The 111,786-nt window shown below is 45.3% G+C and overlaps 1 protein-coding gene and 2 pseudogenes across 1 annotated transcript; all 3 read right to left on the bottom strand.

Moving 5' to 3' along the window:
• Window positions 1-48,301: 48,301 nt before the first annotated feature.
• LOC115331056 lies at window positions 48,302-49,165 on the bottom strand (annotated as a pseudogene).
• A 1,900-nt stretch (window positions 49,166-51,065) lies between these two features.
• LOC115331048 lies at window positions 51,066-52,282 on the bottom strand (annotated as a pseudogene).
• Window positions 52,283-65,705: 13,423 nt separating this feature from the next.
• Window positions 65,706-103,416, bottom strand: LOC115331055. The gene is made up of 5 exons (XM_029993116.2): window positions 103,303-103,416; window positions 96,989-97,143; window positions 70,941-71,017; window positions 69,187-69,264; window positions 65,706-65,830 (listed from the first exon to the last, which is right to left on the bottom strand). Exons 1-5 carry the CDS (start codon window positions 103,414-103,416, stop codon window positions 65,706-65,708), a joined length of 549 nt encoding a protein of 182 aa, XP_029848976.2.
• Between the last annotated feature and the right edge of the window lie 8,370 nt (window positions 103,417-111,786).

Here is a 111,786-nt window from a genome sequence, read left to right as displayed (position 1 = left end):
GTCAAAAGGCTAATTTTCGGTACACAAATTCGAAAACACAGCGGACTATTTCGTACCTTCTCCCCTTCGAAAGCTCTCTGTGATACATCTTCGGTACCCAAAGCGCGTCACCCGGCCCAAACGCACGTCACACAACACCGGGACCTCGTTTATTCCCTTCACCCCTTAAAGGGGCACTGACACCCCAAAGGTCGTATTTATTTTTATTGTCTAAAACGATGCAAGTTGCAGTCATAGACACGCAAAAAAAACCGCATCGCGAAAAAAAATTTTCCCGCGCGCGCGCGCGCCTTTTTATTTTTGGCGTTTGATTTTCCCGCCTCTCGCCTCCTCGCTTCTTTTGATCGGTGACGTCTAAAATCAGGAAATTTAGAAGCTTTGTAGGCGACATCTCTATAACATTTAATAACGGCAATCGTAAAACATGTTTTTTAACGCAATTGCGAACGCACTACAGCCCTTCTTTTTGAAATACAAAAAATCGGGAGTTCGTTGTGGTGCCGTCTCCTGGATTTGTATCCTCCAACGGAAAACAGGCGACACCGCTCAAAACCGGTCCGCCGGAACGCCGCCGCCCGCTCCTTTCCTCCTCGCTTTGGGTCGCCATGGCAACAGCAGGGAGTGGTGAAAGAAAGTCGACTCTCAGGTCTCCGCGATTTTTGACGTCAAGGCACCGGCGCCGATCGCGCGGGAACTTCGAATTCGGCATTTGGAAATTGTTTTTTTACTTCACAAATACTGAATTCCCAAATTTCAAATTTTGAGGGTAATGTCCCGGCATCGTTTTCAATCGTTTCGGATAATAAAAAAAAAATGATTTTGATGTGTCAGTGCCCCTTTAAGCTGACAGTGCGGTGAAAGCTATGCGCTTGCCGGACCAATCAGCCACCTCCCTTTCATCACCTGAGGTCAATCTCTATGCTCGAGGGAGCGTGATCACGTGGCAAAGTGTGGCTTGCCCAAGGAGCACGTAGCTTCCACAGCACTGTCAGCTTAGGGGTGAATGGGGTGGGGCGAGCAACTTTGAGTTTTGAGCGACGGGCTAATCTTCTAGGGGGAGAATGTCAGTGTCCGGGTACACAAACGAGAATCCGAGCACGAGGGAAGTCCCTCCTTTCCGTCTTCTTGAATTGTTTGGTACAATGCGCGATTTGTGAGTTGAGGAGAAAAGCTAAAAAGGAAAAAGTTAAAAAATCGTTTCGTGACCCCTTTAAAGAAAAAACTGAAAAAAAAAAATTGTTTAAGTTTCTCCCAAATCAACACGTGCCTCTGAGGATAAAGCCGGAAAAGATTTGCAGAGCACATTTAAGATAATTTGGGGGCGCACTTACTTATGATGTATATTTTTAGGTTGATCGGCCCGTTATTTATGTTGCCAAGTCTGCAGGCAGTAATAAAATGTTTATTATTGTCATCAATGAATACGACTGTATGAGGTTTCCACAACCGCTTGAGATCGACACGGGAGGACGATACTCGGAAATACGCCATCTGTTGAGTCTGCAGAACGTGCTTTCTTGTTTGCTGTTAAGCAGTGTGAAACACCGGACCGCGGGGTATGCCAGAAAAAGTTGTGTGCTCACCTTATAGATCTGTAGGCAAATAACGAAATGTGCAGAAACAAAGATAATAAATGATAGTCTTCTAAATAATACCATACACGACGATTTACTGCAAAAAGAAATATATAGAGATGCATGTTTTTAACGTAAACACGTTTGACGAAACTCTGTCTTGTTGGGTCAAAAATTTGAGAAATACAGACCTTCACAAACCAAGCCTCAAACATTTAGTGTTCGGACGTTTAAGCGGTTGTAGCACACTGTTGTAGTTTTGATTTTATAACTGTTCAACTTCATACCAAGGACGTCATTAACAAATGAAAATGTGCTCAAAATTCTGATCCTCTTTTACCTGTTATGTTCAAAATACATCAGATTTATTGTTTATTTTATGCTTAATGTGTTGCTAGAGTCCCAGTCACTAGTTCGAACAAAAGAGATGCAAATTGATAGTTTTGCAAATTGCAAATTTGCAATTTGCAAAAACAGCAAATTGAACAAAAGAGATGCAAATCGATTGCCCCTTCAAGTCCAGATGCAGCCAATGCTACACGCGAGAGCATGTGGTCCTGACCACTTGCGCTGCAGGAGCGCGCGTACTTGGACGCTGAAAGCCCGGAGCTCGCTATTTTAGCTTCTGCTACGCTCACACTTAAGGCCCGTTCACACTCTTGCAACCGAGTACGACTGAGAGAGACGAGACCGGTTTTTAAGCCTCTTGCGATCTCTTAGGACCAGCTCCGCTGCAGTGGAGCTGGTCCTAGGAAGTCGCAAGAGGCTTAAAAACCGGTCTGGTCTCTCTCGGTCTTACTCGGTCGCAAGAGTGTGAACGGCGCATTAAAGTGAAACAAAATATTGTGTTGAGAACTTCATATTTCACCAGAAAACTGAACTGTTTAAGATGGTTTGCACGTGACATCATCGCACTATATGCTATACTTCGTTTCAGCCAAACTACAGACGAAGCCGATGCTCCAACCGCGAGCTCCCGGCTTTCAGCGTCCCTGTCAAACACGCGCGATCGTGCATTGCAAGCACTGCTCAGGGCCGCATGCTCGCGCTTGTATCATCGGCTGCGTCTGGACTTTAGCTGAAACGATTTATAGTGGTCAGAGATTTCGTCTTGCTGAGAAAATCATATCCCGTGGTGCAAAATGCACGCTGCAGAAGGTTCGCGCTTAGTGCAACCCCTGTATTCAGAAACAAAAATTATTCTTGCTTGGTGCAGCGTCTTGAGGAACGGCGCGAGCGACTGGCACCACGAGAACGCGCTTTCCGGCAGGATTGATTTTCCAAACGAAGTAGTTTTGCAGGATTACGCTGGTCCGCTCTGTGCCGAAGATGCGGAAGAGAGGAACCTTTACAACACAGCATGTTTTTAACCCCCCCCCCCCCCCCCCCCCCCCCCCTTTCATTTGACGATGCTCCTCCAGAGAATACTTTTAATTTTTAAGGAACGCCCTCCTACGTTTGGGGGTGCCGATTCGACAATTATATTTGTGCCATTAGTTAACAGTAATCCTACATTTCTTTTATTTTGCACCACTTCTAGAATTTGAGCGGCTGCCGACCTTCGGCTGTGTGTCAAAGGCCACTAGAATCTTTCTTTTCAGGTATCCCTGCCGTGCACACTTGTAGTTTTATTTAACATCAGATTAAAAATTCATATTTTGTCCTTTCAATGCTTCTGTTCTCGGGACAACTTTCTCAGACAGTTCAGCAAAAACGAAAACATGTTTGGGTGCCTCAATAATGTGTACATGTAAAATTGTTCATGCAACAATTTTCGTACTTTCAGTAAACACCGCAAAAAGTAATCCCTGGCGTTGATAGCTTGCAAAAACACTCATTAGTTTTCCTCTCTGCTCAATGGCAGACGCAGAAAAAATAAAGAAAAGAAACAACTTTCCCCTCCTCAACTTGCTATTTAGACGACGATGTAATCTGACGCTAGTTGCATACCGCCAGTGTTTATCTTAGTCATGCGCTGGGGTTGGCAAACAATAAAGAATGGGTTGAACTTTAGACATCGTTAGAGTTCGGCTATTCTCATCTTTTATTGAACAAGAGCAAACACGAATGTTTGGCGATGCACATTGTCAAGAACCCGAGCACTCAACTCGGGCCTATGACAATAGAGTACGTCACGGTGTCACATGACTCGCGGCGAGAAGTCGTGATGGCACGTAACGCCACGGTGTCAACAACGCTAATACACCTATAGTCCATTGCAGCTCATGAAGGAAGGGCGAGGGAACAGAAGGCCGGAAGGGGGGGGGGAGGAAGGAAGCAGACGGAACGCTGGAGAAGAGAGGGGGAAACCTCCTCCTCTCTCCAGCGTTCTGCTTGCTTCCTCCTCCCCGGCCTTCCTTTCCCTCGCCCTACCTTCCTGAGTTGCAACGGACTATATTGACGTTCTGAATTGAAGTCGACTTGACGCGGTGAGTTATGCGACTACGTCGCGGGGCCACGTGACGTGACATTATTTGACAGCATGTCTTGACACGATGTCAGGTGACCACATGACACACGATTAATCGCAGTGCCAATACAAAAGCGCTATGAAAACCCACAATTTATCATACATTGAAATTCGGTATATGACAATTTGATCACTACATATAAATACAGCGGCTAACGTTTACTCTCAAACACTCATTTTTCTGATAAAAAAATACCGTGAACCGTTTTGAACCGGTTACTGTTATATTTCTTTCCGGTTCAGTTCCAAGATGGCGGCGGAGATTTCGGTTCAGTTCCGGTTCGGCTAAAAATAACGGTTCTGTTCCGGTTTTCGGTTCGGTTCCGGTTCGACACCCTGCACTAAACATCATCAGACCCTTAATTTAAGGGGGTAATCGGCTTGTCTTATAACTAACACCCTTTTTGTTGTGGCAAAACGTCATAAGAAAAGGGCGTTATTCCTAACACCTCTAAAGGAAGGCTTTATTAGGGTGTTATGACTACATTACGCCATCTAAATTGGGTGACCACCGAAAGGGTAGTAAAAAAAGGCGCAATGGCCAGCACCCATAAAATAGGGTGTAATAACCCAAAAGACTGCACGAAAAAATGACTTCAAATGAGTCGAAACATGCCTGGTTCACTTTATTTTTCGATTAAGGTTTTACCAGGTTTTACTAAATTCTCTATTGGCGACGTGCGCGATCGAAAGCGTCGCGGTGGTCGGCCCTCCGCGATTGGCCGAATACTGACCTTGATGTCAGCAAAGGACTCCTCATCGACGGAAAGAAGAGTAATGTACGAACTTCGACTTTGACGGTGTTGGCAGTATTGGTTTAAAAGCGCAATGATTTCCAGCTTCCACCATGCTAATTACAAACACCGTCGAACTTGTTCACAGGTTAGTGACGTCACGAGAGGTAACCATAGAAGGGCGCCAAGCGAGCGTTAGCGCTCGCTTGGCGCCCTCCTATGGTTACCATATATACCCACGTACACACTGAAGACAAAAATCTAGGAACAAAACCTGTTTACATCTCTATGCACTATGCAGATTGTGTCACCAGTGTTCCATTTCAAACTCTGAATAGCATGCAGGGTGTGTGATGCTTTCTGAATTTTCACGAAACTACTCTAGTATGTTATCAATCTATATAATTATGGCACATGCATATATTCAAGCCGCACAGGATGAAATGTAGCTGCAAGATGCATTTGCAAGTATCCGTCCGGACTTAACACTAGGCACCGCAAACTTTTATGTTATGTCGGACGTAACTTAAATTTTATGTTTGTTACGTCGGACTTACGTCCGACGTAACAAAAATGCACTGCTATGCACTGCCAAAACTAAGAATTTTCCTATGTACAGATGTCGAGTTGAAGCCATTTTCAACACATGTTAAGAGGGTTGTGCTTGCAGAATGTTTTATTAAATAGAAACAGGAAAGGGAATGAAAAAGGTAATTTGCCTTTGTCATCTGATTCTAAAGAAAAAAAAAATCCTAGATTAAACGAAAAAGTGCAAAACAACTTACTATCATTTTTAGAACTCTTACAATATGTCAACACGGAAAAACCTATAGAAAATGTCTTTTCCCTTTCAATATTTAAAAAAAATGGGACCTGTTATTCTTAAAATATTTCTTCCAAACAAAAAAAGATGTCCTCAATATTTTTAATAAAATAGTAAAAAAATTAATATTTGTTCTCTTATAAAAAATAATGTAGATATATTTTTTTTTATTTTTTTAGAAAATAACCTACAAAAAAGTCATTACAACTTCTTTTTATTTTTTTTTTATAAATTAGTCTACAAAGAAATACATTATTTTTGCCTTTTGAATTTTTTTTTTGAAAATAAGCTACCGAAAAACGTTATTACAACTTCTTTTAATTTTTTTATAAATAAGTCTACAAAAAAATTCATTATATTTTCCTTTTGAATTTGTATAGAAAATAACCCGTAGAAAAATGTCATTACAATTTCTTTTTAATTTTTGTATAAATAAGTACAAAAAGTTGTTATTTTTTCTTTTGAAAGTCTTTTGACAATAATCAAAAGAAAGTGCGTTAATAAAGAAATTCAGTAGGATCCCAGAAATTCAATAAGAAGTCTAAAGAAATTAAAAAGAATGTTGAGACCTGCTTTTGTAAGGGTTGTCACAGTTGAAGTTTCTTTCGGTTTCCTTCTAGTAACCTGAACCCGACGAAGCGGCAGCTGTGGATTCGGTTAATTTCATAGAGTTATTATAATGTACGCTAGAGGTTCAACTGGCGCTAGTGTCTATGCGACTTCCGTGACGCAAATTGAAGCAGACAGCAACCAGTCTACTTTTGCGGTGCTCCTGTGCATTCCTATGGGAAAATGCGTGCGGATTTTGTCTCTTCGCCGGAAAATTACATGAATAACTTTGGTCATTTGGGTCGTACCGAATAGTATGTACCTTGATTAACACTGTAAAAGTGTAATTGCTTTAGTTAGCGCATTTTTCTTCAGCAGTGAACGATGTTTAACTTCGCTACATTTCAGTCCCAAACGTGTGTTCTGCAGCAGGTGTGTAAAAACAAGCGACGATTCAAAGCAAAATTACAATCGAAACGAATATAGAGTGTGTTCAAGGCTCGCCAGCATTCCGGTGACGCTTGTATATTGCTAATATGCCAGTCCTGTCACTACATGAAAATGATCCCGTCGTGCGCGTCGGATCCCGTTGGATGAGCGGATAAAAACCTTCTAAACGTAGAGAATAAAGTCCGTGGGCTATGAAAGGTGTCTTTTCGTATTGTTTTCTCTGCCGGGCAGCTTTTATCGCGCACTTGTTCTCAAAGATATCGAGCGCGCGGGTGATATTTTGAACGTACGTAGAACAAGCAGCTTAGCTCAGGGCAGAAAAGATAAAGCGGTATACTTATTTAAAATCGGAATAGATTACGTGGCCTTCAATTTATTTTGTTCGTACATGCACTGTGAGTTACTGATCCACTGTTACTGCGTAGTTCTTGCCGCCTCTCTTGATTTTCCAGATCGTTTGGCATGTATATCCCCCATGCTGGAAATCGCCGACGCTGCGTTCGCGCTAACAGTGTCCGACAGTGCACATAAATACACGTTCGAAGCCGTTTTAGCACCATTTTTAATGCGATGAATTCGAAAGAAAAACGCCGTAACTGACCAATTCTTTCGTCGGTTTGACTGAGAAATGTTGCAAGCTACCTAGTACGTACGAATTACTTGGCTATTTGCTCTTATGATCGAGCGCAGGGGGAAGATGCACTCACTTTTTCCTATAGAAATGCATTACCGGAAGTCAATTTTCGACTGGTTGCTGTCTGCTTCAATTTGCGTCAGCACACTAGTGCCACTTGAACCTCTAGCGTGCATTATAATAACTCTGGTTAATTTGGCGAAACAATGCGGACGGCACGCAAAGGCAGCCTTCATGACACTCCCGCGTTTTCAAGTGTCACTGCTTAAAAGGTTCATGTTTTTTTCCTTCTTTTTTTTTTTTTTATTGGTGTGCAAAGGCAAGTTAGCAGATTCTTCAACTATGCTGTCATGTCGCTTACGTGCCATACCGAGGGAGCGCCTCGGAGTTCGCGTTTCTGTGATCGTGCGTTTGACTGGCGCACGTTCCTGCTTGTTAAAGGGGCGGTCTCGCTTTCCTACGCAAACTGCCTGCCTGCTTTTTGGTGGTTGTAAACATTGAAATCGCCCATGGTCACCAAATAATCATAAAGCATTGAGGCAAAGCGGCTATATGCTGTACAGTGTGACCACAAGAGAGCGTCTGCTGGTCTTGGGGTTAAGTAAGAAAGAGGAAAGAATCGACTTGATGTGTTGTGTTCATGTATGTATCGAGTAAAGAAATTAGTTTGCAACATTGTCTTCAGGCACGAGGCTCGACCAATTTCGTATTTTCTCTTCAGGACCTACAATCGCACAGCTGTAGCCTGAAGTGGGGTGATCTAAATGCCGAGACTCGCTCTTACATCGGCAGCTGCGCGTGGAGGTCCCAAATATTTATGAAAGATGTATTTTAGTGGTGAATTTGACCTTGTGAAATTTCGAAGTGTTGCTCCCTAACAGTAAAAAGGAGACCGACAAACTTGCCAGGGTCAACGCGGTGGCGATCAGATGATCGAACGACGTTTCATCGACACGCGATGTTTCATCGACAAATCGTTTCAGCGACAGCGCGAATTAGATAAAGCGTTCGTCTCGACGAAACGTGTGTCCATGAGAAGTTGTCCACGAAACGTAATTTCACGAAACGAGTTTCGACGAAACAAGAAGGACCCGGGTCCAACGGTGCACGCAAACGACTCTGTAGTCCCTGAGCGCGTCCGCCGTTCACTTGTGCAAGTTTATTTGTCTCGTGTTTCACAGGAATAGAGCTACGCTTTGAAATTTTACAAAGTGAAATACGTCAATAAAATACACCTTTGATGAAAATTTGTTATTGGTGCGGGCAGGCGCTGAGTTTTTCGGGCAATTTTAGAGTGAACTTTCACATTGATGAGAATAGTTCTTGTCAATGAAAATTTGCGAGCAGGTTAAACAAATAGCTCGCGATTAAAAAAAGCTTGCCTTAATTGTAACTTGGTCTCGAATATTTCCTAAATATACTGTCGATACTGTATTTAAAATGAATCATAGTTCATTCTAGCCATTTGTTTTTTCTCATTGGTCGAAGAGCTTCAATCCTGCTGTCAGTCACAACAGGCGCCACGGCGAAGTCCGTCGTCCATCCATTTGGCAAAATTTACAAACGGACGATGTCGTCCGTAGTTAACGCATTCACTGAAAACAACTGTACTTGTCGATCGCGTTGGATAGAAGAAAAACAAACGCCGAGCGCCTTTACCAACCGCGTTCAGACAGCCAACATCCCAGGTTACAGGTAGCACTCAATGTCGTGCGAACCTCCTCTGGGTGGTCTGCATGTTGAAGAACGTTAAAACTCCATTCGAAATGTTCTAGGAACGTTCGTATGCGAACATTCCCTACAAGCTGCTCAAGATTCTATGGAACGTTTGTTGGCGAGCATTCGTATGCACAATGGTCTCGAAACGTTCCCCTTCGAACATTCATATGCGCAACATTCTTGGAACGTTTGCTTGCGAACATTCCTAGAATTTTCGCAGGTGAAGCCAACCTTACGGAGCTCTCATGCAACCTGTGGCTCGAAACACCGTTCACTATATGCCACTTTGTGCCCAAAATATGCAAATTATGTGGAGTTTCTGGAAACGTAGCATAAGGGGTCAATTTTATCTTATAGGAGTCTAGCGAGGAATGTGATATAAGGTGTACGAGAAAAGCAATGGTTTTCAAAACTTGTTAATTAACTTGGCACTCATTGCGTATGTAGAGGGGCAGTTTTGAATGGACCAGATTTGTAGCATCTTGGGTAGCTCGGAGTGAGCACTCGGTTATTTATACAGCACATTTTGAATGAAAGAAGTTAACAAATGATAGGTAGGCGTAAACTGTCATTAATACGTGTTCAGGCTGGAGCGCCGGGAAAGCGGCTGGCTTGTGCTTGCGCCTTCTAAAAATCTGTTTCGGTTAAAAAATATTGCCTTGTGGGGAGCCTTATCACATCCATATATGTAGTGCGGCTCATTTGGGCTGTAGTCTAAGTAATTCCGTAATTGTGGAATCTTTGTAAATAGTCCTCAGAGAATGTTTCCTGAACGTAGCGATGCACCCACGCCACGTTCCAAGGAGATTCGGGAATAGCTGTCCCAGCATAAATTTGGAACATTTTCAAGAAAGTTGCAAAAGTTCTTTAGAAGTTCTGAGGACGTTCTTAGAACCTTGTAAGGATATTTGAATGTTGATTGTGCCTGCACCACATTCTGACAACGTTGATAGAATGTTCTTACGTAAATTTGCAACATTCCAAGAATGTTGCCTATGTTCTCTTGAACATTCCCGGAATGTACTCAGAACGTTCTCGTGCTACGTGGGGTTAGGGTGGCTAGAGAGTTGGGTGTGTCGAGCGCGCCGGCTCTCCCATACATCGCCGCGGCCGGTTTGGAAAATCACCGTCAGGGGCGCTCAACTCAGCGTGTATGCTAGGCGCGCGCAGCTGGCGCAGGGATTTGCGTGCGGCAAGGCGGGTAGCGACGCCCGCTTTCATCTGTTCTTCAGCGCTCGTGTGAATTTATTTCAACCGTTCCTGCATGCCCGTCCGTCAGGTGACACGTGGAGACTATGGACGTTGCCCTATCAACCTCCGGCGTAAAGAAAAAGCAGCGAGCGAAGCACTGCTTCGTTCCAGGATGCACGACAGGCTACAGGTCTGCGAAAGAAAAACACACCTTGTTCGCCCGTCCCGAAGGACCCAGTTCTCTTCTCTCACTGGGACAGGAATATCCCGAGGAGAGACACGCATCTTTAGGAGAACTCCGGGGTGTGCGCTCTTGACTTCGACGGGCGGTACATCGCTCGATCCGTTCGAGATATCGCTGTATGAGTGGTTTTTTGGGGTTACTAAAAATAATAATAATAAGTTTATTCACAAAGAAAGCATACATACAATTTACTCAGTCTCACAAAAGCACTTGCGTGCTTGTGCGTGAGTACTTACTCACGCGCAAGCACGTAGCGTCCTGCTGAACACGACTGCGGCCAGTGTTGGGAAGTACTTTAAGTGCATTGTACTTAAAGTACTACTTACATTAGGTTTGCGAAACTTGTACTTTACTTGAGGTACATTCTCTGAGTACGTACTTGTACTTAAAGTATTCTTTTCTGCTACTTTCCGAGGAAAGTACAATTCCCGACTTCAAAGTACAATCCACAAATTTGGTTTTGTTAAATTTGTATCACGAAGTGATGCCTTGTCAACTCCGAAGAAAAACTGGGAGGGATATTCTACTCTCACCAGAAACGTGAGCAGACGACGCATCGCCCCGTTTGTACTGGGAGCGGCTTTCCCGTAGGTTTTTGAACTGTTGCTACTTCTCGGTCGGTCAGCGCAAGCGAGGAGGTTTAAAATATTAGGAGAGAAAAATTAATCATAACGCAGCACCTAAGTCTGTGGTGCGAAAAAATTAAATTTTCAAGTCAAACTATAAGAGTCAACAGAGGAAAACGTTGGTTTGAGACATTCTCTTTTGTCAATTAAAACTTGTTGTTGGCCTAGTTGGTTCATGATGCAGTCTAGAAGCTTTTTGCGCGACACAAGGGACAATCACAAGCGAGTAGACACGGACAAGCGCAAATTCTCTTTTGTCTTTTCCTTCTATTTGAAAGTTCCTTAATTTTTTTCGCATCCCAATCTCAGGTGTCACATCATGATTAATTATCACCAGCACGCTTGCGAAAGCTACGGTGCTGACGTCATGCTCTCTCCTAATACATTTAACCCCCTTGGGTGCAACAATCCAGTGGAAGGGGCGCCAAATTCAGAAGAGGGTCTTCTGAATTTGGCTCCATTCCTGAAAAAAAAAAAAAAAAAAAAAAAAAACTACTCTGTGGCCGCTTGACTTTATCAAATATTCGCCGCTGTTTTTGTGGTCATGCTCCCTTGATTACCCTTGGGTAATGCATACCAATTAAAAAAGATCACTGTATAGGGGAATGAAACTGCATCATGAGATTGTGTTAAAAAACTTGTACTTTACTTTGAAAGTACATTGTATTTATAGTACGTTGCTCCCAGTGTACTTAATAATTTACTTGTAAGTAAATTATTAACTACACTGATACGTAAATGAGACGTTATAACGTCTCATTTACTTTGTACTTTACTAGAAGTACCTTTTAGTTGTACTTTACCCAACGCTGTCTGCGGCCTTATTTTCTGAAATCCGAATTTCGGTTCAGCATCCCTTTAAGCTGCTTGCATGCACGTAGCAACACGACTGTATGAAGCTGGCCTTTCGCACAGAGTTTAATGTGCTTAATTTTATGCCATGGACTCTCCAAAAAAAAATTCCGTCGCAATGTCATAATGGTGTCCACTTTTGTTGATGGAAGTTTCTATGCAATGACATAAAAATCTAGCGGAGGTGTCATCATTGGACTGTTCGGTGTGCCTCGATGTTCAAGAGGTTATATTCGGCTAGGCCAAAATATACTTCCCCAGACTCAGGCTGTTTCTGTCCTTTGTGTTCTGTTATAACCCGTTTGAAGTTAAGTCACTAAAATGCGACGTGGTACCTAATAACTATGTGCGGTACTGTCATTCTTGTCCTGATAGACTTCAGAGCAGAACGCTGACTGCAAGATATGCCTTTTCATGGTACCATGATAGGGTATGTTCATTCTCACACTGCTTGCGGGTCCTGCAAATGGCTGTAAAGATCCTCGCTGTACTTCGATCCTGTGTTCCTATACCTATGTCCTGCCTAAAACAGCGTGATCCCGACAATCAAACTGCAGTCATCTGGTGAAGAGGCACAATATTTTTGATCAATCGAAAATATGCCTTACGATGTTCAGTAGTGTTGCGATTATAGTGTGGAAAAGAAGGTACACACGAGAAAGATATATTTGTTACCATGTGGAAGATCATATGCCATAAGCCATTTTGTATGGGGGTTAGCACAAAAGTAATGCTTTTTGCTTTTTTTCAAGATTTTTTATTTGCCAAAATTACGACAATTACATTGCCTATTCCTGAATATTTCGTTCAGGAATGGTTCATGTAACATGTACAATATGTTACTTCGCTCACTCTCTTTTAAAATCAAATTTATATTTCATTGCTAGTTTTCCATGTTTAAAGTGCCAGAAATGCATTGTTTGCTTTGTGTTAAGACAACTTTTCGCGTTGTTTCTCGCCAGCCATGTCTGCTCTTGAATCACAAGGGAATTGCACCAGAAGGCTTCAGTGTCCTCAGACATATTTTAATGTTAAAGTGCCTGCGCGGATCAGCGTCGATTCATTTGACAGACGTGACACAGCGGCTTGAAACGCGAAATTTCGTCACGGCTGCTGATACCTCGGTGGACGTTTCACGTATTTCGAAAACGTAATACACGAAAAAAAATACTAAAAAAAAAAAAAAAAATTCCCCATTTTTTTATATTGCCGCGGAATCGACCCCTCCGTTACGCGAACGAGAACGTTGCGGTGAGAATTGAAGGACTTTAAGTGCACATTTACCTTCGTCGACCCTCCAAAATCGGGTCGACTATCGAATCTAGGTTTATCAGACTTTCATTACGCCACGCAAATTAATTCTGTAAGAAAACACAGCCGACTAGTGGCCGCGTAAAGGTCCGCACGCCGCGCATTTCGGAGCTAGCGCAGCCGAAACGCTGTGGTCGGCTAGCATACAGGCCTACCGAGGCGCCTCCTGGCGACTGATTTCCGTTCGGTGCCGCGCGCCGGCCGCCGCTCGACACACCCAACAGTGGGATGGCCAACATAGCTTGGAGCGGGCAAAACCGGAAGCGAGGCAGTTCAGCGAGAACGTTTCTCTTGCTTGTCGATAGATGGCACCCAACATTTGCGGAAGCGGCCCATTACATGCTTGCCAAAGGGCAAAGCTACATTCACGCGCACGTCATCAAGCTTTGCGAGGTTAAAACTGAAAGGAATAGTTCCCTTTGATCCTCAAAACTTCACGACGAAGACGCATCTGAATCGGTGGCGGTCCGTGCCAGTATAGACCTTTTCATTTCAGTAGTTGGCTAACCCTCGGGTAGAGGGCGCTGGCGCATTCGCCGCCATGAGGTTGCTTCAAACTAGAGCACTATATAGCTCCTTCGGAGCAGAGTAGCGTAGAGTTCCTGTATAGTATGGTGGCTAGAGAGTTGGGTGTGTCGAGCGGCGGCCGGTGCGCGGCACCAAAAGGAAATCTGTCGCCAGGAGGCGCCTCGGAAGCCCTGTATGCTATCCGACCACGGCGTCAGCGACATTTTGGCTGCGCTGGGGCCGTAATGCGCTGCGTGCGGACCTTTTCCCGGCCACTTGTCGGCTGTGTTTTTTTACAAAATTAATTGATGTGGCATAATGAAAGTCTGATAAACCTGGATTCGATAGTCGACCCGATTTTGGAGCGTCGACGAAGGTAAATCCGCACTTGAAGTCGTTCTCTTCTCACCGCAACGCTCTCGGGGTAATATAAAAAATGGGGCAATTTATTTATTTTTTATTATTTTCTCCCGTGTGCTATATGTTTTCAAAATACGTGAAACGTCCGCCGAGGTATCAGCAGCCGTGACGAAATTTCGCGTTTCAAGCCGCTGTGTTACGTCTATCAAATGAATCGACGCTGAACGGCTCAGGCATTTTAACATTAAAATATGTGTGAGGTCGCTGGATACTTTTGGAGCAATTCCCCTGTGATTCAAGCGCAGACATAGCTGGCGAGAAACAACGCGAAAAGTTATGACACAAAGCAAACAATGCATTTTTGGCACTTTACATGTTTATGCAACGTAGAAAACTAGCAATGAAATACAAAATCGATTTTAAAAGAGAGTGAGCGAAGTAACATATTATACATCATAGGGTGTTTATTTATAACAAAAATCGGCGGATGTTTATCGGCGTTTATTTATTTCACCAATACCGGTGCTTTTTGGTGAATTCTCTCATGCAGACGCTAAAAACGGGGATCATCGGGGGCGGGGAGATTGCGAACGCAAACCACCGCTGAAGACGAAAAACATTCCAAATTTTATTTACGTCTTTTACAAAACCTCTTTCACACAGGATTATTGTTGTATATGCATGCATACATTCCTTTGCTCGTGTCTGTCACTGAAGCCCGCTCCTTCCTGTTGACGACGCGAAAGGTCAGCGTTGGGTAAAATACATCTAAAAGATACTTCAGGTAATTAAAGTACAAAGAAAATGAGACGTGATGTACTTTAAGTAAATTTGTATGAAATACGCTGGGAACAACGTACTTGAAGTAAAGAACTATAAGTACAATGTACTTTCAATGTAAAGTACAAGTATTTTAACGCAATCTTTCATGATGCCCTTTCATTCCCCTATACAGTGATTTTTTTAAATTGGTATGCATTGCCCAAGGGTAATCAAGGGTGTGCAACGCCTCAAAAACAGCGCCGAATATTTGATAAAGTCAAGTAACCACACAGTAGTTTTTTTTTTTTTTTTTTTTTTTTTTTTAGGATTGGAGCCGAATTTAGAAGACCCTCTTCTGAATTTGGCACCCCTTGCACTGGATTGTAGCACCCAAGGGGGCTAAATGTACTAGGAGGGAGCATGACGTCAGCCCTATAGCTCTCATAGAAAAATGTCCTCTCCTTAATAAAAAGAAAAAAAAAATGCGTGTGCAAGAGAGCTGGTGATAATTAATCATAACGTGACACCTGAGATTTGGGTGCGAAAAAAATTAAGGGAACTTTCAAATAGAAGGAAAAGACAAAAGAGAATGCCTAAAAACACTGTGACGTTCTCCTCTGCTGTATTTTACTTCGACTTGAAACTTTAATTGTTTCGCACCACAGTCTCAGGTGCTACATTATGATTAATTTTGCTCTCCTGATATCTTAAACCTCGTTGCTTGCGCTGACCGACAGAGTAGTAGCTAGAGTTTAAAAAGCTACGGGAACGCCGCCCCAAAAACAAACGGAGCGATGCGTCGTCTGCTCGCGTTTCTGGTGAGAGTAGAATATCCCTCCCAGTATTTCTTCGGAGTTGACAAAGCGTCATTTCCTGATACAAATTTAACAAAACCGAATTCGGGGAATGTGCTTGGAAGTCGGGAATTGTACTTTCCTCGGAAAGTAGCAGAAAAAAAAGTACAGTACATACTCAGAGAATGTACTGCAAGTAAAGTACAAGTTTCCTAAATCAAATTTAAGTAGTAATTTAAGTGCAATGTACTTAAGTACATTGTACTTTAAGTACAATGTACTTGAAGTACTTCCCAACGCTTGCCGCAGACGTGTTCAGCAGGAAGCTATGAGCCCCAAAACATCACTCATACAGCGATATCTCGAACGGATCGAGCGATACATTAGAGAAGTATCGCTTGATGTACCGCTGTCGAAGTGAAGTGCGCACACCACGGAGTTTTCCTGAAGATGCGTGTCTCCCCTCGAAATATTCCTGTCCCACTAAGAGGAGAGGACTGGGCCCTTCGGGACGGTGAACAACGTGTGTTTTTCTTTTGCAGACCTGTAGCCTGTCGTGCATCCTGGAACGAAACAGTGCTTCGCTCTCTGCTTTTTCTTTACGCCGGAGGTTGACGGGGCAATGCCCGTGGTCTCCGCGTGTCACCTGACTGACGTGCATGCAGGAACGGTTGAAATAAATTCACACGAGCGCTAACGAACAGATGAAAGCGGGCGTGAACTCGTCGCTACCCGCCTTGCCGCACGGAAATCAGTGCGCCAGCTGCGCGCGCCTAGCATACAGGCTGATTAGAGCGCCCCTGACGGTGATTTTCCAAACCGGCCGCGGCGATGCATGGGAGAGCCGGCGCGCTCGACACACCCAACTCTCTAGCCACCCTATGTATAGCTACCTACGGTAGCAGAGTTGCGCATTCAGCCTCGGCGCGTGGCCGTAGCGCCCGCTTTTCCGCACGAGCTGGATGCTTTGCTCCTCACGTGACTAAATTTGGCGAATAGCGGCGCCGCGCGCGCCGCCGCGCATGGAAAACAGGAGAGGAGGAAAAGGAGGCGCAAAGCAGGGAAACATACGCCGGGGCAAGAGAAACGTCGGCGGAGCGACCGTAAAGGTGGCTTTCTTGCACGCCAACGGATGCTTTGCTCCTCACGTGATGGATCTCGGCGAATAGCGGCGTGGCGGCGCGGGGAAAACAAATGCGCAACTCTGGCTCCCGTAGGGAGCCTATACAGGAACTCTAGAGTAGCGCAATCTAGAACGCCGCCTCTCGGCGACTAGCGGCGAACGCCCGGAGGTTCCAACTGCGGTCAGAAATGCATGGGGAACGTGAGAAAATCGTTGTTTTTCCAGTATTGTGGGAATGTACAGAATCGCAATCATTTTTGACATAATAATGGAACACTTTAGAATACTTTGCGCTAAGTTTTGTGCCCCGCAAGGACCTGACTTTTTTTAAAAAATTGCCTAAGCGGCATCATGCAGCAGACGACACAGCGACGTCACACCATTCACGTGACCCGCTCCGGCCAACCCGAAAAGCCCATCTCCGCTGCGAGCAAAAATCGTCTGCTTCAAACGCCATTGCCTTGGAAATTACCTTCTCAAAATTTGCACACGCATCCGATATTATTAAAATTTTGATAAAATGTTTAGTACTTTACTAACTTCACGACACACTAGTTTTGAAAAGTGTGAACTCGCCGTTCATTTTTTAATCAGCCGTGTTGTGTCGATCTCCATGTATTCTCCCATAGGGCGGGCCGCCTCCTGGAACCCTGAGTACCACGGGACTCGCGCCGAGCCGCTCTGTCGGCCATGTTGTCGGCAAAACACGGGGTTCAAAGGATTGCGCTACTCTGCTCCGTAGGAGCTATATAGTGCTCTACTTCAAACTGGGTTGTTTCGGTTTCAACGCGCATGCGATTGTGTTGCTGTTTCATGCCGTTTTCGCTTAATTTTGTGATACAAATTTCTGGCTTGAGGCACACAGCGAATGGCACAATGGTACTGAGTCACTTCAATAACCACGATGTGGTTTCGAGCCTAAATTGCGAACGCTTTCACAAACCCCAGATGCGTCTGATTACGTCCAATCGTCAATTTCGGCAAGGTTCGGCGGTGAAAGAACTGTTCTGGTGCAGAGAGGATTACCGTCGCCCACGGCCATAACCGCGAGCACTAGTTGCTAGATGTTATGTTAGGACGTCAATGATTGAGACCAGAACCATAGCCATTCCATAAGCGTTGCGCCCCGAGATCCTGCCTCGATCTCTCGAGCTCCCCCAACACTTCTTTATTTACGAGTGCGTATGTCGGGAACATCACATTTTTCCCCCTTTAATTAAGCAACCACCAAAGGTAGTTACTGGTTTGCAAAACGCTTTGGTGGGTGTCTGGTTCGAGTAGGATACCGCCCCACTTTGAGATGTTCGTCAGTCATGTCTCCCGTTACGTCGCTCGACCCCGACCTTGTTGAGAGAGTCTGCGTCTCGATGTCCTCGGCCTCGACAATGACCGCTGACGCTCCAGGATTAGGACGCGTTTACTGGTTGTTGGCCACTGAAGTCTCTTCCGATGATGTCGGGACACACACCGGTTTGTACATGTGAGTACTGTCTGGTGACTGTTCTCGTTGCGGCTGAGCCGGGATCAGCTGATCCTGATGGCGTCTTCATATCCTGCCGGGGGACACTTGTCTGCGTCTCGAAAGGACCTGAAAGGATACCGGTCCTGTTTGAGAAACGACAGTACCACGCGTCCACTTTGACGATCCTCGATAGTTCCTCGCGTAGACATCATCACCCTCTGTCAGCGTGCATTCGTGTTCCGGCCTCGCCCTTTGTCGTTTGAACTGAGACCTCGCCACTGTGTCCGAAATGGTGGGTTTCAGAAGATCTAGTCTGGTTCGCAGCTTTCTCCGCATCATTAGATTGGCCGGAGACTCTTTGGTTGTTGGATGAGTCGTGTTTCTGTAGGATAGAAGAAACCTTGAAACCTTGGTGTCAATAGACGCCTCAGACGTTGTCTTCTTTAAGTATAGTAAGGTACGTTGTTGGGCTAGTTGGTTCATCTTAGTAAAACATATAAAATAGCGCAACAGGAACAAGGACAAGAAGTAAAGCGTAAAGAGGTAGCGCCTGTCCTGTTTACTTCTTGTCCTTGTTCCTGTTGCGCTATTCTATATGCTTCTTTAAGTAGTTCTTCAAGGTCTGGATGAATCGCTCTGCCAATCCGTTAGTCGACGGGTGATACGGTGCAGACGTAATGTGCACAATACCGTTTGTCTTGACAAAGGTCTTGAACTCTTGAGACACGAACTGTGGTCCATTGTCTGATACCACGCTGACAGGCAGTCCAAAGCGTGCGAAGCACTGGTGCAGGCATTTTATCACGGCTTCGGACGTCGTTGAGTTCAACACGAATACCTCTGGCCATTTAGAATGTGCATCGACTAGCGCGAAGAACATCTTGTTCATGAATGGCCCAGCCAGGTCTATATGGACTCTTTCCCACGGGTGTGTTGGCCAACTCCACGGGTGTAACGGTGTCTGTGTTGGGTTATTTCGTTGCACTTGACACTGCTTACAGGTTCCAACTTCGTCCTCAATGTCTTTGTCGATGGTGGTCCACCACACATAGCTTCTAGCTATTTCCTTTGTTCGAACGATACCGAAGTGATCGCTGTGCAGCTCTTTAAGGACTCTCTCTTGCAAAGTTAGGGGAACAATTACCCGTAGGCCCCACATTAAGCAGCCTTGATGAACCGATAGTTCCAACCGACGTGTGAAGAATGGTATCATTTCTTCTGCGCATTTTTCACTTCCCCAGCCCTTGAGCACCTTCTCCAAGACTTGGCTTAGGACAGGATCATGGGACGTAGCCTTTGCAATATCTGTGCTCTTCACTGGGAAGTTGCTGAAATAGTCGCAGTAGAACACGTAGGTTTCATCTACGACGAATTCGTCTGAAGTCTTCGCAGCTTGCGGGAGTCTTGAAAGGCAATCGGCGTTGGCGTTCTCTTTAGACGAACGATAAACGATGTTGTATCGATGTCCTGCCAGTCTGCAAGCCCATCTCTGAAGGCGTGCTGCCGTCATCGTCGGAACTCCAGTCGTAGGTCCCAAAATCTTTTGAAGTGGAGCATGGTCGGTTATTAGTGTAAAGGGGTACCCATACAGATAGTAATGGAACCTTTTTACACCAAAAACAATGGCAAGGGCCTCTTTTTCAAACTGCGAGTAGTTCTTCTCATGCGTAGACAGTGTTCGTGAGACGAACGATACGGGTCTTTCTGTCCCGTCTTTCATGATGTGGGACAACACCGCTCCTACGCCGTACGCTGAGGCGTCGCATGCCAACACAATCGGAAGAGTTGGGTCAAAGTAAATCAGCACTGGTGCTGACGTCACCTTCTCTTTCAGAGTCTTGAAGGCCTTTCTACATTCTTCGTTCAAACTCCAATGGACATCCTTGTGCAGCAGGAGGTTCAGAGGACTCAAGATGGTTGCCAAGTTTGGGATGAACTTGCCATAGTAGTTAGCTAACCCCAAAAAGGAGCGCTACCCTGCTTCGTTCTTTGGCTCGGGTGCATCTCGTAGAGCAGCCACCTTGTCATCCAGTGTCCGTAGTCCCTCGCTGCTGATGACATGACCTAGGTAGGACACCTCTTTTTTGAAAAACTCGCACTTCTCCTTTTGAAGTCGGATGCCGTTCTTTTTAAGGCGTTTGAGAACCTCTTTCAGGTTCTTCAGGTGCTCCGCTTTTGTTCTTTCTGTTACCAGGATATCGTCAATGTAACAGGTGGTGTGCGTCAGGCCTTGTAGTACCTGATCCATCGTTCGTTGAAATATTGCTGGTGCTGAGGCTACTCCAAAAGGAAGCCTGTTGACTTGAAAAAGCCCCAAATGTGTGTTCAAGGTTAAGTACTTCTTTGAATCTTCGTGCATTTGAACTTGTAAGTACGCTTTGGCTAGGTCAAGTTTAGTGAATAGCTGCCCTCCCGCCAGCGTTGCAAACAGCTCTTCAATTCTGGGCAAAAGATAACTGTCCACATCGATCACGGGATTCACAGTGGACTTGTAATCCCCGCAGATCCGAATCTCGCCGTTCTTCTTGACGACTGGGACAATTGGAGAAGCAAACTCACTTGTTTCTACCGAAGTCAAGATGCCTCTTTTTGTAGAGCCAGCAGTTCCTTGGCCACAGCATCCCTTAATGCGTGTGGTACTGGCCTCGACTTTTGAAATGGTGGAGACATTCCGTGTTTTAGATTGAGTCTTGCTTTAACTCCTTTTAAGCATCCCAGCTCATCTGAGAATATTTCCTTATATTCATTCATCAGACCTTCAATCTCTTGTCTTCCTATCTCTTCGGAACAGTGTATCGCTTTAATGTTTGCCCAGTCCAACTTCATGACTCTTAGCCAGTCACGTCCGAGAAGAGGTGGTCCCTTGAAATCGACCACTTGCATCTTCAGGTTGGACTCCTTGTCTTCATGCATCACCGACACTTGTACTTCCCACAGCGGCTTAATCTTTGCTCCGTTCAATGCCTTCAAAACGACATTACTTCGTTGCCTTTTGAGGTGCGAAAACTTAGCCTGGTACTCTTGTAATGGCAAAACAGAGACTGCTGCTCCTGTGTCTATTTCCATTCTCAAAGGAATTCCACTGACCGATAGCGTTATCTCTAACGGATCATTTCGCGTGCTTCTTAGCTCGTGCATTTCTATCTCTTCGTCGGAATCTTCCACAGTTACAGCCTTCATCTTTTTCTTTTCGTTGCGCTTACTGAAGGGTTTAGACGCTTGTCCTTGCCACTTTGGAGCTGAGCCTTTACAAACTCTTTGCAGGTGCCCTACGTTTCCGCATCTTCTGCATTCCAGGCCCTTCCAGCGGCAATTGACCGACTCGTGATTCTTGTAACCACAGTGTGAACAACCTTCTTTTTCTAAAGGCTTGTTTGCCACCTTAAGAACTTCCGCGCTGGACGACCCTGAGCCGTGTAGAACTTTCGCACTGGAGGGTGCGGCTTGCATTGCTACCGCCATTTCAAGCGCTCTCTTGAAAGTCAAATCCTCTTCTGAAAGCAGCCTTTTTTGTATGCTGTCATTGCATAAGCCACATACAAAGCGGTCTCGCAAAGTTTCACTCAGCGCTGTTCCAAATTCGCAGGTTTGAGCCAACTTTTTCAGTGCTGCGACATACTCAAGGATGGTCTCGCTGTCCTTCTGGTCCCTCTTGTGAAAGCGGAAGCGTTCAGCAATCACAATTGGCTTCGGTGACAGATGCGGCCGAAGTATCTCGACAAGTTCCAAATAGGTCTTACTTGATGGGGCTTCCGGCGCTACGAGGCTCTTGAGTAGCACGTAGGTCCTTCCGCCGATGATGCTCAGGAATGCCGCCACTCGTCTCGGTTCCTTCACGTCGTTGGCGATGAAGAATTGGCCGATTCGTTCGGCATACGTTGGCCAGTCCCCTTCCGCTTTATCGAAGGGTTCGATGCTTCCAAGCGTTGACATGGCCCTTGTCGTAGCGCTGAGCGGCTTCCTTGAAGTCAATCCTAGACGGAGTACCTCGTCGCCAGTTTGTTATGTTAGGACGTCAATGATTGAGACCAGAACCATAGCCATTCCATAAGCGTTGCGCCCCGAGATCCTGCCTCGATCTCTCGAGCTTCCCCAACACTTCTTCTTTATTTACGAGTGCGTATGTCAGGAACATCACACTAGAAAAATAAATAAATAAAGAGGAGGAAAGGCTCCGCCTCCAGCACGCACTTCTTGCCTGCCGCCGGGCTTTGGCTGCGCTTGCACCTAGTGGTACGGAAGGGCTCGAGCTCAAGCCAGAGATTCAACTGCTCATCTAATATTGTAACAGACAAAAATGCATGAGTGCTTAGTTAAGAAGGAGGTCTACAACATGATTAACAATGTGCTGAATCACGAAAAACAGGTGAAGTGACGAGTTTACGTTTTGAGTATCATAGACCAACTTTATGTGAACTTCGCAGACTGAAGAACTACGATGGCGTAGATAATATAAAAATGTTTTTTTTTTCTCTCGGCCTGTTTTATTTAGGTAAATTAAGTTCTCGAGAAATATTGTAATAGACCAACCTAGGCCGACTAGAAAACTTATTTAACTAAGGCACTCATTAGCAAGCTTTCGCAATAATGACTTTTGAGATAGACTACTGTAAAGGCTTATTTTTCGCGGGCTCAATATTTCGCGATTTAGGTCAAAGCTGAAATTTTGGAATAATTCGCGGGTTCTAATTTTTGCCACGCGGTGGGATCTCCATATAGGTTCCAATGTGTTTACATTTTAACGGGACCTATTTTTCGCGAAAATGATTCGTGATTCGCCAAATTCGCGAAAATTAGGTCCTCGCGAAAATTAAGTCGTTTACAGTATTTGCTATACGGAGATTTGATTACGACGTTCTCGAGGTATTAGATAAGTGACAGGGCCCTCAAATGAAGTCTGACAATTATCGCCCATAAAATTTGCCAGTTGAAATTAAAGGCCACAAAAGAAGTGACCTCCGTTAAGGTGAGCTGAAGTCGAGCGCCAGGCACCACACCATGGACCTGAGTCGAAAGCTCGTTACTGGTTTGGACCGACGCGCTTTGTAGATTACGGCGTCGCCAGCTACTAAAAGTAAATCCATATTCCCCGTTGGCAACGCTACACTCGTGCGATTTTCATGCAGACGGATTCTTTTCGGCGTCACATATTGTGGACCCCAGCTGCCTGTGACAGTTTCTTACGTGGGAAGTCAAAACCTTTGTGTTGAAATTAATTAATCGAATTGAACTGGTTATCTTCAAAAAATCTTTTAACAATTAAAATACTGCACACATGGGACTAATTAAGCAAAGTATATATTTTCTTGGAATTCATAAACAAACCGATCGAGTAAATGTTTATATAGCAAAAACGATTAAGAACATCAAACATATGGAGGTGTGTTATTGTAAACAAACAAATGGCCTGATGTTGACGTACCATTGTTGCTAGCATCAGAAAAAACATTTAATGAAGCTTTTGTTGCCTATTTTATCCATGAGTTCACCTATATGATCAAAAGCCACTGTTTTCGATCTGTTATAAATATGCGTGGTTATTTACAGTGAGTATATTCTCACCTTCCTTGAGATCCTAAATGCGCGATCATGTATATGTTTACAATGTGCTTCCTATTGGGACTGTTCCGCCACTATTAGTAAGCAAACCTGAGTTATTATAAGTTATTGTCCTTTGGACCCTTGTGCTGTCTTAGAATCATATACGCGCTGAATGTGCGTGAGCGTTAACGTCGGCAGGCCGGCAGACCGACGGCAAAAATAGTCAAAACATGTCGCAAATTAACTGCATAAATTTTGAACATGATAATGTAATGCAATTACTTGGTAAATATGTAAGTATCAGACGACACTTTAGGGAGTGAGGTGAGAACAGCGGTGAGACGCGACAAAAGGAACGAATTCAACGCATCCGCCAAGACGCCGAGTAGCGCGGAGGCGAGAGCGGAGCGACGAATTGAAGCAACCTAATGGCGGCCGCATCACGTGACTCCAAGATGGCAGCGCCCATGTGGCGGAGGGTGAAAAGGTCTATATTTGGGCCAGAGACCAGTACGCCTCTGTGAGGTCGTGAACATTCCAACCGGATATTGTTCCAGGACCCCTTTAAATTGTAAAACCGAAGGCCATAGTTAAATCCCCAGCTTTGCTTTCCGTGCATCATTTATGCTTTCTTGCACTGGTGACATAAGCAAAATCGGCTTGGAAAGACGGAACGACCAGAAGTCGCTAAAGGGACACAAACGGCAGTTCATGTTTATAACCAGTAAAATGGTCTATTGAGACAGAAAGAGGGCTGCTATCAGAAGCATGTTTTCAGAGTACTTTCGTATAATACAGCGATATCATGCAATCCGTGATATTCGGGAATAGCTGTTCGGGGTATCGGAACAAGGGAACCAATGGGACGCTTATTTGCAATTTGGATCTGCTGTTCTTGCCGTGTGTCGTGTGTTAGCTGTTCTCATTAAAGTCAGTTTTCACCGGCTAGTTTGGTGTTCACAGTACTTGCGTGCTCCGATATTTAAGTGCTACTGACCTTGCCCCTAGAAGCATAGTAGGCCCAGCGAGCTTGAAGCTGGATGACGTGCCAAAGGTAGAGTTAATTCGTATTCAGGACGACCTCATGTATAAGCTATGCATGATTGTCTGTTAGTCGTGCGCACCGGCAGGCGTTCCCGCTCAAAACATCAAATGCCAGGTGTCGATTAGTCCAAACAAAAGCCGGCCGGTGGTATCGTGTCGAGCAACTTCATCGAGCGCGGTATTGTGATCTTTTTCCACCGACATTTGTGTGTCATTCGGGTAAAAATAAATGCTTATTTGAACTCGTTATTCCCGTGATTTTTTTATTCTTTTATCCAATCACGGTGCAGTTAAGCCCTGAGCCGAATCGCTGCTTCGATTACATCGATCGCATTGGTACTGATTAGTGGAAGCAAAAAAAATGGGGAGCAGGGCACGCTATAGACCGCGGTGGACTCAGTTTAGTCGGGCCCTTCTCAGCGCGGTGGGGCGTATACCTTTTCTATGCGATACAAGGGACGACGGGGCGTATACCCGCCCCGGCACGGCAGCCATGAACCTAACCTGCAGCCAGTTGGCTAGTGACTTCGCTCCAACCCTCAAATGAATGAATTGTTCATAATACGTCAGTCTCTAACGTGTTTGCTTATTTTTGTAATCCTAATTTGCTTAAAACTTCCAAGATAAATCGCATTTTCAGAAGAAAAAAAAATATTTTCTCACTGGTTCTTACGTTCGATGACAACAGAATTGGATTGTGTGACCTAATCGGTTGACGGCAAAATAAGCGAACCGACCCACTGACACAGGGTGATCCTTTCTTTTCTCTGAACAGCACAACAACGGTGCGGACATTAAAGATTATAAGAATAATGTGCTCTTGGAAGGCTTTCCGCTGTCTCTCTTCCGGTCATCTGGAAGTTATCACCAGCCTTGTAGGTCTGCTGGGGCGGTCATCAACGACGCAGCGGTGTCGGTGGCAACGGAGTGTCGCAATGGGCACCGAGGGCAGTTGGACAACGCAGGCCGGACAAATCGTTGATGCAAAGTGAATCCGCACAGCCAACGTTGATGCGAAGTGAATCCGCACAGCCAACGCACTATCTTGAAGTAAAGTAGCCCAGGGTGTCATCGTCGTTTCACGTTCAAAAGGCTGATTTGATTAGCATCGGCCCGTCACATCCCTCATTGGCCACGAACGCCGATTCAAACATTCGTCGACAGACGTCCGAGTGACTCAGTGCTCGTGTCCAATGCGTGAGCTGGGGTAAGCGGCATGCTTGTGCACTGTGAAATATACCACAAAAGATAGAAAGCCTGTGAAGGAAAGCGTGTTAAAATTTTCCTACTGAAAAGCAGGCTTTAGGCTTTCTTCCTTCGTGTACTAGTTTTCTTTTGGCACTCGAAACGATATGCAATTAGTAAAAATCCAATTTATCCCAACCCAAAATTCATTTCATTGTTTCTTTAAAGGGGCACTGACACCCCAAAGGTCGTATTTTTTTTTTTATTGTCTAAAACGAGTTGCAGTCATAGACACGCAAAAAAAAAACCGCATCGCGAAAGAAATGTTCCCGCGCGCGCGCGCGCCTTTTTATTTTTGGCGTTTGATTCTCCCGCCTCTCGCCTCCTCGCTTCTTTTGATTTGTGACTTCAAGAATCATGAAATTTAGAAGCTTTGTAGGCGACATTTCTATAACATTTAATAACGGCGATCTTAAAACATGTTTTTTAACGCAATTGCGAACGCACTACGGCCCTTCTTTTTGAAATACCAAAAATCGTAGTCCGTTGTGGTGCCGTCTCTTGGATTTGTATCCTCCCACGGAAAGCAGGCGACACCGCTCAAAGCCGGTCCGCCGGCGTTCGCTCCTTTCCTCCTCGCTTTGGTCGCTATGTCAACATCAGGGAGTCGTGAAAGAAAGTGGACTCTAAGGACTCCGCAATATTTGACGTCAACGTACCGGCGCGGATCGCGCGGGAACTTCGAATTGGCAATAGTTCTTTTTCTTAATTCACAAATACTGAATTCCCAAATTTCGAATTTTGAGGGTAATGTCCCGGTATCGTTTTCAATCCTTTCGGATAATAAAAAGATATAATTTTGATGTGCAGGTGCCCCTTTAAGAAAAGCCGGAGAAGCTGCTCCCACAAAGCTCCACTCTTTACACTTTAGCAGGTCGGACGCCGTAGAAAACGCAAGTAGGCTCGCCTCCCCTCCCTCTTTCGTTTTTCTGAAGAGGAAAGTAAAGTGCGTGTTGGGGCTAGTTGGTGATGAACGTGATAAAGGAAAGAGTGTGGCACTGTGGTAGGAGCTTTTCCTGCTTTCATTGGCAGCGAATGGTGTAGAAGTTTGCTCTTTGTAGTGGAGTGGGAATATTTTTACTTCCCAGTGCGAAAGCAGCGTCGCTTTTTGATGCAGTTCATCTTGCGGTCTCTGGCAAATCCGGGTTTACAGACGCATGCGGTCGTCCGGCAGCGTCCTGGACACCAGGGCTTGTGGCACTCCGCGCCGAATGGGCAGAGGTGACTGGTACAGCCGTAGATCTCGTTCATGGAAACGCACTTTTGACGTTGACCAAAAAGCTTGACCGGCACTAAAAGAGAGAAAGATGTTTCAATGCAAAGTGGCAGTCTTCCTCAAACTAACTTTGTTGTCTCAAACTAACTATTTAGAGTGCGCGAGGACATCGAAAAAAGATCCGTCATCCCGCGGGTTTCGGTACCGAAGGATGACGGACCTTTTTTCGATGTCCTCGCGCGCTCTGAATAGTTTTAACAAACTTCTATTTAGCATTGAGAAGAAAAGCACTCCGCAGCAAGCCGCGGTCGAAGTAAGAGAGTTTGACGGCTGCCAAACCCTGCGCGGCGAGCTCCGATGGCTGACAGCGCAACTAAAATTAAAAACGACAACAAAAAAAAAAAAAAAAAAAAGGCAGAAGGGATTGTTTTGAAACGCTTCGAGAAAACTTCACCAGCTGCGAAAGCTTCGAGAAAAAACAACAACAACAAGAAAACAAATAAACGATACAAAAAGGAGGACGTGGCGACTGTGACGCAGCGTCGCGGGCCTAGAAGGCTGAGGCTAGAGTCAGCATCCGTTTCTGCATATGACAACTGATAGTCCAAAATGCAAACGCAATTGTTTTTTTGTTTACACAAGCCTTTTTCCGGCAAAATGCGCGCGCAACAGACACAATTATGACAACTCCGGACCAAAAAAAAATTTTTTAAATTAATTTTATGGTTAGGGTCTTTGGGAATTGGGGGGGGGGGGGGGGGGAATGCAAGACCGCGGAACGAGGCGGAACGAAGGAACCGGGACATCGCCACCATCTGCGGTTCGTCAGCGCCTGGACGCTAACCAATCGCAACAAACAACAAACTAAAAAAAGAAAAAGCTTTGTGAGTTTTTTTTAGTTTTTTTGCAGCACGCCAGAAAACGGATCAGGTTGAAGAGACATTCGCTGGGAGGCTCCGACATTCGCCTCCCAGCGAATGTCAGAGCTCAGAGCATGACGTTCCAAAGCATGACGTTTCACTCGCTCACTGCGCACATAAAATTTTCCAGATCCAATCAGCTTTGTCATTATCTGGAATTTTTCTCTTGTTCACCGTGACTAACAGTCCCCTGTTGTGAGAAGAAGTCAACTTAATTTTTTTTAAGTGTGTAAAAAAATTATGAGCCATTGCACACTGTGAAGGTGGATCGTGAATGACCAGCGAAGCTGTTTAGCACATGACACAGACACGCCGCGAGGAGCCGGGGGAAACTAGACACGCGCGGCGGGACCGCCACCCCGGGAGAGCGGAAAGAAAGGAAACAAGGCACGCAAGCGGGCTTGGAACGGCGACAAAGAGAGGGCGCTGCGGGCGTAGACATGGCCGACGCGGGTCGCACAGCGGCTTATCTTTGACAAACCTTTATTATCTACCTGAAAGTCTACTGACCTTAAAAATGGTGCCTATTGATAACTAATCTACTGAATAGACCTATTGCTATATTACCCAAGCATCAAGGAGAATGCAGGGAATCGTGTTCCACGCGCCGCACGTGCCGGCGTGCGGCGCTTGCGCATCCTGCACGAACGCGCGCGCATCCTGCACGCGCGTTCGTCAACGCTTTATTTGGGTTACTCACTTCGAATCTTTTATACGAGGAAGGCGTTTGCTTGCGGCAGTGCGAGCGTAGAGGTTTTAGTCACTGCGATGCACAAGAAAAATCCAAGGAACCCCAGAAACAGCTTCGCTGTGAACGTCCGGTTCCTAGCGGAGCACTACTAATTTCCTCTATATGTAAAGAGTTAATATATATATGTGGTTGAATTTTAGATGAGAAATATGTCATATTATCAAGACGGTGTACGTTTCAAACGCCAAAAGCATCGCTTCTTCCTCCGACAACCAAATACTGTAAGAGCGACTTCGCGCGGCATATGAACTATGCGCAAAATGTTTTTCTTCTTGAGGCTACAACGAGTATACAGGGTGTGCACGCCACTCGCGGCCGCCATGACAGGGGGGAGAAATACTTCCGGCTCTCCTATGTTTACCTCGTGTTTGGGTGGGTGCGCGACGACTCTTGGTTTACTAGCGAGCAATTCTGTGAGAGCTACACTCTAGAAATGCCCCAGTGTCGTGCTTTTAAGATGTCGATGCGTACCGGCACGAACAAAATGTCACGAGTAAAGTTATTTCGATTGTCTCGAGACGAGGGACGCCACCGACGCCGCTGGGCCTGGGCGATCGCAGGACGACGGTATTGGCAGACGGCGCTAGCCGCTTCAATGACCGACAGATGGCACAACGCGATAAACGCGAGAATGCAGCACTGGCGCTTGGACCACCAATATCTCTACAATGATGGGGCACTACGGCACGTACAAATGCAATGTGAACGGTGCTCAGGGAAAGAAACCTTGAATACGAAAGCAAGCAAGCAAAAATACTAGAAAATTGTGCATTCCTGAGATTCGCGTCGCGCTACAGGACGTGTAATGAAAACTTACTGAAGATTGCCTGCTCAAACCAAGACCCGACTCGAAAACCCCTGTGGGGAGCTCGGCGTCTATCTTTGTCGCCTGGGGGGAGGTACGTGCCTATCGCCGATGCCTGGTCATTCGGAAGTAGATGAACACGTTTAGAAATTTGTGGGTTTTAAGTCGTTCTCAGGTAAATGGACCAGGCGAGTCGAATAAGTAAGTAGTCCTGATGATGCGACGACGATATCTTCGGCGGGTTTGTCGTTTCTTTAAGGAACAATTGATCTTTCTTTTCACCCAGGGGACGATCAGAAAGGCCTGTTGATCCCGTATAAGCAAATTTCAGGAGGTTCAGCAGTTAGTCCTCGGGGGTGAGACTTCTAAAGTATGCGCTACTCGCCGAGGGTCCTCAAAAACAAGCTAAAACAATAGCCTACCGGAAGTAACATACTTCACCCGGAAGTTCGGTCGTATTTGTTTTTGTTTACCTCCGTACACCCTGTATTGAAATCCGCGCAGTAGGAGCTAGGGATTTCTCAAATGAAATGTTTCAAGCCGCATACTTCCCAAAGTGGCAATGGCAGCTATTGTAAGTATACCACATCTGTCGTCCATGTCTATGCTACCATGGGTCGTCCAATTTGACGTGCAAAAAAAAAAAAAAAACACTTAGTCGCCAGCTTTAGGAGACGCTCAAGACTGTGTTCCACATTTTCCCATCATAAAAAAGCTCATCCCAGCACTTTTGTTTTTTTCTGAGAAAGCGGAAATGCCGCTCTACCGTCCCAGGAGACACGCTCCCGTACATCCGCTGCAACTCAAGGTGTCTGGTCTGGTGATTAAAAAGTGAGCACTGAGGAGTGGTCGGAACTGAATGTAGCGAAACTGTTGCATCAACATTTACCGTCAGTCACAAGGCCTTTCGCGCCCGTGTACTGGTGTTGATACTTTGGTCCACCATGCTCTGAAATCGCTTTCACCCATCCACGTAAATGATTGGCAGGCAGGACATTCTATCCCGCACGAAACGTTCTAGACCCTCGCCTTACTTTCCGCTCATAACAAAGGGTGCGAAGACAACTTTTTCTCGACAACTGGTATTGAGTGGCCGCTAAAGTAAAGTCACTGCCAACATCTAAGTCTGTTTTTATGTATGGAAAAAGAAAGAAGAAACGATTGTGTTATGGGTGGCATGTATCACTCAATTTCTTCATCTTATCGACAACAGAAACTTGGGGATCCTATTGGCTATGGCGCCAAGAGGGTTTATATACGATACACACAGCGTGAGTGTCGTACGCCACCAACACGCCAAACTATAGTCTCTACGAGACAAATAGATCCGCGGTGATTTAATATTTTTTAACTTTATTCGAGCATGGCTGAACAATCAGCAGAAGCATCGAAGCTTTCAGTGGTTTTGGAAGGGGAGACCGGCGAGGGGTGGGTGAAGAAGGGGAGAGATTTTTACCCCAAATTGTGAAGCAGTGCGATCGCTTTTTTTTTTTTAGAATTTAATTGAAAGTTTGATTAGGCTAGTTTTGGTTTGCCATAGCTCGTAACGTAAATTATTTACGCATAAAAGAAAGTAGTAAAATAATTTTCTAATGCATGTTCACTACAAGACAAGGGAAAACATGGTCACCATGAGTGTATTAAGTCACCTCTGATTTCAGTAAGTGTCGACTCTGACGCGGCCCTGAGCAACAGGACCACCGCCACGACGAAGGATGCGAAGACCCTCATTATGCACTCCGGGGATCCAGGAACATCAACGGGGATTCAGGAACATCAACATCAACATCAACATCAACCTTAAAGTGCACTTTCACCTTGGGCCACAATGTAGGAATATTCGCTTAATTTGCGGAAATCTCTCAGCGACGAGGATTCTTGCCTTAAAACCTTACCGGCACGTCGGCACGAAGCTTGTCAAAGATGACATTGCGTTTATGTTTTCATAGTGCTTCGGAACAAAGCAGCAATCGTGCGCCTTCCTGCGGTCTTAACTTTGCTAATGCATTCAAAGTTTTTTTTTTCTTTTTTTATCTAACCTATTCAAACGCCGAAGAGAGGATAACAGGTGGCTGTCTGCTCCATTTCACGTGCTCTTCTTTTGTGTAAACCGCTGCTCCGTTTGGAAGGTAGCAGGTAAGAAATCTCGAGATTAATGTTCCCGAGTAATACGTTTAGGACACGGCTTGACAGGTGTTTCATAGTTCAACTTGAGAACCAAACAGCCCCGTTTAATTCCCTTAAAAAGCGAGTCTCCTTTTCAGATTTCGAGACCATTTCGAATTCATCTGCCCATTCAATGATCACCTGGCAGTTAAATCGCTCGAGTCATGTTGCATTTTTTGCCAATCAGGTTATCTGCTCTTTTTTTTTTTTTTTGCAAGCCTCTCATTTATGAGCAGATCTTTGAAACATGCACAGAACCCATGTGGATATCTGTCGAACAATTTTGTATTTCTCAATACGTTGCGGTTTTAACACGTGGAATGCAAACATGGGATAATATATGAGATTGGTAGGACACTGTTTCTTGGGAAATGCGCTTTGATCGGGTTACTCCTGCCTCCCCGGAACAAAGGTATTGATTTTTTTCTCTGACCAATCTCTTCTCTACCGAAGCCTTTGAAGTGCGTTTTTAAGCGCGCTCCCGGGGGATACCATAACCCCGGGTTTCGCGCATAAAGCCATGAATCAAAAGCTCCGGTATAGTTCGGTATGCGGAACACGGTAACGGTTCGTTAAAAGTCCCCATTGTCATACCACCGCGAAGAAACGTATACATCATGACGATTTTGCGACATTCCTTGCACCAGGGGCGAACAATGAACGAACGAAGTGAAGGCATCGGCGTAGAGGAGCTTGCGCTGGTCTCGACGGGCGAAGCTTACGCGATTGTACAAGCGGAGGTACAAAGCACAGAGAAAACGACTGAACAATTTTCTCATCTTCACGCAAAAACTACCACGAAACAATGCTCACATCGCCACGATTTCGCAACGCGACTTGCCTCAGTGTCGAACATTAAACGAGAGAAGCGAAGCTATCGGCAACGCTCTCGTAGGTTTCGTTGGGCGAGGATTAAGGCTAGAGATGCCGCAAACTTTTTTCGAACCGAAGCTTCGATGATCATCAAGCGGTTCAAAAGGTTCGGAAGATTTCGAATTCTCAGACTTTCTATATTGAAAAATTTGACGGAGGTTGAATTTTGGACCTTGTTGAACTAAGAAGTTCGACGCTTTTCGAAATTTCGAGCTTTGCACGTTCAGAAGTGCAATGTCTTTCGAACCTTCGAACTTATTACGCTAAGAAATTCGATCCTTTTCGACCTTTCGACTTATTACGCGGGAAAATCTATACCTGTCGAACTTTCGACCTTGACAGACTAAAATATTTGAAGCTTTTCGAACTTTCGACCTTCCTACGCTAAGAAATTCGATAATTTTCGAACTTTCGAACCTATTTATCTAGGGACTTCGAGAAATTTCGAACTTTCGAATCCTGAAAAGTCAAAAGTTCGACGAACTTCGAACTTTTAAAGTAATAGTTCGAAGTTCGTTGAACTTCGAAAGACCGGCGGGCGGTTTCATTTGGATTCAAGCAGAGAGGTACATTCGTAATTCTTTTTTTTTTCCACATTTTTACATGTGGTGTCGTTTTCTTTGCGAAAGACAATGCCGTTTATTTCAATTTTCTGGCGTGCTTAGTTTTAAAGAAATAAATTCCCGAAGGAGCGAGGAAGGACGACGGTTTTTTGACGAATGTCGTTTGTGCCATATTTGAAGCGCGCTATAGCCGAAGCCATTTATGGTAGAGATGTTGAACCTTCTAAGAACGATCTATGTCTAGCCTAGTTAAGTGTCGTCTTAAGATATGATCATTGTTATTCAAGATGGGTTTCAAAGAAACGTCCAAACATGTATCTACGGGCAATTATGCCCTAAACTTGGTAATTTTTTCCTCTAAATTGTTTGAGGTATCGCATTTAAATTAACACCAGTGACAGTGCATATCATTGCCATCTGCAGAATACAAAATAATGTATTTTTTTTTCACGTTCACGAATAAATTAACTCACGAAGTTCACGAAGAATTAACTCAAATTTAACACGTCACCTTAAAAAAAAAATTTTTTTTTGTTTTGTTTTAGGTTTTTGGACATGTTTTTTTGTAGCCTGCACACATTTTGGCAGGAGAAACTTCTTTCGAAGTTCTGAGCCTCTGAATACGCAAGAATGCAACACTTCCCGCTGGTTCTTGATAGTTTTTTTTTTCTCCAGTTTTTTATTGTCACATTTATTGTTATGTTTAATTTTTTTTTTTTACCAATGGCACAGTTATTTAGGTCCAAAAGACAGCTTTGAACTTCCGAACCACTAAGCATGTGACGAGCAGTGCCTTCTGACAACGAGTTTCAGAATATGACCATCTACGCGATCTTCTATGCAGGGAAGAGCAACAGTAGCTATACATATGCATAAATAATTTCAGATTAAAATAAGCTCGACCACGCCCTTTTTCCCCGTATTGTTTTCTTTAACATTCCGAAATATCGAACTATCTGGGGAGGGGGGAAACTGCAGCCCCCCCCCTCCCCCCCTCTTTTCTTTTCCCCGTTTTTCCTCTTCCGACGCCACTGGTGTGGCAGAACGTTCCTCGACTTCGAGTTGTGTCGGCTTCTGTGCTTTCGCTCAGCGTTTCCTTCGTCCCGGAAAATATACCTCCAGAACAATGACAAACTAAACTTACCATATGACAGCGTCATTCGGGTGGTGTTCGATCGGATTAGTACCAGGCTACCAGCGTGCAAGGGGTGGGGAGGTTGTTGGCCAGATCCCCTCAAGGTTTTTCTGAACGTCAACCTCCTGCCCTCCCCTGACCGTTTCGAACTGGATGAGTATCGTAAAACAGTGCGTTTGTGTGATTACTACTGCGTAATGTACGTTAAAGACGCTCCCCCCCCCCCCCCCCCCCCACCCCCCTCGGGCTGGTGGTCACAATTACTGATCTATGGTCACACTATGCACTGGCAAATATTCCAGCACATCCGGGACACTCGTCTCATTTAATTGCCTGACCAACTTCGCGCAGTCTAAATATCATACCCGAACTTTTGTAAACCTGATTTCGTGAAAACCAGTGGGGGGTGAAATCGTCATTTGAAACTGAAACTGTGGAGGAACATGAAAACCGGACTTCGAACTTTGGGAACTTGAACTTAAAAAAAATTCAGTCTTCAAATTTTTTTTTTTTGGTTTAGCTTTAAAAGAGAATCGAAACCTTCGCACTTTATGTAGCAAGAAATCGAAATCTTCGAATTTTTCGTACTTTATGTCTATAAAAATTCGAAACGTTCGATTTTTCAAATTTCAGATCCAAATAAATTCGAAATCTTCGATTTTCTCAAACTTCAGATTTAAAGAAATTCGAAAGCTTCGATTTCTCGAACTTCAGATCCCCAGAAATTCAAAATTTTCGAATCTCTCGAATTTCAAGTTAGGAAAGTTCGAAATCTTTGAATTTCTCGAACCTCAAGTAAAAGAAATATTCGATATTCGAACCCGAACTTCAAGTAACCGTGAAAGCTTCGAACTTTTCGAATTCGAAACTCCACGATGTTCGAAAGTTGCAAACTCTTCGAAGTCGAACCTTGGTACGGTTCGAAAATATCGAAACCTTCCGAATTCGGACCTAGGGTGGTTCGCGACATCCCTACTTAAGGCCCGTTCACACATTTGTGACCTCTTAGAACAGAGTGCCTTGGAACTTCCTAATATTTCTTATGGCGAGAGGACACACTGGTACCATCAATTGAGTAGCAGTTTAAACTTGGCTGTCCGGCATATTTTCTATTTCTATCGCGCAATATCCTTTCTTTCTCGGCTCGAAAAACTTTTGTGAACGTAATAAACGAGCCTTTCTCATAGGTATTACGCACATTTGATTTCGGAAATCCCGCAAAACTTTCGCTCCTGTGAAATGCAGTTCCAGGGTCACCGCATAGATAGCGCCAGCGTGCCAGCGTATTCTCTCTTCCCAAGAAATTTTAAGAGGTTTCAACAGGTCTCGTCTCTCGGTCGTACTCGGTTGCAAGTGTGTGAATGGGCCTTTACGCGATCGTCCAAGTGGGTCAACGGCGAGACGATCGCTAAATTCTCACATCGCAGCATAGGAACTACCGCGCACGAAAAGGGATACCGGCACAGCTCTGCGACGTAAACCCGGGTTACTTCGAGAGGTCGGCATCCCTCGGCAAAAATGACGTTAAAAGCAACTCGCGCCATGTTAAAAAGAAAGCTCGTCAGGCCGTGCCGTCAATGACGTGAGGATGAGTGGAAGCGATTGGCTGGCGGAGTGAATCCAAGGTTGCCAACTGTGCTTTGGCTTTCTTCACCATACTTTTGGTATTACGTTCTGGGCTAGGTAATCTGTACTAGTGAGTGAAAAACTTCCAATATTGTGGCGCTGACGTCGGGAGGACGATGCCGTCACAACATTCCATTGAGGCTTCATAACCAAAAAGCAGGTGTTCTTCGTTATCGTTCATTGAGTGTAAAATATGTTTTTCTGCTTTTTGCAACAAAATATTCATGTTTTTGATGTTCTACCGCTACCTGCTTGATGTTGAAGCAAATAAATGAACTCCAGAATTTGGCTTCCGTACTTCTTGAAAGGTGTTTTTTGTACGCCAACATTCAATCCGAAATTTCTGAGCCATGTTGTAGAAAGTTTTATATATTATTTTTAGTATATGTTCCAAAACCTTTAAGCCCATATAAATTAATGTATATCTAACTATAGACGAATGAAGACGTGTTGAAGGCGGGTCGAATTTGACATTGATCGGAAAACGTTTCGTCACGTTTACCAAACCGCTTAGCACCGACGTTTTCACTCTGTCTTAGATATAACGTCTGCAAGGTGTCTGCATTTCAGCTCAAGACGTTTATTGACCGTATGTGGCCTGATGTAGGCGTCTTATAAACGACATGTGTTATTTGGGTAGTTTAATATTACTGTTTGTTACGGTAGAAGAGGAAGGCAGTTGGACGAAAGATGAGTTTTTTTTCGTCGTCAGAGAGCCAACCGCCACCAGTGGCTCCCAGCCTCCCACCATGTCTTCGATCGATAGAGTGTTCAAGCTGCTCGGTTACAAGCTCGAACACAAGCTGGGAGACATCAAAGCCTGCTTTCGCGAAGTCCGCCGCCCGGTCAAAACAGGCGCCAACCCCTGGAGCTCCATCACGGGGTTGCAGGACTCCCTGCGTCACCGGAAATTTGGCCGGATCGTTAGCATGCCGGGCAAGAAGGAAGCCCTCGCCAGGCGCTCGAGGCTGGCCTGTTCGAAGTCCGCAGCTCGTGGCGGACTCGCGAAGACCATCATCGTGAAGACCTCTGCCAGGCCTGAGGCTCTTCACCCTCTTCATCATGCCATCATCATCGTCATGCATCTAGTATATTATATCAGCCCATAATCACCCTTATGGTTGGTTCACAGAGGGGCGTTTGCTTATGACTTCTTACGTTACGTGATGAGTCATCGGGATATTCGTGTATCGTACGTCGCGTGCAGAGCTACCCCTCGAACCGGTCGCTACACTCCATTCGAAGCACGGATGTCCCTGTGACTTGCCAGTGCTACGTAACCGGTTGGAACGTAACGTAACGTAGAAAAACACCCCTGTGTGAACCGACCTTTACTGTTTTTTAAAAATTTAACAATACTATCATCCCTTGCGAGGAATACAATAGGAGTGGCACAAGTCAACACAGAATGAACAATGATAAGACAAAGCGGTCACGTTCTAATACAACGCTATGACACTGAGAAATGAAGTATAGAATAGAATCGACATCAGAGCAAGGCAAGCCTCAAAGCACGTTGAAAAGAAAACTGTCTGCAATTCACTCAAACACAAAAGTTAAGGTCCCGCAGCACCAATAAAAACTAAAGGCCAGTCTCGATAATGTAGTAATAGTTACAGTGCTGTTCTCGCTACAAAACAAGCTATTTATACATAAGGTGCGAGTTGGTTTAAAAACAAAGAAACATTATCACAGTCAACGACATGCCTAGGTAGCTTTTTCCACTCCGATGTTATCCGTGGAAAAAAATCAGTATTTAAAGGAATCAATTCGAGACCGGTGTTCAATAATCGTTTCCGAGTGTGCAAATCTGGGATTTGTTCTAGTCGCTTAAATTTCGTATTTGTCCTGTGTGACTTTAATGGAGTGGTTGATGATTTGAAACAGGGTTGTAAAGCGAGCTAGTTTTCTTCTAGTTTGCAACTGTATTAAATCAGTTTGGCACATTAGCTTTGAAGGGGAATGGTTTCGTCCGAATTTGTTGAAGACATACCTAAGTGCTCTTCCCTGAACCATATCTAATTTGTCTGTTTTTTAAAACGGATTTTATACAACGCTCGCATAATCAAGAATGGGGCGAATTAATACTTCATAAGCGAGCAGGTTAGTGGTAGACGTAGCATCCTTCAAGATTCGTTTTAAATACCATAGCTTGCTGTTGGCTCTGTTTACTATGTAATCGATGAGGTTGTCCCATTTAAGTTCGGAAGAGAAAAGTCCTAGGTATTTATGCTGAGTTACGCTGCTAAGCTTCTGTCCGGACAACTCATAGTCAAACACAAGTGGGGATTTTTTACGCGAGATGATCATGCTTGCATATTTCTTTTCATTTAATGTCATTTGCCAATCACTGCACCAGTTACATATTTTTTCCAAGTTATGTTTACGTTTATTTGATCATTATGTGTTTTTAATTCAGAGTATAGTACCAATCATCTGCGAACATCGATAGTTTTCACGTTATCATTACTAGAAATTAAAAACGATAGTGCCATAACTGTGCCATGAAACACTCCTGAGGTACTGGTGATACGCTAGAGACGTTATTGTTGGATGTAACATACTGTCTCCTACCCTTAAGGCAATTCTCGAACCATTTGAATAACGAGTCTGATTTAAGGATTGTGTCTAATTTAGCTAAACGTTTGTCGTGGGATACCTTTTCGAAAGCTTTTGCTAGGTCTAGAAAGATGACATCTGTCTGAGAACGGTTATTTAAGCATTCGCCAAGTTCGTGGGTTGTTTCAAGAAGTTGTGTTACAGATGAAAATCCTCTTTATAAACCATGCTATTCTTTAGTTATTATAGAGTGAACTTCTAGATGGTTGGTGATGTGCGAGCATATGATATGGTCTAGTATCTTAGAGCATTGGGAAGTCATTGATAATGGTCGATAGTTTGTGACGTTTGTTTCCTTTCGGGATTTTAGGGTGGGAACTGTTTTCGAAACTTTCCAGTCATCAGAAAGGGAACCGAGAGACATGGAGTTTTGGAAGATTACATCGAGTATTTAGAAATCCATTCAGCATATCGCTTCAAAAAGGCGGTGAGAATTAAATCTGGGTTAGGACCTTTTTTTTTATCAAGGTTAAACAATAAGGGCGAGATACTTTCTTCCAATATGTGCAGTTCATCAGTCGCTGGTATATCATCTGAATTTTCAACAGGTGGTAAATAAGGGTTATCATTGGCGAACACAGAAACAAAATTACTACATAGGCCTTCAGAAATTACGGATGCTTCTTGTGTTAAAGTACCATTTATTAGGAAACTGTTTGCCGTCTGTTGCTTCGATTTTTTTTTTTTTGATGAGAATACCAAAAAGTTTGGAAGTGTATCGTTGAAGTATTGTGCCTTAGCTGAGGATATCATTTGTTTATGGGTTTGGTTCAGTTCAATAAGGCGATATTTGTCTGTTAGTAAGGTTGTTTTCTTAATTGTTTCCGCAATCTTGAAATGCTATGGCCAGTTTGGATTATCTTTAATGTAATCCAAGAATTTTTCCTGTTTAGTTTTAAATTTTTTGTTGGAACATATTTAGGAATGCATTCGACAACGGTTGTCTTAAATGAGTTCCGCAGGTCATTCATGCACACAGTTTCTGTTCCTGAAAGCAAGCAAAATAAATCGAGGGGAAGTTCGAGACGATCTCAAGTGGAAACATCATCTGCATTCATGAAGCCGTTACAGGAATAGTAGTTGTTAAATCACGATTGCGCATTGTTAGGGGCAAAGAGGCGACAACCATCTTATGATCGCTGATACCATCGCAAACGTCTACATCACTGTCGTCGGAAAGCTCGCTGCTAACCAGGACGAGATCAAGTAGAGATTGCGAAGAACCCTGAACTCTTGTTGGTTTGCATACAAGTTGGTTGAGATTAAACGTAAAAGTGATATCAAGCAATGCTTCTGCACTTTTCATTTCATCCGATCCTGGATGCAAAATTTTCCAGTTGATGTAGGGTAAGTTAAAATCGCCAGCAAGAACGACCTTATTGTGGTTTTTAACATGCAGTAAAAAATACTCTTTTATATCTTACAAAACTGACGTGTCAGCGTTTGGGGGTCGATAAATTCCGTTGACTATTACGCGTGTGTTATTAATCTGAATGTATCGCGATAGTATTTCAGAAATACAATTCGTATCTGTATTTCTGTATCGCGATACATTTTTCTCACCACTATCCGTGTTCCTGTATCGCAATACAGTTCGAATGTTTCTTCGTATCGCGATACAATCAGGATGAAGTGTATTTCGTTACATTTCTTAAAAAAATACCCCCCCCTCCAAAAAAAAAAAGCAAGTCCAAACGCATATTCTTTTCTTTTTTTTTTACTTCTGAGGGATTAGGGTCAAGGAGATGCTGGGGCATTGTTACCATGCTGTCCAAGGTTCCTTCCGATTCTCCAAACTATTTTTTATGCATTCCCTTCTCTCTTCTGAGAAGTATCGCGTAGTCAAAAATTCCAACCAGTCGATGCCACGAGTCAGAGCATCTTCTGCCGCAGGTCCTTAGGTAGGCATTTCTTCAGTCATTGTTTGCTGGCATCCAATGCCCACTGCTAACCGTCTCTATTGCCTTAGCGTACACACTACACTCAGCCGGAAAAGCTGAGTCACAGTCCGTTGCAGCACGAGCCTGGTGGAGGCTGACTTGGAATAGTAGGATGACTCACGCGGTGAAGTTTAATACATATTCGAATGCGTCTGCGGCTGCGCCCGTAATATTGCACGGCTCAAGGGTACGTCATCAGCCGACGTGAACGCGACCCGCTGCTCTGGTGATGCGAAACCCAGGAAGGAGGCCAGACCTGGCCTCGCTGTGCCGAATCGCTGTTTCTCAGAGAGCTCGCACATGTGCCGGCAATATCAGGTCGCAACCCACGAGGTCTTTGTTTCGATGGTACTAGGCGAAACTTAAGGACTGCAATCTATGCGTCGGTGGCGGAGGGTCAGCAGGAAGGACCTTCACAACTGGGATGCCACCGTGTCGTTTTTTCAACCATTACAGAAGATAAGACATGTGTTCCAGAATGCTCCAGGTGGTCGACTATTCATAAAAATTCCAAATGACACTGCTTGCACGACCTTCAACAAGGTAACCTACAACGAAAGTACGTATTGTCCTTTCATACAGCAGCGTGGTAAAGTTTCATGTTGGAGGCCCCACCTGGCAGATAGAGAATACCAGTTCATACCACCGTGACGTCATGTGATCAATATTGACAGGGGCGTCCTTATTGGACAGGGGCGTGGTGACGTTTTGATGGGATTTAGGGTGACAGAATTTATTTAGAGGTCGAAGTCTTTTCGTATCCCTCGTCAGACGCACAGGGTGTCAGGGAAAGGACCACGGTCAGTCCTTGATGGAAAGTTTTTTTTGTGCTCACTGAAGATCCCTCGTCGTCCGAAACCACTACTTTCAAGGCAAAGTGCCAAGCCTACGGTAAAGTAATTTTTGGTATCAAAAACTTCCACTTCTAACTTCAAGCTTCATCTCAATTGCCGTCTCAAACAAATTTGAAAAATGTGTTGCAGTATCAGTATTTCTGTATTTGTATTTCCGCCCTCCCTAAAATGTATTCCTGTATTTGTATTTCCAAAGACTTTTTGCGTCTATTTAAAATGTATTTGCGATACGTACCGCGATATATTTTTACAAATATATTTTAGAATCAGTATTTTAGCTACTATTTTAATGTATGCCAGTATTTGTATTTCCAAATACATTTTGAGCATTTCTGCCCAACCCTGGTTGAGAACTGAAAACAGCAAAGTCGAGATGGCCCTATTGCCGGAGCAAGTCGATCAATGATTCAACGATTTGATATAAATGCATGAGCATGTTTCAACTCTCAGCAACAGAGATTGAAGGTTTGTTTCCAGATACATTATTACTAATTTTGAAAGTTAGAAGAATCTAGTCGCGTCGTGACGGTCAACATAGGTTTACGGCTCTCTTGTATCGCGCAGGAGATCGCGATTCAAGAAAATCGATAGAATGGACTCTTGAAACATTTCCAGCCACACCGGATGGCGGAAATGAGCCTTAAACTAAGTGTTGTAGATGATAAAATCGAGTCAGCGTCACCACTTCCAAATATTATAATATTAAGATAAATTCAGTTACAAAAAAGTTTTAAGCTGAGCCAGAAATTACAACGAGAAAACTTGCACGCACCTTTCGAGCGTACCCCATGTTCATCGGCGGTACGGCTTTCAATGCGCGCTCCATTGTCAAAATGTTCCGAGCACAGTCGAGGGGATGGCGTTGGGGAAAAATCTTTTCGGTTTAGGGACGTATCCACTGCCGCCGCAGATCGGGGTCATGTGGGAAACGATGGAGCTTAAAGGCATTGCAGCCGCACTTGCCGGATTCCGTGCAAGCTACATAGGTCGCCGAACAGTATTCGACGCTTTCTTTCGTTATGCGTGCACGCTATAACTGAACAATTGTGTCCCGATGACCAGGGGACTGTCGCCATCAAAGGTCGTGGCTTTAATTAAATTTAAAAGTTTAAAACAGAGAAGAAAGCGCGAACGAAGTTCGGGCAATGCATAGATCCAACACCGGCGAAACATCTCATCCGGGACTTTAAACTTTTCTAACGCAGCAGCAAGGGAGAAAGCGCCCAGTAGCCCTTTTCCCTCTTCTCCTTCGCTCTCAAAATAGCGCTACCCACGATACAACTGTCTATCGGCATTCAGGGGTCCCAAGAGGCCAAGAAGGAAGAGTAAAGGCTAGCGCAAATCGCTTTTATAAGACGCGACCAGTTTTCATGAGAGACTTGGCGCTTTCGTTCGAAAGTACACGGAGATGCCTTATTGACTTCATGCCAAGGAAGTCACACCGAATGCAATAATTATCAGGTGTTATGTCCGTCACATTGAAATGAGCAGTGACAAAGTGTTATCCCCCAGCATCATAAAAATATTATGCATGGTAGTAAATACCTAGTAACGGAGTCCAAAATACTAACCCAGCAGAGAAACTCTGAAACACGCAACACGTTTCATCGTCTCCCGGCGGCATCGAATGGTTGGGTCGACAATCCTGACCACGCCAACGGTCTCTCCTGTGCAAAGTGCACCGTTTCGGCATCCTTTCTACATCCCTTGTGTTAACTCCTTCATCGGCTGTGGCAGTAACGTTCCGGAAAACAGATTCTCCACATTGAACTGAAACCACTAACACCAATCCAATCTCGCTCGGAGTCATACCGCGACTTCTCGGCACAGTTATTGTTGCTCGTGAAGACTCGCCTGTTGCTAGTTGTGATGGTGATTTCACAACCCCTCCGTGTCACCTTGGTAGTTTGAATAATTCCGCAGACTAGAACGTTCTCACGAGAACATTTGAGGCGCGCAGTGCACCGAACCCATACCGAAGCGATCAAACAAACGGTCGCCATATTTGCTTCTCCGCCGCTCGCCGCTAGGCGCACCGCGCGCAAATATCTGGCCGACCAGGGGCCCTTAGCTGGACACTCGGGGAAAACGTCGGCGAAAAATATGGTCGCCGCGATTGGCCAACGCCACACTTGACCCTGGCTCCGGCTAATCATAGCCGCCGAATTTCTCGCCGACTTTTTCGCCAAGTGTGCAGATTAGAGCTCCAGATCGGAGCGGCGCCGCGCCGCGAGGCGTGTACGTCATAGTGACGTAGGGACGCCTGCACCGGTTGCTAGCGATACTGCCGCGCGCTGCCATGCGGCGCCCGTTTTTATTGCTAAAGCCGACGTTACTAGAACTACTCAGTTGGGAAACTGCCACAGAGACTGCTCTGAAGTGGCCCCGATCTGTCCTCCACATTGTTGTTGTTGGAAACTTTATTGAACCAAACAATAGACCGAAGTCTAGTTGACGGGTTCGAAGGGTTGGCGGTATGGGACTGTCTCATGAATAGGCGTTTCTTCCACTTGTCTTCGATCTTCTGCGCCCTGGAGATGACTTCCAGTTGCGTGCCGATGTCTTCGGCGGCCAGTAAGGTTTCCCATACCGGTAGGCCATCTTCTATCCGGAGGGTGGCAGGTAGCGGGTTTGCAGGGCATTCCCAGTACACGTGCCGCCAGGTTCCTTCTTCCTGGTTGCCGCAGTCTTCACACTTGCCACTAAAGACCTCTTTAGTATGTGGGCAGTGGTGTTGTTTCGAAGTTGGAGGTCTTCTCCAGTCACTTTCTTGGAGTCGGCTGAGCTTCTTGTGTGGAGCTGCCAACGTCTGTCTTCGTAGCCGGAGTCTCTCGAGGATTTCACCATAATCTGCAGGCCCCATTGTGTTTGTCGAGGTGCTGTAGTTATGGTCCCCATGTGTCGTGGGGAGGCCCATTCTGCCAGTAGTACGGAGATGAAGACCGCGTACCACCAGCATGTGGACCGTTACGTTTCCTGTGCGCCCGGAGTGTCCGGGCACCCAAAATAACATATGGTTTGCTTCGTTGCTGATCCGGGCTCTGGCGTAGAGCTTGTATGCTGCTAGTTCAACTCTTCTCAAACTTGTATTGGTGATGGCTTTCTTGAAGTCGCCTGTGACGATGGCGTACATTTCTCCTCTTCTTGCTGCTTGTACTCTCGCAAGGGCGATGGCTGCTTCCTCGGCTTCCTCTATCGACTTGGCGCTGATTGTGGCCATTGAAGCTTTTCTCGCATTGTGTACTGCTATTACAAATTTTCCTGGCCTGCCTGGATAGAATCCAGCATCGGCGTGGAAGATGTGCACCTTTCCTTCGTGCAGCTTGTTCAGAGCTTTGGCTCTAGGTAGCCTTCTTCCTGAGTTGTGCGCCGAACTCATATTCTTTGGAAGGGGAATACTCCGTACTGTGTCAGTCCGTTCTTGTCGTATAGAGTGTTTCTCCTGCATTTCCTGATCCATTAGTGAAACACCTATGTCCTGTAGGACCCGCCTTCCAGTTCGGGTTTGTGATAGTCACTGGATTTGCACCTGTCTTTGTGCCTTTCTAATTTCATCGAAAGTGTTGTGTATCCCCATTTGATCGAGGCCGTCGTTAGATGTTTTCTGACTAATCCCCTACGCAGCCTTGAAAGATCTTCTTATAATGACATCTAGGGAGTCTTCCTCTGCCTTCTTTAAGTTCATGTAGGGTGCAGCGTACATTATTCTACTTAATGTGAAGGCGTGCACTAGCCTACACGTTCCACTTTTTCTGAGTCCGTAACTTCTTTTGGATGTGCGCCTTATGAGTCGCGCGACATTATCCGCCTGCTTCTTTAATTTAGTAAGCGCTTCTCTGTTTCGATCCTCGATAGATACTATCATCCCCAAAATCTTTACTTGATCCGCTCGTGGAATGTCCATCCTCTATAGTTTGATGTAGAATTCTTCGTTCCCCCTTAACTTGCGATTCTTTGATGTCCGGACTAGTAGCACTGATTTATCGGCGGCACATTCGAGTCCAGCCTCTTTCGCTTCTTGTCGTACAATCTTTATGCCAGCGTTTATAACGTTGTTTCTAGACGGTGACGGCAGAGCAGTCCAGAGTGTTATATCATCGGCGTACACTGCATGTTTGAGTCCTTCAACTCCTTGAAGCTTCCTTGACAAGGGGATCATTATCAAATTAAAGAGTAGCGGCGATATTACCGATCCCTGGAGTGTTCCTCTTCCTTTGTTGACTTCTCATTCGTCGGTTAGCTCTCCTTCTAGTTGTATTTTGGCCGTCCTGTTCTGTAAGAAATCCTTGATGTAGTTGAATGTTCTCTCGCCCAGGTTGAGTGCAGACACTTGTCGTAGGATGGCGACGTGAGAGACTCGATCAAAGGCCTTTCTAAGGTCGAGTGCAGCTAGTGCTGTCCATTTCTGCTTGCGTACACCTTCCTTGAGTTGGAGAAGCACATCTTGCGTGGATAGGTGTTTTCTAAATCCAAACATGTGCTCCGTGAATAAGTTGTGTTCTTCCATGTACTCTTGAATCCTTGTTTGTATGATGCGTTCTAGTACCTTACCCACGCACGAGGTGAGTGAGATTGGTCTTAGATTGTCGATGGTCAGAGGCTTGCCGGGCTTGGGGATGAAACACACCGTCGCGTGTTTGAAGGCCTTTGGAATGACACCTGATGCCCAGATTTCGTTAAAGTAATTAGTGAGGCACCGCACTGAATTGTTGTTTAGGTTCTTTAGCATTCTGTTGTTGACTTTGTCTTCTCCAGGAGCAGTGGAAACATTGAGTTTAGCTAGTGCCCGTCTTATTTTGTGTTCCTTGATTGGAGCGTCTAATAACGGGTTGCTGTTTCCTGAGTAGCTTACGTCATTTGCCCCTGCTTCCGGTGGAGCATCTACGTATCTGGCGTAAAGGTCGGCAATGAGGTCTTCCGTGTTTCCCACATAGTCTCTCATTAACTTGATGAGAAGTTTTTGCGTTTCCGGCTTGGTGTTTTCCGGGGCCAGTATCTTGCGAAACAGATGCCACGGGCTCTTCGTGTGGAGCATGTTCTGCGCTTCGTCGCAAACTTGCTGCCATTTCTGGTGGTTTAGCTGTTTGGCATAGTCTTCAATGTCTTTGTATAACCTTGACGCTCTTTTCCTCAGCTTGCTGTAGCGTTTACCAGTGCTCTTCCACCTGTTGTATAAAGAATAATACGCTTCTAACATATTTCCGAGCCTGGAGTCGACAGTTTCTGCTTGCGTGGGGTTTTCGACCTGCCTCGTTGCTTTCGCCGCGTCTTCTACAACCGTGGCGCTCCATTCCTCGATGCTTGTGAAGACTCTGTTTTCGCGCTCTCGTCGGAACTTGTCCCAGTCTACGCAGGCTTGTATTCTTGCCTTGTGTGGAGCGTAGCCCGGAAGCGTAGCCTGAACTTCAATGATATAGTGGTCGCTCCCTGAATTCTCTAGCGTGTTCTTCCGGACGACATCTTCCAGGTCGACCGAGAAGGCAAGATCCGGCGTAACATTTCTTTGCTCGCTGTTGCCTATTCTTGTGGGGTACGTTACGTCGTTGAGTAGGACTGCGTTGTACCTGTCTGCTGCATCTATGACTGATTTGCCTTTGACTGAGTCCGTTCTATACCCCCATATTGTGTGGTGCGCATTAAAGTCCCCTAACACTATGGCGGCGTTATCTACTAGCAGTGGATTGAGTGCTTTGAAAACTTGCGCGCAATCCGCAGATGTATCTTTCGGGCTGGAGTACATGTTGCATATGAACAGACTTCGTTGCTTTTTGCGTTTGGGGAGAATTTCGGTGACTATGAGTTTAGTGGGTCCGTCCATCGAGACTGTGTGCTTTTTGACGGCCAAGTCTCGCCTGACGAACCTGCAAATGTTTTTCCCCGTTGTGCCTTGTTCCGTGTCAAACCTGTCGTATCCGGGTATACTGCCGTTCGTATCCGTTTCTTGAAGTGCCAGTATATCGGGTGGTGGTTTGCTGTCCATCAGTATCATCTTGAGCGAGTTGATCTTGGTACCAAGACCTCCCGCATTCCACTGCCAGATATTGAGTCCGCCTCTACCTTCCATTTTGGGCGTGTGACGCTGACGGTATCAGTCCTATGTGCGTCTCAATCTTGCGGAATCTCTCCTCGCACGAGTTCTGTAGTGCAATCACAGTGTTCTTTAGAGCGCTAACGTTGTTCTGCAGAGTGCTCACACTGTCGTTCAGAGCGGACATTCCCTTGATCACGTCTCGCATCATTGCGTACAATTCGTCCGTCCTTTTGCGTGTGTTCGAGCCATCCTCTGCATCCGTGCATACCGACACGTCCGTGCTTTCGTAGTCGGCTCTGCTTCTTCGTTTCTTGGCAACACGTACTTCGGATTGTGCGTCTTCGGTTTCCATTTGCATCACTAGTGCCGCCTTCTTTCTCGGGTCCCGTGTCACTGGCTGCGTCTGCATTTCAGATGGTCCGGCTTCTTGTCACTGCGGGGTCGTGGCTTCTTGGAGCTTTTGTCGAAGTTCCTGGATTTCCCTTTCCGCAGCAAGCTTTTCCCTCTTTAGAGTTTGATACTCTATGCGCATGGGGTCGAATTTCCTTTCCATCTCCTTGCGGAGCTTATCCAATTCCGTTTCCTTCTTGTCAGTTTCTTGCTTTCGGAGTGCTTGCGCATATCCCTCCTTGGGTTTGGGCGCAGTTTCTCCCTTGGGTTCTTGGCCTGGCAGAGTTGCTGTGAAGTCTGTCTTCTTTGGCAAGGTTCTCTCTCTCTCGCTTCTCGTGGCGTCTGAAATTCTACGTATCTTTGCTTGCATTCCCTGCAGGCGGTGTAATGCTGACCATCACACATGAGGCAGCGAGGAGTGCACGTGTATTCCGTTCTTACACCTCTGACTCTTGGCGGGTGTTCGTGAAATTCCCCACAGTTGGGGCACCTTCCGTTGTCCTTCTCGGGGCATACGTCCATTCTGTGTCCTAATCTCCAGCATTTCATGCATGCTCTCTTGGATTCTCGATAGATGTGGAAGGGGAACACTCCTCCGAAGAACTTAATGTACGCGGGGAGCTTGCTTGTTCCCAAGGTAATCAGGATCGATCTTCCCATCCGTTTCACGTCTACGATCACCGTGTGCTTGTTGCAGTTGACCACGTGCTTCAACGGTTCGGCTTCGTCGACTACGTCCGTCGGGTAGTACATGTTAGTCAGTACTATTCGCTGAAATTCGCCCGGGGTGGCTCCATGTCCGTGGACTTCTATCTTCTTGTTGTTGCTTATGATCTCCTTGATCTCGACGTACCTGCCTGCTCGCTCAGAGTTGTCCGTGCGAATGGAGATTGTGTTGCTTGCGCTGTTTATATATAGGCTGTCCTCCGCGAAAGCTTCCGCAACCTGCACTCCTGCAGCTTTAGCGATTTCGCCTAAAAGATGTCCTCTCGAGAGGCCGTTGACGTTTAGTTCACGTACCCTCAGTATGACCGTGTGAGTTCGGCTATCCTTTTTAACCGCCGCGGTGAACTCCTTCTTCAGCTTGCGGTTGTACTTTCGACTCCTGGCAGTTTGCCACCCGCCGCTTTAGCTGCGTTGTCCGCGTCCACTTCTTCCTTTTTTGCTTCGCTAGGTCCTCGAGATACCGGCGAATATTCTCGTCGTGCATTCTAGAACGATCTTCGTCTCTAGCCATATCCTCGTCCTGTTGCGGCTGCATGGCCGCGTTCGGCCTGAGCGTTAGGCCTAGCTCCCACCGGTTTCTTCACTCGTTTGTGCGATATAAATCAATCGATAAAACTTTCCTGTCGTCTCTGAATATTACAAAGAGACATGCGTTTCTCACCCAGAAGCTCAGAGGGTATTCTGGCCCAGCAGTCCGTCCGTGCCAAGGCGTCTTCCACGTCGAAAACACGGAGCGCCCAAAAACACGACCGCACTCGTCCAATCCAGCAGCTATCCTCCTCTGTCCTCCACAACCGAGCTAATGGCGAACACAACGCCGCCATTTCTCCCGCTGCGGCCCCTCGAGGAAATGCACGTTACTTCTCTTTTGGCTTTATCGGGCCATTTTGGCGCCGAAACAGATACAGCGGAAGAGGTTACAAGGGTGCCACTCCTGTCTCCCCAGCGGACGGGTCGCGGATTACTGTCGAAGTGAAAATGCACCTGGGTCGGGACGCGCTACCTGAAAGCACCGCTGAGGCATGGTTGTATAAAAACAATATTAATTGCTCCGCAAAACCTTGCAAACTAAAGTGCAGAAACATCACGCGCCCCTCATTTTGTACTAAACTCCAAAAATTTCACACAAAAAGAGTCTGTTCCCTCTGTTTTTACACAAAAACATGCTTTCTAAAAGCTCAATGTGACCACAGTACACACAAATGATAGAGTGGCGCTGTTGTCGTATTTAGCTCGGTCTCGGTGGACGCCAGCGGCCCAGGTTTCGACGGCGAGTTTCCCAACTGAGTGTTTGGCGCGTTTTTCTGCACGCGAAAACGCGACGCGCTATGAACGCTCGCGCGGAAGCTGACGCGGGGGCACCCGCATGCAGCCAAAGCCAAGCACCGCCGGCCGCGCGTTATCAGCGTTGCCAGATAACAGAATTCTCAACACGCGATGTAAGTGTTGACGCAAATACTACAAAATGAGAATTAAATGAACAAATAAGTACATAAAACGGGTTTGTGTGTCAAAATAAACATCTTTTCAATTTTTATATGGAAAATATAAATGCTTTTGAACACTTTGTAATCATATAGTTATTATAATGTACGCTAGAGGTTCAAGTGGCACTAGTGCGCTGACGCAAATTGAAGCAGACAGCAACCAGTCCGAAATTGACTTCCGGTAGTGCATTTCTATGGGAAAAAGCGAGTGCATTTTCTCTCTGCGCTCGATTATAAGAGTAAATATCACGAATAATTTACTAGGTGCATTGGAACATTTCTCAGTCACGCAGATGAAATGATTGGTCAGTTCCTGCGTTTTTCTTTCAAATTCGTTGCATTAAAAACGGTGCTAAAACAGCTTCGTACGAGTATCTATGTGCACTGTCGGACACTGTTACCGCGAACACGACGTCGGCGCTTTTCAGCATGAGGGATATACGTGCCAAACGAAGGACATCTGGAAAACCAAGAGAGACGACAAAAACTAGTCAGTAACACTGGATCAGTAACTACCAGTGCACGCACGATAAAAATAATTTGAAGGCCACGTAATATATTCCGATTTGAAGTAAGTAAGTACCGCTTTATTTTTTCTGCTCTGCGCGAAGATGCTTGTTCTACGTTTAAAATATCACCCGCATGCTCGAAGTCTTTGATATCACCCGCATGCTCGAAATCTTTGAGAACAAGTGTCTGCATGCATGCATAAAGGTGCCTGGCAGATAAAACAATACGAAGAGACACTTTTCACGGCCCGCGTACTTTATTGTTTACGTTTTGAATGTCTTTATCCGCTCATCCCGCATGGTTGCAAGGGTTCCATCCTTGGAACCCTTGGTGGACAGGAGACGTGCTCCCTCTGCACTGCCAAAAACCCGACTGAGCACGTGAGGAGGAGCCTCGCCTTTTATAGCGAGATGCCCCCTCTCCCCCGCCGGCATGCCCTCAGCCAATTGCAGAAGCGAGTGCGGAAAATGTGTGGAAGACGTGAGGGCATATCGGCGGGGTTGAGATCTGTCGGGATCCAACGGGCACGCAGGTTGTCCTTTATTGTAAGAAAAGAAAAAGAAACGCACAACTCCCACGGCAAGGAGCGGATGTGTCCCGCCGTGATGCCTCTTCGGAGGGCCAAATTGTCCGTGCGGATCAACGTGGAGGGTGCTGCGAGGAGTGCTGCCACAAGCCATGCCAAGGCCTCTCGGAGGAAGATCTGGCGGCTGGGGGTCGTGATGATGGCAAGGGCTGAGTCTGAAGTGACTACACCAAGTCTTGTAGACGATGCATCGGCGAACATGGTGTGCACTGGGGGGGGGGGAGGGGGCACCAGCGGGACCACATACGAAGGTTGTCCCATATTGTCTTGAACACCACACGCCACCGGCGCAGTGGAGGACGTCCAGTATGGGCGGCGTCAAAAAGGGGGCGAAACGCGTGGTACCCGGCACGGTATAACAAAAATAAAAACACCAAAGTCCGGCCAACTTCTGGTAGCGGGCCAGGGGCTGGTGGGTGTCAAGGAGCCGGAGGGTGTCCCTGAGGGGCCGGACGCGCTGCGGAGTATGAGAGAGCGTGTCGGTGAATGTGCTAAGATTAGACCCCAGAAAGCGAATTTCCCGGGTGGGAGTGGTCAGTGTGTCACGGGGGTTAATGCGGAAGCCGCATTCATGGAGTTGTTTGAGGAAGTTGGCCGTAGCCTGAGACAAATAAACAGGATCGCTATGTGCGATAAGAAAGTTGTCAATGTAGGCCCAGGCCCAGAGGCCTTGGGAACGAAGAGTTCTTGCGATGGCCGTGGCCAGGGACTGCATTAGGAAGAGTGCAGATCGGACTCCGAAAGGGAGCCGGGTAAAAGAGTAGTATACTCCGTCGAGTCTAAAAGTTGTTAATCTATGAGCTTGCGGATGCAAGGTAATGTGATAAAAGGCCTCCGCCAGGTCCACCTTCACAAAGTATGCATTAGGTGGAAGGGGGGCCTGGAGGAGGACTTTTGGAAGAGGGTCAAGGCGAAAAGAGGGTGCCTGTAGGTGCGGTGTGAGATGACTTGCGTCCAGTACAAATCTGGACTCAGTGCTAGACTTAAGGGCAAGCTGAATAGGACTGAGGAAGGGTCCTCTTTTTGTGATTTGGATGAGGCCAGAGGCCTTCATTGACGCCACGTCATCCCGAAGAACGGGTAATTGCTCAGGGAGAGGGGCGGTTGTTCACCACTGATGGGGCAGAACAGTACATACGAAGGTTCCCGTAATCAGCGGGGGAAAAAAAAAGAGAAGGTATGTGCCGTTTTTTCCCAGTCCACACAGGGGGGGGGGGGGGGGGGGCACTCGGTCGGACAGGTTGCCACTGAAGGGGGGCTAGGAAAATTGGTGCGCGGGAGTCGTCGTCGTCCGCGGCATCTTCGTCCTGAAAATCAGGTTCATCAGTTGCCGGGTGGGTTTCGATCCACCTTAGAATACGGTCGGCGGCGAGCGCCCAAGAGTCGTCTTTTTCCTCGGTAGAGGATTCTACGGAACTATGAAGAGACTCAGAGTCCGACGGAGGTGTGAGCGAAATGTTAGCCGAGCGTAAAGTTTGCAACAGTATATCTGGGGGTTGGACTATGTCCTGGACGATTGCAAGTATCTGCTGGTCGTCGACCGCAACAAGAACAGGCTGGGGTTCCTTCAGGACAATGTCTAAGTGGGATACGACACTGTCCGCGAGGACAAGGTTAGATGGCGATGCCGCCTGAAATAGTAGACTCACCGGCCTAGTTGACGGCGGAATCTTAGATGGGGGGAGCGGAGCGTAGTCACGAGTGCCCCAAAGGGGAAGTCTGTCAAAAAGTTCTTGGGAAGGAGGGGGGACCGTACGCACAGGTGAGGCAAAGAGCCTACTCCTGGGGCTCGGTGTCCTTGGAGGCCTTGGGGGGAGGGCGGCCTCTTCCGCCTCTGGCAGCGAGGGTAGTTCCTCTTACTCGGCCTGAAGATCGGCTGGGACGGTCAGCTGCGGCGGGCTGGGGTGGCGGTGGGAGCGGGGCTCCGAGGAGGAAAGATGCACTGGGGTCTGCGTAGCCTTGAAGGGCGGTTTGCCAGCCGGACAAGGCGACGTGATAAAGTAAGCGGATGCGGTCAAAGATGCGCAGCTTGGCTGATGGACGGAGTGGTGGGTCGCTATCCCACACTTGCAAGAAGTTCTCCAGCAGTTGCAACTTGCACCTCAACCACATCCCTGGTGCCGAAGAAGCGAGAGGATCGGCTTGCCCGGTCCACGGAGAGCAGGGCGTTACGGAAATCACGGCGGGTGGGCGGGTCAGCGGTCGTAAAGAGACGCTGTCCTCTGGAGCCTGTGGGCACGAAGGGGTCATTTTCATATAGTGAGAGGACTGGCATATTAGCAATATATAAGCGTCATCGGGATGCTGGCGAGCCTTGAACACACTCTATATTCCTTTCGGTTGTTATTTTGCTTTGAATTGTCGCTTGTTTTTACACACCTGCTGCGGAATACATGTTTCGGACTGAAATGTAGCGAAGTTAAACGTCGCTCACCGATGAAGAAAAGTGCGCTAACTAAAGCAATTACACTTTTAGAATGTTAATCAAGGTACATACGATTCGGAACTACCCAAACAACCAAAGCGTTCAGTGTCGTTTTCCGGCAAAGAGACAAAATGCACGCGCGTTTTCCCATAGGAATGCACAGGAGCACCGGAAATGTAGGCTGGTTGCTGTCTGCTTCAATTTGCGTCACGGGAGTCGCATAGACACTAGCGCCAGTTGAACTTCTAGCGTACATGATAATAACTCTAGGTTTTTAATGCGCTGAATACGAAACAGCGTACTGTGCAGGATCACGTGATAGTTCGACCGACCCTCATTGGGCGACAGCCGCTTTGACGCCTCGGCGCGCGCGTCTTGTTCTGGGTCGGCTAGAAAAGAACACTCCCGCGAAAACGCGCGCCCGCGCGCAGGAAATGACGTCAGTTTGATGCCGACGCGCCTGAATCGCGAGCAAAAACGCGCCATGCGGTCTCCGCTTAACGTGTCTTTTGATGAAGGGGGCGGCGTGCGGCAACCCGCGGGCGAGCGGCACCGTTTGGTCGGAATCCTAGCACGTAGAGGGCCTGAGAGTGACGTCATCGTCAATGGGTCCCGACCTGGTCCCGACTCGCCCCAAGTGCTAAACAACCTGCCGTAGAAATTTTGTACCGATCAAAATAACTGATATTCATCCCGTACGACACGCCCGACCAGCAAGCCGATTGCACGATGACGTCGCCTAGGCGTCGTCCCTTCTCGTGGCTGAAGACATCGCTCGCTCAAACGTCAAGCACGAAGTGCGTACTTCGAGTTGAATACGCACGCGTACGGTTTCTTTACGAGGTGCGAATGTGGTTCATGCGTGGTGCTGCCCGATTTGAGGCCGGGAGTGCATGTTTTGAAAGGAAATCGGCAGCAAACGTCTGACATACAGTCTACCGGCTCCATTGCTACGTATGCAAGAGTTCCTTCAGTAGCTCAGTGGAAAGACGTCCGATTCACGGGTTCCATCGCTGGTGTGGGTGTACCTTTTTTTTCCTTTGTCAAGTATTTTGCGTTGTTTACATTTCTTTCTTAACAATTATCACTGAAAAAAAAATGTGGACGATACGTCGCTGAACTAAATGGTATGGGATTCCATTTTTGACACCTGCGAACTCAATGTAGTCACTTTCCACAAAATGCAAGATGTATATAAATCGGGTAGCGTCCGCTTTCCGAGCTTCGCTTAACTGTTCTACAGGAATTTCAGCCAGCCATTAATCCCGACCCGTTGATCTTACGGAAACTTGTGCACTCTGCCGCAGAATGCCACTTTCAGATGCAGGACATGTGAGGCAACTCTTCACGCAACATCTTGGGAGTATTCTTTTCGGAGCCGATCACGAGAATTCACCACGGCATTCGGGCACTCACTACTAACTGCCAACACTTAAATGAACAAAACAACTCATCCTGAAGTACAGAACAGCGAGCGGAACAAACATAACTACGAAGGAATCGCACGGCGAACGAACGCATTTCGTCTGCTACGTGCGGATAAAAAAAAAAAAAAAAAAGGTTCGAGCAGTTGCGTTTTTTGGCTTTATTTAAAAAATGCGTGACTCTGTAGCAAAATATTAATTGGGTAGTATTCCGACACCATAATAAATCGCCTGGCAAAAAAGGAAAAACAAAAATTGGGGGCTGTCAGTGTCCCTTTAAGTTCCACTGCGTTCCACTGTCAGTGTCCCTTTAAGCTCCAAAGAAGAGCAGATCGCTTGCCTGGAAAGCCACCGTCGATAACAGAAGCTACAGCTCCGCTGCTCTTCCTTCTTCAGCAAAGTGGAAAGGCTGAAAGTATTTTTTAGATTGAATATTTTCTAGAGAATAATATTAATGCGGCACACCCATCATTGATTTCGATTGGCATTCTCAACATTTTTCTCAGCTCTAGCTAAGGTTTGCAGAGTCGAGTATTCATTGAAATTGGGGGAAAGTTCAATAATCACTGCAATCCATGCTTCTTTAAAGAACTAAAAAAAAAAAAAACAATAAAAAACACTGAATTGAATTTGAAGATTGAAGTTCTAAAATAATTTAGCAATGAAATATAGTAAGCCAGCTCTCATTAATTAAACATTATCTTAATAAACAAATGAGAAAATAGTTGGAAGATTGAAAATAACGCAAAGAAAAAAAAAAGGAATCGGCTCTCCCATTTCACGACTCCTGATGCAAATTTAAAACTTTACTCTTATCTGGTTTCTTTATCTTGTTTTGTATTTTTTTTAAATAAAAGCGCATTACGTCGCTATTAATGTGCTAAGGCATTTTTCTACTTAATTTGAGGAATTTCAGTTTCTGTTTTAGTTAGTTGCCTTTTGACCTCGCCCCATCTGGGTGATATCAATAGGTGTTTGAGTTTTCATACGTGTGCTCGGCAAGTACCGCGGGTAAGAAATGCCTTATAACGTAAAATTGTGTCAATTCCTTCAAGTTTACCAACGTTCGAAGGTTCTTTTCATTATCAAAGTGTTAAAAAAAAACCTGGAAAACCACGACACGCTGGGGCTTACAAGCCACTCCGTCCGGTGCAACTAAGGTGAGCATAATATTTTCCTTTGTTCCTCAAATTCGCGGAGCAAGTTCTGAATTTACGCTAAACTAGTTTGGTCTTAAAACTGATATTTCTTTTATTTACTAATGAAAAATCAAATGTGCACTCATCATACAGTAGCACTATGTATAGGGTAACAAAGTTGACATCTATATATTTTTTTATTTTACAGTTTAGCTGTCTCTAATGCAAGTTTTTGGTTATATGCAGATACATTTTCTCCCTAGTGAGGTTTGGGTCATAGAAGCATAAATCTTGTAAAGAACGTGATATAGCTTGAACCTGCATTTTGAGCTCTCTTGAAAGGGGTGTCAAAAACTTGTTTATAAAGAAAAACCTAATAATGAAAAAAATGTTTTTGGGGAGGGAAGGCATAACAGGCGTATTCTATGTTGTGGTCTTAGACACTTGATGCCGTGGAAAAATAATAGGCATATTTAAATGAGGACAAATTGTCTATTCTTATTGCAGAGAACTCCTTAAGGCTCCTCTGCATGTCTGAGATGCCTACAGTGCCATCGTTTTCAAGTCGGTTGTAATTTGTGTTATCTTCTTTTTTATTTAGGCCTTTTGTCACTTCATACCGTGATTTCAATCAATGCAAGTTGTTTTAGCTGCTTACGTCTTGTCAATTCTCCCGCCCCCCCCCCCCCCCCCATAAAGCTATTATGATTTTTTAAAATAATTCTGGCGTCTAAAGTATCATTTTCTAGCTAATTAAACTTCTGGTTTCACTTTGCCCCCCTTGCTATTTCAGACCTTGATTTAAACCACATTGAGCCATTCAAATTCTATTTGTTGCAACGTTTTTATTTTATTGCAGAAACCGTTTTATGGCTGTTGCATAGGTTTGGGATGTTGGAAGTGCCGTCTTTTCCTAGTCAGGTCCTTTGTTTGAAGTCGTCCTGGTCATTTGTATTGTTTAAGTCTTCCTAGTCGGTTGTATTGGTCAACTCTTCCTAGTCTATTGTATTGATTCAACTTTTCCTAGTCTTTTGCACTGTTTTAACTTTTCCTAGTCACTTTCATCGTTTCTACTGTATCTAGTCAATATGCTAATATCTTGTAATAAGAATTACCTTCCTAGGCCTCAGGATTTATGTATTTAGCTACATATTTTTTTAATTAATCAATCAATCAGAGTTTCAGTCAGAGTTTTATTCTGTTTCCCAAACAGTTTTAGGGGCCTTTTTATGGTAACACTTCACATTATAAAACAGCACTGAACTAAACAAACTACACGGCAATCCTAACCACAATACTATTCTTGACCTTTTTAAAAGGTATAGAAAAGTCCACGTGAGGGTTAAAATACTTGTTGTACGTGAGCATCATCCGTGTCAGCGGGGGACTGGACTCTAGATAAGAGGGGTAAAAAAAGGAGTAGACCTATTTTGTCGCTGGGGGACATGAATTGAGATTCTACTCAATAACATCGGGGAATCAAAAACAGAGTTGAACAACTTATATAAAAACACCATGTCGCGAACTAGTCGCCTAGTTGAAAGAGGCAAAAGACCAAGAGTGCCCCAAAGAAGCACATAATTATAAAAAAAAAACACTCCGTCCAATGTTGCGATCGTAGACAATACTCACAAGTTGTCTCTGTATGCACTCCAACCTGAGCGCCTGACTAACACCTAAAGAATTCTATACCTTAGAACAAAAGTCCAACCGTGATAGAACCAAAGCCCGGAAAAGGTTCAGTATACAGTTGTAATTCCGGAAGTCACGGGTAACGCGTGCAATCATCTCCAGGATTCACAAAGAATCAGTAATAACCTTTGAAACATGATAGTTAAAGTTCAGGCGTGAATCGAACAAAATGCCAAGGTCACGCACAACAGAAGATCTTGAAATTTCAGAGCCGTCTAATGTGTAAGGATGTAAAACAACCTTTGCCTTACGAGAAAAAGAAACAACCTTAGTTTTAAAACCAGCAGGTTCGCACAGCACCACAAATGAATTGCATCAATATCTTTTTGTAACAATTCACAGTCCACAGGCGTGTGGATACTACGAGAAATTTTCACGTCATCAGCATACTGAAGTATCATTGAGTCACGCACACTAGTTACAAGATCATTTACAAAAAAAAATAAAAAGCAAAGGTCCAAGGTTTGACCCTTGTGGTATCCTTGAGTTCAGCAGATAAAGGAATGATTTGCATCATAACTAGGAAATCATGTTTGAGCGTTCACCAAGATAACTACCAAACCAGTCGCAGAAACCCGAAGAAAGACATATATGCAACAGCTTCGACAGCAATAATTTGTGATCTACGAGGTCAAACGCCTTCAAACAGTCAAAATAAATAACATAAACTTGACCACGGGACCCAACTATAGGTTTCGCGAACTCCCAATAGGTTAAAAGATTTGTTTCAACAGATCTTCCACGACAAAAACCGTGCTGATTTGGACTGAGCGTCTGCTTGAAATGAAAACTCACGTGCATAAAAATGACTTTTTCAAAAACCTTAAAAAGAAAAAGAAACAGAAAGCAATGCAATTGGTCTGTAGTTATTGATACACGTGGAGCTTCCAAATTTGTGTACTGGCACAACCAAAGCAGTTTTCCAGGCTGACGGAAATTTACTAGTTATTAAGGATATGTTAAAAATGTGATGCAGTACAGGAGCCAAGATATCAAGCACCCTTTAACAATAAAAGCCGGGATCCCATCTTCCCCACATGAGTTTTTTGGGGCAAGTTCTTTTATGGCCGAGACCACGTCATCAATAGTCAATACGGGCATTGGCATCAGAAGGGGATTTTCAGAACACAGGGTTGCGTTGTCGGACTGGAGGACATTGGGGTTTCCTATTGATGAGAAGTGTTTTGCAAAGAGATTTCATGCACTGAATGAGTCAGAGGCATGACTTGTTTGAGTCTTCAGAGTTATATCATCAGCTCTACTGAATGGCCTACGATACCTAACATATTCCCAGAGGCGGTCGGGACAGCGCTTAAGGCCAGACTCAATGAAGTCATGCATTTGGCATTTGTCTCTTTTAATTAAACGCTTCACGGCAGAGCGATACTCCTTAAATAAGGAGTGCCATTCGTCCAAGCCAGACGACTTATATCTCTTGTGATAACGCGATTTCAAAGTCAGCGCCTGCCGGAGATCACTTGAGAACCACTAAGGAAATTTTCCTCGGCTACCACGTTTCATCGGTATAAAGCGGTCCGTAGCAGACTTTAAAAGATCTGTCAGCCGAGAGAAGGCACTGTCAACATCAGCACACTTGTAAAGAGTGTCCCAGTTAACATCGCTCAAATGCGCGTACAATCCGATGTAGTCACCACGAGCGTAGTCAAACATCGGAGCCCGCGCATCCGATCTGACAGTGAAGGGAAATGGAAGCACCACTGAAAAAGGCGGATGCCACTTGTCAACAGTAACGACTGGAAAGGCAACAACGCTCTGCGAGACCGCTCTGATGTTCGTTATGCACAGGTCAAGGATGTTAACGGCAGCATTGAAAGCACGACTAATTTGTTGAAAACCATTAAAATTCACGAAATCGAGTGGCTCCTGTTCACATCCAGTGCTTAAATCTGCACTGGACATGTTCAAATCCCAGTTAACTCCAGTACGTTAAAGTTCCTTAGTATTAAAACGTTGTAATTAGAAAATAAACAGATCTTGACAGTTTTTGAATTGGAGAAACTTTCGCTCACTGTGCAGCTTAGCAGTGCCCCTTAAAGGGCTCCTGAAAAAGTATTTTTAACAATCTGGTTGCAACACGCGTGTCCAAAAATTAATTTTACGCGAAAAAAATTTTAGAGCAATATTGACGGCGCGAGACGCGATTGAGTCGGTAGTCACTCTTTTTCTACTTGTCTTCTCTCTTGGCATTTCGGGCGCGTGGAGGAGAGGTGGATCGGCTTGGCCTTCACGTTGCTCGAATGACCATCTCGTTGAGCAATTCACCATTCCATGACGTCGTCGATTTTGCGCGCAGAATTTTGAATAAATATCTCGCGGTCAATATTGCTCTAAAAAACGTTTAGCCTTTCCACTCTGGTGAAGATGGCAGACCAGCGAAGCTGTACTATGCCCTCCTTGCGCTCCCGCTCTTCTTCCCCCTAACGAACGGCACGCGGCTGACCCATCGTGAGCCAAAAGGGCAACTGATAAGAGCGCTACCGCGATCTCCACGCTCCAGGACACACACGATTGGTAGGTGAGACAAAGAAGTCTTATTCTAGTAGGGCCGCGCCAATCACGGGGTGTGCTCTATGGCAGGAACGCATGTGGCCGCTGACGCAGACGTCGGGGAAGGAGGGTTGGGGAAGAGACGGCACGGAACATAATGGGCGACTCTCCTCGTCGTACGCGAGTGAGGGTGGCGGTGAACTCGCTCGAGTTTTATGTCGACATGCTGCTTGTCCGCGGACACGATAGTAGAGGAACTAGCCCTTAACAGCTGTCAAGGACACTGGCCATTGGAAATGTGCAACAAAAGCTAGTACTTATTGTTTACGATCGCTCCTTTCAACATTGTTTGTATTTTGGCTATACGTTTCCTCTTAAAAAGGTTTCGGTGGTACCTTTGCCCGATAGGAAAGCAGAGTGCAATTTAGTTTTTCTGTACAATATTGTGAATAACGCATTAAAAGGGGTTCGCTTTTACGTGAAGTGAATATTCATTTTCCTCTCCGTTTCACGAGAAATCACAGTACTTTCAATTTTCACACTGTCTGTAAACCCTCTGCTTTCTTACGCACACAATTTATATATCACAATATTGAAAATGCCTTAATTGATATATTCAGTGACATCACGGCATTAGTGAAGCAAATGAAAGTGCTTGTAGCCCAATTGAAATTTTGTTTGCGTTTTAAATCGTTTTCTCTTTGAAACCTTCAATTCTATTTTTGGTTTGCTGTGCTCCTGATTCACTCTGTGAACCAGAGAGAAGACCTTTTTATTGTTTTGGGGCACTTTAGAATAAAGATTATTATTATTATTATTATTATTATTATTATTATTATTATTATGCCGATGACACCCTTATACTTTCTCGACATCTAGTGTACGAGCGAGCAATTGAAATGCTTCAGATCGATGTCGCTAAAATAATGGACTGGTTTTTTGCCAACAAGCTTCGGGTAAACTCTTCAAAAACGAAGCTGGTGTGCTTTTATAGCCCTTTAAAAAATGTAAGCCTGACTTCTCAGCTATTTCTCCACAACACCAATTGCTCATGCCCTAACTGTACACCAGTTGAATATGTTAGCTCCGTAAAGTATTTAGGTCTTCACTTCGACAGTGATCTCTCATGGAACTCTCACATGTCATATATATGCCAACGATTAAGAACTGTCTCATGTCTGCTTTACAATATCAAACCGTTTCTACCTTTGTCAATTAGAAACAGCATTATGCACGCGTTAGCCTATAGTACGCTAAGGTATGGCATAAGCGTATTTTTTAACTGTCCCCTCTTTTGGCACTCAAGAATTGATCGTTCGTTAAGGGGAATTCTGAAGAGTGTAGCATACAACACACACATGTCATCTAGTACGAGCTTGTTTGCTTCACTTAAGCTACCGTGTTTTCATTCACTCTTTCTTCAAACAGTAATTTGGCTACACTTCTGGGATAGTGAGTTTAAGGTCTCGGCCAGTCCATCTCGCGAGCTTAGATCTGTTCTGCGTTTTCAATCTCCTCGAGTGAGAACTCACTATGGCGAAAGCATGCGTTCCTTTTATGTGCCAAAGGTTTTTAACGACGTTCCAGCTGCTCTGCTTGCCATTACCTAAAAAAAAATGCTGAAGACCTCTCTGAGAAACATGTTCGCCGATGTGGCTAGATAGTGACTTTTTCTCATGTTATATTCCTTTTCTTTTGTAGTATGGTGTTGTACGTGCTTTTTGTGGTAATCGCTGGACATGTCAAATGACGACTGCATTTATTGCGTGAAGTTTTTTTGTCTTCGACCCGTTGACTGAATGATTTTCTTTCTAGTAATAAGTTTTTTTTTTCTCTCTTACTGAACATATGAAATATTTGAGAGAAAGACTCATGAATTCAAGGACTGTGTCTTCGAATGTACTCTTACAGTGTTTAAAAATACTCATGCCTCAGTGTTTTTTTTTTTACTTTTATGACTTTAATGATTGCAATTGACACAGTGATCAAGACAACGTTTGCTATAGTTTCTTCTTCACAGCTTCACCCAAGTCACTCACACAAGCATTCCGACTACATCCTGTCAAGTGAATCATCTGTATGTTATTTGCTTTTTTTTCCTGCACGTGATGTTATTCCGTGCGAACTTCCTTTTTTGTATTTTCCAGTGAAGGGTCTGGTCCCACAAGTCCCTGATGGCTTTGATCGGACCCGATACTCAACTGGCTACACCTGCACTACTGAATAAATTTTATTATTATTATTATTATTATTATTCGATACTGTTATTATAATAATAATAACTATTATTATTATCTGACATCGAAGACGCACCTCCTGTATGGAATGGTAGTTGTAAAACTACCCTCCTAAGGCAGGAGCGAGTGCAAAACTTAATTTTATCTATTTATCGATACCGATATCTGCGCGATAGAACATCTCTATGAAAGAGTAACAGGACGTCCTACATATGAACAGCTTATATCACCGCCGAGAAAAGGCAGATCTGGTTTTCCTTTTCAAAGTCCTTCATGGCATGGCCCACTGTTCAGAACTGCTCTCATGGATATCTTTACGAGTTCCTCGGACAGCGACCCGTTTGACAACGTCTTTGTACTCTCGTCGGAGGTTAAATATCCTGGACCCCATGTTTTGTATGTGTCGGGCATATAATAGCATTGCAAGTCATCTTGATATTTTTTTGTGTGACTAAGTTCGTCAGACCTCTCAGAGTCTTGCATGAGTCACGCTAAACCACTCGTGAGTGTGATGTTATTATATATTATTTTAATAAGGTATATTCATTTTTGTGGTAGTCTTCTACCCTGCGTTTGGACCCTGTGTTCCGTTCTTTGCTTGCTGTGTAATCGTATCTTTGTGTCAGCATGCGTTATATGTACCATGTCTTTTACTCGATGATTTGAGGTTTTTTTGCCTTTTTTTTCATCCGCACTTTTTTGTAGTGTGTAAGTTTCGGTATGCCAGTAGCAAGAGCGCATGGTCGTTCCTGGACACTTAATAAAAATTATTATTGATTCTTGATTCTTGATTATGATTATTGAGTACATATCTAGCCATTATTATTTGATCAGTTGCCTGTCTTAACTTCGATTTTTGATGCTAGCGTCTTAACTAGTTTTATTCCTATATCTGAGCTTGTCCCAGTTCCAGCCGATACTTTACATTCTGCTTTATCTCATTCCCCCGTGGTCGTCTCAGTTATCTCGTTAGTATCCCCGTCTTGTGCCGTGTTGCTTCCTGCGTTCTGTCCAATCTCATTCTGTACAAGTTCAGCGTATGTTGCCTCGATTGTTCGTCTAATAAACTTCCTTACTTACTCGTTCTTTACACTTGTCTCCCCGTGTGTGGTAGTGAACAGTGGAACAGTTCTGTTTTCCCCCCCTGTTTACTGTTTTACTCTTTTGAGAATACCAGGGTTGTTTTTTTTTACTTCATTCTGGACAAATATCTAATATGTGCATATTATATTTTATTCCGATTCTTGGAAACAGTTCATGCACATGTATTTTTCTTATTAGCACACGTGACTCAGTGTCGCGTAAAGTCAGATAGTATGAAAGACCGGTCTTATTCACCTACCGAAACAGTTTATAATGACGTGCTCGCAAACTTATAAATATTGAATCGGGAGACTCGATGCACATTTTTTTCTTGTTGCTGACTGTTGGTGTAAATTTTATTTTTGTTATAATCTTTTTTTTAATTGCTTAATTTTTATTTGTAAGGGAGCGATTAACGAAGGGCAGATATCACGTCCTGTACCCTTTATATTTTTCCCTCTTAAATGGTCATTAAAATATACGGATTGATTCTTCTGCAGTATGCTAATATAATTTTTCTCACGGCTCAAAGGTTTTGAAGTTGAAATTCTGATTGTTATTTATTTCAGTAAAATAACTTTATAGCAGCAAACTGACATTTCTAACTGAGTACATATAGCAAATTCCCAGAATCACTTCTTGAAATAATAACGATTTAAAGACAGAAAGATACCAGAATCTTTATTCTTATTCGGAGCGTTGATTTCGAACTTGTGTTTGCATGGTAAAAAACCACAATGCTTTCAAGTTTTTATGGCCTTACCCCAAATCGTCAAAGGATTCACGCGGACTCAATAGAAAATAAATTTGAAACACGGTGAGTGAGTAAGAATTTTTGATAATTGGATCACTCGATATTATATCATTGTCAGTACCACACTGTTTGTTAGGTCTACACGTTTCCAGGAAAGGCTCCTGTGTTTTGCCAATTTGAGCGATGCTGGCGGCGCATAGCGTTTCCGCCATGTTGGGGTGCGCTAGGGGCACGTCATTGAGGTGCGCGAGGACAAGACGGCGGCGTCTACTGCATTGCCGACGGTACACTGACGGCCAGCGTTAGCGACGTACTTACTGTACTGGAACGCAGGAGGAGGTATCCACACAGAATCGTAGCACCAAATATAATAGGAGGGGCATGTTTAAGGGTTGGAACTGACTTTATAACGATCGCAGCCTCTGTTCCAGCACGTCGTGGGAGCCAGCTGTGCCGCGAGCGCAGCCATCGCTGATACAATCACCATCCGACTTCTGGCGCATTCTGATCAGCGCCTTGAGACTTTAGATATTTTTATAACTTTTCGATTTGTTACTGGTTTAGGTATTTTATTTAATTGTTCCTACTCTTTTGCAGTCAAAGACAACACTTGTATGTTAAGAAAAAAACATTTTGTAGTCTCTTTGTGCGCTTAGTGGTGTACGCTTAAGCAAGAGACGCTTGGCAACATTGTACGACAAGCAGCGAACGTCCCAGCTGGAGAGAAGGTCCGCCTAACCTCGGCTCGCGGTTCGAGGCTAAGCAGGTATCCCATTCGCAAGGGTGTATAAGCAGCGTTACTAATTCATCTGTTAATCATATACACACTTCGGCAATGTTACAATCCAGAACTAATTCATAGGTGCCTGGTAAATCCACATTCCTTAAAAATACATTTCCATAACACTACGACACATTAAAGCAGCCACTGAAGCCTTACATTACCACACCCACATCTTTATGGCACAAATATTGATTTCTCGAAGAGAAGGTAGGTGTAGGTTGTACTACATAACAGCTGTTAGGAATAAAAAAAGTTATGAATTCATCAGTTGATTAGACTAATTTAGCTAATTGAAAGATGAAAATTGTTTGTTGTCTTTCTAATATTAAAACAAATCAAAACAGGCATTCAAGTTAGACATCGCCACCACCGCATCTTTATTATATGTATCAATATACGTTGCTCCACAAAATCAAGCTGAAAAAAGATGTCGTTCTACCTTGCCCCTAACAGCTCTCATCATAGATGTTGTACTTAGGCGTCGTGCCGCAAAGAAGGTCGAATATAAATTCACAACAGGTGACATCCTTGTTCAGCTGAGACTGAGGCACCAGGAGAGAGCACGAAGAATCTGCGTAGTTTAGAAAGATCGATTTTCTAGATGTTGGTACATCACTGTTTCCCCACTCGGTTCAGTTGTTTCAATCTTTGTATTACGCTCCCCTTATGTAATGCCCGAAAGGGCTTTTAAGGTCGAAATAAATAAATAAATGATTACAGAAAAAACGCGACTTAAAGGTTTCGTCCCCCGAGATACTCATTACAAACTAAATTAAGTTAAACAGTACTAAAAAAAGTGTTGTCGAATTCGCTGCGCAGATTTAGGCACGTCTTTGAAATGCGGCGGCATTTTGTACCGTTTTGTACTGCTTAGGAAGTGTTGTCAAATTCTACAAATATTTCTGGTCGATGTCCATGGAGACGTCTACCAAATTCAAGACAATTTCTTAAATTTTTTTTATCTAACTTTCTACTTAGAGCCTCGAACCAAAGGCTTTGGTTGTGGCACTTTCTGTACTTTCAATTTTTCTAAGTTAACTTTACGGATATAAACATATTATGCATATAAACGAAATAGGACCTTTGCTAACTGTATACTTGCCATTCACAAGCAATAATACCGGGTGTCTCAGCGAAGGCTTACAAAAATTTCTAAATTTAGTGCATTCGAGGTAAAAAAATAATTTACTCAGGACCCCATTATTCGTGGTGGTGGACGTCAGAAAATGCGCGATACTTACTAATTAGTATGATGATGAATCAAAATGACCAATGAACTTTTTATTCAGTGAATATCGACAGAAGGTTCCAATTAGAAACTTGTTGAGTGTCATCTAAAACCACTAATTCAGTAATTTTTAGAAAGACTTTGAGCGCTTGAAAAGTGTAGTAGTGCGCTGAAGTTACCACTCGAGAAGCAGGTACAATGCTAGCGGTTGCGATAAGGTGCTTATGCGAATTTTCTGTCTCTTATCAGAGCCCCAGCCTTGTATCCTCTCCACGACTGTTAACATTAGCACACCACTAAGCTTCTCACGCGCTCAAAGTCTTTCTGAAAATTACTGATTTAGTGGTTTTCGTTTGCGCTCAAAAAGTTTATAATTGGAACTATATGTCTGATGTCATTAATTTAAAAAAAAGTTAATGAGTCATTTATAATTAATTAGCGAACTAGCTATTATGTATAGCGTATTTTCTGACGTCCGCCACCACGAGTAATGGGGTCCCGAGAAAATGATCTCTTTAGCTCGAATACACTAATTCTTGAAAGTTTTTAGCCTTCGCTGAAACACCCGCTCTAGTAAGGATCACATTCGTTGCGGACATCGCCCCTGTATGCATAATTGGAGTTTCCCGAAACGCAGTTTCCCGAAATGCATAATTGGAGTTTCCCGAAATACGTATCTGTCTGAACGTGCGTATCAGATAGAAAATTCACAATGTCGTGTTGGTCTATTCGAAGATCCCATTAAAAAAAATGAATAACTTTCGGTATTATTAGCTTGTTAAATAGTGCAAATAAGTTTGAATTTATAATTTGTAAATCTAAAAGTATGATTCCAGTTAGATACTTACTGAGCATCATGGGAAATCACTAAATCAACTAATTTTAGGAAGATATAATAGACGTACATCATTACACGGCGTTCCCAAAGAACGCTCAATTTGGACGCGTTTCTAGGTTCCCGTTTCCTGTCGGAGCGCATCTGGCACGGTCCTGCCCTTGAGGCTGAGGGGTGCAACGTACGTACACAACACTTGCTTCCGTTTTACGACGGAGATGAGGCGGTAGTTGCGCGCCCCGGTCACGAGAGTGCACAACCGCTAGTGCCATGATGCGCTCCAGGAGGAAACGGAAACCTAGACACGCTTTCAAATTGAGTGTATTTTGAGAACGGCGAAAAACGCTACAGGTGCCTTATATCTTTCTATAATGAGTTGATTTAGTGGTTTTCGAGGATGATAAGCCGAATTCAAAATTAACAAAAAATCTTTAAATTTACAAATTAAGAAGTCAATCACTCGAAACTTACTAATAAACGAATTATACAAACTTCCTTAATATCTCCAAATAGGCTTTTTGCCAGAGACCAATACGAGATCAGCCTTTTTCCGGTGATGCGTACTTTTTGAAGGAGGGATTTGGCCCGCGTTTCCAGAACCACCTTGCACAGTTGGTCAGGAACCGAGCCGCGGACGGAAAAGTGCACAAGGTTCGCTTACAGATGTTATCAAACTTAAAAGTTCGCATTTTTAAAAGATGAAGCGCATTGTTACTTCTATGGGTTGGAATAATCTCATTTCCCTTTTTGTTCCACAACCGCGACGCTTGCGAAGAAATAAGAAATAAAACAAGGGGCTAAGACAACTATAGATATAGTATAGGTTAAGAATTTAAGCCGCAAACGCACCTCAAATGGACGCATATTGCGCCGCCAGCCAATCGCTTCCACTCATTGTTTAACGGCACTGACGCCACGACTTGACAACATATGGTATCCAGCATCGCGCACGCTGTTTTTAATGTCCGCCCCGGCGAGGGACGCTAGCTTCTCGAAGTGATTCAGGTTTACATCGCAGAGCTGTGCCTGTGTTATAGTTTGTGCACGTGACTTTCTGTTAAACGATGGAAAAAGAACTTGACGGTTACCTCACCGTCCAACTTAGTCGCCGTCGACGTGCTCCGCGTTCCCACTTGGACAATCGCGTAAGCCTCGCTCGACGAGACCAACGAAAATGGTGTCGATGACTTCTCATTCGTTTAGAGTTCTCGCCTGAGACAAGTCGCGTCGCTAAATTGTGTCGATGTGAGCGTTTCTTCACGGTGATTTGGCGCCGGCTAATGCTGTGGTCACCACTATCGATGCAGTACACAACAAATATTACGCTAAACACCGTTCTTGCTTCAGAATACAGAGGCGACCTGCGATCATAGCAGACTGGCTTTCTGGTATAAGTGGGAATAATTTGCGTCGTTCAGTGAAGCCAGCACACTAGACAGGCTCAATACCTGGTATACCGGCTCTAAAATCTGACCCTTACCATAACCGGCATTTGGAAAAACGAGTGGCGCCGCCTATAGCGAATTAGAGTCGCGAATAACGATGTACAGGACCAAGTTGTAAGTAACCCTTTTATGGATTTACACTTTCGAAGACGCTCGTTGTTTCTGGTACAGAGAAATTGTCTAATATCGCCATTAGAACGTCAGGTTGCTTCTGGACAACGTGGATTGCCGATCTTTCGAAAATGGTTCATTGCAGGCAGATGAAAGACTTTTGGCTAAACGTTGAGACAAGTCCCCATTGTTGTCATACAGAACTGAAACTTGCAAGCTTCTGTTTTTCAATTACATTTGTGCATATAAAAAAAAAGAAATAAAAAAATACACCTAAGTGGATTTTTAAGAAACCACAGCGCACTTACCACTGATGTAGACGTTTCTAAGAACGGCGCACTTGTCGCACTCCACATATGATATGTACTCTTTATAGTCGGTAATTGCTGCAAATGAAAGAAGACAAAAAAGGTTAAGGCGCAAACAAGCTGGTGAAGGTTTAACATTTTAGACAAAACCACGAGACTGGGAGAAAAAGAAAAGACAACACAACACGTGTTGTCCTTCGTGTTGTGCTTCCTTTCCCCCAGTCTCGGTGTTTTGTATAAAATACAAAAGACAACATGGAGTGAACGTATAGGGTGACCCAAGTCACCAGGCTCAATCTAAAATGGACTGTAAAAATCGACGCCTGCATGCAGCATTCTAAACTTTTCGTCAAAGGAGTATTTCACAGGTCGTTTTTTTCTTGTAAAATTACAAAGCGTAGTTCTCTTTTTCTAAAAAATAGGACCAAGAAACTTGCCAGGTACGGCGGGCGGCGACGCAGACGACCAAGTCCAGTAGCGGGGTGTGTTTGGCGTTCGTATTGATAGATGGTGTTACCTCCTTATCGACGGCTCGTGACCACCGTGGTTTATTAAAATTAACATAACCTTTTTAAAATGTCCCTTCGGTTAAAAAATAAATGGGGACAATAAAAGCAAAACTTAAAGAAAAAACAATTCGTCTGCATAACGACGGCGCTTTTGCTGCCAACGGATTTCGTCTGCACGTCGTCTGCTTTCTTTCGCTGGTCGGCTGCACCTTCGGACGCTGCTCCCGACGCCATCTATCAATACGAACGCCAAGCACGACCCGCTACTGGACTTGATCGTCTGCATCGCCGCCCGCCGTAGACTCTGGCAAGTTTCTGGGCCGTATTTTTTACAGAAAGAAAGCTACGCTTTGTAATATTACGAGAAAAAACCGACCTGTGAAATACACTTTTGACGAAAAGTTTAGATTGCTACGTGCTGGCGTCGATTTTTACGGTCCATTTTAAATCGAGCCTGGTGACTTGGGTCACACGATATTAGACTCGCTTGAAAGAAGTAGCTTGTTTTTTTACTTAAAATTTACAAAAATAATGTTACATTTTAAAAACAAAAGCAGAACGTCATGCTCCACACTTAATCATCACAATTAGGGTTCCATGTTTTCGTTGTTTCTTCGCCTGCGAATCCGAGGTGCTTATTTGGAGTTTATATTTTTGTTTGCCACATTTTCGGTAAGATATTACAGAGTCGGACGAAAATCAGGGATCTTCGGCGGTTATGTCTAAGTAGGAAGGACCGGCGCATGTGATTCCGCAACTTCTAGGGAACATTCGCGTGGCTCGAATACGCGAAAAACGTCCCTGAACCAATAATACAAAATAAAATAGAACATCTGATTTCGAAGCAAGGAGAAGCCTTGCGGACAATTAATTAGAGGCTGTGCTCCAGGTCAACAAAAATAAAGCTGTACAGAAGGATTGTTTTACCGGGAAGTGTTCCTTTTTTATTCAGGAGCAATTTTTCCGTGATCTCCGATTTTCATAAAACCGGCTTGGGGGTTACGTTTTGTCGGTTTATTGGTATTTACCGTAAACACGGAACCCTAGTGGACGTGAATAATCTCGTTGTGGCATAACTCAAATGATCCAACTTAGAGCGCAATCACATCGTATCAATGTTCTTCCCTGTTACTCGAAGCAAAATGAACTTAGTTCGCTAACATCTTATTTGACTTCCTGCTATTCCTTTCGATTAAAACAAATAAAACTCTGATTGGCTGCACAATACCCTTCAAGCATGCTTACCTTGTGTAGGAGGAGTGAAACTTAGGACGTTTTTGACGGTATACCCAGGGGACGACTCAAGGGTCGATTTTGTATGGCTGAAATAAATGTGGACAAAAACATTTGAAAATTTAAATATAGCCTGTTTGAGGAATGCTTGGAAAATTTTGTTTAAGTGTTTTTTTTCAGTGAAAGTTTGTAAATTGTCTCAAAGCGATGTAAGCTTCTACCATTTTTTATGCTGTTTAGTAAGTACGGTTTCGTTTCTGGTCGAGTCATATTTCTAAGTTCTACTTTGAGGCGAAAGATGCTGAGGGGCAGGGATGGGCAAAATACATGGAAATATGTATCAAAATACAAATACAAAATACTTCGTCAAAAATGTATTTAATTACAAATCTAATTACATTTCCAAAAAAGCATTTAAGTACAAGATACAAATACAGCCAAATGTATTTGGTCTCCTCCAAATACTTTTCCAAATACATTCCTGAAAATCTGCGTCAGCGACTTGAGGGCACCTGCAACGGGTTTCTGGGTATCTCATTTAAATTTTGCATCGCACACTCGGGAGTTAGTGTGCGAGACTCTAGTAACATAATAGAAATATAATCACAAAAAATGTAATCAGCTTGGACGTAATAGGTGAAAAAGTGCAGAGCTTTAAGCAGCTTTTTTTGTCGATTACATTTGGGTATAGACCAACAAAGAACCGAGAAGACCAAGACGCGCAGCACTAGCTAGAAAATTTTTTATTGTTGCAACTCGCACCAGTTACGAAAATCTGGACAACCCGCGCATTTAGAATGTTCCAGGCAAAAATAAGGATGGCAATCGGGCTGGAAAGCATCACAAGTTGTCACAGGCACTTATTTAGCCAGTCTGCCTGTGAATGTCGATTTCATCACTATTCTTTCCCTCGACTAGCACCGTAATCACAAAGTCTCTAAACGCTTGTGCATAATTGAGAGGTGCAGAACGTAGTTTTCTTCCTGCTCTGGACAGTGCCTTTAAAATAAAGCCGGAGGAGAAAAAGAAAAAAGCCCCATGGCCAAATAAAGGATGTATACTATATCTTACAACCACATGCATAAAAACAAGAATTGTAACTTTGGCAATAACATTTATTTAACGTAATAGAGGCAAGTGCAACATTAAAGAGGAGACCTTCTCAGTACAGTGCAACTTTGGTGCATGCTAATTTGTGAAGTTTCGACCAGTACGACTTCAGCAGCAGTAGCTTTTCGAACAATGTGTCGCTAAAACGACGCCTGTTGGGGGACAGAATAAGGCTGCCAAGGGAAAATAGGCGCTCTACGCGAACTGCCGCAAGACCGGTGTATTAAGAAATGAAGAGTTTCTCGGTTTGTTGCTGCCGTTGGCGTTGAGATGAAGAAAGAGCAGCTTTGGACACGTCTTAGGACGAGCAAAATGAGTCGTGACAATAAATTTGAGGGATGTATTCTTGCCCACAAAATTGTATTTAATTACAATTTTATTTGAAATACCAACGTTTTAGTATTTAAACACACACGTCAAATACATTACCCAATTTGTATTTAAATACAAATGCAAAATACACAAAGTATTTAAAATACGTATTTCAAATACTTGCCTTTGAAATACTGCCCATCCCTGCTGGGGGGTATAGAACTTTTCGGCTGATAAGTTTGGGACACACTTTATAAAAAAAGCATTCTATGCGGTTACGCATACTTGGAGAGTAAAATATTGCGTTACGAGTGGCAACGCGGAGTAAGTATTTAATATTACATGATTATTTATGGACGGCGCTAGACAGTTGTCGCAGAATAAAACCTCAGTTATTAGAAGAGCGCTCCACGTGTTTTGCATAAATTGGAAGCCGTAGATAATGAATGTAGTTAAATCGTAACAATATATGTTCACTTGAATTCGGATCGGAGATTTTGAATATGTTTAGTTCATGTTCAATAAAAATATACAATTTACAAAGATTAATGGGGCTATAAAACGCATTTTGGGCTGTAATAAATTAATTTATATTGGGATTTTACTAATAGCATATTGTTTAGTAGGCCCAAAGAAAGAAGGTAGAAAGTAAAATCCTGATTTTCGGTACTAAAATTTGAAAACGGCAAATTATTTCGTACCTCCTTCCCTTCGAAAGCTCTTTGCCTTTTCACTGTGATACATCCGGGTTACCCCCAAAGTGCGTCACCCGGCCCTAACACACGTCACACGACACACGGCTTCAGTATATTCCCTCCCCCCCCTAAGCTGACAGTGCGGTGGGAGCTACGAGCTTGCCTGACCAATCAGCCGCCTCTGTCTCATCACCTGACTCTATTCTCTGCACGTATATGCGCCAAGGAAAGTGATCACAAGGAAAAAATATATAAGTGTGATGGGCCCAACAAGCTCGTAGCTTCCACAGCACTGTCAGCTTAGTGGCGAACAGGGTGGGAAAAACAACTTTTGTCCAGACTTTGAGCGACGGGCTATTCTTCTAGGGGGAGAATGGTGATGGTCAATGTAGACAAATGAGGGTCCGAGGAAGAGGATAGTTCCTCCTTGCCCTCTTCTTGAACTATGTGATACACTGCGCGATTTGTGAGTTGAGGAGGAAAGCTAATATGAAAAAGTTGAAAAATCGTTTTATGATCCGCTTTAAAGTATTAATTTAAATATCTGACAACTAATATTTAAATTGAAATATTAGCTTTAAATCCAACCAACACATTACGCTAAGTATTTATTTAAATTTCTTCCTTGCAAACTGAATATATATATATTTATACTTTATTTTTAGCCTAATACATTCAGACGATGGTACATATATTGCAGAAGCTTGAAAATGATTAATTCGGCGAGATCTAAATTATATATACTGGATGCTTCTGCGCAGATTTCATAAATTTGTAAATGTAGGGTGCTTGAGAGAAAAAAAAACACTTTTTTGGAGGGAATCAAGTTGCCAGCCAATGTGAAAAGCCACGTGGGAAGCGCGGAGTTACCATTTTTATCAGTTTTTTTGCATCGCCGGCTCTCCGCCAGCAACACGAGTGGTCTCTGACCCTCTGTTTCCCAAGTGCTTAAAGTCACCCTAAAATGTATATATTTAGGGGTTTCTGATGACGCTGAATATGTTTATTTTTGGAGCCATGTGATTTTCCACCAATTAAAAGATTAATAAGAAAATGTACTTTAATTATTTGATTATATATTTAGTTTTTTTGGGGGGGAATTCCTGACGTCCGCATTGTTGGAAGTTTGCACCAGAAAATAGTCCATTTCTTTTTATTAAACACCTTTTTTTGTGATGTTCCGATGTCTTCGCAGAAAGGCCCGGTATAGGAGCATCATTGATAGAAACAGGAACAGGCTATTGATGATGCCAAAAGGAGAAAGTGAAGTCAACTAAAATTGATTAAGTAGGCTGTCAGAAACAATTTGGCGTGTTAGTTTTTTTATCATGGAGGGCATAGAAAAACATTTCACAATTTGTACTCAACAGTACCAAATAACAAAAACAAATCTAGCGGAATAAATTTTCTAAATCATGAACTGATTGAAACTTACGCCACCCAAGATGTAATAAAGGTTTGAACAACCTCCACTAACATGATTGCGGGATTTTTATGGGTCCCTCGTGTAAAATATGTTAGCTACAAATAAAGAAATCTATGACGATAACGTTTGATACATAACAGTTGCCGAACGCTTATGACAAAATGAGCACATTGATAACGTTTGTTTAGCACGTTTTGAAATGGGCCATTCGACAAACCCTTTCAAGAGTCCCACTGCAAGGGAATCTTACGGTTCACTAAACTTTGGTCAGGCCTTGATGAATGCGCCTCGTGCCCATGGGAACGCCATCATACTGTGAGTAACATATGCGTATTCTTGAAAGAGTACAAACGATTACTGATAACATTATTCGCAACTGGGATTGTAGAACTAACACCCCGCAGGGGGCACCTGTGAAAGCAGGTGTTTGGAGAGTGGCGTCTCCACGGACCCCGAGCCATGCGGGTTCGCCCGCCCACGTATGGCTGTGCGTGGCTTTCCCGTGTCCGGGGAAAAGGGCATCCTGGTGGTTGAGCCGAGCCCGGGGTAGGTTTGGACCCTTCGGGGCCCCCCGGGTGAGGCAATACACCACTTCGGCCCCTGCTTCTCGTAGACGGGAGTCCTGGTAAGGCCCGGCCAGGATGATTCAGTCTAGTCGCCACTTCTACTATCCCCTCTCTACTTTCACCCTTGTCCTCCTTTTCACTCTCCTCATTTCTCTTCTTTCCTTTTCAACTCCTTTGGCGGCAAGGGCTAACCTTGGGTGGCGACAGACACCTTGTCGAGAACCACTCTTGGTTACAGAGACTGGGCAGCACTAATAGAGTAACGTCTTCAGCCAAGCCTTTCTTGTTATGGAGCGTTACCTATTCCCTTGTTGGGCTCGGTGGTGGGCGGTGCACCACAGTTTCCGAAAACCCTCCCCCTTCATATGGGTTCTCAAGCAAAAAAACCTTTTGATCGGGCCCCGAAAATGGTCCGCACCGAAGCACTATACATAGAAAAACCAACCTACACATTTTCAAAGTTCCCCAAGTTTCTTGTCATGCACTCTGAGGATGAAAAACCGCTTGGCAAGTTGTCCCCTTTCCTCATTTCAAAAGTTCTTGAAGGAGTGATTGGGAAGAACTACAATGCAAAAAAGGTGGCATCTGGTGATCTCCTAGTGGAGATACACAGTAAGCAACAAAGTGATTCACTATTAGCACTAAACTGCGTGACTGATTACAAAGTCACTGTCACACCTCATAGAACACTTAATACAATTCAAGGGGTGATCTCAGAAGACGACCTGCTCGAATGTACAGAAACCGAAGTAGTTGAGGGCCTTTCTACACAGGGGGAAATCGTTGCTCGGCGTATTACCCTTCGCCGCGATGGTGTTGAACGCAAGACGAAACACATCATCCTCTCATTTGAGTCAACTACACTTCCTGAAGTTGTGAAGGCAGGATATCTCCAATGCCGCGTCCGCCCCTATGTGCCAAACCCTCAGCGGTGTTTTAAATGCCAACGGTTTGGCCATGGGTCACGGAACTGTCGAGGAAATGACACTTGTGCCAAGTGTTCTAGCAAGGAGCACGTCGCTGATGTGTGTGAGAATGAGCCCCACTGTGCTAACTGTAGCGGTAAGCACCCAGCGTACTCCCGATCCTGCCCATTATGGAAACAGGAAAAAGAAATCCTCACCTTGAAGGTTACCGAAAATATTTCATACGCTGATGCAAAGAAGCGTTTCGCCTTTGTGTCCAAAGGCTCTTATGCCGAGGCCGTGCGCAGGGGACCGGTGCGGCCAATGGTTTCGACGGGAACGCAGACGTCTACGGACAGTCTGCGCCTCCCGTCGAGGTCTCCGTCCTCGGGAGCGGTGCCAGTGACACCGCTTTCGAACCGTAAGGTGGATGCTGCCTCTTCTGCATCCACCTGAGGGCAGGGGCTGACCCCCCCTGCTCCACCTGGCCCTTTGGCCCCTAAAGGCCGAGGCCTACCCCCTCGCTCCTCTGCTACCCAGAGGAAGTCCGGTGAGACGTCGAAGCAGTTGGCCCCTAAAGGTCAACTGACGACACCACCGGAAGAGCCCATGGAAGAGTGTGGGCTCAGATCCGACGACGAGGCTATCCTCTCGGGATCGGAGTCCTCCCTCGCTGCTCCCACTACCTCTAGTGGGAAGCAGAATGACTGCGCGAAAAAGAAAAACGCTCCGCGCATAAAAATTGATTTTAAACCCTAGTAACCTGTTTTTACCCATTTTTGCAGTTTATAAGTTAAAGTTTATTTTAAATTTAGCACTGCTATGACTAAACAATTAGGTATCATGCAGTGGAACTGTCGTGGCCTTCTTCGTAATATTGATGACGTTAATTTTCTTCTCGATGAGCTTCGTCTTGTGGCACTCTGTTTGCAGGAAACCCATCTGAACGACAAACACACACAGGTCTTACGCCGGCACCAGGTTTTTAGGAAGGACCGCCTTTCTCCTAACCCTTCTGGTGGTGTCGCAGTTGTAGTGCAGAGCGGGGTTGTGTGTGCTCAGGTTCCTTTACAAACACCACTCGAGGCAGTAGCAGTTCGCGTTCTCCTTGACCGACTCGTCACCCTCGTCTCTCTCTACCTGCCACCCAACGTTCCACTGCAGCTCCACGAGCTACAAGGACTCATAGATCAGCTGCCTAAGCCTTTTTTAGTTCTGGGTGATTTTAACGCCCACCACCCTCTGTGGGGTAGTGTTCGTCAGGATTCCCGTGGTGGAGTTTTAGAACGACTTTTATTATCCTCCGGGCTCTGTCTTCTGAATAAAAAAGAGCCAACGTTTGTTACAGAACGATAAATTATTGCTCATGACGTTGTGCGTCTTTTGCTTACGTTCATTTCATAATTGGAAACACACATCATGACTCATGCAAGATGCAGATATGCTGCTCATAACACCTTTACATCAATAGACCTTTCCATATCATCATCAGCTTTACTTCCATGCTTTTCATGGAAGGTTTTAGATAATCCATTTGGCAGCGATCATTTCCCCATAATTTTAGAAAGTTCAATACCTCTTCCTTCGCTTTCGACCCGCCTTCCAAAGTGGAAATTAGAGAAGGCTGACTGGGCTCTTTTTGGTTTAAATGCCGTACTGGATCCATCGCTTTTTCGCAGTATGTCCCCCGAGGAGGCGACGGTGTTTGTCACCGAATCTCTAATTAATGCTGCTGCATCTTCTATTCCACAAACATCCGGCGTCCTACCCCGGAGATGCAAACCCTGGTGGAATGAGGACTGCACAGTCACTCGCAAGAAACAGAACCAGTCATGGGGTATATTTCGCCGTTATCCCACTGCTTTGAACCTGATTGAATTTAAAAAAAATGTAGGGCCAAGGCACGTTGGACACGGAAACAGGCAAAGAGGACATCATGGGAAAAATATATATCTTCTCTAAATAGCTTTGTCCCAGCTAAAGAAGTTTGGGATCGCCTGCGGAAAGTTCGAGGAGATTACCAATCTTTCCGAACTCCTCTGTTTTCTTCCCCCTCTGTATCGCTGAAAGATCAAGCAAATGTTCCTGGGGAGCATTTCCATCTTATTAGTAACTCCTCTAATTTTAGCGAAAAATTCAAGAAGTTCCAGTCGACTGTTGAAAAGCAGCCCATCTCGATGTCGGAGGGTGGTTCATTTTTTTACAATAGACCATTCACAATGTGTGAACTCAAAGTCGCTCTTGGTGCAAAGAAGCAGTCTGCACCAGGGCCAGACAGACTCCACTATGAAATGTTGAGGAAACTGTCCCCTGAATCTATGAACGGTCTGTTAACTTTCTTTAATCATCTATGGCAAGCTGCTGCCTTTCCTCGTTGCTGGAAACATGCCCACATAATCCCTTTTTTGAAACCTGGGAAAGACCCTTCCATTCCTACCAGCTATCGTCCCATCGCACTCACAAGTTGCTTAGGGAAGACTTATGAGCGGCTTGTGAATCGTCGTCTTGTCCATTTCTTAGAGACTGAGAATTTTTTTGATGTAAACCAGTGCGGCTTTCGGGAGGGACGAGCGACCACCGATCATTTGGTTCGCCTAGAGACCGCTATACGTGAGGCATTTGTACACCGGCAGCATTGAGTCTCGGTGTTTTTTGATTTACACAAAGCATATGATACCACATGAAGGTATGGAATACTTCGTGACTTGTACAACTGTGGTGTACGGGGCCGCATGCTTCAGTGCATACACAGCTTTCTCAGCGAAAGAACCTTTCAAATCCGATTGTGCTCCACACTTTCAGATGTTTTTTCTCAAGAAAATGGTGTTCCTCATGGAGGAGTGTTGAGCGTTACCCTCTTTGCTGTAAAGATTAACAGTCTAGCTAAGGTTATGCCATCATCAGTAACTTACTCTCTATATGTGGATGATGTGCAAATCTCTGTGTCTTCCTGTAACCTCTCCAGTTGTGAACGACAATTGCAGCTTACAATCAATAGAATGTGTAGGTGGGCAGACGAAAACAGCTTTAAATTTTCTCCTGAAAAAACAGTATGCGTTCCTTTTTTAATACGCCGGGGATTGTCTCTTGATCCTTCCTTGCATCTTAATAACATTGAGATATCAGTCCAACAAGAACACAAATTTTTGGGTGTTATTTTTGACAAGAAACTTACCTTTGTGCCCCATCTGAAGAATTTGAAACGGAAATGCCTGATGTCATCAAGCATCCTAAAAGTGCTATCGCATATGTCGTGGGGTGCTGATAGGCGCTGTCTCCTACGACTCTATAACTCCTTAGTTCGATCCCACCTCGACTATGGTGCAGTAGTATATGGGTCAGCGCGGCCATCTGCTCTTAAGATGCTAGACCCAGTACACCACCTTGGACTACGACTTTCTACAGGTGCATTTCGCACATCTCCTGTGAAGAATTTGTATGCTGATACGCATCAAATGTCCCTTGAGAAACGGAGGCAGTACCTCAGCGTCTCTTATGCTTACAAAGTATTATCATATCCAAAACATCCCTCCTACAGTGCCCTTCATACTTGCAGAAGTTCACAGCTTTTCGAAAACAAGCCGAGCATTGTTAGACCATTAAGCCTCCGTTTGCAAAGTACTTGTCAATCCCTTAATATCCCCCTCCATGAGATTCCCTTGCTTAAAAACACTCATAGGGTTGCTCCATGGGATGTTCTGCCGATTTTCTGTGACTGGTCACTTGCAAAATACAGTAAGAGGGTCATTTCACCACAAATCTCCGGCAGGAGTTCCTCTCCTTGCAACAAAAATATGCAGACTACCTGGAGTTTTATACAGACGGGTCCAAATCGTCGTCTTTTGTAGGGTGTGCTTTCTATTCCGCCTCCTACAGCAAAGCCACACAAGTTGACTCTAGGGCAAGCATTTTCACTGCTGAGCGTTATGCTATTTTACTAGCGGTCGAACATATACTCGACAATAGTATAATGAAAGCTGTAATTTTTGTCGACTCACAAAGTGCCTTATTGGCTGTGTCCTCCCTGATGCCCACAAAGAACCGCCTTGCACAACATCTACATGGTAAGATCAATAACGCCCTGCGACGCGGTCGGGACATTAAGTTCTGCTGGGTGCCAAGCCACGTTGGGATTTTGGGCAATGAAGAGGCGGATAAATTGGCCGTGTCTGCCCGAGGCTCGTCTATAACATTCAATTGCTTACCTTACCAAAACTTGAAACCACATCTGAGGAAATCTATTTTTCTCAAATGGCAGCTGGAATGGGATAGAGAGCAACAACAAACTTCACATTATCAAGCACGTTCTGGGCGTTTGGGAGAGCTCTTACAACAGGGAACGTCGTGTGGAGGTTCTTCTATGCCGTCTAAGAATAGGTCACTCCCGTGTGACACATCAGTATCTGCTTCGTGGTGAGGATGTTGCACTATGTGAACATTGTGGAGAGCTTCTGACCGTGTTGCACATTTTGTGGCATTGTTCGTCCCATCAACCACTCCGTCAATCATGTTTTCTCGAACTTTTTAGAGATCATCTCCCATTTTATCCCTCTTTTTTGCTTGGTGATAAACCTTTAGTTCCATTCAGCCGTGTCTTCGACTTTTTAAAACAAACTGGATATTTATACCATTTGTAGATATGTAGCCTCAAAGTAAACTTTTGTTATAATATGCTCTAAATATGTTAAGTTTGGTGCATTATGGCCCTCGTTGCTGCTGCGCCAATAAACTCCTAATCATCATCATCATGTAGAACTAACAGCCCGACGGACGTGATTAGTGTGCTTTGTTTTAAACGTGTTTAGACTAGCTAGGTGCCCAGAAATTACGTTGACGGTTTTGTATGGGATTTATAGAGCGGAAGAACTCAAGACAACTCCCCTTTTTAAAGATTACAGGCGCATACTGAAGACTGCTTTCGTCTAGGAAGGTGAAAGGATCATAGTTTACGAGTAATGTACATTACTCGTTTAGTTCAGTTTAGTGCGACGTATAGGACGACGTCAAGGATGGCGTCCTAGAGATCGACAGCAAGTACAGCGTCTAGGACGGCCTCTAGGACGACGTCAAGAACGACATCTGTGACGACCTCTAGGACGAGCTTAAGAACGACGAACAGGACGACGTCGAGAACGATGCCGAGAGGACGACGTTTAGGACGACGCCGAAAACGGCGAATACAGGGGGACACTTAAGGAGGCTGTGGCGTATTTGCGTGGGCGGCCACGTTTGCCTGCGGAAGCCGCAGTAGGTGTACACGCTGTTGCCGATATCGAGGCCATAGATATAGACGCGGTCGCCTCACAGTCCATCGCACGAAGCACGCAACGAGCACAGGTGAAGTCCGAAGCGCACCTACTGCACACGGCGCTCCGGTGGTGACATCACGATGATGACGTTTGACGACGGAATTTTTATGGCAATCTTTCGGGCACAACAGCGCCACATTTTCTCGTAATGGGACATGTGAGGTAGTCCTATAGGTCTAGGATGACTTCTAGGACAACCTCAAGGACGACGCCAAGGACAGCGTCGTCCTTCAGCATTTAATTGAGCTGCGCGTGCCGCGCAATTGCATTTTTATGGCCATATACGCCGGTTTTTCGCTCAATGAGACAAGTAAGGCTTTCGCCTGAGTAACGGAAACGACACCATGAAGTTCTGCGCATGCTAAAAATTACACGAAAATTACACGAGCACACTTAAAAGGGAACTTCGCCGATCTTTTAGTTGACTTCGATTTGGCGGGAAATTAGCAGACCGCGGCAATAACCCTTTCTCAACTGATAACTATGGCTCCGTGTTTTCGGATGAATTCGAAAAACTCCGAAAAACACCCGCCGGTAAAATTTTTGTCCATTCGGATTTATCCGATAAACTCCGAATTGTTATGTGCCCATGCCACTCCCTCCCCCCCCCCCCCCCCCCCCACACACACACACACACAGCAAAAAAAGTAAAAGTATTTTTTTTACAATTTCATCAGCGCAGGAAGAATGGTCCTGGGAAAATGACACCATAATTATCTTTCTAGCCTCGGACTGTTGTCAAAAGGGGGTCTTACGGCTTGTCTCGTCAAGGTTGGTTCAGGGAAACAGGTCATCGTACCATTCGTGTCACGACAAAAGCTGCTTTTTTGGTTTCCAGTTTGGGCCAGAGGATTTAGGATTTGGAGAAAAGAGAGGGTATGTTTCTGGGAGTAACAGTGAAAGCTACGGGCCAAAGAGATTGTATAAAATAGGGAAGAGTGGCAGTTCAAACTTCTCTATTACATCCTTAACCACTCCACCTCGCGCGGCCGCGGGATAGACTGATGGGAGGACTACGAGCTTCCTTGCGGCTACCTCCAACAGTTTATTGATTATAAGGTATCGCCGTTTATTGAAGCCACACTTATGTGCGACTTTTGTCGTGGGACAAATTAGTATTGCCAATGACACAAACGCCAAATTCAACTGAAGAAATGTTAATTGATACAAGCGCGTTTTATTTTTTATCTGGCGTACGTTTGCATCCGGTTAGTATTTATTATTTTTTAATAGGTAACACTGCGAAATTAATCTCCGAATTTCGGAGAATTGGGGATTTACGAGAAATAAACTTCGATAAACACCGAATTTTCGCTAAAAATAAACTCCGAAAAACACTCTTCGAATTTCACGAAAAATACACTCCGAAAACACGGAGCCCTACAGTGATAACCAAAATATTTAATAAAAATAAAAGTTTCCGCGAAGTTATTGAATTTTCAAGTTTCGCCGGCCGCGAGGGTTCCAGGAGGCGACTCTCTACTGACAACGATAAAAAAAAAACCTACTTTTCGCTACCCGCTTACGTCACGGATGGGCAGCGGACGAGCGACTCGGGCAGCCGCCAAGTGGCTTTCCGGGCGGCTATCGATATTCGTTTTTCACAGCTTCAAGGTTGAAAGTTCCTTTGAGATGGGTAGCAATCTGCGCTCCTCGATAGATTATTGTTAACAGTGTCGGGAAAAAGCTTCGTTTTCACACTTCTTTTTGTGGGAGAGAAAAAAAAAGCGTTCCCCGGCAGCAATGGAGGCCAGCCACGTCAAGGTTCTTTTGCGCGAGCTGTGTGCTGAAAGAACTAGTGTCACGTCGAAAAGTTTCACTTTTGCTCGGAATACTTTATAGCCGCGTGCTGCGAGTTGAGTATCCTTTAGCAGCTGGAACAATTTCAAGAGCGGCAAGCGCAAACTCGAGCCAGCTTTGACGACCACGACATCCGTCCAAAGAAGAGCGCTAATAATATTGAGAAATAGAGTACATAATCTATCACTATAGTCGACATTTTGCACATCACAATTGTTATTCGCAATTGGTTCAGTAATTTATGTTTACTTTTTATAAACACTATATCTGTTTCGGACGCCGAATCAAGCTCGGGCTACTCTCGGAGTTGCACCCAGGCGGCTGATATGTTGAAGAACGTCTAAACAAAGTTCAAGTCTCAATTTAGACATTACTGTCAACATATTGCTATTTCTTTCTGGCATACAGAGGTTTACGGAGCAGGTGTTGAGCTCCACTAATATACGATAGAGCTTTTGCCTGGTTTGTCAAATGGTTGACGTGCAACATTCGCTGCAGAAGAAGTTATGAAAACGTCTTTAATTTATTCTATTGCGGATAAATTTTATATAGGAATGAAAGGTTTTCTTAAACAACGAAACTATTAATTTCGTTGAGGGGAGGCTGGCAAATTTAAAGCTGATGGAAACTGTGCTAAACCAAAACTTAATTTAAAAAGAAAGCTTATTTAGAATTATCTCCTTCCCATGTGCTCTCGTGGATGGGAGTTTGAACGCGTTGCATTCTACTTCAAAAATAAAATAAAAAATAAAAAAACAGGGGTACTCATTTTTTTGTAACCTTTGTTAGCCTACTTTGAATTAAAAGTTTTATGTCTTTCTGTACCTTACTCACTATTGCATCTTCAAGCAATTATTCTTTATTTGAAGATGAACAGTGTATTGTGTATTTTATACGTATTCAATTGCACCTGGATGTTTGGCTTGGTGGTTGCGGAGTTTGTTTAATTGTCATTTTAACACGATCTTCATGACCAGTAACCTGCCATCTAATCTACACCAATGCAGTTCATTCCATTCTATACATTTCATTGTTTACGAGAATCACAGTCTACATGTGTTAGGTTCCAGAGGTTGCACGCACATGTTCGTCGCTTCGGATGGCGAGCAATGTACGGGCCACACGCCCGAACGCTGAAAATGGCATCGACCAGAAGCGCTTTTCAGAAATGGTCTATAGATCTTTTGCTAAATTACTTAAGCACCAAGGAGCATACTCATGCCAGAAGAGTAGTTACACGTGCTGGCACCTGCGACAGTAACTTTTCTAAAGAAAATATAAAACAAATGGCACGTTCCTTCAGGTTATACGAGTGTGTGGGGCGTCTGTACCCATATTCCGAGCATTTTCCGTGGGGCTTTGGCAATTTGTCAAAAAATGCATTGCGTGATTCTTCGACCTTTCTTCTCCAGCCATCTTCTAATAAAAAGAAAATGCATTTACTAGCGATATCATGATACTAGCGAGCCGCGGCTTGAGCCTACCGAGTTGCAAAAACAGTTTTATCAAAATTCTCATTGCTCCTTTTTTTTTTTTTACTCTTTCATAGTTTAGCACATAGGCCAAGGTCATACTTTGTGCAAACATAGATAATTATCAACTTCAAATAGCACGAACACCCAGGTTTTCTCGCTGTTAGACGCGAGAAAGGGGGGCGCGAGCGTACCCGATTGCCGGCCGCGCGTCTCGCTGCCCTCAGGTGAGGTCACGCTTGGGTATAGCGGGGAAAACTGGGGAAAAACTAAGGAGAACGGTGTTTCGGTTTCGGCAGCAAACAAAATATCACTTCTTTAATTAACTAGAGTGAATCTTGGAGGAAGAGATAGAATTTCGGAACCAGGAAGCCATCCGCATTCAGATTATGCCTTTGGATTAGGTAGCTCGAAAAATCGGCGGAGTTCCCCTTTAAGGCTGCTTACGTGTAGGAAGGCGAAAGCATTATAGTCCTGATTTATTAACGTTTAGCGCAACGTGTAGGACGACGTCGAAGATGACTTCCTGGAGATCCAAGCCAAGTACGGCGTCTAGGGCGACCTCTCGGACGACCTCAAAGACAACATCTAGGACGACGTCTAGGACGACTTCTAGCAGGACCTCTAGGACGACCTTAAGAACAACGTCAGAACGACTTTTAAGACAACCTTCAGGACGACGTCAAGAACGACGTCTAGGACGCCCTCTAGGACGAACTTAAGGACGACGTCTGGGATGACGTCGAGAACGACGCCTAGGGGCAGAGACTTAAAGGGACACTGACACCCACCAAAAAATGTTTTTTATTTTTTGCCAGGCGCTTCATTATGGTGTCGGAGGACTACCCAATTAATATTTTGCAACAGAGTAGCGTATTTTTTAATAAAGCGAAAAGACGCAACTCCTCGAAACCGAAACCGAAACCCGACGGAGGTCGCAGAAGTGGAGAGAAGAGAGTGAGTGGCGGAAGTCACGTGGCTACACCCGACCGTGCTTTATTTATAGCGAGTTCGTTTCACACGCACTGGCACCGTTCGAGTTCTCCCCCACAATGCATCGCACTCACAGAGTGTTGCACGGAAAACTGGACTCAAACGAACTCGCCAAATGCACCGAGTGCAGAAGACTGATGCTGCCGCCATCTATGTTGTAGAAAGAGTACCGACTTCAAACCGAAACTAGCGCCTTTCTGTTCCGAGTGATGCGTGGGAATGCGAGAATGCAGTCGCCACCAACGTTTATCTACAAACTTTGGCAACTGCAACCTGTAGTTCATAGTTGCGATATCTTCAAGCAGCTAGGCTGCCGTAGAGATAGTTACAGACGGCGTAAATTTCCGCAACCAGCTGTCTACAAAGCAGCTGGTTGCGATCTTTCAATCCTTATAACCGTTTACACTGAAGAAAACTGATGATACTGTCCGAGCAGAAGCTTGATCCGTTTGAGCATGGTATTATGCGTGAACCACTGAAAGGGTGCGGCTTAAAACTAGCCTGTTGGAATATCCAGCAAAACTGGGACTTTCGATTTGGATCGTCATTATAGGTGGATTAGATATTAGCCTTGGTGAGGGCGTCGAGAACGAGAGCTTTCTCGAACAAAATACGACGGGGCAAGTTAGCTGCGTAGGTAAATGTTAAACATGATGATGTTGCCCAATTCTCGGGTAAAGTCACCATCTTTAGCTTTCTCTGATGCTTATTGGGCAGTCAGAGGTTTCTGCTGGGGGAGTTTTATCGAGAAATGTTAAATTTTTTATCCGCACACAGATGGTGATAAACATCTCGGGTGGCGCTGATGCGTTTGTTCTGAGCATTTCTTTACACACTGGTATATTTCAGCGTTTGTACGGCAACAGAGCGATTTAAAACCTGCAAATAAATCACGGGTTGTCAATTGCTTCGTTCGTGAAATAGCAGACGCTCACAATTCAAGCTCGCGTTTGATTTCGTTGCCCGCGGGACGCGATTTCTTTCATAAAATCCACTTTTTTTTCCCGTTCGGTTCCGTGACACATCGTAGCAGACGAACCCTCGTCGTCTGCTCCCGGTCCTCGCCGGCCCCGCCGGAGCGAGGCATGACGGGATTGCATTTTGGCGCACTCCCGATTTTCTCGGTGCAGCGAGTGCATGCACGCGTGGGGTGTCAGCGCTGAAACGAACTCGGAGAGTGCAACCACTCGTGGAGCGCCGGCCGAAACGAACCCGTTCCACGCTGCGAGTGGGCACGCGTGGGCACGAGTGCCGTGAAACGAACTCGCTATTATTTATTTATTTTTTTCTCCTCTCCGGTAGCAGACGACAGGACATGCGGCGTGCGATGCGGCGTGCGGGAACTGCTCGCCGTGCGATTTTTTTTGCAGTTATGTTTGTTCCGCTCGTTGTTCTGTACTCCAAGATGAGTTGTTTTGTACATTGAGGAGTTGAAGATGAGTAGTGAGTGCCCGTGGTGAATTTCCATGATCGGCTCCGAAAAGAATGCACCCAAGATGTTGCGTGAACAGCTGGCTCACATTTCCTGCATCGGAAAAAAAGTGGCATTGTGCGACAGAGTTTCCGAAAGATCAACGGGATCGGGACCAACGGCTGGCTGCAATTCCTGTAGAACATATACGGGCACCTCGGAAAGCGGACGTTACCTGATTTATATGCTCCTTGCATTTTGTGGAAAGTGATTACATTGAGTTCGCAGGTGTCAAAACGGAAATCCCATACCATTTAATTCAGCGAAGTATCGTCCACAACATTAGTTTGTTATTTTTTGTTTGTTTCTTCAGTGATGATTGTAAAAAATGTATATATATATATATGTAAACATCGGAAAATGTTTGAAAAAAAAAAAATAAAGTTACACGGGGGATCGAACCCGGTCCTACCGCGTGTGTACCGGACGTCTTTCCGACTGAGCTACTGGGGCATTTTTTTTTTTGTAACAAGAACTTTATTTACAATAAATATGCAAAGCAATATTTTACACTCAATTTTACACTCAGCCCTTTTGCACACTGTTCGTCGATGTCTGAGGAGAAACGCCAGCTGGAAAGTTCCATCCGTTTGAACGCCTGCTCAGGCGGTACCTGACGAAGGACGCACGTGGTCTGTTTTCTGGTCCCATGGGAACTCCTGAGTCCCCACAGCACCTCCGGCTGCTCACGCCGCTCTTCTCGCGTGCTCATACGTGCTCCCGCACACACGATGCGCGCCACGCTCAGCAAATATTACAGATGAAAAAAAAAGGAAGAAAAAAATTACGAACAGAAGGAGAAAAGGAAAAGAAGAAAAAGAGGAAAAAAGGGGGCCTCGCACGCGCACCGCCCCCCTCACATAACCGAACCCTGCCCGTCAGAGGGCAGCCGACAGCCGTGGCCACCTAGAAGCCGGCGCCCCGGGCTATACCCTCTGGACTCGAGCTGTCTCCTCAGGCCCTGCCACTCCTCCGCCCCTCCCGTTGCCCCCCTGCCGGCCACCGAGACCACCCAGTCCAGCTTAGCCAGGAAATAGTCCCAGGTTCGACGCGCATCCAAGTGGCACTGCACCATTGCTGTGCGCGACTGCCAGATGGCGTGTAGCCCCAGCAACACCAACACGCTCGTCACCTCCGTCCCTTCTCCGTCACCAAGAAGGAGGTACTTGAAAGTACCCCACTCAACGTCAAAGGCCGACCTAAGGCGGAAGCACGTCCTCATCTCGTCCCAGAACAAGTAGGCGTTCGAGCACTCGACAAGGACGTGCTGGATGGTCTCGGTGTTCCCGCAGAGGTCGCAGTTGAGAGACCAGGGCACGAAGACTCCCTTCCCATGCAGCCACGACTTGACGGGGAGCACCTCCATGTGCATACGGACGAAGAAGTCCTTTGTCGCCGTGGGAGTGGGGAGGCGTCGCACGAACCTGAAGAGACGCGCCGCTCCGTCGGGAACTGGTGGCGGCCTGTACAGAGGTGGCGGGAAAGTTGCTGCAACCGTGTCCCAGTATAGTTTCCTCTTAGTGACGGTTGTTAAGTAATCCCAAGAAAACAAGGCCAAGAAGAACTGTATGGCCTCTGCGATTTCGCTGTAAAAGCGTAATGCCGCCGCTTTCACCGTACGTCCACACGTGCTGACCATCCACCTCCCCAGGTAAGGGAAACCGAGGTGGTGCAGCGCGCTCAGGAGCGTTGGCTCCTTTGCGTCCCGAAATAGAAGGAACCGCTGCACGTTAAGCTTGATGACGATGTTAACTAGGCCGAGGCCTCCGCTTTCCTGGTGTAGGAAGAGGTTGTCGCGTCGCGTCCGCTCCCATGGCGACCTCCAAACGAAAGTGGCCCAGCTTCTGTGGATCTTCTTGGCCGTCACCCCCGGGCAGCAGACGGCCTGAGCCTTGTAGAACACGGCCGGGTAAGTCACGGTGTTGCAGACCTGGACGCGGTTGAAGACGGATATATATCTAGGCTGCCACGGCGATAGCTTCGCAACCATGGAGTTGGCGGCCCTTTTCCACACTGCCGTCGCCGATTGCCCTGGGTCGATAGGGGCGCCAAGGTAGTTTCCGATCGAGGTGCTCCAGCCTATCCCTGCGAATCTTGGGGGAGTTGTGGCCCAACACCCAAGCCAAGCGCCCATCGACTTCTCTGGGTTAATCTCCGCGCCCGATGCGGCGGTGTAGACGTCCACGTGCTGCAGGACGGCCTCCACCTGTTTCTTTGACGAGCAGATGAAGGCCACGTCGTCTGCGAATGCCAAGACGCTGACGTCCTTCCCGTCTCCCAGTTGCAGTCCCCTGATGCTCTGGTCTTCACTGATGGCGCGGCATAGTGGTTCAAGTTGCAAGGCGAAAAGGATTGGCGAAAGGGGGCACCCCTGCCGGACCGATCTTCGTATAGGGATGCGCGCACCCTTGACTCCGTTGATGAGCAGCCGCGTGCCGATTTTGCGATAGCACAAGGCTATCCACTCTCGCAGCCTCTCCCCCACGCCGAAGTGATCCAGCGCCGCCAGGAGAAACTTGTGGGATACCCTGTCGAACGCCTGGCGGAGGTCGAGCTGCATCACAGCAAGGGGCTGGTGTCCCTCCGCGGTCGCTTCGCAGACGGTGCGCATGACGTTTTTCTTGTGGATCTCTTTCCTTAGTAATAATTCAGCCGGCAAACTGTAAGTTGGAAAGTTTGCTGTCGATTTTTTTCTAGCAAAAGCACTCCCGGGTCGAAGTCGGGAAGCACCACGCTTTGGGGACATTCGCACCTAGTAAAGAAATCGTACGCGTGCATATTGAACTCGAAGTAGACACGTCGTGCTTGACGTTTACGCGAGCGATGTCTTCAGCCACGAGAAGGGAGCGACGGCTCGGCGACGTCTTCGTGCAAATCGGCTTGGTGGCCGGGCGTGTCGTGCGGGATGAATACCAATTCTTTTGATCAGTCCCAAATTTCTCTTTTAACGGTAGACAGAATTCGCCGGTACCAGAGCCGTATATGTAGAGAGTTTGGTCAATGGGAGGCGCGGGCAGAGCCAGGGCGTGCGGCAGACTCGGAAAGAGGGCTTGGCATGCTCTCTTGACCAACCAGAAGCCGAAATGAATCCCCTAGCGGTGGTAGCGAGAAACAGTTCTGAGCCGATCGATCATCGAAGGTCTCTGTTCGTATATGGTTTTAATAAGTGCGTAAGAGTGAAGTGTAGTAACTTTTTGTGGTTGAAAATAGGGTGCACGTGTTGTTTCATTATGATCATGCAGAAAGATGTAAGAAACGAATGCGCCGCTCAACTCTGTTTTGCGCGGACAGAGTGTGACCGCTCTGACGGCAGATTCCCGGCGCTCGGCGTTTGGCGTAAGGATTATGTCGATCTTTCCGCTAGTCGCACTCTTCCACCATCATTTTAGATGAGTATGATTGAAACATCACGTGTACCATATTTTCAGCCATCGAGAGTTACTCCAATGCAGTTATCAGGTTTGTTTCTCGCGACCACCGCCAGGGTATTAATTCCGGCTTCTGGTTGGTCACATTCGAATTTCTGAAGACGCCCTGGAACACGCCCAGCCCGCTTTCGGCCAATGGTGCCGCTTCATTTGTCTCCTATACTTCCCAACGAATGGCCAAACTCTCTACATATACGGCTCTGGCCGGTACCGCGAACGACAGTTCTGAAATAGAGGCCCCACGCCCGTCGTCCGCTGCCATCGCCGGCCCCGCGAGTCCCACGATACGCGAAACGACGAACGCACAGAATGCTTCCGGTTGTCTGTGGAACTTTTTTTTCCAATCAACGTATTTACAGCTTTTTAGAAGCCACAAAAAATGGGTTTCATATTTTTTTCTATTTTTAATATTGAGTGTGTGCCTTCAGTGACCCACGACTTCGATTAAATTTGGTGGTCGCATCGATACCTTAGAAAACGGCCCGTGACCGCGAAAAAGAGAGTGAGCGAGACTCGAACCGGCCAGTTCTTGATCGGCGGTTTTCGGGCGGAAAGAAACCGAATTTCGAGCCGGAAATTCTGTTCTGGGTAGTGTTGTGTACTCGCCACTGACTGGTGGCGCCGCCGCCTGTATGCCGGGAATTTGAGGGCGTTCAACAAGGCTGTGCTGCCCGGAGGACCACCGGGTTTCCCGCCTAGCCAAAAGTGATGTTAACAAATAAACAGTAAAACGTTATCGTCGGCTCCGACCAATTCGTGCGTACATAACATGGTGTCAGAAGCTAAGTTCAGCTTCACGCGCCGCTAGGCAAGACGCTCGGCAGGCACACGAGCATCGAACGTTCGGCGTTGCCACTCGCTGTCAACTCAACGGATCACCGTTAGGCCTACAGGTCGGAACAATGAACGCGTCTTCACAAGCCTCTCAACCGCCGCCGCAGCCACCACCGCCATACCACCTTTCAGCACCGGAGCCGTTCACGTTCGTACCTGAGCACTGGACGACCTGGAAGAGACGATGGGAGCGTTTCCGCACCGCCTCGGGCCTACAAGGGAAGACCCAAGCCGAGCAGGTAAACTCGTTCGTTTACCTCATGGGACCCAAGGCAGAGGAGATTTTCGCCTCCCTCCCCATCCCTGCGGACAAGACGGAATCCTATCCCGATGTTGTCGCGGCATTCGAGAACTTTTTCATTGTGAAAAAGAACGTCGTGTACGAGCGCGCAGTGTTCAATAGCCGCTCACAGCGTGAGGGAGAAGCAGCAGCGGATTTCATCACGGCGCTGTACGCGCTGGTGGAGACGTGCGACTACGGCAACCTCAAGGATGAGCTTCTCAGGGATCGCTTCGTCGTCGGTGTGAGAGACAAAAGACTCTCCACTAAGCTACAGATGGAAAGCGAGCTCACTTTGGAGCGAGCGGTGTTGCTAACGAAGCAAACGGAAACTGTTGGCCGGCAACAAGAGACCCTCAAGCATTCTACCGAGACAGCGCCCGCTGAGACAGCACATGTGGACAGGCTGCAGGCCCCACAACAGAGGGCTAAGAAGTTTCACCCAAAATGTCCACAAAAGCCTTCGGTGGATCAGCCACACGCAACCCAGTCATGTTTTTGGTGTGGGAATGCAGTCAAGCACCCGAGGCAGCAATGTCCTGCAGCCAAAGCTCGATGCAACAAGTGCGGAAAGCAAGGCCATTTTGCATCAGTCTGTAAAGCCAAGCGACTCCGGCAAGTCGCCAAGCTGAATGAAAGCACGTCGACGGAGGCAGACTTCTTTTTCGCAGGAACGGTCAACACTGGGCAGAAGAAAAAGCCGTGGAAAGTCACCGTCGTCGTAGGCGGTCACAACGTCGAGTTCCGCCTAGACACAGGAGCGGACGTTACCGTGATTCCAACAGGTTTACTGGCAAAGCTGGACAAGGGGATAACACTCCAGAAACCCGACATGCTCCTTCTTGGACCAGCGAAGCAGCGACTGGACATCGTGGGGGTGATGCAAGCAACAGTAGTATACAATGGGAAAAGTACCGTGGCGAACCTCTACGTCACAAAGGACCTGGACGAGCCTCTTCTGGGCTTGGACCTCATCGAACGCTTCGGTATCCTGTGCCGAGTGAGTAGAGCCGGAGCAGAGCCATGTCTCGACCCAATCAACGAGTTCCCAGAGGTGTTCCAAGGTTTGGGAGAAGCCCCCTACACTTGCAAAATCAAGCTGAAGTCGCCGGTAGAGCCTGTGGCAGTCACATCACCGCGACGCATCCCAGTTCCACTCTTGAAAGCTGTGGGGCGTCAACTCTGAAAGATGGAAAACGAAGGAGTGATCACCACTGTCAGTGAGCCAACAGATTGGTGCTCGCCAATCGTGGTAGTACCGAAAAAGGATGGTGACATACGCATCTGTGTGGACTACACCATGTTGAACAAGAGTGTGCAGAGAGAGTATCATCCGATTCCAAGTGTGGAGCCAATTCTGGCTACTTTGGGACAAGCTAAGTACTTCTCCCGTTTGGATGCTTACTCTGGCTTTTATCAAGTGAAACTGCACCCTGAGTCAACACTGCTCACCACTTTCATCACTCCATTTGGTCGGTTCAAGTTTAACCGCCTCCCTTTCGGCATCTCCTGTGCTCCTGAGAATTTTCAAAGAATGACTCATGAACTCTTGGAAGGACTTGACGGTGTGGCATGTCATATCGAGGATATTCTGGTGTGGGCCAAGACCAGGGAAGAGCACGACAGTCGCCTGCGTGAAGTCTTAGGCAGACTGAAGGAAAAAGGGATCACGCTTAACCGTGAAAAGTGCGTGTTCGCCCAGGAAACAGTCAAGTTTCTGGGACATGTGATCAACAAAGACGGTGTCACCACAGACAAGGAAAAGATAGCGACCATCGTAGACATGCCACCTCCAACAAACGTCACAGAACTCAAGAGGTTCCTAGGAATGGTGAATTTCATCGCGCGGTTCATACCGAACCTGGCGGTCAAGACAGGACCCCTGAGAGATCTGCTTCACAAGGATGTTCCATTCAGCTGGGGCAGCACGCAGCAACATGCTTTTGAAGATGTAAAGAATTGCCTTACATCACAACCAGTGCTCGCACTCTACTGTCCAACAAAGGAGACAATCGTGTCTGCTGATGCCTCAAGTTTTGGCCTGGGAGCGGTCCTGATGCAGCGCCAAGAGGACAAAAGCCTGCGAGCCGTCGCATATGCATCGAAAACTCTGACAGAGGCAGAGAGGGGATATTCTCAGATAGAGAAAGAGGCCCTTGGCGTTACGTGGGCATGTGAGAAGTTCAAGGACTATCTCATCGGTCTAAGGTTCCACATTGAAACTGACCATAAGCCACTCATTCCCCTCTTCACACGGAAGCCAGTGGATGATCTTACGCCAAGGCTACAACGGCTGCGTCTCAGGATGATGCGCTATGACTACAGCATGCAACATGTGCCCGGCAGGGACTTGGTTGTTGCTGATGCCTTGTCTCGTCAACCACTGCAGGGACAGGACAGCTCGCGCCTCGCAGAGGAAGTCGCCGACTTTGAGCAAGCCCTCATTCGGCATGTGAGTGTCCCAGACGTATGTCTGCAGAGCCTTGCAGATGCACAAGACCAAGACTCTGTTTGCAGAGCTCTGAAGAACTATGTTCAAACAACTTGGCCGAAGACGAAAAAACAAGTGCACCAGGAGTGCTTGCCTTACTGGCAGTTCAAGAACGAACTAACGTTGCATGAGGGAATCCTCATGAGAGGGCAACGATACCTGATACCTGTTCCACTGAGATCCTCAGTGCTAAGTTCTCTCCATGATGGTCACGAAGGCATCATCAAGTGCACAAGACGAGCCCAGCAATCCTGTTGGTGGCCTGGTCTATCAAAAGACATTGCTGACACTGTGGAGAAATGTGTCAGTTGTATGAAGCAGAGGCAACCTCGGAACCAGTCACTCATGCCAACTCCCTTCCCTGACCGACCATGGCAAAGAGTAGCCATGGACCTTTTTTATGCTAATGGGAGGTGCTACCTGGTTGTGACGGACTACTACTCCCGCTACATCGAGATATCATTGCTTGAAAATCAAAGACCAGAGACCGTCATTTTCAAGTCGAAGTCAATCTTCGCAAGGCATGGGATCCCCGAGACAGTTGTGACGGACAATGGACCACAGTTTCGCTCTGAATTTCTGTGCTTCGCAAGAAACTGGGGTTTCAAGCATGTCACCTCAAGTCCCAAACATGCCCAGAGCAATGGCTGTGCCGAGGCCGCAGTCAAGATTGCGAAGACTAAACTGACAAAGTCATCTGATCCCTACAGAGCACTCTTGGCGTACCGGGCAACACCTTTAGAGAACGGCTTCAGCCCTGCCGAATTGTTGTTTGGCCGGAGATTGCGGACACATGTGCCAATATCAGCGGAGCTGTTGAGGCCTTCTGTTCCAGATCATCATCAAGTCGAAGACTTTGAGCACAAGGCTCGAAAACGCCAAGCGATCAACTACGACAGGCGACATGCTGTAAGGATCACCGATCTGAAGCGTGCAGGGACAGTGCTCAACAAAGCGGAAACACCTCGTTCCTACTGGATTGGCACTGACCAGGGCATAATTCGCCGCAATGCCAAGTTCCTCGTCATCGATCGTCGACGATGCAACATTGAGGAGGACCTCATCTCTCTCAGCAGCTTGCCCTGTTCGCCCGAGCTCCCTGACTGCCCAGCCAGCCAGCCAGCATCACTCCAGCAGTCAAGGTCCGGACCAACCTCTCGATCTGGAAGGCCCTTGCGACCACCGTGCCGTTATGGCTATGACTGAAAGGGGGAGATGTTGTGTACTCGCCACTGACTGGTGGCGCCGCCGCCTGTATGCCGGGAATTTGAGGGCGTTCAACAAGGCTGTGCTGCCCGGAGGACCACCGGGTTTCCCGCCTAGCCAAAAGTGATGTTAACAAATAAACAGTAAAACGTTATCGTTGGCTCCGACCAATTCGTGCGTACATAACAGGTAGTTGGGCTCTCATATGTCATATAAAACTAAAAACCTCGGTGAGCATAAATACCCTGTCAGTGTCCCTTTAAGGAGGCTGTGGCGTATTTGCGTGGACAGCCACGTTTGCCTGCGGCAGCCGCCCTAGATGTAGGCGTGGTCGCCTCACAGTCCATAGCACGAGGCACACAACGAGCACAGATGAAGTCCGAAATGCACCTTTTCCACACGGCGCTGCGGTGGTGACAACAAGCTAATGACGTATGATGACGCTTGATGACATCACGGTGATGACGCGTGATGGCGTATTTTATGGCCATCTTTCGGGAACAACGCCGCAGCCACCGCCGCTTGTTTCTCACGTAATGTGACGAGTGAGATCGTCCTCGAGGTTTAAAACGACTTCTAAAACGACCTCAAGGACGACGCCGATTTAATGGGACAAGTAGGGTCGCCCATTGAGCAAGGCGTGCCCGTCAATTGTATTTATATCGGCTTATACGACGCTTCTTCGCTCAATGAGACAATCAAGATTTTCCCCTTAAAGTTTAGCTTCTTTTTTTTTCTGAAAAATAGCTGGATGAATTCATTGGTCAAAATATAAGCTCAAAGTACCAGCATCGAAGCATTTATTGCAAACTTAGAGTTCGCACTTCTAGTGCATGTTGTTACATGAGGTCCGTGATGTCTTTTAGGTGATATTTTAATGTATTAGTGTTCTTGATGTTTTCTCGGTGTCCTTTACGTTCCTATGTTCACTCCTGCTTGAATGTAAATGAGTTCGCAGTATTGATAAACAAGTAAATAATAAAGAACAACAGAATGGCCTGGCCCCTCGATTGGTTCGAAACCAAGTAGGAATTAACACCAGGCAGCATGCTAGGGAAACGCCTAGCTTGGACCAAATTTAGCAATTCCAGGGGCCTAACTTGGACCTATTAAGGTTTTGCTCCAAGGCGATGGTTAGTGTCAAAGTAATGTACTTTGGCCTTTCTATGGCCTTTTTTCTAGTTTACCACATAAATTCCCCAAGTGCCAGTCCACAGGAGCCGAAAATATTCCATATCAACCAAACAACCGGCGTCTGAAGCCCGATTCTTGTTTCGCAATTTAGGCCTAAAATTTAAAGGTGAAAACCTAACAATCAGAAATAAAGTCTAGCTTAGCATTTTCTCGTGAATCGAGGCCCAAAGAAGCCAGATGTCAACCAAAGAACCATGTAGTGGTGAAGCCTAAATCTAAAACTTCTAGGGCGATTTAGGGCAGAAATAGCCAGGCCATTCCTAACAAATATAGATTTAGGTTACACCTTGAATTTTCGGAGCATTCAGGGCCCTTATTGCCAAACGAAGACCACGATTTGGCACAATAAATTGTGCCAGCAGGGAAGTATCCAAGGAATCTTTCAATGTATGTTCGAATAAACGTCGGGGCTGACACATATCCGAAACATGGCATAAGTATGGCCTGAAAGACATCGCAAAAACTGAATACGTGTTTGTGCTCTACGCAGCATAAAAATGGAAGACGTACCGCGTTCCTACTATTTAAAAACATTGAATACATACTGCCAGAACTTGGTTCCACTTACGTAGATTGGTTCCCGTATTCTATGAGAACTGGGTAGGCGCCATCCTCTGGTGGCCCCGTTTCGGTGAACCTGACGCATTTCGCTGTGCCGCCGAAGACTGGGTCTGACTCAAAGTTTCTGAAGATCACGTACCAAGTCACCGGAAGTGGGTAGCACTGGTTGTAATGAATTAAATCGAGAGGAAGACATTGGTATCAATATAGGCAAACACCTACCTATGCTCAGAAAAAAGAAAAACAAGTAATAACTGCGCATATTTAAAAAAAAAAGTCACTTGTGGCCAAGCTTGAACTCTTCAAGCGTTGCGAGGCAGCTAATTTCATCTGATATGTTCGAATGTGCAACAAATTTTATAATGATGTGCGCGTGTAAAGCTTTCTGGGCTCGTTTTTCTACTGAAGTTATTTTTCTGCTGGTAAAGACGTTCTGAGAGACTCAATAAGTGTTTTTTTAACCCATTGGTGAAGTCAATACTGTGAGTCTCCAAAAAATGAAAGACGTTTACAATTCTCTGCAATGCCAAATTAGGGCGCAGCTCTTGAGGAGGAAGAGGAAAGGGTTCGGAGGGGAAGGAATGGTACGGAGGGTAATTTATCATGAAATTGTGGGACAACTTTCCGGTAAATTCACCCGCTAAATTTAGCGGGGAAATTTCTCCGCTAACTTTGCGGAAAAATTTCACCGGTAAACTTGTCGGGGAAATTTCCGCACTAAATTTAGCGAAAAAAATTGCTCTCTAAATTTGTCGGAAAAATTTCTCCGCTATATTTTGCGGTAAATTTGGCGGAGTAGTTTTCCTGCTAAATTTAGCGAACAAAATTTCCTCCTAAATTTAGCGCAAAAATTTTCCGCCAAATTTAGGCATCGTGTGACGTCATTATGGGAAACGTCCCATAATACAACGCGAGGTTATGCCGACGGCGACACCGACGGCGACGGCAACTCCGCTCAAGCCGCAGACGGGCGCCTAAGAGCTACACTCTAAAACGAATGTAAAACAAAGTTACAATGATATGACGTGCCACTATATTCAATAGTTTAGATTTTCCTCTACGATTTGCTGGCTGTCTTGCATAGAGCCCAGCTGTTGGGCTCCTGTTTCCGGCTTGAGCGGCGTCGCCATCGCCGTCGGCGCAACCGCGCTTTGCATCATGGGACGTTTCCCATAATGATGTTACACGAGACGTCAGTGTGACGTCACGAGGGTCACTAGGGTCCCAAGGACGTCACGCGAGGAGTCACGCGGGTCACGAGTGACGTCACGATGGTCACTCGTGAAGGTCACGACGAAGGTCACGACTTTCATAGTGACCTTCACGAGGCGGCGACGAGAGTCACCAGTGACGTCACGAAGGTCACGAGTGACGTTACGAGGAAGGAGAAAAGAAGAGGGAGGAGAAGGAAGAGAGAAGGAGATGAGAAGGAGAGAAGAAAAATGGAGGAGGGGAGGAGGAGGAAGGAAGGAGGCGGAGGGGGGAGGAGGAGGAAGAGAGAAAGATGGCAGAAGTAGGGGAGAAGACTGAAGGAGGAGAAGGAGGGGGAAGGGAGGAGGAAGAGGAGCGGAGGAGGAGAAGGAGAGGATGAGCGAGGAGGAGAGCGGGAGGAAAATTGGGAAACGAGGAGGGGGTACGGAGGAAAAGGAGAAAATACTCTCTTTTCCGTACCCTCCCCTCCTCTTGTTCAAGAGCTGCGCTCTAGTTAGGCATTACAGGGAATTGTAAACGTCTTTCATTTCTTTTTCTTTCTCTTGTCGCACATTTAAAATATATGTATCTTTATTTTCTTTTGTCATTTGTATTCAGGTTTATTCTTTATTCTGAAACTATGATAAAATCTATATCTTACCCTAATTAATATTTTGGCTAGCTACATTTCTCTAACCCTACGAACCCTTCAGGTTTTAGGCATTTATTCGAAAATAAGTTGGGTGACCATTATGTATACAGCGTGGAAAATGGGACATCGGGGGAAAGGGTCGGGGAGAGGGGCCGGGCGAAACAGCAAGCCATACTACTATTCAGTTCACTGTGCATTTTGTCAGTGAACTGAAATTCCCAAGTGTTTCGTTTTGCTAAATACTCAAGCACGTTTCTTAATTTTTAAACAAAACCGAAGCATGCCGAATAAGACCTTTTCATCCTCCTCCGCATGGGCGCTGCCATGTTGGAATCACGTGACGCGGCAGTCATTAGGTTGCTTCAATGGACTTCTTCCAAAACCGACGCGCCCCATCGCGGCAAAATACCACGCAGTGCATTCTGGGAACTAGTTGGCCGCTCAGTTTCGGTTTCGACTGAGCAGCTTCATCTCATGCTCTCACGCCGCGACCGAACGCGCTGCTTGCGTTTTCGATTATCTGACTTTTCTCGAACGTACAATACACTCATTCTCGAGCGATACAAAACGAAGACCGGGGCACTTTTCTTGGTTCCCGAAACACCGGATATTATGAGTGCGTATGCAAACGTAGTAATACGTGGCTTAGTCACCTCACCCCACGAGTGCATCTTTGAGTTCAATTTCAATAATCCCGTCTAGTACCAGTGAACTAGAACTGAAATTTGTTCATCTGGAGCCTTTCACCTATTTTGTTTGCCAAACGTCCGCTTCTTGTTACTTCATTGGGCAAAAAGCAAGCCGCATTCTCACAGGAGTATCAAAGTTGGGCCCAGCGTTGACGCATTAACTTTTAAGGAAACGCAAGAAATTCGACCTCACTACTGCACAAAAGTTACTATGATGTCTTCCTCGTGTCATCATATATCTCCCACTCAAATTTTATGCTGATAGAAGATTAAGTTTTCGCAAACGCTGAGATCGGCTAGCTACGACGGGGGCCCTAACAAGCGTCCCCTACTCCTCGCTAAGCCTTTTTGGACTAGCTTTTACTGACGCCCAAGATCTGTGCCTGAACGGTGTGTCTGAAATTATCTCGACATACTCAGGGAGGAAGAAAGCAAACACATAACAAATATTATGGCCATTAGCAACCGTCAAACGTGTTTTGAATTATTTCGTTCGTTTGGCGCACCGCATAGGGTTTCATGCCCATCCGGCGCACTCCCGGCGAACGGTGCGACATTCTTCACACAAGTGCTCGACTTTCGCTTTCTAAAAACGGTCTGTATGTGCGAATGTGCCTATATGATTGCAGGATAACTTTATGCGCATACGCCATGTTGAACATTAGTGGAATGCAAGCGGGTGGGGACCTTACTTCGTGCAGTGCTGCGGGTCAGTACAGATAAGAGATAAGAAGTGTGTTAAAATTGAGCTTTTCAATGGCGCCTCCGAGTTTTACCTCGCGTACTCAGGCGTATTAAGAAAAACAGTAATTGCAAAAAGTGATATTTTGTCTATGGACGCACGAAACAAACAAACTTCCTGATCAACAACACTAATGTAAAGGCGCGAGCTAGGTGTATGCATACTTACTGGTTGCTAGATCTTGTTGATTCGTACACTAGCAAGATCCCCCAGCTTCGCAGCGTCGAGATTCCCAGCACTGGCTTGTCCACATACCTCGATTGGAACGCTAACAGAAAGGCTCAAGTACAGAAATACAACAAGCATGAGTTAAGACAAGCTATACGTCTCGGGCTTGTCTGAAGCTTCGAGGTCTGGCCATTTAGGTTAGTTTAGAGACCACAAATGACGCTCTCGGGACCAGAAAACATGAGATAACGGTCGTTAATAGTCCACGCTTTGTATATAATCTCTTGTCGACGTGTCGATCGAAACCGAAACCATGCCACCCTCCTCCCTGGCTGGCCAACTAGTTCCCAGAGTGCAACGCGCGCCGTGTTGCATGTAGGGCTTTATGAAAGTAGTCTCCACGCCTTGGCGGATGCGTTGTATTCGTGTTTTTCGTCGCGTTACACCGCGATTTTTTGTCTTGCTTCAGAAACTGTAGTCCGATACGTCTACTCGACGACTAAAACATCACGAGGGTTCAAAGGTCCTTGTGACAACTGAGGTTTGTTTACTTATTGTGCCGGAACATTCTCAGTAAGAAGCGTATATATTTATATCGTGCATTTAGGATCGGAAGGCGTCAAGAATAGTCAGCGCAAGGAGACTATCTGTATCTCCTGAAGGCATCGTTTTTTGTAGTCATAATAGATCGTAAACAGTTGCTTTTGATTATGTTAGGATATTCGCGGAGGAGACAGACAACGAACGTTTAACTTGCATTTTATCTGAGGCTAAAATAATGATACATACATCAGGCGATTTGTTTGTTCATAATATCACACGTGCATGTGTTTGAGGTTCTCAACCTTTTTTGCGACGTAAAAATTCGGTGTGTCAGTTCACTTATGAAGTTTAAAAAATTGTATACCGTGCTTGCTCCCATTTCGACAGTCATTTAAGTGATTTATTTATTATATTCAGAGAACCAGTGCCATTCACTTAATTAATCTTAACACAAAGGTTGGGACTTCCCACGTAAGAAACTGCCACAGACACTTAACAGTAGCGACTTTTAGAATAGCGTGCACAAAGAAATAACATCGTTTCTTTTTTGCAAATTTAAAACGCGGTTTAGGTTCGGCGCATGCGCAATATTGACGACGCTTTTTTTTTTGGGGGGGGGGGGGGCGTACGTTGTTTTATTTTTTGCCTGTATCTGGAGTCCGCAATAATTTACGCCGAAAGAAAGAAAACAGCCGTGCATAACGATTACTTGAGTCCAGGATTGTCGATGGCGAATAGAGCTTTACTATTGGTGGCTGGCGACGCCGAAATTTACAAAGCGAATCTGTTCAAACAAATAAATATTTGTTCACACAAGTCCGTGAAGAGGTGCCTAGCGCTCGAATTCAGCCAAACTTTCCGAGGTATTTTTCCTCCTGCGCCCTTTAAATTTATTTTGCCAATTTTACGGAAGAAAAATGCCAGATTTAATTCGACGGGCCTGTCACTTATATCATATCTTGGGTAACCAAATGTTCATATAAAAATAATTTATTTCCTAGGGCTAATATCGCGAAAAGCTGCTTATGCGTGCTTTAGCAGGGTAGATAATTTAAGAAATTTCCCACTCGGCCTGTCAAAACATGCGCGAGTACTGAATGAAAAAAAAAAGAGGTCGTGATGCTACTACTTGTTTATATCAATATCTGCGTAATCACACGATACGCTTTTAGTCTGCGAAGTTCACTAAATGTTGGGTGCCCACGAAAACCAAACAGTGAGTAGTAAACTCGCGAGTTCAACTGTTCTGGCCAATTCAGCACATTGCTAATCAAACTGTGGATATGCTGCCCTACATCCACGTGTTAGTCTCTTCATTAGTTTGTTTATCTAGAAACTGGTGTCATCAAGCACGGCCGTAGTCGGTGGTAATCTTCCCTGTACACCTGTCTGGCGTTTTGCAACCGACCATAATCAGATACGCCAAAGGAGTTAGTAAAAAAGCCTTTCATTTAGGCTAAAATACACGTCGTAGATCTCAAACTGGCTCAATACCACTGTTTCATCGGTTGTGTGCTACAAGAAAAATAATCGTACCAGAAAATAAGCAAAAGCAATGTAAAACAGCAACATAGCCGAGTTCACGCTGAAACCCAAACCAACCAAATTGAAGCAACCTTATGGCGCCGAGGGCGTCAGCACTCTCTATCCGCCGGTGAGGCAACTACTAAAATGAAAAGGCCCCGAACTTCCATCTCAAGTCCTGCGCGAACAGGACTTCAGATGAAACCAGAGAAATAGCTCTAAATTTACTATATCTTTACTACATATTTATAAAATGGTCACTTTTATGATAATGGTTCTTATAGACTTACTTTTACTCAATTAGCACTCATTTCGCAACGGGACAGCAAAAATGTGTCTCTAAAACGGGGCTGCACGTTTGGTCACCCTAAATATGAGACGCATATCGTGTATTTGGGGTGTGAATTATAAAGGGGTACATTTTTAATCAAATAATTTTCTAAAAACAACGCATAGAGAAAAAGAAAGAACGAATCGTGCATAAAGCTAGGCAGAGTGTCCTTTCATTGCACAGGTTTTTAGGGCGAACGTTCTTGCTGTTGCCCTGCGTATTCCTAAACTCTTCGACGAGTATACCATGCACGTTTCTTTTCTATAATCTTAGGCATGCGTTTATAGTCTAGTGAAATGATTTTCCCGATTTTATTCAGTGTCTTACCAAAACGGAAAAAAAAAATGCAGCAATAGCATGTTGCTACAATATACATTTCTTTTTCTCTTTTTTAAAACGCATCAGTGTTTTTTTCAGAGGAACCGATTCAAGTCCATTACAAAACCTTAGAGCCGCTAGACTGCGTACCACGCATACTGACCTTTGACAAGTCCTGATACTGTTGAAGTTCCGGATTGAGCTCAGGCCAGGACTGACTTCCACTGCAGAAATTCAAGCTTACGAGTGCAGCAATGGTGAAGAAAACGAGTGCCATGATTCGAGTTGCAGAGATGCCTTACAATTGAACCAGGTGGAAATTCTTTTAGATTTTAGGAACGGGTTGCACTGGATTTGTTTTCAAACCGACGGAAAAGCTGCGGCACGTTTATACCCTGTTTCTTTATTTATACTTTCACTCCAGCTCGAACGCCACATGCCATTGGCCATGTAAAGTATGCAAGGTTCGAGCTAGAATCTAACATTAGCACGTGTCGAGGTCATAGAATTGCGACATTTTATGTACATCCTGAAAACAAGTATTATTGCAGCACGATTGCGATTCGCGATATCCCGGATTTCAAAGAACACCGGGGAAAAAAATTAAAAAGCATAGATGAAAAACGTAGTTTATAAAAAAAAAATTTCCACGAATAAAAAAACATTGTATAGCGCAATGTTCACTTTACGCCACCAGACGCAATTTAGATGGAGGCAGCCCTCATCAGTCCCCGCCCACAGCGAAAGCTGGAGCTACACTTTGTTTCTCGGCTCTAGTTCGTTCGAGAGATGATTGACCTCTAAATTTTTGTTGTAAAATCGTTTGTCCATGCCGTGGTAGTCTTCTGTTGGACATAACTTTACGTTTGAGAAGCATATGATCTGGAACGAGTCACTGATCTTCTCAAAAAATATCACGAGATCGCATTTCCCGCTTCGGTTTCAAAAGATAATCGCCTCGTCCCACTAAGGCGACAAACATTAATAAACGACCTCGAAAACCTGCAACGTGCCACAAATGACACCGACAGACGACCTGTCTGTTGGAATCCGCCGTCTCAGTTGACGGATACGACGCAGAACACACAGACAAGGGAACTTATTTCCTGGTGGAAGTGAAGTTGGGAACAAAACATTTCAAAATACACAGACAGAGTCGGGCGGCGTGGTTTTTCTGCTCCGCTCTTTACGCGGAATACGCTCTGAGAAACACGGGGAAACTCGAGATAAATATGTTCTTTCATAATGAAAACTCCTTATTCGGTCCCTTACTTCTCGTTGGCGATCTTCCATAAACCGGCATCACATTGACACCAAGCGTTTTGTGAACCGAAGTTCCCGAATCTTTAATCGGTTATGTCGTTCAGCACGTTCGAGGTCCCGTCATGAGCGCCGAGCAATTCTACAAAATCGCTCTCATCCGGATCTTCGAAAGCAAGCGTTTTTTTTGCGAGATATACGGCACCCCGACTATCATACCACGTGTTGACAGTCTCTGCCTGCCGGAATGGCTTGCCGGAACGCGATACCCTTTCGTGATGAGCGGCCTTACTTTGGCCTGCTACTACTCGAACGTCGGTGCATCCATCCTAATGAGAGTGTGATAGGCCTCGGCGTCTTGAAGCACCACCCAACGCACTAGGCTTTTGCGAGCCAAACGAGCGACGGGAAATTTTCTTTCGCGTTATGACATGTCAACAGCCAACGAAGGAAGCCATGATCCCACCGAGGGACGGGGAAAAGCATGAAGCCAATGTGGACAAGACCAGGGCCATTTCCCAAAGTCGATCGAGCTACAGGAAAAAGGGGATGATGGGTAGAGAAGTGTAAGAAGAAAGGCAGCAGAATGTACAAGCGACCGAGGAGGATACGTTCGGCTCCAGGAGATGTTCCTCGGTGGGGCCGCTATGGGGCGCTTCAAGTCAGGTGACGAACAAGAACATATCCGTCGTCGTTCGTTTGTGTGCGTTTGTCTTCGTTCGTCGCTGCAGTGGGAAAGAATCAGCGGCACGGAACTTTGCGGTGTTGCCGGACAAATCTCGGCCTTTGATGCTTTCGAGGAACGGGGCGATAACAAACATGGCTGTCGTGGCGAGATGCTTGTCCACCTCGCAACTCGTTCAGTTCATGGATGGAGAAAGAATAAAACAATTAAAACAAGGACAGCGCAACCCCATCTTTCAACTAGCAACAGACGAGTAAACTTTCAACAGCGAGCAGCCGACCATACCCAGGAAAAGAAGGGGGAGAAGGGAAGATACGAAAACGCGAAGTGCAAATCAGAGTGGTGGGCTTATCTCGGATTTTAGAAATTCAACCTCAGTTTTCGTCAGCAGGAGGGAAGGGTTTGACACGTTGTTTGCTGTGGTCATGGCGAGTGACTCTATGATCTCCCTGCCGAATTTGCTGTGATGCCCCCCCCCCCCCCCCCCCCCCAGGATTTTTGTTTCATCAAAGAGGGGATGACAACGCAAACACGAACGGGCATGTATGACTATGGGATGATAAGAATCTGGAGAGGCCTTAGAAACTTCGTTGTGACGTTCGCGGAGTCTGTGATTGGTGGATCTGCCGGGCTGTCCTATGTATTGATGGCCGCAGCTCAAGGGGATGGAGTAAACTTTCTTCTCTTTGCATGGAATGGATTTCTTTTCGTGTTGAATAGTGCAGCCAATCGGAATCCGGTTGTTCTTCACTTGTTGACAGAGTTGTTTAATACCCCATTCACACGACCGTAAAGGTACCTTTAGCTAAGGGACCTGTGTTCTCTGCGGTCAATCAATTAACGATCTTCCGCGCGTGGCGTGTGCTCGCGACCCTTGAGCACGGGCTGATTCGCCGATAGCAAAGGGACCTATGTTAAAGGTACCTTTATGTTGACCGTGCGAATGGGATATAAGACGCATGCGGCACGAGAAGACAACATTCGTGTCGAACTTTCAGGCAATGGATTTTATCCGGTGGGCTGAATTGTGTACGTAAGGAATGACGGCGAATCGGGCTTTCTTTTTTGTGACTGGTGACAGGCGATCAGGCCCGCGAATCAGCCTTTCCATTACTGATCGAAGAAGGTCGACGGGAAACCTGCCCTGACGAGCCTCATGTGCTGCAATTTGAAGCTATCTTCTGAAAGATGACAGCAAAACTTCGTGAAGGATGAAGAAAACAACGTTTTGATGATACCGTGTTTTACCGACTTCGAATGGGCGCTAGAAAACGGTAGGACAGGTTTAGCAGACCTTTGTGGAAAGGCCCTGCAGAGTCCAGTGGCCCTGACATGAAGCCGCAAATCTAGGTACTGAAGACCTTCATTCGAAGGTTCTTCCTTCGTGAATGTAAGGCCTGACGAACAAGCGGAAAAAAAAACGGCTGTAATGCTATCTGGAGAAGTTTGATCAGGATGAATGATTAGGTAATCGTCTACATATCTGAAAACATGGCAGCCAAGCGCGAAGATGTCCATTTGTGCTTTTGTAGCTGTCAACGAATAAAAGGAATAATTCGCTGAGAACAGGGGCGAGGCATGAACCGATGCAAACTCCTTTCTCTTGGCGGTAGATCCTTCTCTCATGTTCAACTAAGGTGGACTGGAGATATAGATGAATCAGCTCCACGAATCCAGCAACAGAGACACCGGAGGAATTCTGAAAATCCACAGCTCCGTGCTCAAAGATGGCGTCGGAGATTGAGGCAAGCAATGCGGTACGATCTAGATTGAAATACATGTGTTCTATGCCAAGTGAAAAAATAGAGTGCGGCAGGGAGAAGAAATGTTGGGAACTGGTGAGAGAGATGAATTCTGTTGAGTTAGACACTCTAAAGGGTTGAGGGAGGTGGATGCAGGACAGATGCTTTTGTTGAAAGAGCCCGATCTGCTTCTGCCAACAACCCTTTCCCACACAATATTTTGGAGGGGAACTCCAGCCTTATGTGTTTTTGCAGTGAAGAAAACTGAAAGGTACTCCTTCGCTGGACATCTAATGGCGCTTTTTAGGGACGACAGGTTCAAAGACGAGCAGAGTTGTTTAGCTCTTGACCTGAGGGTCCCGGACGGTCGCGATTTCAGTTTGAGAAAATTCTTTGAAAGGGCGGCGTTCACCTTATCTCCAAAATCTCCCTCCTCTAACACAACAAAACCGCCAGTCTTATCGTATTCTAACAGCTTTAGGTGTTCTTAAGATGGTCTTTCAGTCTAGATCCTACCGCACTGCTTGCCTCAATCTCCGACGCCATCTTTGAGCACGGAGTTGTAGATTTTCAGAATTCCTCCGGTGTCTCCGTTGCTGGATTCGCGGACCTGATTCATCTATATTTCCAGTCCAGCTTATTTGAACATAAGAGAGGGATCTACCGCCAAAAGAAAGAAGTTTGCATCGGTTCATGCCTCGCCCCTGTTGTCAGCAAATTATTTCTTTTATTCGTTGACAGAGATATGAAAGCACAACTGGACATCACCGCGCCTTGTGCCATGTTTTCAGATATGTAGACGATTACCTAATCATTCATCCTGATCGAACGTCTCCAGACAGCATTACAGCCGTTTTTTTTTTCGCTTGTTCGTCAGGCCTTACATTCACAAGGGAAGTACTGAAGACCTTCGAATGAAGGTCTTCAGTACCTAAATTTGCGGCTTCATGTCAGTGCCACTGGACTCTGCAGGGCCTTTCGACAAAGGTCTGCTAAACCTGTCCTACCGTTTTCTAGCGCCCATTCGAAGACGGTAAAACACGCTATCATCAAATCGTTGTTTTCGTCATCATTCACGAAGTCTTTCTGTCATCTTTCAGAAAGTAGCTTCATATTGCAGCACATGAGGCTCGTCAGGGCAGGGTTTCCCGTCGACCTTCTTCGATCAGTAATGGAAAGGCTGATTCGCGGGCCTGATCACCAGTCACCTGCCACAAAAAAGAAAGCCCGATTCGCCGTCATACCTTACGTACACAATTCAGCCCACCGGATAAAATCCATTGCCTCAAAGTTTGACACAAATGTTGTCTTTTCGTGCCGCATGCGTCTTAAACAACTCTGTCAACAAGTGAACAACAACCGGATTCCGATTGGCTGCACTATTAAACACGAAAAGAAATTTATTGCATGCAAAGAGAAGAAAGTTTACTCCATCTCCTTGAGATGCGGCCATCAATACATAAGACATACCGGCCGATGTACCAATCACACACTCCTCGGACATCACAACGAAGTTTCTAAGGCCTCTCCAGATTCTTATGTTCCCATAGTCATACATGCCCGTTCATGTTTGCGTTGTCATCCCTCTTTGGGGAAGGGGGGGACATGACAGCAGATGCGGCAGGGAGATCATAGTGTCATTCGCCATGACCACAGCAAACAACGTGTCAAACCCTTCCCTCCGGCTGACGAAAACTGAGGTTGAATTTATAAATTCCGAGATAAGCCCACCACGCTGACTTGCACTTCGCGTTTTTTTATCTTCCCCTCTCCCCCCTTCTCCTCCTGGGTATAGTCGGCTGCTCGCTGTTGAAAGTTTACTCGTCTGTTGCTACTTGAAAGATTTGGTTGTGTTGTCCCTGTTTTAATTGTTTTATTCTTTCTTCATCCATTACTTAAACCAACACGCTCTTCTCCCTAGCATCGTTGAGTTCTTATATATTCTTTTGAGTACGAGTTGTTCCGCGTTCACCGAGATATTCAGAGGAAGGCCTCAACCAACGTAGTTTGTAACAAGCAACTGTCGCATGTACACGCCTTTGGAATTGCTGTGCGGGTGCTTGTTTTCGTAGCGGGACTGGCGTTAGCCTAGTGCCCCACGTCGATCTTTGCTTCATCTGGCTTGATTTGTTCGTTTTCGCATTTAAGTGCTGAATAAATGCATCGGTTCCCGTAAAAGCAGCCCCGCTACTTAGAGAGTAATTCAAGCGTCGTGATTGCGACCATGGTTCCAGTACTGAGAAGTAACCTATGTAGGTATGAATTAGCGAGCAATTTCGCTGAGAGCAATTGAGTGTTCGCCTTGTTTAAGGTTTGTCCCAGTTTCATTTGGCAGTAGCGGCGGCAGTTGATTGCGTACATATACTGCACATCTTAATTGCAGCTTCTACTTTCATCGGAGATGCTGAGGCCTGTCGCCGCAATCTCGTCGTGGGAGCACATTTTCCTTGCCGCAAGCCTACATCTTCATAAGCTGCTGACGCGGCTTGTGCGGTGACGTTGGTGCTCCAAGAACTGTGGTTGGCTACTCAATCAGCGCACCGGCTACAAAAGCGGTGCCGGCAACCACCGGGTCTTCATTCTTCATTCAGCAGCGGCGGCAGTTGACTGTGTACTTATACTGCACATCTTAATTACAGGTTGGTGAATTATCTCTTTGCTGGTATTCCCTTGTTATTTTCTTAGTTCTCCCACCGTTGCTGCCACTGTGAAAGTGCCTGTCAGTACTCAGCATGCCGGCTGATATTATGAAATTCTTGAAGGACTTAAAACCAGAAATGCGCGACATGAGGGGAGTAATCGAAAGGGAACTTAAAAATTGGTAAGGACCTAAAAAGTTCGATTGACTTTGTTAGTCAGCAGTTCGATGGTATGTCACAGCGCTGCTCGAAAATCGAGAAAGAAAATGCAGCGCCAAAAAAAGCCAATGATGCGCTTTCTTTTGAATACGCTAAATTATCTGATGAATGAAATCGCTCGGGGGGCAACTGGAGCGCTCCGGGCGAAGACTGGCTGATCTCGAACAATATTCAAGGAACAGGAATATTGAGATCAAGGTCCCTCCGCCCGCTGAAAATGAAAACCTACCCGCTGTCCTAAAAAAAGCTCGGTGACGTCATTGGTGAACAAATCGCCGAGACTGACATCGATGTTTGCCACCGCGCGCCGAGGAAAGACGGAGGATGCCCAAACATTGTCGTACAATTTCCTGCGCGCGCGAAACGAGATGTGTTGATTGAAGGGGCTCGTAAGACTCGAGTTTGTTCTTCTAACCTGTGTCTTTCAGGCCGCTTTCCTCTTTACGTAAATGATAATCTATGTCCGGTGCCCAAGAAGCTGCTCGGTCAGGTTATTGCACGAAAGAACGAAAAACAACGGAAGTACGTTTGGTCGAGGGCGGTCAAGGTTTTTTGTGCAAGGACGACAGACACATCGCGTGTGCTACGTGTAACTTACACCCAGGATCTGAACAAGATCCAGTAGGTGCTGACCTCGGGTATCGTCCTTTCTGCACTAACAAGATATGTCTGATAACGTGTTAACGCCATCAGACGTAACTGATATCTACCCGGCGAACCCCAAAAATAGTACATCTTTCTTTTATTTGAATACGCAGTCTGCTCGGAATAAGGACAGTGACTTGCAGGGATCGTTTTCTTGTTTTGGCTTTTCTTTCGATGCTGTGATGCTTTCCGAGACGCGGTATCAGCAGGGCAATGAAGCGTTTAGGATGCCTGAATATAAAACTCTGCACCTTAACCGCTCTGTCAAGAAGGGGGTGGTATAGTATTAATGGTAAATAACACGTTTGAAATTCGACGTAGTTAAACATCTGACAACAATTGCAGATGACTTTAAAATTTTAAAAATAATTTGCAATCAGGACATTTTCTCTGTCGTGTGCCGCCCCCCTGGAGGGAGCATATTTACTTTCCTATTGTTTTTGAATGGCATTTTGTGCTGGGTAAACGAAAATAGCTATAACCTGGTTTTATGTGGTGATATTAATATTAACACGTTAAACGCGACGACAACACACTGTGAACTCATGAGAACATTAGAGTCAAACGCTTGTATTAACACCATTACCTTGCCAACTCATATTCAGAATGATTCTCCGACGCTACTTGAAGTTTTTATTACAAATATAGACACTCAAAAACTAATATCCGGTGATATCGGGGTGGACGTCAGCGGTCACTTGCCCATCTTTCTCATGACTAATCAAAACGCAATAGTTAGATCATTTGAAGAATTTCATACTGTTACATTTCATGACACTCATCCACTAACATTAGAACAATTTCTCGATGAAATTTTCACATTTGCTGGGAAATAGTATATAGTCAAACCAATCCTGATGATGCCGATGACACGTTTTTATTTTAATTTTGTTCAAGTCGGTTTAGTAAGGTTCTTTTGTCACCAGACATAAAGAAGCAAAAAGTGAAGGAAACCTTGGATAACAAACAAGTCGTTAAAGGCCGCCGTACAGTTCGCGCTTTCCACTTTTTCACGTTTCCTTCTCTCCTGCCCTCCTTTCCTCCCTTCACCGCCTTCCGCCACCTGTTTACCGCCCACCCCCGGGGAGCCAACACGGAGAATGGATTAGGAGACGCCTCCGTTAATCCTGCTTAACCCGCCGAAGAGGGGGCCAGCGACCGAAAGCGCTTTGCCGGATGCGCAACGCGCCGTCCGCCTTGAACAAGCTTGTATGCATTGGACTAGCATTTTTCGAAGCGCGGCAGGTTTAGTGTAGGTCCTATCATATGGTCCTGCAAGACCTCCCTGTCCGCCACAAGCTAGCCAATAATTCAAGGACATAACGACGGCAGCGTATTCAAACAGTGTAAAATAAAATGTATATAATATTTATCAGAACACCATTGTCTTCACTGCTTGGCTTTCAAATTTTTAGTACTGCAAATAATCGAAATCAAAATATTTTTATGATTCAAGA

This window comes from Ixodes scapularis, unplaced genomic scaffold, assembly GCF_016920785.2.
Source record: "Ixodes scapularis isolate PalLabHiFi unplaced genomic scaffold, ASM1692078v2 PGA_scaffold2__306_contigs__length_199485367, whole genome shotgun sequence".
Taxonomy (NCBI): domain Eukaryota; kingdom Metazoa; phylum Arthropoda; class Arachnida; order Ixodida; family Ixodidae; genus Ixodes; species Ixodes scapularis.
The sequence above is the reverse complement of the archived record's forward strand: the minus strand, read 5'-3'. Positions and strand labels throughout refer to the sequence as shown.

Coding starts and splice junctions, on each gene's coding strand:
- LOC115331055 (XM_029993116.2), bottom strand. CDS start 103,416: ATGGCACTCGTTTTCTTCACCATTGCTGCACTCGTAAGCTTGAATTTC. Junction 97,144..103,302: donor AGTATCAGGACTTGTCAAAG/GTCAGTATGCGT, acceptor CATTACAACCAG/TGCTACCCACTTCCGGTGAC. Junction 69,265..70,940: donor TTTCACTCCTCCTACACAAG/GTAAGCATGCTT, acceptor TTTCATTTGCAG/CAATTACCGACTATAAAGAG.